General features: G+C 35.3%; 10 protein-coding genes, 3 long non-coding RNA genes and 1 pseudogene across 15 annotated transcripts in view; 6 read left to right on the top strand and 8 right to left on the bottom strand.

Annotated features, from left to right (window-relative positions):
* Positions 1-12,764: 12,764 nt before the first annotated feature.
* On the bottom strand, positions 12,765-14,901 carry LOC148772397 (uncharacterized). Its single transcript, XR_016029217.1, has 3 exons — positions 14,606-14,901; positions 14,445-14,484; positions 12,765-12,985 (listed from the first exon to the last, which is right to left on the bottom strand). It is a non-coding gene; the product is annotated as an uncharacterized LOC148772397 (long non-coding RNA).
* Positions 14,902-20,768: 5,867 nt separating this feature from the next.
* LOC148772398 (uncharacterized) lies at positions 20,769-23,194 on the bottom strand. Its single transcript, XR_016030096.1, has 3 exons — positions 22,711-23,194; positions 22,550-22,589; positions 20,769-21,092 (listed from the first exon to the last, which is right to left on the bottom strand). It is a non-coding gene; the product is annotated as an uncharacterized LOC148772398 (long non-coding RNA).
* A 3,925-nt stretch (positions 23,195-27,119) lies between these two features.
* Positions 27,120-28,348, bottom strand: LOC148772399 (protein ANTAGONIST OF LIKE HETEROCHROMATIN PROTEIN 1-like; annotated as a pseudogene).
* A 6,469-nt stretch (positions 28,349-34,817) lies between these two features.
* Positions 34,818-36,703, top strand: LOC105969555 (serine/threonine-protein kinase-like protein At3g51990). Its single transcript, XM_012994327.2, has one exon. The coding sequence runs from the start codon at positions 34,964-34,966 to the stop codon at positions 36,356-36,358; it is 1,395 nt and encodes a 464-aa protein (XP_012849781.2). The 5' UTR covers positions 34,818-34,963; the 3' UTR covers positions 36,359-36,703.
* Positions 36,704-45,227: 8,524 nt separating this feature from the next.
* On the top strand, positions 45,228-48,588 carry LOC105969379 (uncharacterized). Of its 2 annotated transcripts, none has more exons than XM_088811968.1 (5): positions 45,228-45,438; positions 47,125-47,719; positions 47,915-47,988; positions 48,102-48,191; positions 48,282-48,588. In XM_088811968.1, exons 1-5 carry the CDS (start codon positions 45,302-45,304, stop codon positions 48,346-48,348), a joined length of 963 nt encoding a protein of 320 aa, XP_088668094.1. In that variant the 5' UTR covers positions 45,228-45,301; the 3' UTR covers positions 48,349-48,588. The 2 variants fall into 2 exon arrangements, with proteins under 2 accessions (XP_088668094.1, XP_088668091.1); XM_088811965.1 differs by lacking the exon at positions 45,228-45,438 and adding an exon at positions 46,690-46,892.
* Positions 48,589-48,979: 391 nt separating this feature from the next.
* Positions 48,980-52,812, bottom strand: LOC105969563 (protein BPS1, chloroplastic). The gene is made up of 2 exons (XM_088811972.1): positions 52,273-52,812; positions 48,980-49,544 (listed from the first exon to the last, which is right to left on the bottom strand). The coding sequence occupies exons 1-2, from the start codon at positions 52,749-52,751 to the stop codon at positions 49,142-49,144; spliced, it is 882 nt and encodes a 293-aa protein (XP_088668098.1). The 5' UTR covers positions 52,752-52,812; the 3' UTR covers positions 48,980-49,141.
* Positions 52,813-66,445: 13,633 nt separating this feature from the next.
* On the top strand, positions 66,446-68,804 carry LOC148772400 (uncharacterized). Its single transcript, XM_088811976.1, has one exon. It carries the CDS (start codon positions 66,669-66,671, stop codon positions 68,556-68,558), a length of 1,890 nt encoding a protein of 629 aa, XP_088668102.1. The 5' UTR covers positions 66,446-66,668; the 3' UTR covers positions 68,559-68,804.
* A 3,174-nt stretch (positions 68,805-71,978) lies between these two features.
* On the top strand, positions 71,979-74,152 carry LOC105969544 (Acyl-CoA N-acyltransferases (NAT) superfamily protein). Its single transcript, XM_012994314.2, has 2 exons — positions 71,979-72,370; positions 73,606-74,152. Exons 1-2 carry the CDS (start codon positions 72,071-72,073, stop codon positions 73,876-73,878), a joined length of 573 nt encoding a protein of 190 aa, XP_012849768.1. The 5' UTR covers positions 71,979-72,070; the 3' UTR covers positions 73,879-74,152.
* A 335-nt stretch (positions 74,153-74,487) lies between these two features.
* On the bottom strand, positions 74,488-76,380 carry LOC105969543 (disease resistance RPP13-like protein 4). The gene has a single exon (XM_012994312.2). The coding sequence runs from the start codon at positions 76,378-76,380 to the stop codon at positions 74,635-74,637; it is 1,746 nt and encodes a 581-aa protein (XP_012849766.2). The 3' UTR covers positions 74,488-74,634.
* A 277-nt stretch (positions 76,381-76,657) lies between these two features.
* Positions 76,658-78,940, top strand: LOC105969578 (uncharacterized). Its single transcript, XM_012994352.2, has one exon. It carries the CDS (start codon positions 76,658-76,660, stop codon positions 78,746-78,748), a length of 2,091 nt encoding a protein of 696 aa, XP_012849806.2. The 3' UTR covers positions 78,749-78,940.
* A 4,479-nt stretch (positions 78,941-83,419) lies between these two features.
* On the bottom strand, positions 83,420-84,732 carry LOC148772401 (uncharacterized). The gene is made up of 2 exons (XR_016029247.1): positions 84,366-84,732; positions 83,420-83,880 (listed from the first exon to the last, which is right to left on the bottom strand). It is a non-coding gene; the product is annotated as an uncharacterized LOC148772401 (long non-coding RNA).
* An 11,375-nt stretch (positions 84,733-96,107) lies between these two features.
* LOC148772402 (disease resistance RPP13-like protein 4) lies at positions 96,108-98,474 on the bottom strand. The gene is made up of 2 exons (XM_088811988.1): positions 98,361-98,474; positions 96,108-98,128 (listed from the first exon to the last, which is right to left on the bottom strand). Exon 2 carries the CDS (start codon positions 97,607-97,609, stop codon positions 96,269-96,271), a length of 1,341 nt encoding a protein of 446 aa, XP_088668114.1. The 5' UTR covers positions 97,610-98,128; positions 98,361-98,474; the 3' UTR covers positions 96,108-96,268.
* Positions 98,475-109,001: 10,527 nt separating this feature from the next.
* LOC105969530 (Plasma-membrane choline transporter family protein) lies at positions 109,002-111,749 on the bottom strand. The gene is made up of 5 exons (XM_012994297.2): positions 111,381-111,749; positions 110,915-111,292; positions 109,851-110,759; positions 109,534-109,767; positions 109,002-109,288 (listed from the first exon to the last, which is right to left on the bottom strand). The coding sequence occupies exons 1-5, from the start codon at positions 111,396-111,398 to the stop codon at positions 109,112-109,114; spliced, it is 1,716 nt and encodes a 571-aa protein (XP_012849751.2). The 5' UTR covers positions 111,399-111,749; the 3' UTR covers positions 109,002-109,111.
* Positions 111,750-118,646: 6,897 nt separating this feature from the next.
* GFAT (putative glucosamine-fructose-6-phosphate aminotransferase) overlaps positions 118,647-124,851 on the top strand; it is an 11,540-nt gene continuing 5,335 nt past the window's right edge. The window contains exons 1-11 of one of the 2 annotated variants that reach the window (XM_012994294.2): positions 118,647-119,184; positions 119,906-120,078; positions 120,287-120,395; positions 120,639-120,784; positions 120,945-121,106; positions 121,672-122,032; positions 122,115-122,365; positions 123,101-123,215; positions 123,307-123,562; positions 123,648-123,816; positions 123,911-124,248. In XM_012994294.2, coding sequence (XP_012849748.2) covers positions 118,953-119,184; positions 119,906-120,078; positions 120,287-120,395; positions 120,639-120,784; positions 120,945-121,106; positions 121,672-122,032; positions 122,115-122,365; positions 123,101-123,215; positions 123,307-123,562; positions 123,648-123,816; positions 123,911-123,994 — 2,058 coding nt within the window. In that variant the 5' untranslated portion in view covers positions 118,647-118,952 and the 3' untranslated portion in view covers positions 123,995-124,248. Of the gene's footprint in view, positions 119,185-119,905; positions 120,079-120,286; positions 120,396-120,638; positions 120,785-120,944; positions 121,107-121,671; positions 122,033-122,114; positions 122,366-123,100; positions 123,216-123,306; positions 123,563-123,647; positions 123,817-123,910; positions 124,249-124,851 lie in introns of those variants that run through there. The other variant, XM_088812003.1, reaches the window with a different exon arrangement.

A 124,851-nucleotide genomic window follows, 5' to 3' on the forward strand; every position in this document is an offset into this window, starting at 1 on the left:
ATTCGTTACATCATCATGAGTTCTGGTAGTAGTAGCTCCCATCGGAGAACGGGCAGCAACAATTTCAGCGGAGTGAAGATAAATCGGGAAATGCCAAAATATTGCGATTGCGGGTACATGGTCGCCGTACAAACTTCATGAACGGCTACAAACCCAGGACGACGGTTCGTAGCTTGCCCTGAACGGGGGGTAAGTTGTTTCCCCAATCAAAATTTATGGATTTATTTTAAGTAATTAGGTTTATGTATTACTGAACCTTAATGACCGCGATTTTGATGTTGGGCAACTGTTGGGTTAGAAGTTAAAACCAGAGAACGGCTATTGCAATTGTTTGTTAGTGTTATTCAGTGGTTCTTCAATATTGGAACCCTTATTTTAAGATTTTGGTTTATGCAATGAATTATCTGGTGTCGTATTAAATGCCTTGTTCTTAATTATCACAACTGAAAATTTCAACGCTGCTAATCTGGTGTCGTAATGTAATGAATAATTTAAACATTAGTTCGTAATGTACTGACTTATTTTAATTTCTAGTTCATATTCATACAATATGTTTGATGCTACCGAATTGAACATACAATTTCAGGTTAGTGGTTGTCGTTTTTTCAATTGGTGCGATCCTGAAATGTGTGATAGATCGAAGCAAATTATACCAGGCTTGCTCAAGAGAATCAACTATTTGGAGGCGCAAGTTCCATTGGAAGTCTCGGCGTTGGTTAACAAAATATCGGATTTGGAATCCCAATTGCAGCAGCAGAGTGATGGGAATGGGGGGAAGCGGGTAACTATTATGTCGGCCCGTTTAGTTTTCTGGGCGGCTTCGGTATCAGTTGCTGCTTTACTCTTTTATTATGTGGTTGTGTTGTAATATGTTCTGCTGTACATATATGAAACGATATGTACTCTGCATAAAATTGAATAGAGTACTTTTTGTATTGACAAAACCAATGACAATAGCAACATTTGTATTGCGTACTATATATGATACTAATATTTCAGCTTTCAAATATTTGGACTACGTCGTAATATTTATTTCATTGTGTTTTAAATGACTTATGCAAAAGGGAGAATAATATGAAATAACAACCATATGGATAATAAATATAACCATCCGACTTAACATACGCAAAATAGTACTTCCAAGAAGGTGACGTACTACTCCAAAATTCGGAATCTTACTTCCGCGGTTTTAACACATACTTAAAACAATAAAATAAACAAACATACTTGGATCAGACTACCAGATAAAAAAAACAACAAAATAAAATAAGTGTTCTAAACAACGAAATAGAAATATCCAAATGCAGATTATACATAGCCTTAAATATAAAACGTTTTCGTTACGGGGAGCGAAATTCGGGTACTTCAAGCTGAGCCACGTCACCTGCGAATGAAATGAGTGCACGATTCTCCGGAGGAACCTGTTGAGGATCAACAATCTCGCCATCATCCCCTCCGTGAATGATGATTGGATTATCGCGATGGTATCCGGTGAAACCTCGAAAGTTGGCTACGGGAGCTTCTTTGTCTTCGAACACGTATTTGCATTGTTCGTAGAACTGAAATCCATTCACCCTAAACGCCCTCTCCTCTTCCGTCTCCTACAAATGGAATGCATCTTGTTTCGTTATTATATTGATTAACAATATATTAAATGAAGCACATAAAAAGAAAAAAAATCCAAATCTTACACGACGGTCCAAATGCCAAAAACTCCTATCCAATGTCACCTTCCTCTTCGAGCGGATGAACGTCACACCATCCTGCGCGATGTATCCCTTAAATGCTAAGAAACGTTTTCGAAACCATTCCAATCTCCATTTGATGTCAACCTCCGCAAAGTTTCTTGAGAAATGATAGTTCATTGTCAGGATAACTTCGTATAGGAGGTCTTCGTACGCCTCTTCGTTTTGCAACGTATCCACGGAGCGTGAAAATCTGGCAGCGGCATTCATTAGGCACTCATCGAACGCAACGGGCCACGATTCAGTGTTCATCCTTGCCAAGTGAACCTGATTGCGGGTTCTCGGTCTCGACATTACACCTAAACAATGGAACATGAATTAATTTGATGCAACATACTACACCGAAAGAAGATTAACAAATATATAATTTAACGGACGTCAAATTAAAAATGCCAAAATTATTCAAACCTTACAAAGTTGAGGAACACAACGAGTGCAATTTCTGATTTAGCAAATGTGTACGCAAACTCCACAAATTGTACCCAAAATAAATGGAGCCCTAAAGGAATTTAATGTAAAAAAGTAGAGGCATTGATTGGTTGAACCAATCGGTCATATTCGCCGGTTGATGTACACGTCAATACAATGTATTTGTATTGTGTGTTTAATGCATGATAATAAATTTAGGCTGCAAAGAAATGATCAATCACTGTTCACGAGAGCTCTTAATGCACACCTAACCATTGTCTATTCAAATTCTTCCCCACTTTCTTCAAGAAGATTTAAAGTTCCTCCGACTTGTCATCTGCAATAAGTAGTTGTAATCCTGCAAATTCCATTAAACCACCTCTTGTTTTCAATTAAAAACGTCAAAAAATGACAATTGAAAGACAATGATGGGATAGAATGACATGGTAAATAATACTAAATCTGCACTTCACCCCTAGAAAATTTTGTGTTAATACTTTAAATTCATATTACTGCTACCGAAAGAAATTGTATACATTAAGGTGCTTACCTAACTGCTTAATGACCTATTTGATTTACTTATATATGCGGAGTGTTTGTATAACAAGTTCAAACAAATGTAAGTGCTTAAGTTCAAATACATAGTTAGCATGTCCCCAAAAAAGAAACCGATTTGTAGGCAAGAAGATTTTCTATACGAGTTAGAGTGGACTGAAGCAATCGATGACTATTTTGTGGAGTTACTGAGGTGGGAATCTATAGTCTGCGCAATTTCGACCGTAATGGGGAAAATACTCTTGCCCTATTGAGTTGTCAAGAGTTGATTCAGCACAAATTCGACAAGTGGTTCTCATACAAGCATTTGAATAAGAAGATGATGTTATTAAAAAAGAGGTTTGTTACGTTTCATTGGATATTGTCACAAGAAGGGGTAGCATATAATGCAACCACTAACATCATCTCTGTATCGAAAGAAGTGTGGAAGCATATATTAAAGGTTTGTACGTAAGAAAATTTAGTTAGTATTATTTTCCTAACAAACATTAAGTACTTAAACGTAACTTAATTTTATTTTTCAGACAAGTCATTATGCCGGAGCTTACAACCCCGTTGGCGAAATACGGTATGACGACTTGAAGTGTATCTTTGGAAGTGACCCCGTGGATAACCCAAATGACGGTGAGGAGATTATCATTCTGTCTTCCGATGAGGATGAGCCAAAAAAGAATGACGAACTGAATATAGGTGGTGTAGCAAATGCAATTGGAGCGGACCGATTTGGAGTCAATGCTCATGCATTTGACCTAATGGCCCAACAAGAGTTTGCCAACGTTGTCCCTAATGATGCCAAGACGGTCATCAACATTTCTTCGGGTGTATGGGGCGATGGTGATTTAGATATGATGCCTCACCAAAACTACGTATCCGATTCCGAGGGTTCAAGGGACACCGAAGTAAGCACGGCCAACTCACGTTTTGTGGATGAACCTTACGCCAAGGGTAGTTCTATGTTGAGATCGAGGGCTGATTGTGCAAACAAATTCATGCCTTTCGGTACTCCAAAGAGCTCGACCGCTTCAAACAAGCCACCGTTGGGCGCATTGTTAGAGTAGGTGACCAACAAGCCAACATGTGGCTGTGGTCTTTCGTATTTATTATTGTAATAAACGAACCGTTATTCGTATTAATGATAAAACACATTGGCATTCTATATCTTTGTCCCTTTGTCACAAGCATAGATATAGTCCTTACAGTTATTACAAGTACTAGTAATTGATCGTTAGGATCGTGAGATATTTACTTAAGTATTATAACTGTTAAACGTGTTCCTAGTCGAAGGGTTACGCCACTAATGAGGATATCGGCCTTTCCCATTAAGACTAGCACTTAGTGTATGTGTACTGCATCTCATCAGTAAACGGTATTGTGATATCGGCATGCATAAGTGGGTGCTCGTAAGTTGACGAGTTCACTGAACTCCCTCACCCTAGAAATCTCTAAGTGGTTCCCAATAATCGAGTAGAGATATCTATGGTATAGTTGTACACCATTAGTCCTTATGACCTAGACATCACCGTGACTTCACTAGAGGACCAGCTGTATCGTGACCTGTCTCTGAGTTCCACCGAGGACCATCCCAAGGGCCAGTGTTCGTGCAGTCCGAAATCTAGTGGGAGGTCTGTGCATTGTAGTCGGGGATTCGATCGCTAGAATAGTCTTGGATGTCCTGTGTGTTCTGAAAGTTTGTAATCATTCTAAGTCTCTGGCCAGAGCTGACTAAGTGATGATTAGAGAATTCGATTCTCTAAGTCATGCACGTAAGGATTACAACACTTAGAACGATCGCACCGTCATCGAACATATAAAGAGGTCTCGATGAACCAATGCCTCTAGTTCGATCGGAACATATGAATCGAAGGGACCGTACTGTACGTTAACTATATCTGAAGGTTCTTGCAGGCACTTCATTTGTATCTAGGGAATCATGACGCGTAGTTGCTAGACGCCAATCTTGATTCGTTGGGTGATTAAGGTGAAACGAGCTTCATCTTAATCGTAACTCGAAGGGGACGAGTTTTGACCACAAAGGATTGTGGGCCCACGGCTAGCTTACACCTGAACCATCGAGGGTCACACTGCTCGTGCACATGAGATCTTTGAATAAACGGTCAGAGATAAAATAGTTTATCTTTGCATGATTGGAAGTCAATATGATTGAATCCAACATTCGTAATTTGGAATTACGAATGAGAATAAGAAAAGGAAAAGAATAGGCAAACATGTTAGTGAACTTTCTAAATCGAGAAGTTTCCAAATTTAGAAAGTCCACTGAACTAGGGTTTCCACTTTTGGAAAGTTGGAAAACAAGAGATGGCACTCGTAATGACGAGGAAATTATAATGATTCCGAAAATGTAATCGTTGCAATTTTTCGGTCATTGAATTGAGAGATACGAGCAAGTAAAGGAACTAACGAGCTTAAGCTGTTGGGCCCAGTCCAACTTAAGCCCGCTAGGGTTATATGCAAGGGACTATAAATACATGACTTATAGCCCTTACACAAAAAAAAATAAAACCCTAACCCTAAAGCGGCCGACCCTCTCTCTCTCGCCCTCTCTCCCGCGCGGCCACCACCGCACCTCCGTCGCCGCTCCGTCGCCGGAACCGGCCGTTCGTCGGTCGTTCCTTGTTCGGTATTCTTTCTCCTTTCTTTTTCTTCCGTTTTATTCTAACTACTTCGTGTCTAGTGCCACGATTTAGTAGATCGAAGTATACGAGGTGAAATCCGAGAGGAGGAAGACTGTAGATCGAAAAGTCGAGGAGCAACGCACGAGCCGAAGCCGCACGCTGCCCCACGCGCCGTCCCGAAGCCGCGCGTACACTACACGCGCCGCCGTGACCTCACGCGCCGCTGCTGCCGTTGCACCGCTGCTGCCCCGATTCTACGGATTGGTTTCCGTAGTAATCACGAAGTGCTAATCGCTCCTACCTCACGCGTCAAGAGGTAAATATACGAAACCCTAGTTTCGTTTAGGGTTTAGTTTAAACTATGATTTCATGCTTGTGTATGTATGATTTTATGTGATTATGTGTAATCGGTTTTAAATCATTGTAAGCATGTTATTTGGTTTAAATCGCGAGCATGTTAATTGATTTAAGTACGGTTAAGTTTATTAGCATGTACGTTGTTTTATTTTCGCTGGAAGCGCAAAGGTACGCAATTAATTGAATTTAATTTATCGGGCATGTTCTTATGTGTTTTAAAGTCGTTTAAATCGCATAAATTTTTGTTTTCCGCTGCGTATGCGTGCCCGAAACCCAACAGTGGTATCAGAGCTCGTTGCGCAATTAATTGCGTTCGTGTTTATATGCTATGATTTTATGCATGTTCGATTTATTAAAGTAGTGTTTGTCGTATTATGTAATTGGGAGTTTTCGTAAGTTTAAAATATTTTTGAAATATTGTTTAGAATTTTTCCAGCTTTAAAATTGTTTAAAATTGGAAAATCGGATCTGAAATTATTTTAAAATGTCGGTTTTTTAATTGTTCGGATCGAACCGGCCGAACCGGCCGGTTCGATGGTTGTGCACGATTTAGTTGACCGAATCCACGTGGATTCGGGTCGGTCAGACCGGTTCTCGGTCCGACTGACCCGGCCCACTGATTTGGGTCAGCTGGACCGGGCAGAACCGGACCGCTTCGGTCCGAACCGGTCAGACCGGTCGGACGAACCGGTTCACTGAAAATTAAAAAAAAAAAAAAAAAAAAAAAAAAAAAAATTCAGATTTCTAAAATTAAACTTAAAACAAATTGATTTTAATTTTTGGAAAATTATTTTCAATTAATCCCAATTAGATAATTGGATCGACAATCATCTATTTTAGTAAATAGGTGTTAGATTAATTAATTAATTTAAATTGTTAAATTGATTTCAATTAATAGAACACACGTATAATGTTGATTATACTTCAACTTAATTAGTAGTACCTCAATATTATTTGAATGATTTATGCTAGTTGAGGTTCTATAATTATTTTGGAAATCCGATAATTAATTAATGTAATTAATTATGTAGTTAGGTCGTATGTTCCTCTTAGGACAATATGCGCTTCCATATACCTTTAGAGAACATAGATGTAGGAATCACATAGACCAATCCAAAACCTTCTGATGAGATAAAACACTTTAATTAAAATCCCTCATTCTTTTAATTAAGAATCATTTCAAGCTATAAAGAAAAACCCAATCTGTTGAGTTATTTCTTTCCTTCTGCCAACGGTTGGATTATGTGTAGCCCTTTACTATAGTGCAGTAAGCCGTGTTAGCGGGGAGTGCTATGGTAGAGTAAGCTGTAATTCAATTGACATAGTGATGAAGGTAGCCATAGAAAAGGGTTATGTTGAATTAACGTGGTCGGCTAGATTAACTAGGGACTGCATTAGTTTGGCATAATCGAGTTCTATGAGCATCTTTGATTGGTAGGTTAGACTTGACACACGACGATTTTGATATTCGCGAGATTAACTTAGGTCATTATCAAGTGTGAGGAAAATTAATTTAGGGTCATATTGTGGATATGATTGATTGTGATCTACCTTTGGGCAAATATAATCGGGCTAGATTAACTACGGGTTATATTTGTCTATTGGACCTAAAGCCCATTAAGAAAAATCAGTTTTCTCGTTTGTCTACTAGAGGGAAGTGGAATTCGATAAAATTAGTGGGAGAACAATTAAATAACATAAGTCCAAACATTTAATTGTAACAATCATTTAACGCGAATCTCTAATAATCCTCTTCTCTATATGTCTCAGATAATCATGTCTAAGAATCCCATAATGTCAATCCTCGACAATAAACTCAATGGCCCTAATTACCTAGATTGGTTGCGTAGTCTTAAGCTTGTGCTAACTGTTGAGGGGCGTCTCTACGTTTTGAACGAGAGGCTTCCCGCCACTTTACCTGCCACAGCGAGTGATGCTGAAAAGGAAACTTATGAAGTTTGGAAGAAAGATGACACTCATGCTAGGTGCTATATGATAGCCGCCATGGAGCCCGCGCTTGCGAGGAAATATGAGTCTCACTTGCATGCTTTCGATATAAAAGCTCATCTCGATAGCATGTATAGTGAGAATATTAGGGCATCGAGGTACGCTGCTACAAAGGAGTTGATCACAGCGAGACTGCGCGAAGGGACTTCGGTCCACGAGCACTGTCTCAAAATGATCACTCTCCTTGAAAAGCTAGTGAATCTTGATGTCACCCTCCCGGCCGAGCTCTCGTTGGATTTGATCCTGTTGTCTCTTCCTAGTTCCTATGAATCGTTCATAGTGAACTTCAACATGAACAAACTAGATCCTCCCTTGGATGAGTTAATGAACATGTTGGTCAGCTTCGAGTCCACCATTAAGAAAGAGAAGTCTGTTCTCGTTGCTGCTACTTCTGGAAAGAAGAGTTCTTTCCAAAAGAAGAGAAAGGAAAGAGTTCTTTTCCCTAACAACAAGTTCGAAGTGGGTGAAGGTAGTGGGGGCCCCAAAGCAAAGGTTAGCAAACAAGTTGATGATGCTTGCCATCACTGTGGAAAGAAAGGACATTGGCGCCGCAACTGCAAAGCTTACCTGAAGCAGAAAGGTTCTGAAAAGGGTACGTATTTCATTGACGTAAATTTGTCTGTCAACTCTTCTTCTTGGGTATTGGATACGGGCTGTGGCTCACATTTGTGCAATGATTTGCAGCTAATGACAAGAAGTCGAAGACTTAGAGCGGGTGAGACCTACCTAAGGATGGGGAATGGAGCAAGAGTTGCTGCTGAAGCCATTGGCACAATTTACTTAAATGTTTTGGATTCTAGTTTTCCTATTGTTTTGAACGATTGTTTATTTGTTCCGTCGCTCATTAGAAACCTTATTTCTATTCCTGTATTAGATATTGAAGGTTTTACTTTTGTTTTTGGAAATTCGATTTGCATTATACAAAAGAATGAGAATTTAATTTGCAAAGGACGACTATTAAACAACTTGTATGAACTAAATCCAAATGAAATACCTATTAATGTTATATCAGCAAAACGTAAGGAGATAGATCAAAACCCCGCACAACTTTGGCACGCTAGATTAGGTCATGTCTCTTTAAGAAGGATGAACGATTTTGTTAGTGAAGGATTGTTCTCTTTGGAGGATGTGAAATCACTACAAACTTGTGAATCTTGCCTTAGAGGGAAAATGACCAAGTCACCCTACAAAGGGGTAATGGAACGAGCCGAGGGTCTTTTGGATTTAATCCATACAGACGTATGTGGTCCACTAAGTGTTAGTGCGAAGGGTGGATATAACTACTTCGCTACCTTTACCGATGATTATTCTAGGTATGGGTATGTGTACTTGATGAAGTACAAGTCTGAAACATTTGAAAGGTTCAAAGATTTTAGACACGAAGTGGAAAAGCAACTCGGACGAAGTATTAAGAAGCTGCGATCCGATCGTGGTGGAGAATACTTGAGCATCGAGTTCATTGACTATCTAAAAGAAAATGGGATACAGTCCCAATGGACTCCACCGGGAACTCCTCAACTTAATGGAGTATCCGAACGTCGGAATCGAACTTTATTAGATATGGTTCGATCAATGATGGGGTTCACAAACTTACCGGCATACTTATGGGGTCATGCACTTCGTACTGCCGCGTATTTGCTGAATAGAGTTAACACCAAAGCAGTTAAATCCACACCTTATGAACTTTGGCATTCCCGGAAACCCAATTACAAACATATTAGGATATGGGGTTGTCCCGCTTATGTGAAGCGGTTAGTGGGAGATAAGTTGGATAGTAAATCCGACTTGTGCTATTTTGTGGGGTATCCCGAAGACTCGATGGGATACGAGTTCTATTATGTCAAAGAAGCAAAGACGTTTGTTTCGAGAAATGCCACCTTTTTGGAAAGGGAGTTTCTATCCGATAGAAAGGGCAGCATGATAGAACTTGAAGTAGTTCAAGAACCACAAAGTGAAGTTCAAACACAAGAACAAGCAATCGAACCAATACAACAAACCACTAATATACCTCCTGAACCTACGGTACGTAGATCCGAAAGAGTTCGGAAAATGCCGGATAGGTTATTCCTCCTCGAAAATGATGAAGATCATGTTGATCTTGGACGAGATCCAAGAACATACAACGAGGCCGTATCGGATGCGGACATGGGACATTGGCTAACTGCCATGAAATCCGAAATGGACTCCATGTACTCCAACAAGGTGTGGACCTTGGTAGATCCACCTAAGGGAATTGTTCCTATAGGCTGCAAGTGGATCTATAAGAAGAAAATTGGAGTGGATGGAAAGGTGTCGACCTATAAAGCTAGATTGGTAGCAAAAGGATACACTCAAAGGCAAGGTGTTGACTATGAGGAAACCTTTTCGCCGGTCGCGATGCTGAAGTCCATTACGATTTTGCTGGCCATAGCTGCGTGGTACGACTACGAGATATGGCAAATGGATGTGAAGACCGCCTTCCTTAATGGAGACATTGAGGAAGAAATTTACATGGCGCAGCCGGAAGGCTTCATATCTTCTGGAAGTGAGCAAAAGGTTTGCAAGCTCCAGCGATCCGTTTATGGATTGAAACAAGCATCCCGTAGTTGGAACATTAGGTTCGACTCAACTATCAAAGAGTTTGATTTTGAGAAGAATCCGGAGGAACCTTGTGTATATAAGAAGGTTAGTGGGAGGGCAGTGATATTTTTAGTGCTTTACGTTGACGACATTCTACTCATTGGGAATGATGTAGGAATGTTGCAGCAAACGAAAGCATGGTTGTCCACACGTTTCTCAATGAAGGATTTGGGAGAAGCATCTTACGTATTAGGAATACCCATCTATAGAGATAGAGCAAAAAGGATGCTTGGCTTATCCCAAAGCCTGTACATAGACACCGTTATGAAACGGTTTAGCATGGAAGAATCCAAGAAGGGATTCTTGCCAATGTCCCATGGGGTTCGTCTCTCGAAATCTATGTGTCCCCAAACACCTAGTGAAATCGAGGAGATGAAAAGGACACCCTATGCTTCTGCCATAGGAAGCATAATGTATGGCATGCTATGTACGAGACCCGATATTGCGTATGCTGTGAGTGTCACAAGCAGATATCAGTCTAACCCCGGCCTGGCTCACTGGAAAGCCGTGAAAGATATCCTCAAGTACTTGCGAAGAACTAAGGATATATTTTTGGTCTATGGGGGTGCCGAGTTGAAATTAGAGGGTTTTACTGACTCTAGTTTTCAATCGGATGTGGACGACTCAAAGTCAAATTCTGGATTTATATTCACGCTTAATGGTGGTGCCGTGTGTTGGAAGAGTTCCAAGCAAAGCACGACGGCTGATTCCACTACCGAAGCGGAATACATTGCGGCATCCGAAGCTGCAAAAGAAGGGACTTGGATAAGGAAATTCATCCAAGAGTTGGGTGTCATTCCTGATGCTAGTGATCAAGTACCGTTGTACTGTGATAACACCGGAGCCGTGGCGCAAGCTAAGGAGCCGCGATCTCATCAGAAGTCGAAGCATATTCTGAGGAAGTATCATGTGATCCGAGAGATCATTGATAGAGGTGAAGTTAAGGTAGAACGAGTTACCTCGGAAGAGAACGTTGCAGACCCCTTCACGAAGCGTTTACCAAGATCGGTCCATGAGAAACATCGAGAGTCGATGGGATTGCGGTTTATGGGTAGTTGGCTTTAGGTCAAGTGGGAGATTGTTAGAGTAGGTGACCAACAAGCCAACATGTGGCTGTGGTCTTTCGTATTTATTATTGTAATAAACGAACCGTTATTCGTATTAATGATAAAACACATTGGCATTCTATATCTTTGTCCCTTTGTCACAAGCATAGATATAGTCCTTACAGTTATTACAAGTACTAGTAATTGATCGTTAGGATCGTGAGATATTTACTTAAGTATTATAACTGTTAAACGTGTTCCTAGTCGAAGGGTTACGCCACTAATGAGGATATCGGCCTTTCCCATTAAGACTAGCACTTAGTGTATGTGTACTGCATCTCATCAGTAAACGGTATTGTGATATCGGCATGCATAAGTGGGTGCTCGTAAGTTGACGAGTTCACTGAACTCCCTCACCCTAGAAATCTCTAAGTGGTTCCCAATAATCGAGTAGAGATATCTATGGTATAGTTGTACACCATTAGTCCTTATGACCTAGACATCACCGTGACTTCACTAGAGGACCAGCTGTATCGTGACCTGTGACACCCCTCTCTCGATTACCCTTATTATATGTAATCTCAGCGGAAGACTTTTGAAAACATGATTTTTGTGGATATAAAATTTACGTAAAAATTTTTCTTTTTAAATCAGAGGGAGAGAGGGCACACCTTGCTAAACCCTAATAAACTATATAACACAAAAGCATACTACATGCAAGACTAGAAACTAACTAGACATAATGAACTTAATGCAAATGCGGACAGATTCAATGCAGAAGCTTTAAAAATTAATTCCTCTTAAACTACTCATGCAAATAATCCCAAAATTTCACCATACCACCTAACACGGGTCTAGATCACTCAGTTAAAACAGTTTTGAAAGATGCATGGCCATTTGGGAGAAATAAATAAAATGGAACAGTCACTCAGTTTAAAAATCCAGAACAGGGGAGGGAGATTTGAAAATTCATAATAAATTCTTCACTGACCCAAAAACTACCAAATTTTACCCCAAGGCAGAAAGGTAAGTTTAAAACATTTTCCAATTGGAAACAAAGCATTTGAGTGAGTAAAACTCCAGTTATACCAGAAAACACCCGAATGACCCTGTTTCGATGCAGCAATGAGAAACAAATCATAACTAAATAAATACTTACCCAAAACATGCAAAAGACCTATCAATATGATGAGAACAGAGAGATGCAGAGACTCCTAAAATCTCATAATTTTCTAAGCAGAACACCTATATGAAAACGATTTTGGAACATGGAGGTAAAATACGAAGAAACTAATAGCCGAAAGCATGCATACATATAAATAGTGAAAATTTGCTTTCGCTTACAAAAGGCTACGGATTACCGATTAATTATCCAAAATAGGGTAACCCTAATTACAATTACACATATCGTCTTTTAATAATTTCCACCGATCGGAGGAAGCGATCGGTAGAAAATACCTAAAACCGTATCAAACGTTTTAACAAGCATATTATACAAATAGAACCACATAACCAAATTAAGAGCCAACACTATCCACAACCCCTCCATACGATCCCCTTCCGATTCTCGAGCTCGATTCCCAACTTCACTCCTCGGGCCCTAAATCGGGTATACCTACAAACATACAACACCTATATGAGTCTTTGAGGACTCAATGAGAATCTTGAAGTAATATCGAATACACATAGCACATAGAGCATACATATATCTATATATATATATATACATACATATATCTTATACATGAACATACAACATGAAGTAAAACAATCATATACTTCCCTTTTTCGTCGGCGATCTTCATTCACATAATTGTCACCACGCATAGAGTGAGATAATTCCCACCTTTATAACCCTATGATCCCAAGACCATAGAGTGAGAATATCCCACCTATATCAACAACACCGAAATGCACATGCATGACATGAAAAATTGTCGGGAATCCCTCGGAAGAGTCAATCTAAGTTACGGATAAATAACCCCATGTAATTCGAACCATGACTAACTACGTGGGATCAAACCACCCCTAGGCCCTACGGTACCAGGCTCGCCGTACCCGAGAAATTTACCGTAACCTCGAAAGACTTTCCAACATAGTTTTTATCTTTTAAAAATTCATGACACTAATGCACCCACCCATGCACCCTTTCTACTTACCCTTCTCTCATCCTTACACCCAATGATTCACATAAGCAAGCAAGAGCACATAGGAGCACATAGAAAATACACATAACGCTTCACAAAATCATTTAGCCATAAAAACATAGAAATAACCGAAACCTTAACATGCAAAAACAATCTAACAACCAAGTTCACTAGATCTAGTATTTTACAAGAATAAAATTCAAGACTTTCATCTTCACTTTTATTCAAGCAAATACACTAGATCTTCACATGCAAGAGTATTTTAAATCAAATTAGCACAACTCTTAGTTCTTAAACCATTTTTCATAGAAAACACTAGATCTTAACATGCAAGACTTTAGATCAACCATTAATCACTAGATCTTAACATGCAAGACCTTAGATCAACAATTAATCTCCAATCTTAACATGCAAGATCTTAAAACAACAATCAATCACAAGATCAACACATACAAAGTAGCAATCAAACCAAATAAACCATTCTAAGCATTTTACCTCAAAAATTCGAAAGTTCTTTAGTCAAGTCAAAAATTCATTTTCTTTTCAAAAATCAACAATCAAACACTAGATTAACACATGCAAGGCACTAATTAAACCAAATAAGCCTTTTAAAACATTTTTCCCCAAAAATCCGAAAGTTTCATGGCTAGGCCAAAAATTCATTTTCTTTTCAAAAATCAACAATCAAACACTAGATTAACACATGCAAGGCACTAATTAAGCAAAATAAGCCATTTAAAACATTTTCCCCAATTTTTCGAAAAATCATAAATTTTCAAGAATAAAGCTATCTTTTCAAAATACTAACATGCAATCATCATCTAAAACTCATAATCACATAATATGCAAGAATCAACAATAAAAACACATAAAAACCGAAAATACTAGTGGTGTTGTAGGTTTGAGCAAGAATTCAAGAATTCTCACCTATACTCTTTAGGGGAAGGGCTTGTTAGCTCTTTTCTCTCTAATACAAGAAGAGATTAAGAGTTAGATTAAGAAAATAAGAAGAAAACAAAAGAAAGAGGAGGATGAAGAGCTTTGCTCTTTCGGGAAAGAAGAAGAAGGAAGAGGGAGGAGAAGCTTACTCCTAAGCTTGGCCGAAAATTCTCCTCTTGTTGAAATAGAAGGAGACTTTGAACTTAAGTATTGTAAGAGTGGAGTTTGAGAGTGAGTTTTGATCTTGGGCATGAGTGGTATTTATAGAGTTTTTGGAGACTTCAAAGCCAATGGAGAAGAAAGGAAAATACATTTTTTGTAGGGGTGATTTTGCAAATTTTCGAAAGTTGAGATGGTGGTGGTTCTTGGGTGGTTCAAGCTTTGAGAAGGTGGTGGCTATGGTGGTGGTGGTGGCTGCCGAAATGAAGGGGAAGGAGAAGAAGAAAGAAAGACTTTTGGCCTTAAAGTGGTGTGTGGGAGTGGAAAAACAAGCCTAGACTAGAGGGTAGGGGGCTAGCTTTTGGGTATTTCTTTCTATGCTCAAGGTACAACCACACCAATGCATGTCTTATACTAATTAATATGAAATTTTAAAAATCATGTGTGTGTGTGTGAGTGATGTCCGAAAATTCAAGAAAAATGTGGGGAGCATTTTCTAATTTTCGACATTAATTTTAAAAATCCAAAAATGCATGGGGAAATTTATTTTCTAAAATTTTGTGTATGAAATGCTCATTTAAAAAAAATCACATGCAAGAATAAAATCTTAATTCATGAAAATAATTTATTTCGAAATAATATCTCGAAATATTTCCTAAGCACATAATTCACATAATTCACATAATCACATATTTCACCTAATCACATATTTCACATAATCACACAATGCACCCAATAATTTACGTAATCACATATTGCACACAATAATCCACATAATCACATAATTCACATAATTACCTAATTCACCTAAATACTAACCATGCAAGAATTATTATAAATTCTAATTTCGCAATTATTCACATAAAGGTGGTAAAATAACATAATATTATTTTACCGAAAATGCGGGGTGTTACAATCTTCCCCCCTTAAAAAAAAATTTTGTCCCCAAAATTTGTACCTTTTTCGATTAGTTCCGGATAACGACTCACAATCTCATCCTCAAGTTCCCACGTTGACTCATCCGGAGAATGGTTTTTCCAAAGGATTTTGGCTAGGCGAATTTCTTTGTTTCGGAGTTTCCTAACTTTTCGGTCTAATATTTGGGAGGGTTCTTCGGTAAAGGATAGGTTCGGGGATAAATCAAGGGGTTCGGTGTCAAGGATGTGGTTAGGGTTGGGAATATATTTTCGGAGCATGGAGACGTGAAAGACGTTGTGGATCTTGGATAGTTGAGGCGGTAGGGCTAGGCGATAGGCTTGGCCACCAATTCGGTCGAGTATTTCGAAGGGTCCAATGAATCGAGGGCTTAACTTTCCTCGTTTTCCGAATCGCATGATTCCTTTGAGTGGAGCGACTTTCAAGAATACGTGATCACCGGCTTGGAATTCCAAATCTCGCCTTCTTTTATTTGCGTACTTTTGTTGGCGATCTTGGGCGGTCCTCATTTTCTCTCGGATATTCTTGACTATGTCGACGGTGTGTTGGACTAGCTCGGGTCCTAATAAGCTTCGCTCTCCTACTTCGTCCCAATGGATTGGAGAACGGCATTTTCTTCCGTACAAGGCTTCGTAAGGTGCCATTCCGATCGAAGATTGGAAGCTATTGTTGTACGAGAATTCGATGAGAGGTAGACGGCTTTCCCAATTTCCACCAAAATCTAGTATACATGCCCGAAGCATGTCTTCAAGGGTCTTGATTGTTCTTTCCGATTGTCCGTCGGTTTGGGGATGGTATGCCGTGCTAAAGGCTAGACGGGTTCCCATCGTTTCTTGCAATCTTTTCCAAAATTTGGAAGTGAATCGGGGATCTCGGTCGGAGATGATTGATATCGGAACGCCATGGAGTCGGATGATTTCTCCGATATAGAGCTCGGCTAGCTTTTCGAGACTAAAAGTGGTCTTGACCGGTAAGAAATGTGCGGACTTAGTTAGGCGATCGACTATCACCCATATTGAATCGGATCCTTTAAGAGTCTTCGGGAAACCTTGAACAAAGTCCATCGTTACTCTTTCCCATTTCCATTCGGGAATAAGGTTGGATTGTAGAAGTCCACCGGGCCTTTGGTGTTCGGTTTTGATTTGTTGACAAATTAGGCATTCGGATACGTATTTGGCTATATCCTTCTTCATGCCTGGCCACCAGTACAACTTCTTCAAGTCTCTATACATTTTGGTTTCACCCGGATGGCAAGAGTAGGGCGTTTTGTGAGCTTCGTCGAGAATTAATCCCTTTATCTCTTTGTTCGCCGGAATGCAAATTCTCCCTTGAAATTTCAAGATGTTGCCGTCGGTCATTAAGAAATTTGGATTTTGACCGGTTGCTAAGCCTTCTCGGATTTTGACAAGTTGATCATCATGGTCTTGAGCGGACTTGATAGTTGATTCGAGCGGCGGTTTAATGATCAAGGCGGACATGGATTTTCGGCTAAGAGCGTCGGCGACAACGTTGGCTTTACCGGGATGGTAAAGGATTTCGCAATCATAGTCCTTGACTAATTCAAGCCATCTTCTTTGCCTCATATTGAGCTCTTTTTGAGTAAAGAAGTACTTGAGGCTTTTGTGGTCGGTGAAGATCGAACATTTTTCGCCGTAAAGGTAATGTCTCCAAATTTTGAGGGCGAACACGACTGCCGCGAGTTCTAAGTCGTGCGTCGGGTAATTCTTCTCGTAGTCCTTCAATTGTCTAGAGGCGTAGGCAATTACATTCCCGTTTTGCATTAGGACGGCTCCGAGCCCGTGCTTGGAGGCGTCACTATAGACCACATAATTTCCGGTTTTATCCGGTAGAGCGAGGATTGGTGCCGAGGTTAATCGCGTCTTGAGTTCTTGGAAACTAGACTCGCATTCGGGAGTCCATTGATACTTGACTTCTTTTCGGGTCAAACGAGAGAGTGGAGCGGCTATCTTTGAAAAGTTCGGAACGAACCGTCGGTAGTAGCCTGCGAGGCCGAGGAAACTTCGGATTTCTCCGACATTACGAGGAGTTGACCAATTACAAACGGCTTCAATTTTGCTTGGATCGACGGCTATGCCTTCCTTGGAAATTACGTGACCAAGAAAGTGGACTTGTCTTAACCAAAACTCACATTTGGAAAACTTCGCATAGAGTTGGTTCTCTCGGAGGGTTTGGAGCACCATTTCCAGATGATTTCGATGTTCTTCATCATTTCTTGAATACACCAAGATATCGTCGATGAATACGATCACAAATTGATCGAGATATTTGCGGAAGACTCGATTCATGAGATCCATGAAAGCGGCTGGGGCGTTGGTTAGACCAAACGACATCACTACAAATTCGTAATGGCCGTAGCGAGTCCGAAACGCGGTTTTCGGAATATCTTCCTTCTTGATCTTCAATTGATGATATCCGGAACGAAGGTCGATTTTGGAATAGACCGTGGAGCCTTGAAGTTGATCGAAAAGGTCGTCAATTCGTGGCAATGGATACTTGTTTTTGATGGTGACCTTGTTGAGTTCTCGGTAGTCGATACACATCCGGAGAGTTCCGTCTTTCTTTTTCACGAAGAGTACCGGAGCACCCCATGGGGAAAAACTAGGGCGGATGAACTTCTTGTCGATAAGATCTTGAATTTGGTCTTTGAGTTCCTTTAGCTCTAACGGCGCCATGCGATAAGGTGCCTTCGAGATAGGAGCGGAACTGGGAATCAAATTAATTTCGAATTCGATTTCACGATCGGGCGGAAGACCGGGGAGATCTTCGGGAAAGACATCGGGAAAATCGCAAACGGTTGGCACTTTGGAAATGTCGGCTTTATCTTCGTTGAGAGCTTCCACTATGTCGACCAAATGACATAGATGTCCTTTTTGAATAAGTTTGCTCGCTTTGATGGCGGAAATGATAGGAATCGACGGATTGTACGAGCTTCGGAATTCGAGAGAACTTCCATTCGGTAAGGAGAAACGAACGGTTTTGTGAGCGCAATTGATTTGGGCGTCGAATTTTGATAACCAATCCATTCCGAGGATTATTTCGAAATGTTTAATGGGTAGGATGATCAGATCGGAGGCTAGGGTTTGGCTATGAATCTGGATAGGGCAATCTTTGATGATGAAATTGGATTTAAGTTCATCACCGGAAGGAATAAGTATGCTAAACAAGGCATCGGCTTGACTACGGACTAGGCGGAGTTCGGCAACGAGGGTACTTGAGATGAATGAGTGAGTTGATCCGGAGTCGATGAGGGCATACACGGAATTATTATACACACTAACGGTACCTGCGATCATTGACGGGTCAGCTTCGGCTTGGTCTCTTGTCATGGCGAATACTCGTCCCGGCACTTGTCTCGGGGCGATAGGGCAGTCTCGGACCACGTGTCCGGGCTTCTTGCATCGAAAACAGTGGTCGGTTCCGGCAATACATTCGCCTGAGTGCGCTCGATTGCATTTGGGGCAAAAGGGTTTGTTGCTCGGGGTCACGGTTGCTCGGTTGATCGGTTGCTTTCCTTTGGCGTTGTTGAGGTTCGGCTTCTTCCATGGTCGAGAAGAGGCATCGTGAGGAGGTCTCCATTGTCGTATTTCCATTTCGTCTTGTTCGGCTTCCAAGGCTTTGTCCACTACTCCGCGGAAAGTAGAGGCAGAGGTTAGTCGAACGTCTCGCTTGATGATCGGGTTGAGGCCTCTTAGGTAGTGATTCATCTTTTCGGTGTCGTCCTTGGATATGAAAGGTGCGTAGAGGCTTCCTTGCTCGAAACGGCGTGTGAATTCGGCAACGGTTAGGTTTCCTTGTTTGAGTTCGAGAAACTCCTTAAGCTTTTGTGCTCGAACATTCTTGGAAAAGTACTTTTCGAAGAAAAGAACTTTGAAGGCTTCCCAAGTGGTATTTGCTAGATCGATTCCACTCTTTGCGCCTTCCCACCAATTTCGGGCTTCGTTTTTCAACAAGAATAGTGCACAATGGATTCGGTCGCCGTCGTTCATCACCATGTACTCGAAAATAACCTCGAGGGATTTGATCCATTCTTCGGCAACAGTTGGACTAGGGCCGCCGTGGAATTCGGTAGGATGCATTTTCAAGAATCGCTCGTAGGTGGCTTGTGGGGCTGTATTTCTAGGTTGGGGAGGAGGAGGAGGAGGATGAGGGTTTTGGTTTTGAAGGTTAACAAGGCGGTTGATTTGTTCATTTTGTTCTCGGACGAGGGCGGTGAGGTCTTGGATGGTACGAGATTGATTGTGAGGATCGTTAGCGGCATTTTGAGCTCGAGTTCTTGCTCCAGACATTTTAATACTTAAACATATACAAACAATTCACATTAGCCATAAAATTCACATAAAACATATACCTGCCCGAGTGTTCAGTTGGAGTCGTGCTTTGAGAATCGTGAAGATCTTTAGGTCGTATGGGGGGTTTCCGGGATCGTTGCTCTGATACCACGTCTGCTGTGACACCCCTCTCTCGATTACCCTTATTATATGTAATCTCAGCGGAAGACTTTTGAAAACATGATTTTTGTGGATATAAAATTTACGTAAAAATTTTTCTTTTTAAATCAGAGGGAGAGAGGGCACAGCTTGCTAAACCCTAATAAACTATATAACACAAAAGCATACTACATGCAAGACTAGAAACTAACTAGACATAATGAACTTAATGCAAATGCGGACAGATTCAATGCAGAAGCTTTAAAAATTAATTCCTCTTAAACTACTCATGCAAATAATCCCAAAATTTCACCATACCACCTAACACGGGTCTAGATCACTCAGTTAAAACAGTTTTGAAAGATGCATGGCCATTTGGGAGAAATAAATAAAATGGAACAGTCACTCAGTTTAAAAATCCAGAACAGGGGAGGGAGATTTGAAAATTCATAATAAATTCTTCACTGACCCAAAAACTACCAAATTTTACCCCAAGGCAGAAAGGTAAGTTTAAAACATTTTCCAATTGGAAACAAAGCATTTGAGTGAGTAAAACTCCAGTTATACCAGAAAACACTCGAATGACCCTGTTTCGATGCAGCAATGAGAAACAAATCATAACTAAATAAATACTTACCCAAAACATGCAAAAGACCTATCAATATGATGAGAACAGAGAGATGCAGAGACTCCTAAAATCTCATAATTTTCTAAGCAGAACACCTATATGAAAACGATTTTGGAACATGGAGGTAAAATACGAAGAAACTAATAGCCGAAAGCATGCATACATATAAATAGTGAAAATTTGCTTTCGCTTACAAAAGGCTACGGATTACCGATTAATTATCCAAAATAGGGTAACCCTAATTACTATTACACATATCGTCTTTTAATAATTTCCACCGATCGGAGGAAGCGATCGGTAGAAAATACCTAAAACCGTATCAAACGTTTTAACAAGCATATTATACAAATAGAACCACATAACCAAATTAAGAGCCAACACTATCCACAACCCCTCCATACGATCCCCTTCCGATTCTCGAGCTCGATTCCCAACTTCACTCCTCGGGCCCTAAATCGGGTATACCTACAAACATACAACACCTATATGAGTCTTTGAGGACTCAATGAGAATCTTGAAGTAATATCGAATACACATAGCACATAGAGCATACATATATCTATATATATATATACATACATATATCTTATACATGAACATACAACATGAAGTAAAACAATCATATACTTCCCTTTTTCGTCGGCGATCTTCATTCACATAATTGTCACCACGCATAGAGTGAGATAATTCCCACCTTTATAACCCTATGATCCCAAGACCATAGAGTGAGAATATCCCACCTATATCAACAACACCGAAATGCACATGCATGACATGAAAAATTGTCGGGAATCCCTCGGAAGAGTCAATCTAAGTTACGGATAAATAACCCCATGTAATTCGAACCATGACTAACTACGTGGGATCAAACCACCCCTAGGCCCTACGGTACCAGGCTCGCCGTACCCGAGAAATTTACCGTAACCTCGAAAGACTTTCCAACATAGTTTTTATCTTTTAAAAATTCATGACACTAATGCACCCACCCATGCACCCTTTCTACTTACCCTTCTCTCATCCTTACACCCAATGATTCACATAAGCAAGCAAGAGCACATAGGAGCACATAGAAAATACACATAACGCTTCACAAAATCATTTAGCCATAAAAACATAGAAATAACCGAAACCTTAACATGCAAAAACAATCTAACAACCAAGTTCACTAGATCTAGTATTTTACAAGAATAAAATTCAAGACTTTCATCTTCACTTTTATTCAAGCAAATACACTAGATCTTCACATGCAAGAGTATTTTAAATCAAATTAGCACAACTCTTAGTTCTTAAACCATTTTTCATAGAAAACACTAGATCTTAACATGCAAGACTTTAGATCAACCATTAATCACTAGATCTTAACATGCAAGACCTTAGATCAACAATTAATCTCCAATCTTAACATGCAAGATCTTAAAACAACAATCAATCACAAGATCAACACATACAAAGTAGCAATCAAACCAAATAAACCATTCTAAGCATTTTACCTCAAAAATTCGAAAGTTCTTTAGTCAAGTCAAAAATTCATTTTCTTTTCAAAAATCAACAATCAAACACTAGATTAACACATGCAAGGCACTAATTAAACCAAATAAGCCTTTTAAAACATTTTTCCCCAAAAATCCGAAAGTTTCATGGCTAGGCCAAAAATTCATTTTCTTTTCAAAAATCAACAATCAAACACTAGATTAACACATGCAAGGCACTAATTAAGCAAAATAAGCCATTTAAAACATTTTCCCCAATTTTTCGAAAAATCATAAATTTTCAAGAATAAAGCTATCTTTTCAAAATACTAACATGCAATCATCATCTAAAACTCATAATCACATAATATGCAAGAATCAACAATAAAAACACATAAAAACCGAAAATACTAGTGGTGTTGTAGGTTTGAGCAAGAATTCAAGAATTCTCACCTATACTCTTTAGGGGAAGGGCTTGTTAGCTCTTTTCTCTCTAATACAAGAAGAGATTAAGAGTTAGATTAAGAAAATAAGAAGAAAACAAAAGAAAGAGGAGGATGAAGAGCTTTGCTCTTTCGGGAAAGAAGAAGAAGGAAGAGGGAGGAGAAGCTTACTCCTAAGCTTGGCCGAAAATTCTCCTCTTGTTGAAATAGAAGGAGACTTTGAACTTAAGTATTGTAAGAGTGGAGTTTGAGAGTGAGTTTTGATCTTGGGCATGAGTGGTATTTATAGAGTTTTTGGAGACTTCAAAGCCAATGGAGAAGAAAGGAAAATACATTTTTTGTAGGGGTGATTTTGCAAATTTTCGAAAGTTGAGATGGTGGTGGTTCTTGGGTGGTTCAAGCTTTGAGAAGGTGGTGGCTATGGTGGTGGTGGTGGCTGCCGAAATGAAGGGGAAGGAGAAGAAGAAAGAAAGACTTTTGGCCTTAAAGTGGTGTGTGGGAGTGGAAAAGCAAGCCTAGACTAGAGGGTAGGGGGCTAGCTTTTGGGTATTTCTTTCTATGCTCAAGGTACAACCACACCAATGCATGTCTTATACTAATTAATATGAAATTTTAAAAATCATGTGTGTGTGTGTGAGTGATGTCCGAAAATTCAAGAAAAATGTGGGGAGCATTTTCTAATTTTCGACATTAATTTTAAAAATCCAAAAATGCATGGGGAAATTTATTTTCTAAAATTTTGTGTATGAAATGCTCATTTAAAAAAAATCACATGCAAGAATAAAATCTTAATTCATGAAAATAATTTATTTCGAAATAATATCTCGAAATATTTCCTAAGCACATAATTCACATAATTCACATAATCACATATTTCACCTAATCACATATTTCACATAATCACACAATGCACCCAATAATTTACGTAATCACATATTGCACACAATAATCCACATAATCACATAATTCACATAATTACCTAATTCACCTAAATACTAACCATGCAAGAATTATTATAAATTCTAATTTCGCAATTATTCACATAAAGGTGGTAAAATAACATAATATTATTTTACCGAAAATGCGGGGTGTTACATGACCTGTCTCTGAGTTCCACCGAGGACCATCCCAAGGGCCAGTGTTCGTGCAGTCCGAAATCTAGTGGGAGGTCTGTGCATTGTAGTCGGGGATTCGATCGCTAGAATAGTCTTGGATGTCCTGTGTGTTCTGAAAGTTTGTAATCATTCTAAGTCTCTGGCCAGAGCTGACTAAGTGATGATTAGAGAATTCGATTCTCTAAGTCATGCACGTAAGGATTACAACACTTAGAACGATCGCACCGTCATCGAACATATAAAGAGGTCTCGATGAACCAATGCCTCTAGTTCGATCGGAACATATGAATCGAAGGGACCGTACTGTACGTTAACTATATCTGAAGGTTCTTGCAGGCACTTCATTTGTATCTAGGGAATCATGACGCGTAGTTGCTAGACGCCAATCTTGATTCGTTGGGTGATTAAGGTGAAACGAGCTTCATCTTAATCGTAACTCGAAGGGGACGAGTTTTGACCACAAAGGATTGTGGGCCCACGGCTAGCTTACACCTGAACCATCGAGGGTCACACTGCTCGTGCACATGAGATCTTTGAATAAACGGTCAGAGATAAAATAGTTTATCTTTGCATGATTGGAAGTCAATATGATTGAATCCAACATTCGTAATTTGGAATTACGAATGAGAATAAGAAAAGGAAAAGAATAGGCAAACATGTTAGTGAACTTTCTAAATCGAGAAGTTTCCAAATTTAGAAAGTCCACTGAACTAGGGTTTCCACTTTTGGAAAGTTGGAAAACAAGAGATGGCACTCGTAATGACGAGGAAATTATAATGATTCCGAAAATGTAATCGTTGCAATTTTTCGGTCATTGAATTGAGAGATACGAGCAAGTAAAGGAACTAACGAGCTTAAGCTGTTGGGCCCAGTCCAACTTAAGCCCGCTAGGGTTATATGCAAGGGACTATAAATACATGACTTATAGCCCTTACACAAAAAAAATAAAACCCTAACCCTAAAGCGGCCGACCCTCTCTCTCTCGCCCTCTCTCCCGCGCGGCCACCACCGCACCTCCGTCGCCGCTCCGTCGCCGGAACCGGCCGTTCGTCGGTCGTTCCTTGTTCGGTATTCTTTCTCCTTTCTTTTTCTTCCGTTTTATTCTAACTACTTCGTGTCTAGTGCCACGATTTAGTAGATCGAAGTATACGAGGTGAAATCCGAGAGGAGGAAGACTGTAGATCGAAAAGTCGAGGAGCAACGCACGAGCCGAAGCCGCACGCTGCCCCACGCGCCGTCCCGAAGCCGCGCGTACACTACACGCGCCGCCGTGACCTCACGCGCCGCTGCTGCCGTTGCACCGCTGCTGCCCCGATTCTACGGATTGGTTTCCGTAGTAATCACGAAGTGCTAATCGCTCCTACCTCACGCGTCAAGAGGTAAATATACGAAACCCTAGTTTCGTTTAGGGTTTAGTTTAAACTATGATTTCATGCTTGTGTATGTATGATTTTATGTGATTATGTGTAATCGGTTTTAAATCATTGTAAGCATGTTATTTGGTTTAAATCGCGAGCATGTTAATTGATTTAAGTACGGTTAAGTTTATTAGCATGTACGTTGTTTTATTTTCGCTGGAAGCGCAAAGGTACGCAATTAATTGAATTTAATTTATCGGGCATGTTCTTATGTGTTTTAAAGTCGTTTAAATCGCATAAATTTTTGTTTTCCGCTGCGTATGCGTGCCCGAAACCCAACACGCATTTCATACCCCCGAAAACAATGGAATGTGAAGGTTTGCGTAATTGGGATTTTCTATATAAACAAGGACATGATTTTTAATTTTGAATTAAATGATATGTTTGTTTTGTGCATGTGCCATAGGTTACGTGCTTGTGTTGTAGAATAGTACGTAACATATTTGCATTAAGTATTTGTTTGCCTTTTTATAGTATGTAGGCAAACTGATATCCGTTTTGGTATTTGTTTACAATGTGTAATGCCTTCTTATAGTAGGTAGGCAAACTATTTTGTGTTCGTGAAATGTTTGGTATTGCCACTATTAGTGCTATGTTTTTTAATTCGATCTTTATAAGCTTTGTTTTCTCAATTAAAAACACATTACCATATACAATGATACAAAATATAGCAAGGTATTGGGGAAATTATAATACCATATAATCAAAAGTCGGGTCAAACATAAAGTCGTACATAAATAAAGTTCACCAGAAGCAGCAAAATGCAAATATATCATTACATTAATGTTCATATTAAAATCCAAATAACCATTTAATACCGCCCTTCTAAGATCAATTCCACCATATTTGCTTTGTGGTCCTCACTCAAACAGAAAAATATGTCTAGGTCTTTGCTATTGTCACAAATTCTGGAAGTGACTTTGAGCCTTTCCTCGAAAGTGAGATGTTGCAAGTTTTCGAGGGCATCAAACACTTGTTTCCGTGCAGTAGACACATCTTTCTCGAAGCCCATACGGCTTACAAGTTCGTTCATTTGGGACTCCATTTTCTCAAAAAACTTAGACGTCATCTCAATATACCCACTTTCAATCGGGTCAACGCGTGGCCGCTTCTTCGATTTGGATTTAGATTTTGCAGAAGTTGCTTCATCAGCTCGGCTGAATGTTTGGTATTGTGAGTAGTTATCGGATCGTGAAGGATCCACTTCTGGGACGTATTCGTCGTCGTTGGAACAAGGTTCTTTCCCTTTCGAGTTGGTGACCAAATCGTTGATGGCTTCGACAAACGTTTCAGCATGTTCACCTGTGGCACGGTCCTTTCCAAAGACCGTAGTCCAGTCTTTGTAAAATGGCCATGACTTGTACCTCATGGAACGGGCATTAGCATCCGTCTAAGTATACATGGCAAAAAAAATAATACCTAAAAATGCGTATTATAAAATCACTGCATTGAACCCCATGAATTATGAAAAAGGATTTAGTAGTTTGATCTACCTTTACGTACTCTTGCCAAACTTGTTCGTCAATGACTTCAATGGTATTGTTTGTTTCATTCCAGCCAAATCCCGACCTCGATAACATTGTGCTTAGCGATGCGTAATGTTTTTTCCACACGTGTATCTTAGAATGGATATGTGGGGTTGCTTTGAGGTCGGTACCGGGGAATTTTTGTACCATATATTGTTCAAGAGTTCCTAGAAACCCAGTTTTAAATCCATTTTCACATTTCCATCCCCTCGAGACAATATCTTTCAACCCTAATATTAAAGTCTGCTCTTCAACAACTGTCCAACTACGTCTGTTATTGATGACACCATTCTTATTGTTTGAACCTTTTTTCGAACCAGCATTAGATTCCATGTTTCCTGAATTTTTTGACGTCAATATGTTAACAAAAAGGAAGTCTTACAAACAAACATGCAATTAAACAATCTGACTTTCCAAATGTAACGACTCTTACAACACAAATACATTTTGTACTCAGTGAAATCAAATAAAGTAAAGTAAACAAGAAAACTAAGCAACAACCAACACATCCGAAATATTGTTTAACGCGAAGCAAGCCACTCATTGTACATGTTCGTTGCAATTGTATCCCGCCAATTGGTCCATTCTTCTGAAGTTTCAACCGTATTAATATAGTCTTCTCCACTAATTATTCCTGGATTTTTACGGAAAAAATCATCTAATGTTTCTTCTTCGTGGTCAAAGTCATTGGTTGTTCGTATGAAATTATGTAACAGGCAACAAGCCATTATGATCCTATTTTGAACTTTAATGGGATAATAAGAGGAACTTCGTAGAATGGCCCAACGTGACTTCAAAAGACCAAATGCCCTCTCGATGATGTTTCTTGCCTTTGCATGTTTCATGTTAAAAAATTCTCTAAAATTTCTCGGGGCATTTGGACCTTGGCCGTAAGCATCAAGATGGTACCTAGTACCTCTGTAAGGTGCTAAAAACCCTTCACCATTCGTGTAACCGTTATCAACCAAATAGTAATTACCTGTGGAATAGTGCACAAGTTTACTACAACTAAAAGTGGCTAATTGGGTGAAGAATGAAGCGAATTGTAATTAAATATTGTCGTTGATTACCCTATACATTGTCTCTAGTGACTGCATCCCGAAGAATTCTACTATCGGCTGCCGATCCTTCCCACCCGGTTAGTAAGTAAATAAAATTCATATTGTCATCGCAAACGGCTAACACATTAACAGACACATTGCCCTTGCGATTCCTATATCTTGGTTTATCAAGACAAGGTACACGACAATCTATATACGTTCCATCTAACGCACCAAGACAACCCTAATAGTTTATTCATGACGAGGATAGTGATTTAGAACAATTTTTACTGGTAGTTGTAATATGAAAGTAATTGCAGTCAATATACATTTAGTACCTTAAAGTATGAAAACCGCTCGTTTTCTGAATTTTCGCCAACCGGCTTAGGGGCTATTAAAAGCATTTCGTGTAACTTCAACAAGGCTACAAGTACCTGATTAAAATGCTTGCTAACAATGTACCCTGATCTATTGAAATGGCTTTTAACAACAACATTTTTGGTGTGATGAGCCAAAATTTGAAGAAACATTGCAACTTGCTCGGGTACGGTCACATTTCTATTCGGTCTAAGACCACCAACATTTTCTAAAACATAACATAAACGATAGAAGGTTTGTATATTCATTCTAAGATTATCACGACATGCAACATCGTTCAACCCAACTATAGAACGCAAATATTCGAGTTGTGAAGGTGTTCTTCCTATCATACTATAAGTTCGATTATAGCTATGCGTAAACCTCAAACAACGACGCTTAAATGTGGGAATAATATGCATCGACATTAAGAAGAAAATCCTCAGGTTAAAAATTAGTTGATGCAGGAAAACTATTATTTCTTCTTCTCGGTTTGACAAAGCCATCCTAAGCCAAGAAGTTCCTACAAAATATATTCACAAATTTGTCTAACCAAAAAAGCCCAATCGTGATTCCTGCAACACGTTTACAGAATTGGGACGTGCGCAGTACAAAGAACACCGAACTCTCAAATAGAATGTGAAAATAACAGATAAATGAACGCAAACAAATTGAAACAAATTTCGCAATCGTACGATACACATTAGTAAATGTAAATTAACACAGACTACTAGCAGATAATTAATATACGGATGGCCCAAATGATACATATAGCAGTCGGGTTAGTACTGTATCCTCCTCTCGAAATCCGTTTACGAGAATGGCGCGATGTACAATTACGCGAAACCTTGATGGACTCTCTTGAAGAACAAAACCCTAAATCTGTATGATGGCAACGGAAAATTACCTAAATGCAAACAATCTGCAATTTCATATATAGTGAATGATTTCAACGAAAATTTTAAAAAATGCAACGACCCTGCAATTTCATATAACCTTTCCGCAAATGTTGGGTGTGGCTGAACAGGAAGCTTCGATTGAGCGAGATATGATGAATTTCAGTCTGCTCTTCAGGTGGGGCTGGGTAAAATTAGGGCAGCAAAGTCACGGGGAATTTGACAAGAAAGTTCGTTTATATATGTAGTATATTTGTAATTTTTTCATTTCTTGAGGGCAACTTAGACATTATACACGCCACTCAGATGTATGGACTATCACGTGTTAATTAGTCAAGGCAAATTCGGCTTGACAAATAATAAATCATATGCGTGATAAATCAAGTGGGACCACATATCCCGAGACATTGTAACAGCCGAACCAAATACCGTATACGGAGGGACTTTTCGTCCCATCAAGCGTAATAACGCGTACCAAAGGAGCCCTTAGAGTTTCTAACTACCTTTCAGGGGTCAGTGTAATTATCAATACCACAGAGACCTTAAAGTTATTTAAACATACCTTAGGGCTGTTGGTGTAATTTACCCTTTTATGAAAAAAAGTTTTTGAAGAAAATAAAAAACAAAAAAAATTGATAATAATCTTTTTAAAGTAATTTTTTTATATAATTTTATTTTTGAAAATAACAAAAAGAATATTTTTTTAAAAATATAAATATTAAAAAGAAGAAGATAAAAGTTATGTACAATACAAACGGTGATTCGGTCATTTTGATTAATTGGGTTGATGTTAAGGAAATCGAACATCAAACACGATTCAATAATGATTAATGAGATAAAAAATTTGAAAATTTGATAACAAACAAAGCCTCCTCAATATGAGGGATCCCTAAAAAATAGGGTAAATAGCACTTAGCCCCCCTGTGGTTTTCACTTTGTGCACTTTACCCCCCTCTGATATCAATTTAGTCATTTTACCCCCTTGTGGTTGACAAGTTGTAGCGACCGTCTGATAAACCGTTAAAGTTAGCGGAAAGTGCACTTCACTCGCCCAAATTTGTAGTGGTTGAAGGTTTTCAAGTTAAAATATTATATTAATACCTATTTGACCCATTTTCCTATAATAAAAACTCATACACCCATCCTTACTTTTCTTTTAATTAGAAAACCATTACAGATTCGTCTTTAAATTGTATATTAATTAATTTTAAGATGTTATGTTAATTATTTTTAAGATACTCATCTAAATCTTTTTATAATTATTTTATATATTTCAATAAATCTTTGTTAAGTTAGTTGTACTTTTAGCCTGTACATTTAAACAAAAAATTTAAACGTGTATATATATATTATAATTTGCAACATTAGAAGGGAATATGAAATATTTTTGTTTATTCTGAAAATAATATACTACTACTGAAAAATAATTTGATTTCCTCATGTTTTTGCTTAAAAAAATAAATTTTATATTTTCATCCTAAAAAAGAAACAACTTTGATTTGCCCTAAAAATTTGCTTTTATTTTCTCATTTTGCTTACAAAAAGGGAAGATGAATGGGCACAAAACTCGACTGCAAAAGCAAATATTCAAGAAACAAAAAGTCTCCTGAATTCATTAATTTATAGATTATAAATGTATTATAGTAAGAATAATACTAATTTGAAGAAAACCAATAGAAATCAAGAAAAAATCTTAAATTTCTACAACAAATTGACTATTAAAAGGAACCAATACACATGGTGAAAAGAGATTTTTACAGAGCTAAGAGGATAAATACAAAGATATAAGGAAAAAAAAAAGCAAAATAAATCTAGTATGTACTAAACTTTAGCATATTCTATGCATTCCGTTTCCATACTCTTTGAGAAATCTCTAGGGAACCCTAGATTTGCCACAAGATTTAACAGATCCGCCCATGTCACTGTTCTTGTGGTCGAGTAGCTTAAATCAAGGTCGGCGGTGGAGATAGCAGGAGGGGGATGGGCGAAGAGACGACGGTAGAAGAGCCAGAACGGTGGGGAATGATAGCCACCATTGTTGTTGTTCTCCGAGGATGTCCATTCGTCTTCCTGTGTGTCTCAGACGGATATTTTGTTTTTTTTGGAAGGGTCTGGAACATTTTAGGAGGATTTGAAGGCGAGGAGAATTTGTTTTTTTTGGAAGGGTCTGGAACATTTCAGGAGGATTTGAAGGCGAGGAGAAGAAGTAATTCTGATAATTGTTATTTAGTCCTACGAATTGATGTTATTTCTAATTAAATCCGATTGAATTTACATTTATTTATTAAAAAAAAGTATAACCTGCAAATAGTAGAAAAATATGGGGTAGTCCAGACATTTAACCTTTTTCTGTTAACTTTAACGGTTTATTAGACGGTCGCTACAACTTGTCAACCACAGGGGGGTAAAATGACCAAATTGATATCAGAGGGGGGTAAAGTGCACAAAGTGAAAACCACAGGGGGGCTAAGTGCTATTTACCCAAAAAAATATATAAAATAATAAGCCTATTATTGTCTAAAGAATTTTTTTCTATCTAGGTTATTTTATCTTGACAATCGGGACTAAATTGATTACATAAAAAGACAAATCACATGTGATACTGAAATTTGACAAATTTAAATACAATATCAATCTAAAGAATCGAACATTTTACTAACTAAATCTGAAGGTGAGGACCGTGATATTTCTAGAGTCGAAGAACACAACCTGTCAATGCTGTGATTTTTAAATAAAATTGTAGATTGACCCCCTATTATTTAATATAACAAATTTACATTTTAATTTAATAAATGATTACTCGTTGAAGAAAAACTTATTATTTTTTTCTAATTCCAAGAACTACTAGAAATTGCACACCCTATAATATAGTCATACTATACACCACTACACTTTTATGATTAGAATACAAGTCGGGGCCATCTTAATTATCATATGGCCTAAAGGGGAAAATTACATTTTTCGTCCTCATACTTTACCCACTTTTTCAAAACTGTCCCTAAACATTTTGGAGTTACAATAGTAGTCCTTAATCATGCCATTTTTTGACAGAATTGGTCCGCCGTTAGTTTTTTCCGTTAAGTTGGATGGAAAATGGCATGTGCCTCTCACATGCCTTCAATTTACAACACTGCATGAAAATTGACTTTCAACAACACGCATTGCGTCTTGTTAAAACATATTTTTCATAATTAAAACTTGATTGAAATTCGAAATTATATAACATCCAAAAAAGCAAAGTCGATAATATTGTTTTAAAATATTTTGAGAAATAATATTTAAACAATTGAAACATTGTTTTAAAAAATGAAATATTGCTTTTAAAATCAAGATTTTCGGAATTCAAATGAAAACATTGTTTCAAAATAAAATAAAAATTCGATCCGAATAGGTGGGATAAGAAACCTCCATTTCAATCTTCACCCTAATTTAATAATGTAAAACTCGATATATTATTTCCAAATATTTTTAGAAGTATTGTATAAAATAATAATATAATGTTTTAAAACCGGAATTTCTTGAATCCAAATGAAAATTATTGTTTTAAATAAAATAAAAATCTGATCGTAATAGGCGGAGTAAGAAAACTCCATTCCAAATTTCACCCTTATGTAATAATCTAAAACTCGATACCTTTTTTCAAAATAAATTCAAAAATATTGTTTAAAAAATCATAATATTGTCTAAAGAAATAAGTTAAAATCGGAATTTTTGGAAATTGAATGAAAATATTAGTTTAAAATAAAATAAAAATTCGATCAAACTAGGCGGCATAAGAAAACTCATTTCCAATTTTCACTCATATTGAATGATTTAAAACTCGACATATTGTCTCACAATTGGGATTTTTGGAATTGACTGGAGGTGAAAATTGGAATGGAGATTTCTAATTCCCCAATTCCTATCGGGTTTTTTTTTTTTATTTTGGTTAGGAACGATATATTTTAATTGAATTCCCAAAATGCCAATTTTGGAATAATATTTTAAAATTTTAAACTATATTTTGAATTTTTAAACAGTATTTCCGGAATGAGTTGATTTTTTTGGAATTTACGTGATTTCATTTTTATATTAATTAATTAAAAATAATAATTAAAAAAAATATGTTTTAACAAGATGCAATGCGTGTTGTTGAAAGTCCATTTTCATGTAGTGTTGTAAATTGAAGGCATGTGAGAGGCACATGCCATTTTCCATCCAACTTAACGGCAAAAACTAACGGCGGACCAATTCTGTCAAAAAATGGCATGAATAAGGACTACTATTGTAACTCCAAAATGTTTAGGGACAGTTTTGGAAAAGTGAGTAAAGTATGAGGACGAAAAATGTAATTTTCCCGGCCTAAAGCAAGTAAAAAGTGATTATAAGTTAAATTATATTTATATAAAAATCTCGTTTTTAAATTTTTGCGTTCCATTTTATTTTAAAATATTACCCACCATGATATAATAAACTAATATAACTTTTTGTTACCTACATTTCACTTAGATTAAAATATCATAGCTATATTGTTAAAATACTAAAATATTGTTACAAAATTTTATGTAGTTATGAGGTCCATTAAATTTAGGGTCGGGTACTTGAAAAGTCGATTTTCATACACACATACAGACATTAACCAAAAAATAATAGAGTACCCGACCTGTTAATCGGTGCCCGAACAAATCGGACCGATGTTGTATTCGAGTGTAGCTGCGTTCCATAACATTTGTTACTTTTGAGAAAAAGAATATTGTTTGATATTATCATTTATTTAAAATTTCAATTACTGCATTAGATACTTAATTTGGATTTATACTTTCTAACTTTATTAACTTTTTTCAACACTCTGTTTTAACCTCATTTCTCTCTATTATTAATTAGAAGACAATGTCATTTTAGTCTAAAAACATATATTTTCCTAAAATCAAGACACGTCTGATGAAATTCTTAATCCTTGTGCAAAGCTAGAAAATATGACAGTTAAAACTAAGGGTGAAAATAGGACGGAATGGATCGGAAGTGACTTTTTCGGAAGTAAAAAACTGGGTTCCAATTTCTGTTCTAAAAAAACAGGAATGCTAAATTTTTTCCGATTTCGGAATGCCTTGAAATCGACGGAATTTCCAAAATTTTCAAAATAACATTAATTTATAATCTCTTTCCAAACTCGGATATAATGAAAATTTTCACAATATTTTTTCTATTTCGAAATTTTGCAGGAAAATCCAATAGAAAGTTCAACAAACACGATAAATAAAAACACATTTGAGAACAACAAATTAAAACGAAGTTTTATAAAGAAAAATGCAACATAAAGTTTCTGATTTATAAGGAGTTTTAATTTACCTAACCCTCCGTTATTTATATTTATCATATAAAATATAACATAGGTTATATTTTGGAATTATAAAACATATCATAGAATTATATTTATATTATATATATGTTGAAAAACCATAGAAATATTCAAAACTAAAATGGGATAGAAAATCGAAATTTCCGATAATTTTATAAACCATCCCGATTCCGTTCCAAATAAATTCAAAAATTTGAAACTTCGAAAATTGATTGTAAAATACGATTCCAAATTTGAATAATATCAGATCGAAATTGACATAAATCAAAAATTCTATTCAATTTTGATCCTAACTAAAACCGGATAGAAGTGCCAATTTGGATTTTCAACCCCAGTTAAAATGGAATGGAGGAAGTACGAGCAAAAAAGAAGATAAGAGAAATGACATAAAACAAACGAATTTTCCTTCCATCGTCGAAGACAAGTAGAGAGCATTTATTACAAATTATTAACAAACCACCAAATCTTGCAAACAATGGCGACCCTCTTTTAATTACTACACTACATACAAACCCTCGCTTCCTTCCATACAAAATCTTCGGATTCCATTTTCAGTATTGGTGGTTAGTCAACTCTCACATCTCCCCTTTCTCTCTCTTCTCTTTCTCTCTCCTCCCTCTCTCTCTCACACAGTCACACACACAACCACCAAGAAAACCAGCTTCTTCAATTTCAGATTCAATTCCCAAATCACACATCTCAAAAAAGAAAAAAAAAAAAAGGAAATCTTTTTGATGGGTTATCTCTCGTGTAATGCAGAATCATCGGTTTCAATTTCCGATTCCAACCACCCATCTTCCTCCTCAAAATCACCACCCCACCCCCACCACCGCCGCCGCCACCATAACTCCGACAAGGGGGAAGAGAAGAACCCAATTAAAATCAAGGAATTCAACTACAAAGATCTCGAATTAGCCACCAACAACTTCTCCGAAGCGAAGCTCCTCGGCCGCGGCAGCCACGGCCTCGTCTACAAAGGCGTCCTCCGCGGCGGCCGCCGCGTCGCCGTCAAGAAATCCTCCAGAGCCGCCCACAAAACCCCCATTTCCGACAACCCTAACGAGGTCGAGAACGAAATCGACATCCTGTCCAAACTCCACAGCCCCGGGTTGGTCAACCTCGTCGGCTTCACCAAAATCGGCTCCAAAGATCGGCTCTTGGTCGTCGAATTCATGAGCAACGGCACTCTCTACGATATTCTCCATTCCAATTCCAATTCCAATTCCAATTCGCGGCCATTGAATTGGGGGAGAAGGATTAAATTGGCTCTTCAAACCGCCAAAGCAGTCGACACCCTCCATTCTTTAACACCACCTGTAATCCACCGCGATATTAAATCCGCGAATATCTTGATCGATCGAAACTTCAATGCTCGATTGGGCGATTTCGGACTCGCATTGCGGTGCGTCGATGATTATAAGCTGAGATCGACTCCGCCCGCGGGTACAATGGGTTATCTAGATCCATGTTACGTCACCCCCGATAATCTGAGCACGAAAACCGACGTGTTCAGTTTCGGGATTTTGCTCTTGGAGATAATTAGCGGGAGGAAGGCAATCGACATGGGGAATTCGCCCCCTTCGATTGTGGATTGGGCTATCCCGTTGATAAGGAGAGGGAAATTGTTGTCTATCTTCGATCCTAGGGTTCCGCCACCTAAGGATGCTACGGTGAGGAAGATGCTGGCGGTGGTGGCGGCGAAGTGCGTGAGGTCTTGTAGAGAGAGGAGATTGTCGATGAAGGAGGTGGTCGAGTGTTTGACCGAGTTGAGTCGATTGGTTCCGTTGCATTCTTGGAACGGTTTGGCTAATCCTTGTATGATGGTGGAGAATGTGGGGCAACCCGTCGTTCAATCGAGAAGCGAATCGAAGAAGACGGGGAATCTTGACGAAGGAGATGCTAGAGTGACGAGGGCGTTGAGGAAAAACGGGAGGGTGTATTCGGATTTAGGGTTTCGGAGCAATCTGATGGAGTTGATGGCTAGCCCTGATTGCGAGTCTCGATTCGGTGGTGAGGGTGATGATGTGTTGGAAAATAAAGTTGAATCGGGGAAAAAGGGGTCGAGTTTGAGATTCGAGATCGGTAGGTTAGCCGAGAGGAATAGTGTTCGGTCAATGGTTCTTGATTGACGGTTCTTGAAATTTGAAATACACCATGGCTAGATAACTCGATGATCGGGTTGCATTACAACTACATAGAATGTGTAATTGCAATTTTTTTTTAAAGTATTTCTTGTTTATTTAAGACGAGCAGCAAAAAGATCGTAGACTGCGGGCGCTAATCGAGCATGTTGTTTTATTGTTTTCAAGCAAATGGTTGTATTTGCTTTTTCGTTGTAGATTGTAATGAAGCTTCTTCTTGTAATCAAATTTCCGGCGTTTGAGAGAGAAATTCGGTAGATGATTTGTACATGCATTCGATCTTTTGTCATGTCGTATGATAATGTTATCAATGAAATTGTTTTTAGTATTGTATCTCTGTTCCAACTGAGATTCCATTATTGATCTTACTTTGTTACTACTTCACTGTTTTTCTTGCCGGCATGGATCTTCGAGTTTGCAGGTTTTTTCGACAGCTCGTTAAGATTCCTTCCTCACTGTCATGCCTTTGTTTATTTTACGCTCCCTTTGGCATTACGTTAACTGCATTAGGTTAATCATTCAACGGGTCGGCTTCTACCCGAACCCTTAAACGGGTCGGGTCGGGTCGGGTCGGGTCGAATTGAAAACACACTACTTTTGGTTCTTGAATGTGTACAAGTTTTGGAATGTTATGCATTGGAATGAATCACTTTTAGGAGGTCAACTTCAATAATATATAGTCAACTCTACTTTCACAAGACTTGGGCAGCAATTTCCTGTCTTATTTGTCAACTCCTTGTTTAGTACACTACTTGAATTGGAATAATTTGGAGTTTGTTCCATTTTACTTGTTATTTATTAGATATGAAATAAGTTTTAAGTTCGATATTTTCCAAATATAATTTATTTAGAAAAAAATATTTTTTTCTAAAAAAAAAACTACATGTATACTATTGATATTATGTATTCTTATATCATTATGTATTTTATATTAGAAATTGCAGTATCGAAATGAAATTTTCGATAATTGATTATTTCGATTCGAATGTAGATGAAAATTCATTTATGGTCTTCGAGTCTTTGATTTCTCATTGAAATTGCTTCCAAACATATTTAATTTATATTAATTTCGATCCAATCTTTCTGATTTCTGTCCCCAACTTATTTTTTGAAAGAAAAATTCTATTATTAGGTGAAGTTCCCCAAATTCGTAGAGAGGATTAAACGTTTCTTTACAAGCATATAACCAATATATTTCAAAATCGCATGGGCAAGAGTATTACCTGATCTAAGTTGACCTTTTTACTTCAGTAAAATAATATATATCTCGTAAATTGCCTACGAAATTATGTTTTAAAGTTAGGGTGGGTACATTACATCCACCTCCTGAAGTAAGGTAAAATTACGAAAGATACTTTTCATATTTGGGTAATTACCATCATTCACTCAATTATGAATTTTTTTACATATATACTCTTATGGTGTTAAATTTAGTGGAATCTTTTAGATTAATTATGTGGAATATTCTCTACTTTGTACACATTTTATCCCATTCGAGCTCCACATTTTGTAAGAAGATGATCATAAGATATTAGGATGTGTAAATATCAGATTGTGGTGAATAAAAAACTGCATTTTTGTACAAGTACTAACTAGAGAACATTCCACGGAATCTAGAAGTTTCAGTTGAATTTGACACCATAAGGTTGGACGTGTAAAAAATTTCATAGTTGAAAAGTGGTTGTAATTATCCAAACACGAAGATTTTTTCGTAATTTAATCTCACCTCAGGGTTCGACCATAATTTACCTTTAAAGTTAAAAGAAAAACAATAAAAAGATTCTCATAATTTATTTGAAATGGGCAATGAAATTCATTTGCATACCAACCTCGGATGATATTACAATATCTTTCAGTGGGATTGACCATTTAATTTATTGGACTCTTTATATAAATATATAAATCAGCACAAAATATTACAATATCTCGAGTGGGATTGAGCATTTACTTAATTGGATTATTTAATTAAATATGATTATATATGCCTATGTATATATATATATCGTATCATAAGTTGAACAATATCACATTAATTTGTAATAAAACAGAAAGAAAAAAAATACTCAAGGTATGGAGAAGAAGATTTTATGTGGTGCTTTCCTTTGCATACTTTTATTCACCTTTGCTGTGAATCCTGCTTCAGCCACTCAAGGTACTTATTTATTTATTCACACTTTCATTTAATTTTTATTTTATTTTTTAGGGTAAATTACACCCACACCCCTGATGTATACTTAAATAACTGTAAGGTCCCTGTGGTATTACTAATTACACTCACTCCCCTGAAAGGTAGTTAAAAACTCTAACGGGATAATGCATTGGATACATTATTCCGATAGAGTTCTAATGGACTATTACTTTTAGCTTGTGATGAAGACAACAAAGAGTTATGGGTTACATTTTTATTCTCCAACTTCGCATTGTAACCCACAAAATAATATTTGCAATTGTTATTAACTTATTATTCAGCCAACGAGTGTCTTAAGCCACCACCTTCACTCTCTAACTAATTAATTAGTTAGGTCTTATTATTTTGTCAAATAAAATTTGTCTCAAATAATTATATAATAATATTGAGAATTATATTAATCCATCTTTAATTCGATTCTTTTGTTATATTTTGAAATATTCGAATTATTGCGCAGTGAACAATCCAATTTTGGGAATATTCAATTTCAATTTCATGATTTACACATCAATTTAGCCCAATTTCACCAATTAACCAATTTTGAACCGCCATCACCGGAGACCGGCGGTGACCGCCGGTCTCCGGCGTTGACTTTTTTTTTTTTTAATTTTTTTTTCTTAAAAAAATATTTTAATTAACATTACTGTCTTGGCTGCGAAATTACTGTCTCCAGCAGTTATTTAACCGTCGGAGACAATAATATTATGAATATTATTTTCCGAACAAGAATATTACCAATATTACTCTCCCAAACAATAATATTATTGCATGAGACAGTAATATTACAGTCGAACACAACAAATTTGCACGTTTTTTTTTCCGATGTGTGTTGGCAGAAGAGATAACGTTTACAATTCTAAATTAATTACCTAAATAAAAAGTGGGGATGAAATAAAGTAAAAAAAGAAAAAAAAAAAATCAAAAACTCGGTGACCTCATCGAACCGTGACTCAAATGATTGTCCGGATACATAGCATGTCCGATTCTAACAACATTGCTTCTTATGATCAACTACTCCTACTATACATCGATTAAATTAACATCATTATTTTATATATGCTAATTTTATTACACACAAAACAAACAACAAGATGCAATTTGTGATTTACTAGTTAGCAAAATTATATTGCAACTAGCATGTAGAGTGTGGAGTACTATAGAGTCAAATAATCATAAACTTTTTATTTCATTAGTACTTTCTTGATTACTAATTAATTTACATCTTCTTGATTTTCTCAGTTGTTGCATTTACAGGTATATATGTTACATTTATTAATACTAGTTATATGTACAAGTAATTAAACTACTAAAAATCAGAGCTAATTAGGAATTAATTATGTCATGTACTATGAATCTTTTTACACGTCCATTTTTTGGTGTCAAATTTAATGGAATATTCTAAATTATGTGGAATATTCTCCAGTTTTATACCTATTTTCTCTCATTCGTGTTCCACTTTTTGAGAGAAGATAATCATAAGATTTGTCCGTTGGCTTGTAAATATCAAATTGTGGTGCATAAAAAACCGCATTCTGCACAAGGCGAGTACAAACTAAAGAACATTCCACAAAATCTAGAAGATTCTACTGAATTTGACACCATAAGGTTGTACGTGTAAAAAGATTCATGGTTGAGAGGTGGTTGTAACTATCCCCTGAGATAAATGTTACGAAAAAACTTCCCATGTTTGGGTAATTACAATCATTCCTTTCAACTATGAATCTTCTTACATCTCAACTCTTGTTGTGTTAAATTTGGTGGAATCTTTTAGAATATGTGAAATATTCTTCAATTTGTACCCATTTTACCCCCATTTGTACTCCACATTTTGAAAGATTGTAAATATCAGATTGTGGATCATCGAAAACTACATTTTGTACAAAATGAGTACACCACTAGAGAACAGTCCACAAAATATAAAAGATTCTGTTGAATTAGTGGTGGACGTGTAAAAAAATTCATAGTTGAGAGGTGGTTATAATTATCCAAACATAATGGACTTTTTTGTCATTTAACCTTAACCCAGTGGATTGGCCGTAATTTACCCTTCAAGTTAAAAAAATAAAATAAAAAAATTCTCATAATTTATTTGAAAGGGGTCGTAAGAGATAGGTCACTGGTGACAAAACTAAATAGAACTAAATGACAACATCAACTAAACATTTGATTCACATCCTTTATTAAATTTATTCCAAAAATACCCTTTCACCTATCTTTATTTTTTTGTTATATTATTATTTTTTATATTATTATAAACAAAATTTTTTCGTTATTTTTGATTTGAAATTTACGAGAAAAAATATTTTTCATTTTTATTGAAAAATACAGCAGATTTCAAAAAATAATATGGTGTACTATAATATACTATGGTATACTGTGGTATTATAGATTAAACTATTATTTTAAAAAAAATCTTTATTTCTACATAATATTGAAAATTACAAAAACAACTCGTTCTTCGTTTTTTGTAATTCAACCTACAATTTTTTTATTTTTTTATTTAATTGATTTTTTTGTCAATACTGTAGTAGACTATGGTCTACTACATTGTAGTATGATATACTTGTTGGGTTTCGGGCACGTGTACGCAGCGGAAAACAAAAATTTTATGCGATTTAAACGACTTTAAAGCACATAAGCACATGCCCGACAAATTAAATCAATTAATTGCGTACCTTTGCGCTTCCAGCGAAATTAAAACAACAACATGCTTGATTACTTAATCGAAATTAATCGCGTTTAAATCAAATAATCATGCTCGCAATAATAAAACCAATTTCATGTAGACACATAAAGTCATACAAGTTTCTTATTAAAACGAACATGCATATATTAATTTAAACGTAACCGAATCGAATGACAATAGATTCGAAACATTACCTCTTGAAGCGTGAGGTAGGCGCACTTAGCAAGTCGAGATTGCTACGGAAACCAATCCGTACAATCGGGGCAGCAGCGGTGCAGCGGCAAGAGCGGCGAGACGGCCACGGCGGCGCGTGAATCTCACGCGCAGAGAAGATGGCTAGCTGCTCTTCCCACTCCTATTGATCCAATCTGTTTGCTGATCTGAAATTACAGCCTTGCTCCGACTTCCGTATCTCCATGCGTATTTACTGGATGAATAATTCCTTCTGGACGATGGTAGATTTATGAGTCGTGAAGCTGCTGTCAAAATTTCACGTCCATCCGATCACCGGTTGATTTATGGCGAATTTTCTCGCTGGACAGCGCAGAAAATCCGAGAGCAGTTTTTCAGAATTGCCTTCTCGCATCTTCGATTCTTCAATCTTCCTCCTCTTGGATTTCACCTCGTATACTTCGATCTACTAAACACGTGGCACTAGACACGTAATAGTCAGAATAACGGAAGAAAAGAAAGAAGGAAAGGAATACCGAAAGAGATCGGCCAACAGATGGCCGATTCCGGCGATTTTCCGGCGACGATGGCGCGGTGGCCGAGGGGAGATGGCCGAGCGTGAGAGAGGGAGCGGCTAGGGTTTTGGACGTGTTGTGTGTTTGTGCAAGACCTATAAATCATGTATTTATAGTCCCTTGCATAAAACCCTAACGGGCTTAAGTTGGACCGGGCCCAACAGCTTAAGCTCGTTAGTTCCTTCACTTGCTCGTCTCTCTCAATTCAATGATCGGAAAATCGTAACAATTACATATTCGGATTCATTATAATGTCCTCGTCATTACGAGTGCCATCTTTCATTTTCCAACTTTCCAAAAGTGGAAACCCTAGTTCAGTGCACTTTCTAAATTTGGAAACTTCCCGATTTAGAAAGTTCACTACAACTTTCGCCTATTCTTTTCCTTTTCTTATTCTCATTCATAATTCCAAATTACGAATGTTGGACCCAATCATATTGACTTCCAATCATGCAAAGATAAACCATTTTATCTCTGACCGTTTATTCAAAGATCTCATGTGCACGAGCAGTGTGACCCTCGATGGTTCAGGTGTAAGCTAGCCGTGGGCCCACAACCCTTTGTGGTCAAAACTCGTCCCCTTAGAGTTACGATTAAGATGAAACTCGTTTCACCTTAACCACCCAACGAATCAAGATTGGCGTCTAGCAACTACGCGTCATGATTCCCTAGATACAAATGAAGTGCCTGCAAGAACCTTCAGATATAGTTAACGTACAGTACGGTCCCTTCGATTCATATGTCCCGATCGAACTAGAGGCATTGGTTCATCGAGACCTCTTTATATGTTCGATGACGGTGCGATCGTTCTAAGTGCTGTAATCCTTACGTGCATGACTTAGAGAATCGAATTCTCTAATCATCACTTAGTCAGCTCTGGCCAGAGACTTAGAATGATTACAAACTTTCAGAACACACAGGACATCCAAGACTATTCTAGCGATCGAATCCCCGACTACAATGCACAGACCTCCCACTAGATTTCGGACTGCACGAACACTGGCCCTTGGGATGGTCCTCGGTGGAACTCAGGGACAGGTCACGATACAGCTGGTCCTCTAGTGAAGTCACGGTGATGTCTAGGTCATAAGGACTAATGGTGTACAACTATACCATAGATATCTTTACTCGATTATTGGGAACCACTTAGAGATTTCTAGGGTGAGGGAGTTCAGTGAACTCGTCAACTTACGAGCACCCACTTATGCATGCCGATATCACAATACCGTTTACTGATGAGATGCAGTACACATACACTAAGTGCTAGTCTTAATGGGAAAGGCCGATATCCTCATTAGTGGCGTAACCCTTCGACTAGGAACACGTTTAACAGTTATAATACTTAAGTAAATATCTCACGATCCTAACGATCAATTACTAGTACTTGTAATAACTGTAAGGACTATATCTATGCTTGTGACAAAGGGACAAAGATATAGAATGCCAATGTGTTTTATCATTAATACGAATAAAGGTTCGTTTATTACAATAATAAATACGAAAGACCACAGCCACAGGTTGGCTTGTTTGTCACCTACTCTAACAATACTACGGTGTACTACAAAACCCTAGCAACCTACAACACCAGTCTCGCCAACCCTAGCCGTCAACGCAGCAGCCGTCAAACCCTAGCCGCCTACATTCGCAGTCGTCGCAACCGTAGTCAATTACCAAGTTTGAGAAAACCTAGATTTACCATTTTAATCCAAATCAAACAAAATCTCTTGAAGATCAAGAAAATCAGATGCAATTAGTAAAAAATATACTTTCAATTAAATTTCCACCATAACCACATCACTCCCCGCTGACTCGACCTCCACAGCCACGGCCGCCGCCGCAGCCACCATAGCGGGACAGCCCCCCGGCTCAGATCTACCATCACAGCCCGGCCCCCTGCCTCACCTCCACCACCACAGCCCCTCGGCTTGCATCGACCATCACAGCCCCTCGGCTTGCGTCGACCATCACAGCGCGGCCCCCTGCCGCACCACCACCACCACAGTCATTTGCCTCTTGTTGAAGAAGAAAGCAAGAAAGATATCGAAAATTAGAAATGGAGAGGTGAGAGAAAAAAAAAAACGAGAGAAAAGAATATAAAAGAGGACGTGTGAGAGAGAGAGAACGTGAGAGAATAGCAAAAAATAAAATAAATCTGAATAGGAAAAACGTGAATATGTAGGTTGGAAAATTTAGGGTATAAGGGCAAAATTGGGATATAAAAAAAATTAGGGATGTGGCTCATATATTATTTCAAATTAAAAATTTAATTAAAAGAATGAATTTGGATTTGTCATTTAGTTCAAATTAGATTTCGTTTGAGGGACTTGTAGCATATTAACCCTATTTGAAATGGGCAAGGAAATTCATTTGCATACCAACCTGGATGATATGAGATTGACCATTTAATTTATTGGACAATAAGTGTAAATACGCATTTTCACGAAAATTTGCACCGAATCCCCTCAAATTATTTTATTGAGTAAACTTTACTTCTTTCTTCTTTTTTCTTTTTTTTTTCTTTTTTTTTTCCCTTCCTTTTTTGCATGAAATCAGTTTTTTCCTTGACAAATAACAACGCTAATTATAGGAAGTGTTTCGCTTAGTGCAGAAATAAAATAAAATTGGGACTTTATGCAAATTTTCTTATTAGGCGAAAAATCGGCGTTCACTTTTTTTCAGTGCAAGGTATTTGGTGCAAGACTTTATATTAAATTAAAACTCGAAGTTTATTCCAATCAATGTTCAGTCGCACGTTTAATTTGGTTGTGAAATACAAGCACATAACGGATTAGATGCCAACGAGTTTGCGTAAAGAAAAATAAACCGTCGTAATAATATTCGGTACATACCAATTTATAACTTAAAACAGCAAAATTTGTAATCATATTATTAAAATTAAATAGATGTGATGTTAATTAGATTTGAATTAATATTATAAAAAAATTGTCTAATCTAATATATTTATTTGTTAGATCAAACATACCCGATAGCCCCTTATTAATATAATTAATTATTAATGGGACACAATTCGTTATCTAGTACAATTCTTCTCAAGTGCAATATAGCTATATAAGTTTTTCAATATTCTATTAAAATTAAAAAAACATGCACCATTAAGGTAATAATATATATCCTAATTGGACTATTTCTCTTTATCGGATGTGTTGGAATATATATAGATTCCTTCAATATTTTGAATTTGTTTAGAGATATATAAATAGGAGTAGTCCATCAAAAAAAAAAAAAAATAGGAGGAGTAGAAGAACATCGTTCAATATAAAAAAAAGCTCGATAATCGGAGAGAAAAAAAAATGTCGCAAAAATCTTCGGAACTTCCACCTGCAGGATGGACGCAGCGTCGTTTGACGGATTCGGACGAGGATCGTGAACTGGCGTTTATCCTTAATGCCACGTATCAAGAGTTGTACGATTATTTTAGTACTAATCGGTAAAATATCTTCGGCTCTCCTTTCCTTTAATTTGCACCGTTTTACTTTTCGTTGGGTTTATTCGTGTTGGTTATTGGATATCTTAATTTCTTACTGGATTTTGTCGATTGAGTTTCGGTGTCTACTCCAATTTGGTATTTATTTGTTGCGAATTGAATTGGATGAATTTCTAGGGTTTTAGATCACGAATTCGGGTTGGTATTTGGTTGCTTTTAGGTTGAATTCGGGCGGGTTTGATTATTTTTGTTAAATTTAGAAATAATTCAGGTGGTTTGTATTTTTATTACTAGATCAGATGAGCCATGATTTTTTAAATTCCTGGTGACTGAATGCATTAAAAATAATAAAAGATTCAAATATTAATATATTGTGTATATTTACCAATCCTTGTTAGGAGAGTTACTACCTTTACTAATAGGGTAAAGGTCTAGGGTTCGAATCTCCCCTCCTCTACTTCCCTGCAATGGACTTGAATTTACTCAAAAAAATAAAAAAAAATATTGTGTATATTTTATATTAGTATTAAAAAAATATATATATAAAAGATTCTAATTTCTGATTAAAAAAAAAGGAATCTTTGAACTTCTGATGATTCAATAAAAAAAATCCAATTTTGTAACAAAAATTTTCATTCCAATTTTTAAAATTCCGTTTTTTTTTTTTCTTCTAATTAAAATTGTTTTGGAACAGAATAAGAATTGTTTTTCTCTTCTGAAAAAAATAATGATTTTTCCCCCTTAGATTAAACTGCTAATTTTAAATCGATTGGTTCGATTTCCACCTCTAGTTACGTAATACATACACTGATCACTCGATTATCACATACAAAGTTATGATAATTTTTTGTTTTTGTTTTAGATAAATCAATCCTTCAAGTCCGGATGTAGAAAAATAAACATTTATTTTCTTTTCCTTTTATTTATTTTCACCAGAAAGACATAAAAAATGTATAATTAAAAATATATATATATATATTGCTTGGTAGAAAATAAATTAAATAAAATTAGGGGGGAATTAGTAAATTAATTAGCATAACTGAATAAACTGACTAACATGCAGTTGTCTGTTGAGTGCATGTAGACGAACAGCTTTGCAATTTTCAGTTTCATTTTTTCAGTATAAAATCCTCCACACCGATTGGAAACCGTATATTTTTATTTTCACACTTTCCGTCAAATAAGAACACGCACAAAACACACAGTAGAGAGAGAGAGAGAGAGAGAGAGAGAGAGAGAGAGAGAGAGAGAGAGAGAGAGAGAGAGAGAGAGAGAGAGAGAGAGAGAGAGAGAGAGAGAGAGAGAGAGAGAAAGAAAATGGTGTGTAGGCGTAGGCGTAGGCGTAGACGTAGGCGTAGCTTGGAAGAAGTAATTAGAACATTAATCTTGAGAATTAGTAATGGGTTGTTCAACATGGCTCGTCAATTAGGGTTTACCATCTTCTCCACTGCTCGTCGGTAAAAATGAAATTCTGCTATTTAATTTAATTTAGTTTCCTAGCTTCTTTTTTTGTTTTTTTTAAATGTTTCTTGTGGATTATAATTCGTGTTGTTGTTGGGTATCTTTCTTGCTGCTGCTGGGGTTTTGTAGATAGATTGAGTTTCGATTTTTTACTCGTTTAATGGGTTTTCGTTTAATTTAATTTACTTTTTGGTTGGTGCATGGGATAAAAATATGTATATTGAACAGGACGAGGAATGCATTTACAAGAGTTGATAATTTCTTGGAGTACTTGAGAAGAAATAGCGCTGTCGTCCCTGCAGTTGAAGAAAACACGGTTCCTACAGTTGAAGTTGAGAACAATGTTCCTACAGTAGTTGAAGTTGAGAACAATGTTCCTGCAGTTGATGTTGAGAACAATGTTCCTACAGTGAAAGCTGGGAAGAAGAAGATTCCTCAAGTGAAAGGGAAGAAGAAGAATGTTCCTACAGTTGAAGTTGAGAAAAAGATTCCTACAGTTGAAGTTGAGAAGAAGATTCCTACAGTTGAAGATCAGAAGAAGATTCCTACAGTTGAAGTTGAGAAGAAGATTCCTACAGTTGATGCTGAGAAGAAAGTTCCTACAGTTGAAGTTAAGAAGAAGATTCCTACAGTTGATGTTCAGAAGAAGATTCCTACAGTTGATGTTGAGAAGAAGATTCCTACAGTTGAAGTTACAATTGAAGATCAGAAGATTGAAGAGAATAATATTCCTACAGTACAGCTGGAAGAGGAGAATAAGGAGGTTTCTGCAGCAGCGGAAGAAACGAAGAAGGGTCCTCCTGCATTATTGGAAGAGAAGAAGGTTCTCTCTCTCTCTCTCTCTCTCTCTCTCTCTCTCTCTCTCTCTCTCTCTCTCTCTCTCTCTCTCTCTCTCTCTCTCTCTCTCTCATAATCAACATAGAACTTGTATAAGGCCGGCCGGCCAATTTAATTCGATGTATTGGCAGAAGAGATATCGTTTACAACTCTAAATTAATTACCTTAATCGCGCATGCAGGAGGTCGTCAATCATCAGGAGGCGGCGGTGGATGCTCTCAAAAAGGAATTTAAAATGGTCTTTCTTAACCAGCTGTACGAACGATTCCCTTGTATATATATATATATAATATTTTTACGGCAAAAAATATTATATCGCTACTTACTTAATCCTCGTATACAACATTGGCTGTTATGTGTGATTGTAGGCAAATCGCAGGTTTAGACTTCAATAGCTTAGGTCTCGACATCGATGAATTGTTTGGGGTCGAATTGCAAACAATGGTTCTTCAGATAAGGCACGCACGCACGCACGCAATATATATAATTAATGTTTTCCTTCAACTTATAATTCGCAATTTTAATGTTTGCTATACGTATGTTTGTAGGCAAAACGGACGACGAACGGAATTCAATGATAAGCCGGAGGATCAAGATTCGGACGGCACGATATAAAATTTTCGGCCTTGAGGATAAAAAACAAAATCAAAATCAAATATTGCTCCAAGTTGCACATATGTTGTATTAGGAGGCAATAGATATACAATGAAGTTACTGAAGTGTATTGTTAGTTTGTTTACGCATATTCTTTTATTCAACTATTTTTTTTCCCTTTTATTTTTCTCTAGCTACACAGAAACATCTTTACTTCATAAAGCGTGTTTTGCTTTTCTTCATATAGCGTGCTTTGCTTTAGCATATATTGTATTTTCATTATCTCAATTTACTCTCATGTATGCATGCTTAAAAACGAATTAAAATTTGCTTAAATAATATTTTAACCAAATTAATTCAAAATATGAAATTGATGAATTAACAATCAATATTACCAATAAAAAATTATATATTATTTTGAATATTTATTTATTAGATCAAACATACCCCCTGTTGATTTAATTAGTTATTAATGGGACACATTTCTTTAACTAGTACAATTTAATTAGTTATAAATCTCATACTTAACAAAATTTTATAAGTGATACATACTCCCTCAGTTTTCTTTTGAAGTGCACTTTAGTAGCTACAGTATATACTTCGATAAATTAATAACCTAGTTTAAATAATATTTATTTCTTCCCAATCCCACTCAGCTAAAAATTATCTGGCTTCATTAATAGAATTTAACTGTAATTTAATAGCAATTTACACCCATGAAAGTTGATAAATCATTCACTATATTTACACAAGCATAATCTATTTACAAATATGTTACATTTTTATACTACTTATGTACAACAAAACTACTAAATCAGAACCTAAGGTTGTCTAGCAACTTATTCCTCGCACCTAAAATTTCCGAAAACAAACGATTCGCTTGCTTTTCGACGCTCTCGATTAAATTTTCCAGCTCGTTTAATCTAATCTTGAGTATCTCCACCGAAAATTCTTCGATTGCGTTGTTTATCTCTTTCACCTCTTCCATAACTATTAAATTTCCCTGGATTTCTTGGCAGAATTTCGAATCCAGGTCTTTTATCAGGGAATCATCAAATCCGCCGGCATTTTTCCTGATTTCCATGTACGTTTTCGCATCGCCGCAGAAACTCGATAAAATGAAACCGAGCGCCATAAGCACGATTTTCTTGCACAAAACCAGGGCCTGTAAAACAACACTTTCTTGATCATTCTCAAAACCAGGCCTTTCTTGAAACCTGATTGATGATGTTGATGATGATAACCCTTCAGATTTCAACTTCTTGCATGAGTAGGGATTTTCGCCGGCGATCTTCTTCAGGCGGCTAGCGGCGGCGGAGGAAGGCGGTGATGAGTTCTGGATCAGGCTGACGGCGTGGGAAATGGAAATCTTGGCCTGGTTGAGATGAGAAACGGAGGAGCTGACGGCGTTTAGAATGTCCAGGGAGATTAACGTGTGGCTGAGATAACTCTCCGTTAGTTTGCCGCTCCACCGGCTCATGGGGTGGTCGATTTCCACCACCAGCTTCGCGAAAGCCCTGTTGGTGATCTGAATCAGCTCGAAACATTTGTCGAACCCGGTTCGGGAGAGAAAGTACTTCTCGGGTCCTGGCCCGGGTTTTGACCATGTTTGGTTGATGAAATCGGAGATTTTCGACCGGAAATTGCGCAGAGAAGCTGACGGGTCGCCGGAGCTCCGGTGGTTGGAGGGGAATTTGAGGGGAAGGGCTAGTTTGTGTAGTAAGAGTACCATGGGTTTAGAAAAGTACAACAGAAGTTTTTGGGTCCAAAGTTATGTTTATCTAATTTGGTGTGTGTGTGTTTTGGTGTGTTGTTTGTGTATATATATATATATATATATATATATATATATATAGGTAAGGAGTTGATGGTTTTTTGTCTGAAAACAAGTGGTGGTGGTGGTGGTTACTAAGTTTGTTGTACTGGTTTATTGACGTGTTGTTTTGTTTAATGTGGTTTGGTGGTCTGGTCAAAGTCAAACAGTCTTATCCAGTTCACACGCGCTAGGCCGCGATTGGGTCCATTTGGTGCTTCTTCTCCACGCTAATCACGAGCACCCGATAATTATGATTTATTATTCTCTCTTTCTCGAAGATTTAAAATAAAAAATGAAAAACAAATCAAGAATCCGATTGAACACCCAATTGAATCGTGACTCAAATGATTGTCTGGTTCCATAGCAGATCCCATTCTGACAATATTGCTTCTTATATCAACTACTCCTACTAATTAAATTTGTTGAGGTTGTGGCCCAACGTGGTTTCGGCCTGTAGCTCAAAGACTCCTTATATTATCTACACACCGCCATTAGAAAGGTCCACTAGTTGAGAGCCCATTTGTTAGAATGTGCTGAAAGACTTAATCCTAGCCTTAGGACTAAATTTTGTAATCCTGGTCATTGATCTTGTCTCTCTAATCGGACTCCCTCTTTCTCCCTTGTACTCTCTTGCCCGTTTTGTGCCTATACAGTTTTTGTTCTCCCTCTTTGTCCCCTTCTGCTCTTTAATCCTTTTGCTTCAGTAGCCATGGGTCAAACGCCGTCGTCCTTGGTCGTGCTTGCTCAGGTGGTGGTCTCTTCAACGATTACTTTTGACTGGAGCTCCTATTTAATGCGAGGAGTGGAGTAACAGAAGGTAAGACCCAGAGAAAACCCTAAATCTTCAAGCCTTTTTCCCCTCTTTTGTGAGTTGGATCTGTGGTGAGTGGATGAGTGCCTCGTTTCCTTGATCTGACCTCTGATCTGAGTTCTGAGTGGGTTAGAGTGAGAGATATGTTCTCTTTTGGTGCAATCTTGGTGATGTATAATGGTTGAGACCTTAGTGGATCTCTGGTGTGAATGAGAAGACGGAGTTGTTATTTGTTCACTCTCATCTTTAATCTTTTATTTTCTACTTACTTTTGTTTATTTCTAATTATATTATGTATTAACACCCTGTGTTCGTTTCTGAGATTATCCATTTATGTAAGATTCTTCGAGTGGAAACGCAACAAAATTAACATTATTATTCTATATATACTAATTTTATTACACACAAAACAAACAAACAAGATGCAATTTGTGATTTTACTAGCATGCAGAGTGATGAGTACTATAGAATTAAGTAAATCATAAATATTTTATTTCATTAGTACTTTCTTGATTACTAATTGATTTACATCTTGATTTTCTCAGTTGTTGCATTTATAGATATGTTACATTTATTAATAGTAGTTAAATGTACAAGTAACTAATTAAACCACTGAAAATCAGAGGTATTAGGAATTAATTACTTCTTCCATGCCAAAATATATGTGGCTGAGTTATTTTGCACTTATTAAGAAAACTAATAAATGTGCGTCGATTTTAGAGAAAAATATATAGAATGATTAAAATATCCATGTTATTAATGATGTTTCCATTAATTCTCAGTCAATTAATGAATAGTAATAAGGGTAAAATTGAGAAAATAGTAATTAATGCATCAAATTCTAAAGGGACAGATAATTTGAAAAAAAAAAAATCCCCAAAACGACAGTTAATTTGAAACGGAGGGAGTATGTCCTGTACTTAGCCTAAGATTGTCTAGCAACTTATTCCTCGCAGCTAAAATTTCCGAAAAGAGATGATTCGCTTGCTTCTCGACGCTCTCGATTAAATTTTCCAGCTCGTTTAATCGAATCTTGAGTTCTTCCACCGAAAATTCTTCGATTGCCCTGTTTACTTCTCTCACCTCTTCCATAACTATTATATTTCCCTGGATTTCTTGGCAGAATCTCAAATCCAGGTCTTTTATCAGGGAATCATCAAATCCTCCGGCGAGTTTCCTGATTTCCACGTACGCTTTCCCATCGCCGCAAAAACCCGATAACACGAAACCGAGCGCCATAAACCCGATTTTCGCGGACAAAACCAGGGCCTGAAAAACGGCACTTTCTTCCTTGTCGGAACCAGGCCTTTCTTGAAACCTGATTGATGATGATGATGATGGCGATTCAGGTTTGAAGTTCTTGCATCGGTTTTCTCCGGCGATCTTCTTCAGGTGGTTAGCGGAGGAACTCACGGCGTGGGAAACGGAAATCTTGGCCTGGTTGAGATGTGAAACGGAGGAGCTGACGGCGTTTAGAATATCCAGGGAAATTAACGTGTGGCTGAGGTAACGCTCCGTGAGCTTGCCGCTCCACCGGCTCATGGGGTGGTCGATTTCCACCACCAGCTTCGCGAAAGCCCTGTTGGTGATCTGAACCAGCTCGAAACATTTATCGAACCCGGTCCGGGATAGAAACTTCTCCGGTCGTCCTGACTCGGGTTTCAACCATGTTTGGGTGATGAAACCCGAGATTTTCGACCGGAAATCGCGTAACGGGTCGCCGGAGCTCCGGTGGCGATTCTCCAGCCTGGAAGGGAATTTGAAGGGACGAGCTAGTTTTTGTACTAAGAGTACCATAGGTTTTAAAAAACAACACAATTTTTTAGTATAAGATGTTTTTTTTGGTGTGTATTTTGGTGTGTGTTGTTTATATATATATATATATGTTAGAGTATATTAAAATATTAGATATTATAGGATATTATGATTCGGTTACCTAGATTAGTTAGAATTTAGTTACCTAGTGAAACTTACCTCTTATTATTTTTCTATATATATTTCATGTAAATCAACCCATAATACAATTGGGGTTTTCTATTATATTAGGTATTATTATTTATTTTTTTTTCCTATTATATTCTTCCTATAATATATATATATATATATATATATATATATATATATATATATATATATATATATATGGAATAAATAACAAGTGGTGTTATTATATAATATATATGTTTATTTAATATAAAATGGGGGCAGAAAGAAAAGCAGGGAATAAATAGAAAAGGTGGATTGAGTGGTCAAATTGTAGTGTTTATCAATTTGCACACGGATTCGGCCACAAGTGGGTCCACTTGTTGGTGGTGTCTGCTTCTTCTGCACGCTAAATTGTATCATCGTTCAAACAAATCCCACTTCTAATCATATAATACACGTCAACTTTTTTTTTTTTTTTCAATTTTATTCTTCAATTTAATTCTCATGACCTCAGTCGCAAGTAATTAAACGTGGTTTTGAAAATTGAATTCTATTTTTTTTTATTTTTTAATCGAATCGTTTCAATTTTACTAATTCTATGTTCACTTCCAACCTAATTTTAACCATTTTCTAATTTAATTTTGTCAGAATTCAAACATTGGAATGTGGAACTGTAACATTTTAAATTTTAGATAACTTTTCTTTTTCTTTTTATCAAAAAAACTTTGTATTATTTGACGATATCTGCTAAAGCAGGTGGGAGATTAATTCTTTATAATGTCGTTACAATGAATTTTAGCAAGATTATGAGCTAAACAATTACCCAAACGTTTGATAAATTGAAAAGAGTAAAAAAACACCCAGTGTTGTCCCGAGCAATAACTGAATGCCGTTAAAAAAAAAAATTCGTCCATTGGAATACCTGCGTCGAAGTTGAGTTTCACCGCACCAGTTGGAGGTGGCTTCCACACACTCGGGTGGTCGTCTTGCAGTCCGACTCTGGGGCATTATTGAAAATACCAATGTAGTTCTGACACCAACTTAGTATCTCGGATGGTCAAAGTGCATGCTCGCCCTTGACATTCTTGTTTCGGTTTTCCGCAATCGTTCCAGAGTACGCTGTTCCACCGACAATAACTGCTTCAGGGCTTCGAACCAATCCTGCATAGATATATATTCTTGGTCAAAGTTGCGGGCAGTGTTCATTGATTCATGTACATCATTCTCACCTGACTTCCAATCTTCGTGATTCAAGTTGAATTACGAAACTAACTACAAATTCCATACTTTAAGTTTTGCCAAATTCGCCCTCTTAAATGGTCAAAACCACGTTTGAAATCGAAACAGTATTATTATAAAACTACAACGACATTTACCAAATCCCTTTGAGGATGAGTTGCTCATCAAATAAAGGTGAATTATCTCATCATTCCCAAATTATTACCAGAAGGGATCACCCTTTTCTCAGGATTGCGAATAACCAGACAACTATGATGCCGATGCACGTTAGATTCTGGCAATTCGATGTTATTTAGGATTTGAGAAACATATTTTTCTTGTTTATTGTAATTTTTGAAGTCATAATAACTTTCTGCACTTTAATCCCGTAATTAAATTGCTCTTTGAATTTCAAATTCTATTAGGCTTTAAGTTTTTTGTGTTCCTTAACTTTCACCAAACAATATGACATTGAGCTCATGAAAATTGATTACTTTAACGAAATATGATATATAGTAAGTTTATGATAACAGTAAATTTTTTAAAATTGGTAACGAATCTCTGAAAATTATGTAATTTATAAATAGGATAGTGAACTTTCAAAAAAATGGCTTAAGAATTTATGAAATTTGGGTGAACATTGATAGTAAACTTCTTAAATTTGAATAGTTTAACAAAATATAGCAGTGAACTTTTAAAAATTCCAACGGGTTTCTGATATGATCTATAAAAGTGTAAATATTAGAAAGGATTTTTCTATTTTTTGCAGGTACTAAAGTGCCCCTACGAATAGATTTTTAATAGGTAAGATCATTTGTAGGGTAACTAAGTAATATTAATTTATAAATAATAGTTTTTTTATTGTATAGTTTATTTAAGTAGAATAATTAATTTTTTTTGAGTCATTGAATACTGATGGACAAGAGTAATATATAATTGTTGCTGCTTTTGGATATACACAGAGACTGAGTGATGATAAGAAGGTAACTACTAAAGCTAATAATTTTCAAGAAAATGTTGCATTCGATCGGAAGGATCGAGTAATGAACTATATAGCACAAAAATTTCAACTTTTTAACGTTTTTGCGTGTCAAAAACTCAAGACACCTGCCGAACATCTTATGAGCCGTTTTGCAATTTGTAAACAGTTAGAAACATGTTTGAATAGCAAAATTTTAATACGTTTTTATTGTTTCCCTATTTAGTAAGTGATTTAATAATCAACAACAAATGTATAGTTGATACTAAAATTTAGAGTGAATTGCATTTACTATATACTCTTGTGTAAATCGTATCTGTGCGATTTCCCTTGTTATAAAAAAGTTAGCAAAAACCCCCTATACTAATTAGTCAAAGGCGAAAAACCCCCATTCGGAGCATATCGTGTGTCGCACTCGCGGATTGTTTGATTTTTTTCTTCATTTTTGCATGGAAGTGACACAATTACCCCCAAAAGCATACACTATCTCTCCCCTCTCCTCTCTTCTACGTCTTCTTCGACTTCTTGTCCTTTTTTCTTTGGAATAAATCTTCTAACCATGTTCATTAATGGAAGATTTCCAAACATAAATGGGCAAAGCTTCGCATCAGCAAAAGAATCATTGGTTTCAATTTTCTCCACCAAAAAGAAATTAGTGTTTATGCAGTTTTATAGCAATGGCGGTGAATATGCTTCCTGTTGAGAAAGAATGGCGACATACATAGATGGGGTATGCTGTTGGTGGTGGGCTGTTGAGAAAGAATGGCGGCGGAGATGGTGGGTGGTGGGCTGCTGAGAAAAGATGGCGGCATAGATGGTTGGGCGGTGGGTGGTGGGTTGCTGAGCAAATATGGCGGCGGAGATGAGTTGCGTGGTGGTGGTGGAGGCTGGTCTTGTGAAGACGATGGTTTTTTTTTCTTTAATTAAGTTTTAAAAATTACAATTTAACCTCTTTAAGTTTTCATAAATTCAATTTGGTCCACTACTTTAAAAAAATAATCATTGAAGGACTGAGTCTTTTGTTTTTGCAAAACCCTCTTTTCACAGCTAGTCAATGAGCAAAAGATAAATGGGTCAAGTATGCAACCTAAAAATTAACATGGAGTTTTGCTAATTTTATTATGATAGGGGGAATCACGCCTAAGCGATTTAAACAGGGGTAGCAAACGCAATTCACTCCGAAAATTTATTTTGAATATGTTTGTATAAAAATATATAAAAATAATTTATATATAAATAAAAACTGATATATGTTCATACTTTTAATATTTACATGTCTCCCCTAAGTTCTCGTATACTCATTTTCGGAACATGTCGTTTCCCCGTATTCAGTTTTTCCGTTTCCTTGTATCACCGTATCCACGTCCGTCCTACATAGGTAATGAACAATGAAGGGATATAATTTGTTGCGTGCATCTGGTCTGTAATTAGAATGTACGGTAAATTACAAAAATGCCGACTCCTTCACAATGTGATTTTTCATGATTTTTTTTTATTTCAGGAAACATTTCACAAAAAAATGCCGATTCTATCCAGCAGACGTGGAACACATTGAAGGTAGCCATGCACAGATGCTTAAAAAATTGCATATGTATGCTATGATGGTTCGTATTAGCAATCCCGAAAAGTGTAATAACATTGCAATGTGATGTTGAATAAAATGAGGTTACTGTAGAAGGTACTCCAAACCCCCCCCCCCCCCCCCCCCCCCCCATTTAAGAGACTGTTCTTAGATGTAAAATCGGCACGTTTTGGGGCATATTCCCTATAATCAAAAAAATTTTGTGAAAAATCACATTTTAAGGGGTCAGTGTAGACATATACAAACTTCGAGTGAATTTTAGTAATTACTAATAAATCGGGGTATTTTTCATAATTGAGCCTAAGTTCAGGATTTCTTAATTTGCCCTAGAATGTATGTACACTGCACTTTTGAGATTGCAAAAGGAAATAAATGTACCTGAGTTTATCAAGGCATTTTCATTGGAGGGATTGGATTTTCTGTAGATATAATACTAGTATTTCACCCGTGCGTTTCACGGAGGTCAGTTTCAAAATGAGAAAAATAAACTTATGTAAACGACTATCTCATTATAACAATACCAATTCAAGTAAAACAAAATGGAAGAAAATAAAAAACATAAACTTTATCTCTTAATTTAGAGTTGTAACATATGAAATTAAGTTAAATATTACAAATAAAAAAACATGAAGCACGCAAAACACGATATCAAGATTAAGTGAAATCATTTAAAACATATGTTATAACACTATTTCTTGGATTGCAATCTACTGCACCATGTGAATCTTCTGCAAAATAATTAAGGTAACAACAAACACGGTAGCAGAGAAGTAACACAATAGATATTCAAATAACCTGCAAGTTTATCACTAATGGCATTCAATTAGTGATGCACATTATTCAAACAACAATAAAACTTATAAATATTGCAAAAAAGATATGTTGTATACGCCACTACGAGTACTGAAACCAATGTTGATACCAATATCAATGCGAATACTGTTACCAATAGTGATACTAATTCGATTAGTACTACTACTAATACTAATACTAATACTAATAATAATAATAATAATAATAATAATAATAATAATAATAATAATAATAATAATAATAATAATAATAATAATAATAATAATAATAATAATAATAATAATGATAATAATAATAATGATAATAATAATAATAATAATGATAATAATAATAATAATAATAATAATAATAATAATAATAATAATAATAATAATAATAGTAATAGTAATAGTAATAGTAATAGTAATAGTAATAGTAATAGTAATAGTAATAGTAATAATAATAGTGATAATAATAGTAATAATAATAGTAATAATAGTAATAGTAATAATAGTAATAGTAATAGTAGTAGTAGTAGTAGTAGTAGTAGTAGCAGTAGTAGTAGGAGTAGTAGTAGTAGTAGTAGTAGTAGTAGTAATAATAATACTAATAATAATACTAATAATAATAATACTAATAATAATACTAATAATAATACTAATAATAATACTACTAATAATAATAATAATAATAATAATAATAATAATAATAATAATAATAATAATAATAATAATAATAATAATAATAATAATGATAATAATAATAATGATAATAATAATAATAATAATAATAATGATAATAATAATAATAATGATAATAATGATAATAATAATAATAATAATAATAATAATAATAATAATAATAATAATAATAATAATAATAATAATAATAATAATAATAATAATAATAATAATAATAATAATAATAACAATAATAACAATAATAATAATAATAATAATAATAACAATAATAATAATAATAATAATAATAATAATAATAATAATAATAATAATAATAATAATAATAATAATAATAATAATAATAATAATAATAATAATAATAATAATAATAATAATAATAATAATAATAATAATAATAATAATAATAATAATAATAATAATAATAATAATAATAATAATAATAATAATAATAATAATAATAATAATAATAATAATAATAATAATAATAATAATAATAATAATAATAATAATAATAATAATAATAATAATAATAATAATAATAATAATAATAATAATAATAATAATAATAATAATAATAATAATAATAATAATAATAATAATAATAATAATAATAATAATAATAATAATAATAATAATAATAATAATAATAATAATAATAATAATAATAATAATAATAATAATAATAATAATAATAATAATAATAATAATAATAATAATAATAATAATAATAATAATAATAATAATAATAATAATAATAATAATAATAATAATAATAATAATAATAATAATAATAATAATAATAATAATAATAATAATAATAATAATAATAATAATAATAATAATAATAATAATAATAATAATAATAATAATAATAATAATAATAATAATAATAATAATAATAATAATAATAATAATAATAATAATAATAATAATAATAATAATAATAATAATAATAATAATAATAATAATAATAATAATAATAATAATAATAATAATAATAATAATAATAATAATAATAATAATAATAATAATAATAATAATAATAATAATAATAATAATAATAATAATAATAATAATAATAATAATAATAATAATAATAATAATAATAATAATAATAATAATAATAATAATAATAATAATAATAATAATAATAATAATAATAATAATAATAATAATAATAATAATAATAATAATAATAATAATAGTAACAATAATAGTAATAGTAATAGTAATAGTAATAGTAATAGTAATACTAATATTAATACTAAGACTAATATTGATACTAATAACTATAATAATCCTGATACTGATATTAATAGTTATAACAATAATACTAATACTCATAACAATATTAATATTAATACTAATACTAATACTAATACTAATACTAATACTGATATTGATATTAATACTAATACCGATACTCATACTGATACTCATAGTAATACTAAAACTAATATTGATACTGATACTAATACTGATACTCAAACTAATATTGATACTCATACTCATACTGATATTCACAATCATACTGATACTCATACTAATACTGATACTAATATTGATATTGATACTAATACTAATATTGATACTGATAGTGATACTACTATCGATATTGTTACTGATACTGATATTGATACTGATACTGATACTCATATTGATACTGATATTGATACAAATGTTGATACTGATACATATAATAATATTGATACTGATACGGATACGAATACTGAAACTGAAACTGGTACTGATACTGATACTGATACTGATACTGATACTGATACTGATAATGATACTGATAGTGATACTGATAATGATACTGATATTGATACTGATATTGATACTGATACTGATACTGATACCGATACCGATACCGATACCGATACCGATACCGATACCAATACCGATGCCGATGCCGATACCGACACTGATGCTGATACTAATGTCGATACCGATACTGATATTGATACTGATATGTAGACTAATATTAATATTAATATTAATACTAATATTAATACTAATACTAAAACTAATATTAATACTAATATTAATACTAATACCATTACTAATACTAATACTAATACTAATACTAATACTAATACTAATACTAATACTAATACTAATACTAATATTAATACTATTTCTAATACTAATATGTTAATATTGTTAATGTTAATGCTAATGTACATATTCTAATGCTAATACTAATTTTAATGTTAATGCTAATCTGGGTATGTTTATGCTGATTATAATTATAATAATAATATTATCCAAATCCTTATCGTATTCATAACACTAATCATAATTCTAATCCTAAACCTATTTCTAACATTAATTATAATCCTAATAATTTTGCTACTAAATAATAGTAATGCTAATGCTAATGTTAACTCTAATTATAATTATAATTTTAATTCTAACCATAATCCTAATCAAGATGCTAATCATAACCATAATACTAATAATACATGTCATTAATTATAGTACTAATCAATAATCATAATCTTAATTATAATTCAAATATTAATATTAATTAATTATAATCATAATCCTAATCTTAATATTAATTATAATACTATTTTAATCCGAATCCTAATTCTAGTATTAGTACTAAGACTAATTCCAAGAATATTAATTATAATCCTAATTCTAGTGCTAATATTAATCACAATCCTAATTCTGATTTTGCATCAATGTTTTTGCAATTATCTAATATTTTGTATCAAAAATAATTCTATTCAATCTCGCAACTTTTATATCAAATTCCTTATGTGTGGTACCTGAAACATCAAGAAACACATATTAAATATATTAGACATTAATATTTAATTATATTATCAAACTGACATTAAAATTATTAAAAATAATATAAGGGTATAAGCAAACGTTAAGACGTGAAAAGAACGATAATCGTTGTTAATAGGATAAATTACGAAAATTCTCATGAAATTAGGCTAAATTACGGAAAGCACCCCAACTTATCGGTAATTACCAAAATCCCCAAGATGTTTGTTTATGTCTTACACGGCCCATTTATGGTGTGATTTTTTATGGAATCTTTCATATTCAATGTAATATCCCAAAAATTGTGGATTCTACCCTTGCAGACGTAACATTTCTTTTATCTTACTTTTTAAATACAAAAATTACCCTTAGGGGAGGTAATAATAATACTAAAAAGTTGTGAAGATGTTATTTAAGAAGAATAAATATTTCATGTAAAGCGCCCCTCAGGGTAAATTTTTGCCTTTAAAAAGTACCATAAACAAATGTCTTGTGCAGGGTAGAATCTGCATTTTTCGGGGAATATTCCACGGAATAAAAAAAATTCCGTGAAAAATCATTACGTAAGGGGGTCGATGTAAGATGGAAACAAACATTAGGAAAATTTTGGTAATTACGAATATGATATTAAATTAGTAAAAAAGAGAAACATATTCTCTGGTCATGTTCACGTAAAATGTATAATATCAAATGATTTATTTTGCAATATTTTTTTTATATAAATCCACGTTTATGAATTAAAATACAATTTTTTTGTAACACCATCAATCATACAATTATAATAAGTGAAGATTTTAAATTGAATTTAGATAAATTTAAATTAAATTAATTAGTATTAAAATTAAATTAAAAAAATAAAACTATTTAGAGTTTCCAATAAAGTTGATATATTTAGAGCATTTTATAAATGGTATGATATAAATATATAATAAAATAATTTAATATTTTTTTTAATTTTGGAAAATGGTGACATGTGTTTTGATGATTTATTTTCACCAATCAATTTGTCACATGGGATGAAATTGAATACATGTCACCAATTGAAATTGACAAATGTCAATCAATTAGGTGTGGAATTCAACTTTTATATATTATAGATTGTAGATTTTGCAAAAATATAAATGAGATAGAAAATCTTTTGATGTGATTATATTTCTTTAAAAACACCCATCATTCAAGATCAAATGAGAAAAAAGAATAATTCAGTCATGAATTATTTAGTATTTCAATATCAAACAAAAATAAGATTATATCTTATTGTATCAAACAAATTATTAGTGAAATTATTTAAAAAGCTTAACATTATTTTTGTTGAGAATATATATTAAGCCCAATGCAAACATAAAAATAAAGAGACAATTTATTATGAGACGTGCAATGTACGGGCACCTTTCTAGTCTATTTCAGAAAGTAGAGATAGAAAATGTCTTCAATATAAGAAAATTGTAGAAAACGACTTTCTTCTTTAATTTGAATTAAGATAGTTTTCTGCAAGTACAAGTTGCTTCATGCTTGATACATTGATTACTGTTAATTATTAGGTAGTGGATGAAATGTCAAGGGAATACCGTAAACAAGGATTACTTCTTATATTAAATAAATTATATTCATAATCTACTATTATTTGTCCTAATTAGGGAATAAGTACGGCCATAGTTTAATCAAGTGAAAACATTAAATAAAAGTGGTGAATGTCAACTATATGAATAATTTGATATGACTTTACCTTAACACGTAATTAATCATTTCCTAGTTGATCTTAGATAAAGATTATCATAACTTATACTCCACAATGAATTAGTCTCATTGACCTGGAGGTTGACTTTGCAACTTTGTATTTGGCTATAAAAAGGAGTAAGAAAGGGTAATATGGGAATATATCGTGGAGCAAAATAAACAGGTGCTATTAGAAATCTAATTGAGGGGTTTAATTGAGTTGATCCTAATCGAAGCCTGATTGGTCGGCTCGATTATATTTGAGTTGAGCCTATATTTTAGTGGGGCAAATGGCAAAAAGGCCCATCACATGGGACTTAAATGCATTTTAGTCCACAAAAAAAACAGTCTCTCAATTAAGCCCATCCCCATGTCTTTAGTCTAAAATACCCTCAATAATATAATTCTTAACAATTCCACCCATTATGCTCTAACTTCCTTAATATTACACATTGACCCCGGATTTAAACAAATATATCACATTTACCCCCAAAACTTTTTTTTTTTCAGAAAATAATTTTTTTTCTGAAATGTGTTTTTCCGGCCAGATTCCGGCGTTGACCGCCGGAGACCGCCGGTCTCCGGCGTTGACTTTTTTTTTTTTTTTTTTTTTGAAATTTTTTTTTTCCTGAATTTTTTTTCCGGCCAGATTCCGGCGTTGACCGCCGGGCTCCGGCGTTGACTTTTTTTTTTTTTTTTTTTTTTTGAATTGTTTTTTCTTAGAAAAAAAATATTTTAATTAATATTACTGTCTTGACTACTAAATTACTGTCTCAGACAGTAATATTACTGTTTGGGACAGTAATATTATGAATATTATTTTTCCGAATAGTAATATTATTAATATTATTGTCTAAGACAGTTAAATTACTGTTGGAGACAGTAATTTAACATCCAAGACAGTAATATTAATTCAAACAAATTTATTTGTAAGGAAAAAAATTAAAAAAAAAAAAAAAAAAGTCAATTAACAGTTAAATTACTGTCTCCGACAGTTAAATAACTGCTGGAGACAGTAATTTAGCAACGAATACAGTAATATTAATTAAAAATATTTTTTTTAAGAATAAAAAAGTCAATTAACAGTTAAATTACTGTCTCCGACAGTTAAATAACTGCTGGAGACAGTAATTTAGCAACGAATACAGTAATATTAATTAAAAATATTTTTTTTAAGAATAAAAAAGTCAATTAACAGTTAAATTACTGTCTCCGACAGTTAAATAACTGCTGGAGACAGTAATTTAGCAACGAATACAGTAATATTAATTAAAAATATTTTTTTTAAGAATAAAAAAGTCAATTATTAGTTAAATTACTGTCTTCGACAGTTAAATAGCTGCCGGAGACAGTAATTTAGCAGCCAAGACAGTAAAATTAATTAAAATATTTTTTTTAAGAAAAAACAAAATTATTAAAAAAAAAAAAAAAAAAAAAGTCAACTCCGGAGACCCGGCGGTCAACGGCCGTTGACCGGCCGGAAAAAAATTTCAGGAAAACGAAAATTCAAAAAAAAAAAAAAAAAAAAAAAAAAAAAACAAAAGTCAACGCCGGAATCTGGCCGGAAAAAAAATATTTCAGAAAAAAAATTTATTTTCTGAAAAAAAAAAAGTTTTGGGGTTAATGTGATATATTTGTTTAAATCCGAGGTCAATGTGTAATATTTAAGAAGTTAGAGCATAATGGGTGGAATTGATAAGAATTAGGGTTAAAATTGGGGTCAAAATTGAAATTAGGTTTAAAATTGGTTAATTGATGAAATTTGGCTAAATTGGGGTGTAAATCATGAAATTGGAGTTGAATTGGGTTTCAATGAATTGGGGGTAATTTTGGTATATATAAAGGGATTTTCCTTATTTGCAAATAAGTTTGAATGGGGTGGGTTTAATTGAAAAACAAAAAAGTTGGATGTCCCTTTTTTAATTAAGTGCCCTTGTCATGGGCCTATTTGCCATTACCCCATTTTAGTGAGGCAGATCGAGTTTGAGTCATTTTATTAAATCTGATTTATTTATGAGCCGAGTTTGAGCCTATCATGGCTCAATCTGAAAAAAATCTGACCGAATAAGTTAATTATAAAATATATTATATATTTATTATTTTAATGATATGGTTCGATATACAAGTTACAACCGTATTAGATTATTTTATTTTGCAATAAAAAATATCAAAAATAAAAAGAATTAAGTGGTGACGGTTGCAATATGTAAAATAGGAATCAAATGCCACATACTCATCCAAACTCAATTGCTGAAATTTATCACCGAGATTTGAGAATATAAGATGTTCCAATAATAGATATAATCTTTTTTTTTTATTGCTTTAATTCAATCTTGTTTCTAAGTTTTTTCGATAACTTGCAAATATCATTTAGGGTTTCTTTGGAATGGCTTTAATGAAGGTAAATGTTGTTTATCGCTTGTTTTTTACTCATTACAGTTCCATAGTAATGAGGTCCGATATAAATTCGAAACTCGAAAAAAATATATAAACCGAACATGAGCCTATATTAACGAGGTCTGATGGTATGTGAGCTTGAGCAAATCCAAATTTGACTCACATGACCGAATTGTCAGCCATAATTTAATCAAAGAAGAAAAAAAAGTTGTCACTTTCGCTAACAATTTTTTTTACAAGGGTTCATCTAATTGCCTAACAATTATGTGTTATTAGACATAATGTCCTCACTAACTTACATAAATTTAATTAGTCCAAATATTCTTTTATTGGTTGTTGAGTAACCTTCATTAATTAGTTCAAACTTTCATTTGAAATAACCAAAATAATTAGCTTATACATTTTTTACTCCTTTCAAACTTATTTTAGCCTTTTCTTTTATTTTTTTTTAATTTCAAACCCCCGATAATTATTCCCATTGGTAAGATTTGAACAGTCTATCTATTATTAAATATTTGCAATTTGTAACTTAAAATTTGAAAACTGATGATAACCACCTCTCTCTCTCTCTCTCTCTCTCTCTCTCTCTCTCTCTCTCTCTCTCTCTCTCTCTCTTATATATATATATATATATATATATATATATATATATATATATATATATATATATATATATATATATATATATATATATATATATATATATATATATATGTACATGCATATCAACATTGAATATCAGCAACTTATAACAATTCTTGCAGGCCTTAGAAAAAAAGTCTAAAAATATTTTTGTATATTGTTGTCTTAATTTAGCTACCTTCGTTAGTTACAGTATTAATTATTACAGACCTTCTTCATACGGCTGCAGCAGTGATCAAAGGCGGTTATTATCTTTCATGGGAGTTCGGTTTAAACCCTAACTCCATCAACCCAAACCTCTTCACACACATCTACTACGCATTCCTCAATCCAAACAAATCCACCTTCAACTTCGAAATATACGCTCCTGACCAATCCCGAAAACTCCGGAGTTTCACGTCAACTCTCCACAGAAAGAACCCGCCCGTAAAGACACTCTTCTCCGTCGGCGGCGGCTACGACGACCTATGTTACATAGACACGGGTACGGGGATACGGCGATACGCGGATACGGACACGGGGAAACATTTTATCAAAAAAAGCAGGACACGGGAACGTGGGGGATACGTGTAAATATTAAAAAATATAGGGGTACATTTTATAATTTTTTAAAATATATTTTTATTATTAATATTACGGTTTACTTATAATTTTTATTAAGTTATTCAAATAAATACAACTTGTGAACTTCTGGCTTTAGAATTATACGATGTGAGAAAAACGAATAAAAGAGGGGTATTTTTAGTTGGGTTTAGGCTTTTGTTGGTAAAAAAGAAAAGGTTTTTTTTTAAAGATACGTGTGTCCAATTCAGATTCGCGTGTCCAGCTTTTGGGAAATTACAGACACGGCCCAGTGAAGTATCTGAAGGGTGTCCGCGTGTTTCGTGTCCAAAACGTTTCCGACACGCGGATACTCCATCAAATTGCCGTGTCTATGTAACAGAGACGACGACGAGTTCTCGTCCGGCTTCACCCGCATGGCTTCCGATCCAAACAACCGCTTCTCTTTCGTCCGTTCGTGCATAATAGTTGCCAGGGATTACGGGTTTGATGGGATCGATATCGACTGGGAGTTTCCGGCCAACCGCGTTCAGATGAGCGATTTCGGGGCGTTGCTTTACGTGTTCCGGGCGGAGATCAAAAGTGAAGCAATGGGCACAAACCGGCAACCGCTCCTCCTCACCGCCGTGGTGTACTACTCCGCGGAAATTGCTTTCATGGGCAGTATTGTTGCTTATCCAGTAGCTTCGATGAGCAAGAATTTGGACTGGGTTAATATCATGGCCTATGAGTACTATCATGGATCGCCGGATAGTTCTCGCACGGAATACGGTATCGGATCTTGGATTCAGTCTGGGTTAGCGGAGAGTAAGTTGGTTACGGGGTTACCGGTGTTTGGGAAGACGTGGGAATCCACAGGAGGTAGAGTACATGGGATTGGTGAACCTGCAGTCGGTGAGGATGGAGTACTTGATTATGGTGAGGTGGTGAGGCTCAATAGGAATAGGGATACCCACGTGGTGCATGAAGAGACGAAGGTTTCGGATAATTCAAATTCGAGCAGGGATTGGGTCAAATACGATGATAGGGATATAGTGGAAAAAAAAGAAGAGGATGAAGAAGAAGAAGTAGTCAAAGAAGATGATGATGATGATGAAGAACTAGTCGACGAAGAAGGAGAAGAGGAAGAAGTAGTCAAAAAAAAAGAGGAAAAGGAAGAGGAAGAAGAAGAAGAGGAAGAAGTAGTCGAAAAAGAACAAGAAGATGAAGAGCTGGAAGAGGAAGAGTCGGAGGAAGAAGATGAAGATAAAGAGGAAGAAGAAGAGCCGGAGGAAGATGAAGTATTAGAAGAGGAAGATGAAAAATATGAAAACGAAGACGAAGAAGATGAAGAGGAAGAGTCAGATTCAGAGTCAGAGTCGGATTCAGAGTCAGAGTCAAAGTCAGAGTCAGAGTCAGAGGAAGAAGAAGTAGAAAAGGGAGAGGAAGAGTCAGAGAAAGAGGAAGAAGAAAAAGTAGAAGAGAGAGAAGAAGAGTCAGAGACAGAGGAAGAAGAAGAAGTAGAAGAGGGAGAGTCAAAGTCAGAGTCAGAGGAAGAAGAAGTAGAAAAGGGAGAGGAAAAGTCAGATGAAGAAGAAGTAGAAGAGGAAGAGGAAGAGGAAGAGTCGGAGGAAGAAGAAGTAGAAAAGGGAGCGGAAGAGTCAGAGGAAGAAGAAGTAGAAAAGGAAGAGGAAAAGTCGGAGTCTGAGGAAGAAGAAGTAGAAAAGGGAGCGGAAGAGTCAAAGGAAGAAGAAGTAGAAGAGAAAGAGGAAAAGTCAGAGTCAGAGGAAGAAGAAGTAGAAAATGGAGAGGAAGAAGTAGTAGAAGAAGAGGAAGAAGAAGAAAATGAGCCAGAAGAAGAAAAGAAAGATAAAGAAGAAGAAGAAGAAGACGAGCCAGAGGAAAAGGAAGAAGAAGAAGAAGAAGAAGAAGAAGAGGAAGAGCCAGAGGAAGAGGAAGAAGAAGTAGAAGAGGAAGAGGAAGAGGAAGTAGCAGAGGAAGTAGAAGAGAAAGGGGAAGAAGAAGTAGAAGAGGAAGAGGAGGTAGAAGAGGAAGTAGAAGAGGAAGAGGAAGAGCCAGAGGAAAAAGAAGAAGAAGAGGAAGAGAAAGAGCCAGAGGAAGTAGATCAAGAGGAAGAGCCAGAGAAAGAAGAAGAGGCTGAAGAAGAAGAAATAGAAGAGGAAGAGGAGGAATATGAAAAAGAAGAAGAATATGCAGAGAATATAGAAGAAGAAAATGAAGAAGAAGAGGAGTATGGAGGTGAACAAGATATTGAAGAAGAAGAGGAATATGGAGATGAACAACAAGTGGAAGAGGAAGAAGAATAAAAAGAAAAATAAGAAGGGAAGAAGAATAAAGCTCAATGATCAAATATGTTTTACACTTAACATCTTTGGTTAGGGGCAAGATTTGTTTGCAATATCACGAGTAATATATATTAACATGCATGTAAAAAGCTTTTTATGAGTGTGAATTGAAGTACAAGTGAAGAGGGACACAAGTAGATCAATATTGTGTAAATCACTACCACTGATGTTTGTGTAGTCAATATCGCGGTACAACCGATTTTTATTTTGGGGGTGACTTGTGTTGTTAGCACATTTTTCGGTGATTTGATTTTCAGCATATTTGGGGTGATTTGTATGATTTTCAATATATTTGTAGTGATTTATGCTATTTGCAGTATATTTGGGGTGATTTGTAAGATATTCTGTATATTTGTAGTGATTTATGCTATTTTTAGCATATTCGTATTGTTTAAAACAATTTTTTTTATAATGAAAACAAAGTCAAAATAAATTGCTTTAGATAAATTATATTGTTGTTCCAGTCAAAATCAACAAAATTTGTTCAACGTTACATAAATCAAAAGCAATTTGTATCAGTAAATGTAATAAAGTTAAGGGTTAAATACAGTTTACACCCCTAAAGTATACTTTCTGTAACACTTACCCTTAAATTATTATTTGTGATACTTACCTCCTCAAGCACAAGTTAATTTGTATTTTCAATTCTAATACCTTAAAATTTTCTTATTTATTGAAAGAAATAACTAAAAGAACAATTAAATGATATAATTAATGCATATGTTTAAAAACGCAATTTTGTAAAATTTAAAAATATTATCTTGGGTTCGGTACATATTTAATACATAACATCTAATTGTTGTTGGACCAATTATTTGAATATATTCATATCGATAAATTTTAAGAAATCAATACATAACTAATAATAATCTCAAGTATTTAAATTTTTTTAGTTCATTAATTTCTTAAAATATATTTTCATTCATAATTTATACAATATATATATATATATATATATATATATATATATATATATATATATATATATATATATATATATATATATATATATATATATATATATATATATATATATAATTTTTTTTACAATTTAATTTTAGTTACTTTTCATTTATATGATCTAATAATCATTAGATTTTTATGTTTATTATATTTTAAATTTTAAAGTATAAAATAATTGATGTTGAAGGGATAAATGTTACAAATGATCTTTGAGGGGTAAGTGTTATATATGCTATACTTCACGAGCAAAGTGTACTTAACTCTAAAATTAACACAAGCATTTCTAAGATTTATGATTTTTGTCCTATCTAATATGACCTTAAAACTTGAATTCAATTCCTTTTTTTTTTTTTTTTTCGTGTGGTTTGAATTTAAAATATTATATTTTACATGTTTATTGTACATTATTATATAGATATATATTTTATACTATTTCTAGTTAAATATTTTATGATACGATATTGGAGAACAATACTATATTGTATACTATTGTTTTTTTTTTTTTTTCTCTTTTCTCGTTAATATTATTGTGCTGACGCCCTATTTTACTGTTGATCAGAGTCTTACAGTGCTATTCTACTGTTGGTCATAACATAATAGTGCTATTTTACTATTGACCACAATATAATAGCAAAATTAAATTATTGTGAAAATAAATAAATAAATTTAGTTGTGTTGACAGATTAACATAATATTGCCAGTTAAAACAACAATATTAAAGAAAACATAAAAAATAAACATGTAAAAAAAATGTTAATGTGTTCAAAATGTTTAAGGTCAATTTTGGTATATACTATATATATAGTAGAATTCTTTTTGAAGAAATGAATTTATTTACAAATAAAAAAAATCGGGTCATTTTTAATGAAGTGGCTTATTTGCAGTGTTTTGAAACCTAGACCGATCGGTCAGTTGAACTGATTAAACCGCGAACCATTGCTTGTTCGGTTCAGTTTAATCGGTTGAACAGTAATATCAGAATCCAAGTGAAAATCGGATTTTTTTGCACAAAAGTTTGCATTTTTTTTAGATAAACAAATAAAACGGGTAAAATGACGTCTTTTTACCGCCCAATTAAAAAAATCTAAATAATTTTTAAAATTGGAAGACGTATTATTGTAGATTATAATTTCTATAATCTTTTAAATGATTGGATATGATATGTGTACGTTGATATGTTGTGTAAAAGAAAAGTAGGTTTAATTTACATTTCGTTTAGAAATGAGCAATGAGTTAATGTATGTAAAATAAAATGTGTATAATTATTTACTATAAAAACTATGTATACATAATTATAAAATAAAAATGAAAAAAATGGTTGGACCCCGATTGAACTTATCCAACCATGACCCAATATCTTATTCAGGTAACTGTTTGTTCCGGTTTTCAAAACATTGCTTATTTGCTATTTGCCCCATCGACCTTTTGAACCGTCATCTCTCCGCACCATTTCCCCCCAATATCTAAGGGTAATTGGCACTTTGCACCCTTCTAACATATCCATTTGGCACATAGGCACTCCTAAATTATAAAATGACATTTTGCACCCTCAAATTACCACTAGCTTGGCAAACTGCACCGTACGACAATTTCCCATTGAAAATATGAAAATTACATCGGATACTATTTGGCCTAACCTAAAGGCGAAGAACGTAGATATATTCCTCCATTTTCAAGTAATAGGAAGATTGCCCTCGTTTGTCTATTCTTTTACTACTCATCACAAAATAATCAATTCTTTTACCAACTAAGCATGATTTCCTTTTAGATCTTTTCCGCAAGCATCAATTCTCAATTAGTTGCTTTAAAGAGCAAAATCCGTAGTGATCTTGAGTGGGATAAGTTCAACAAAACCAAGAAAAACATAATCTTGGTGAGTCGGACAGTTTTAAGACTCTGTCATCTTTGGGTTTTGTTGGATAATCGGATTGCATTCCGAAAACAAAAGTTTGAGATAACTCGTATAACAGTCGAAATTGATGCTAACTTGTGGGCGGAGATTGTGTTGGTACAAATTTTAGACTAAAACTCTAATTTTACAATAAATTCAAGAACACTTAATAAATTAGTGAGTAAAACCCAAACGAATATACATTGTTCACTATAAGAAAACATGGCTTCACCGACATAATTTTCCGTCGGTGATCAAAAGAATTCAGTCGCTAAATGGAATCACTGTCAGATTCACCGACATAAAAAATAGGTCACTATAAACCCCGCCACTAATTTCAGGTGAAATCCGTGCCGGAAAGATATTAAGGGTGCACTCTGCCAAGCGTGTAGTCTTCACCGGATGTAGCATAGAAATAACCAAGTTACTGGTAATTAGAGGATGCAAAGTGCCATATTTATAATGTAAGGGGTGCAATGTGCGAAGTATGTATATTTAAAGGGTGCAAAGTGCCAATAACGCAATTCTTAACCCCATTTCCAAATCCTTAAATTAGAAATCGAAGAACCCTAACCCGTTAATCCTCTGCCCCAATCTAGAAACCCCCAATTGACTGACAATGGTGTGCATCAGAAAAGCAACGGTGGATGATTTGCTGGCGATGCAGGAGTGCAATTTGTTCTGCCTGCCGGAGAACTACCAGATGAAGTACTACATATACCACATCCTCTCATGGCCGCAGCTCCTCTACGTTGCCGAGGATTACAACGGCAAAATCGTCGGCTACGTTTTGGCCAAGATGGAGGAGGAATCGACCGAGTGCCACGGCCACATCACCTCCCTCGCCGTGCTCAGGACTCACCGGAAACTCGGCATCGCCACTAAGCTTATGACCGCCGCCCAAAACGCCATGGAGCAGGTTAATTTTGAAGTTATCGTAAACCTATTTAATCAGCTCTTTGATTTCTGGTTTTTTTTTTTTTTTTGCTTGTTGCGTTTGTGTTCAAATTGATCATTTCTTCTTCTTTTGTTCTAATTGTTTGGTTTTTGTGGTTATATCTATCTATATTAGGAAATTTACGCACATAAATGACCACTTCGCTGCCTCGACAAGCCGTGATTTTGCGGCTTTTATGTTGCGTCATTTTGATAATCCTATTATGTTGATTTTATTTACTAATTTGGAAATGCCTTTTATATCGGACTACTTTCTCGATATATAATCGAATCTTTTGAAAACGAGAGTAATCGATGTAATCTTAAAATCGGCTATTGATTTGTTGCAATTATTCAGGCTATAATTGCAGGAACACATTGTAGTTATAGCTCTCGTTTGCAGTGACGAAGCTGTGGTGGGGGGGGGGTGCGAATATGGATTAAAAATAACGTAAGAAAATTAATGAAAACAATTATTCCAAGATTGGTGAATCTAAGATGTTGCTATATGGTGGACTTAAGTTTTTGGGGGTTCGGGGGCAGCGCCCCCGAAAAAAATAATCGTTTTTTTTTACAAAACCAGAAGATAGGAAAAGAAAAAAAGTAGTACTTTTTTTTGCATTTATTTGGACTTTAGATGTACTAAATAATACAAATTTGGTAGACTTAATAATATAAAGGCATAATACAATGGAGACTTTTACAATTGAGGATGGCTCGAGTCCATCACTTCCCAAGGGTCGATTCACCCCCGGTTCCAAGTCACAACGCGTAACTTCTTTATCCTACTTGTTAGATCCATTTACTATAAGAGGACAATGCAAAGGCAAAAAAACTATACATACATATTAGTAGTAAAAAAAAATTAAAATTTGAGGGGGGGCCATGGCCCCCCTGGCCCTACTCTGGCTTTCCCACTGCTCGTTTGCATAATTTAATTTGTATCACTGTTCATGATTAACTATCTCTACAGTAAATGTTTTATTTTGCTACTATTTGCTTAATGTGCCATGTTTTGGACATATATTCTGATTTGGATATTTTTCTTCGATACGTCATTTTGCTTTTCATTTTTGGTTTAATGCACAATGTTTTTCGATATGTATGTTATTAATGTTTTGGATATACTTTTTTGATTAATGCACAATGTTTTGGATTTATATCTTGTCCTCTATGTATAGATAGCGAACTTATATTGGGTTCTTGATTGATAAACAGGTATATGGTTCCGAGTATGTGTCTCTGCATGTGAGGAAAAGCAATAAGGCTGCATTTAATTTATACACTGGGACATTAGGGTACCAAATTAACGATATGGAGGCAAAATATTACGCCGATGGAGAGGATGCTTATGATATGAGGAAGCAATTGAAGGGTAAGAAGCAGCACCACCACCATGGCCACCACCACCACCACCATGGTGGTGGTTGTTGTTCTGCAGACGTGAAATCAGATGAAAAGCATGGATCAGCAGAGGCGAAAACAGAGTGATAAACAACGGGTCAGAGTTTATCTTATATTATTAAATTTGCTTTGTTAGAGTGGAATCTTCAAGTACACCTAACAAACACACATGTTCAATGTATTTGCTTATAATAAGCCCTTATGGCGCTTATAAATTCAGGTTGAGGTTATGCAATTTGTTTTTTTTTGGAAATTTATTTGTTAAGTAATGACAATTTTTTTTTGTTTTTGTTTTCAGTGTTTTGAATTATTCTGTACTAGCTTTGAATTCAGACAATTTCCATATCGTTTTCGAGTTTTATTGGATACTATATTTTTTTTCTGGGAACAGTAGTTGATGTGTGATCTGTGAATGTTGTTGCTGTTCATAGTCACTAATGCCAATAGAGGATTAAGAGATCTAATTTTGATCTAGTTTTTCCGATTTTTGAAAATTGGAACAATTATTCTGTTTAGACTTTAGACTGTGAGGCAGGATGGTGCTGTTTATATGGTGTTTGTGTAAGTATATGAGCTTGGTGTTATTTTAGAAGAATAACACCTTCCTCCAAACATCTTTAAACATGATCTGATCTTACAAGTTACAATGTAAATTGCGTATTTTTATTTTTTTTAATCAAAACAAAAACAAATATATTTTCTTATCAAATTGTTCTCTCAAAATAACTTCTTCAAAATAAAATGAAAACATAGAGGCGACGCAACTTTATGTTACACCGTTGAATGGACATGAGCAGCATTCTTGTAGCCGAATTATTTGAAATGATATTTATCCACCTCTGTTCAAGACTGTAGTGGTACGGGGATGAGATTAATCTTGAAATCCACAAGTTGTGGGAACAATGAACATTGGTCAATCTCAAATTCCGTGAGATACTCCAATCGTAAATATTTGACGGCCTTCCATTCCCTGTCAGTATCCGTGTGGTCCAAGCTGCTGAGTTTTCCTCCTCTGATATACAACTTCTCCAAATCCGGCAACCTGCTCGGCCACAACCACTCCGGAACCGCCTCGAACGGCACGCACCGGAGGTCTAGTTTCCTCAGACTCTGCGGAAGCGCCGCCAATGACGATGTCGACGACGACTCTCCAGTCCACGATATTGTCAGGATCCTGAGATCAGACAAACCGACGAGGGTCATTAGCTGACCAGTGTCTCCCTGATTGCTGACCCGTATGCTCAATTTCCTCAAGTTTTTAATTCTTGCTAGATCCCCGATGGTGCAAGAAATGTCCCCTAGCACGAATCCCTTTAAAACTTGTAGATCAAGGAGGTGTTGTAGTCCCTTGGGCATGCTCTCCAGCAGGTAACACTCGGATATGTCCAAATGCGTGAGGTTCTTCATTGCTGACATGTCTTTAGGCAGTTTCTCGAGGTTGTGGCACGCCCTCAGATCGAGAATCTGGAGGCTGACGAGCTTCACGATTGATGGGGGGAGAGCTTCGATCCTTGAAATTCCTCTGAGGCTGAGGTATTTCAGCTTCTTCTGCGACCCCAAATCGTTGAGTAACAGTGCCTGATCTTCGACTTCTATGTGATGGGAGGAGGAGTTTTGCCAACGCCCCATCTGCAGGACCTCCGCCTTCTTCAGCTTTGCAAGCCAGTCGATTCTCGTCCCCAGGTATTGAACCTTCACGTTGAACACGGTCAGCAGATCCTGCTCTCTCTCCCCATCACTCACGATGCTGTTGTACGTGTCGTTTTCTTGCCACAGGAATGCTCTGCGTTTGCAGTTGAGAGGCCTTCGCGGTGGAGTAGTAAATTGCAGGAACCCGTTTTCCTTCGCCACGATGATCAGCATGCGACGAACCCAAGGATACACGACGAAGCTGTTTACGCTCCACTTTGCTCGGGGGTCTATGTTGGGTTTGATGAAGCCTTGGTAGATCAGTTGTTGAAAGACTTGTTCTCCGACCTCCTCGGCAGTTTGATTGTTGTTTTTGGCGACAAGTCCCTCCCCCATCCACCAATAAATGATGGGTTTTTTCTTTATCACACTTTTTTCTGGAAAAATCGAGAGGCACAACAAACACATTTTCACTTGGGGGCTCTCCACGCAGTGGAAACTCGCTAAGAGCCTGGACATGCCCTTGCTCTCAAATATTTTATCCTCTATCCCGAGATTCACCCACTCCTCGGAGACTGTCTGATCATGGTCATAACCCCTGGTGGCAGGCTCGTAGTTGGGCTGAAATGAAATGTCAACCGTTGAAATCAAACTCTTCAGTTCCTCAATATCAGTTTTTATGAGATCCAGCTTTCGGGAGATCTCAGTTTCCATCTCAGGATCCTTAAAGATGTCGTCGTCTAGGCCTTGTTCCAAGGCACAGAACTGATCCGTGACTCCCTTCTCCCAGCTTTTTATCTTTGGATAGAATTCTTTAATGCCGTTTAGCTCTTTCTCGATTTCGTTGAACTTGAAAACCAAACAAGAATCGACAGCGTTTTCTGTTGCTGCTTCCTTTGCCTTTTTGAGCCGGCCCAGAAGCACCGACACTGCTTCCTCGGGTTTCTTCCTGATCGACATTAGAATCTGCTGTGAAGAAAAAAAATGAAATCTGTACGAAAGAACAAGTGTGGTTGTTCAGAATCCCTCTCTCTCAAACACATCAATTTTTACTTTTATTCCTTGTTAAACTATTAACCAATTATTTTTCTTTCAAATAGGGAAATAAAGAAATACAAATACAGCAGTAGTAACAAGCTGTCAAGAATCGTGTTGATATAAGAAGACCTTGTCCTTCCATTTACAGCTGACAGGCGAATAGTCTTGGTCTTTAACTTTTCTTTGTTAAAGATAGAGAATGTCAGACCATGTGCCAACAAGGGCCAAGAAACTGTGGGACGAGTGGAATCTCCGTTGTGTTGTCCTAATTAGTCTCTTGTTTCAAGTGGTTCTAATATTTTTAGCAGGTTCAAGAAAACGAAGGGCGAGCCTCTGGTTAACATGGTTCATATGGATCTGTTATCTCCTCGCCGATTGGATGGCCGCTTTCGCTGTGGGGCTGATCTCCCACGGCCAATCCAACGCCGTCAGCAAGGAACTTGCATCTTTTTGGGCGCCATTTCTACTGCTCCACCTAGGCGGCCCCGACGCCATCACCGCCTTCTCTCTTGAAGACAACGAACTGTGGATCAGGCATCTGCTTGGCTTTATCATCCAGCTTATTGCTGTTGTCTACGTTTTCTTTCAGTCCCTCCCCAACTCTCAGTTCTGGCTGCTGACAGTCCTCATGCTGCTCGCCGGAGCATATAAGTACACCGAGCGCACACGCGCTCTGTACGGAGCATGTCTGAGTAATTTCAAAGCTGCCCTTCTTCCAAATCCCGACGCGGGACCCAACTACGCTCGGCTTATGGAGGAATACTCCGCAATGGTGGCCGCTCGTGTCCCTGTTACGATTGCGAAGGAACCCGAGAGGGGCTCTTCTTCATTGTCGACAAACAACAATGACAATAATAATATTTTCGAAACGGAAATATTGAGCCCCATGGAAATCGTGCTGAACGGGTACAAGTTCTTCAACATCTTTAAGGGACTCATTGTTGACCACATGTTCAGCTTCCACGAGCGGAACGAAAGCCGCGACTTCTTCTTCCGGCGCCAGGCGGCTGACGCGTTTTCGGTATTGGAGGTGGAGCTGAATTTCATGTACGATGCACTCTACACCAAGATGGTGATGGTCAATTCCATTTTTGTGTATCTGCTACGTGGTGCATGTTCTGTCCTCATAGGTGTGTGTTTGCAGCAATTCATATGCCTTCCTAAACACAACATCACCCTGTCTGATAAAATCGTCACATATGTTTTGCTTGGCGGTGCTGTTTGTTTGGATTTGGTTGCTTATTTCAACCTCCTTTTCTCCGACTGGACTATTGTCTCGGTCAAACAGGCCATGTCGAGGTTCCTTATCAGATCACCGTTCGGCAAAAGAAACCACCGATGGTCCAATGCCATGTCTCAACACAGCTTCATTAGTTTCTGTCTGAAACCACGGTTCAGATGGGTGAACACCGTAGCTGATTTTCTCGGAATTAAGGATATCCTTGATGAGTGCAAGTACAAGAAAAGCATCGTCTGCAAGCAGAACCTAAAGGAGTTCATTTTCAACGAGCTTCGAACTAAGGCTCAGAAAGCACAAACCAACAAAATGGCCAAGGAGATATATTCAGCAAGGGGCGAATGTGTTCTCTTGGACTACCCACGTCACTACTCCTATCCTTTGATCTCGTCCAGTGTGAGCGATCTCGAGTCGGAGTACGACGAGAGCCTGCTGATGTGGCACATCGCCACCGAACTTTGCTATTTCACGAGCACCGACCAATCGAACAACAATCCGAATCGCGAAATATGCAAAGTCCTCTCGGACTACATGTTGTACCTCTTGGTCATGAGGCCGAAATTGATGTCCGCGGTCGCAGGTATAGGGCAGATACGCTTCACCGACACCTGTGAGGAAGCTAAATTTTTTTTCCAGAGGTGGCGGCACGAATTAATATCAACATGGTCAACGCCCACCAATATTGGCGATCGTAAAGTTTCGGCATGCGAAAAGCTTATGAGTGTGAAGACAGTCGTGAAGCCTAGAGAAGTGAAGGGTGATAGAAGTAAATCGCTGCTGTTCGATGCGTGTATGCTTGCGCATGAGCTGGAGAAATTTGGGGAGGTTAGGAAATGGGAGATGATGAGCAAAGTGTGGGTGGAACTGTTGGCCTATGCCGCCAGTCACTGCCGCGCTAACGAGCACGCTAGGCAACTCAGTGAAGGCGGGGAACTGATCGTGTTCGTGTGGCTGCAAATGGCACATTTTGGGTTGGGAGAGCAGTTCAGGATAGAGGCTGGACATGCTAGAGCTAAATTACTAGCTAAGGAAGTGAATACTGAATACCCATGAATGAATGAATGTATATATTCCGACGCCACACCCGAGAAAATAAGCGTGTTCGTTCATCTTTAGATTCGTTATCTGCAGAGTTGTTTGTAATCTCCATTAAATCTCAGCTTTCAAATTTATTTTGACACATTGTGTATTTTTATCCATTTCTATATAAAAAAAAATTATATTAAATGATAGATTTCATTAAAAGCTTAAGGTTTTTTTTGTCATTCAATACGGTAAGACCAAGGAGCGGGCGTGTTTGAGTTAGCCATTCAACATTTTTTATACCCTTTTATATATTAGTAATAGTATTAAAAGGTTTTAAAATATAGGTCCCTCGTGACAAAACTTATTATAATTAAATGACGATTCCAACTAAACATTTGCTTCACATCCTTTGATAAATTCAGTCCAAAAATACCCTCCACACACAAACAATAAAATATGCACCAAGTAATATTCAAACTGCAATTTTTTATTTTATTTTTTGCAGTTAATATCTTCAAATTTGCATCTAATTATTTTTTGTTAATTCTTTTTCACGTTTCTATTTTTTTTTTCATTGTAGTCTTTTTTTCTCACTATTATAACTAAATATTTCTACATAATATTGAAAACTATGAAAGTAAGATATTCTTTTTTTTTTAGTTTTCTTCGACCGTAGTCATCTATAGACATTATTTGTAGCAAACCGTAGTAATTTGTAGTCACCTATAGTCATTTATAGTCACACCATCTGAAAATTCCAGCTCTCATTTGAACTCTAGCCGCCACCCATTCACAAACACTCACGAACAATTGCAGGCGGTAGATCTGCTATAAATTTGGACCACACACAAACACACTCTCGAACATCGTCACATTAGACTCATCTGACGGCGAAGTGGGTCTTCTCTTCTCCACGCGCCGCGTCATACTCCTCCCGTTGCCCGTCATTGTTGCCCGTAAAACACGCCGCTGCCGTCGTCAATCCCAGATCCAATCCGGTACTCGTCTGGGTATGAAACTTTTCCTCTTCAACCCCCATTCCGAACAAGTCAACACTACCGAGAGAGAGAGAGAGAGAGAGAGAGAGAGAGAGAGAGAGAGAGAGAGAGAGGGGTGGGGGGTTGAAAAAAAGAGAGAGTCGTGGTGAGGCTAGACATGACCAATGGTTCGATTAGAACCGAAACCGAACCGGGGTCAATGGTTTTTTAGCCGAACCAGAACGGGAACTGAAAAATCAGTTCGGTTCCGGTTCCCCATTTTTGTAACCACTAACCGTCGCTTAGACCGCGGTTAGAATCAGTGTAACCCGACTTTTTTTAAATAGTTGAGAAGCTCTTATGGCTGATAAGATATTTTAAGAGCCGATAAGTTGTTACATCTTAGTTTTCAGAAATTAATTTTTAAAGTGTTTGGATAATGAGTTTATTTGCTATTTTTACTCATTATAAGATTTTAAATAAAAAGATGGGTGGAGGTGTTATTTACAAAATATCTTACTTGCTCTCCAACAACTTATATTAAAAGAAAAAGTTTTTTTTTTTAAATTATCAAAGACTTTTGAAGAAGTTATAAGCTGTTAAACATCTTATAAGTTCGTTTTAACATCTTATAAATTTAGCCCAAGACCGTCTAAATTGTGATAATCTATTTTCTTAGTATAGTTTACCTAGTCTTTTTCTTTTTCTTGAAAATATAAAAATCATTAATATAGTTTAGGCTAAATTGCAACCACCCCTGATGTATGGTCAAATTACGAAAACTCCCCTCTTGTTTGGGTAATTACAACCACCCCCTCAACTATAAATCTTCTTACACGTCCACCCTTGCGGTTTCAAATTTAGAGGATTTTTTTAGATTATATAGAATATTATCACTTTTGTGCCTACTTTATCACATTCAAATGTCGTATTTTGAAGCAAAATGATCATAATACGTGTTTTTTGGCTTGTTTATATCATATTGTGGTGCATCGGAAACTGTATTCTTACACAAAACAAGTACAAACTAGAGCACATTCCACGAAATCTAGATGCTTACGTTGAATTTGATACAATAAGGGTCGAGGTATAAGAAAAAGTCATAGTTGAGGGGTAGATGTAATTATCCAAACAATAGGGACTTTTTCGTAAATTGACCATACGTTAGGAGTGGTTTTAATTTACCCTGTAGTTTAAGGTGGTGTTTGCAAATGATTATTTAAAAGCAGAAGTTAGTAATTGTGATTAAAGTTAGTTTTAAGTGCTTATTTCTAAAAGTTGAGGGTGTATGCAAATATTTCAGAAAATGAACTAAAATTGAAAAAACAGGGTTATGGGTGCTTTTAAAAAAATAGTTTAAAGCAGATTATTTTAAGAGAAGCAAAAGCAAAAGTTGATTTTGCAAACATATAAAAACAGATTATGAGCAAAAAAAACCGCATAATCACTTTTAAAAAACATTTGCAAACACCACCTAAGTAGTCAAGTAGTCGTGATGATTGTTTGTTGAGAGATTATTGGAGGTTAAAAATATTATAAAGTCAACTTCCGCACAAGATTCTTAAATTACCAATTACAACTTGCAAACAAAGTAACTTATACAGAAAATTCTTAAATTATCAATTACAACTTACAAATAAAATAAACTACCAATGAGCTTCTTAAATGGATAAATTATACCTACACCCCTCAAGTATGTTAAAATAATATGTGATGTTAGTAATTACAGTTACATCCCTTAAACAATCACTAGAACCAGGATTTCATGTCTTGGAGACCAATATGCACTTTATTTGTTTTCCGCGTGGCCGTTCACGCTACCATAGATGAAAATTTATAAATTTTAAATAAAATAATAAGGATTTAAGAAATGTTGGGGCAGCCTTGTCACCCCCTAATTTTATGTTGTCTACACCACTTTCTGAAACTAATAATTTGTTTGAACCCTAACGGGATAACTTATCCAATGAATTATTCCATTATAATTTCTAATAATGTTTCATGGTAATCATTGTAATTACCGATTCTATAGAGACAATAAAGTTATTTTAGCCTACTGCAGGGGTATATGTGTAATTTACCTTTCTTAAATTATCAATTACAACTTCAAAAGGCAACCTCCGGGCATCAACCAATAAGAGATCATTCATATGACTAAATCTTAAAAAAGGACTATTCAAAAGTTACAAGTCAAATTCTACAAAAGATTTTTAAATTGCCCTTCATCATTGCCCATTTTGTTTGACCAAATACAACTTGCAAAGTCAAAGCTCCAACACAAGCAATAATGAATACGCTGAACACATGATCTAGATAATTATTTGAACTGAAATACATAAAAAAAAGGGTCTATTAGATATAACCCCCTTAGACATTCAAATAATAGGGGTAGACCCAAATTTAAATTTGTCATTTTGATAAAAACCCAAACTTTTCTAAATTACATAAGTACCCTCAATCAAATCCCACAAATCACGTTATTTTACCTTTTGAAATAATATCAAATCCCACCATATTTTCCCGTTAAAACACTATCCCCACAAACCCACTACCAAAAAATCTGCAAACCTCTCAAAACCAGAAATTTATACGGATCTCGCGGACGGTGCCGGATAAATTAGATGAGGAAAGTACTTGCTCCTCGCCGGAGTCCGACGGAGACACCGTCCGCTGTGGTGCAGCGTCGTAGCAATTTTCCGGCGCTGGATTTCGCACAACGGCCTTTTCTCGTCTTTTCGAAAGCATTCATTGGAGAACTCCCACCGATCAGGCATAACCCTCCCAAATCCCTAAAAAATCATCAGATAAGCAACTCAATCAATAACCGAAACAAAAAAAAAACCAAAATTCCTCGTTACAGATCGAAGGATTCGATTAGCAAAAGCTCACGTAAGTATTCAGTTGCCGAACGAAACTGGAGAAATTATTGTGCTTGAAATACTTGGGCAGCAAATCTCTGGCAAACTCACGTAATTTGGCCCAACGAAACCGACAATATACTAATAAACTATCCCACTGATATAATTTGACTATGGATCTCGTTAATCGATTATGGGCCGCCGTCACTGCTCCAATCTAGGGTTACTCAAATCTAGGATTACTCAAATCTAGGGTTTTGATATTTCTTCGGCCCATAGTTGATTAACGAGATGCATAGTCGAATTACATCTGTGTTAATATACTATCCCATATCATTTAATAGACTATCCCACTGGTATAATTTTACTATGGATCTCGTTAATCGACTATGGGCCGAAAAATCATCAAACCCCTAGAATAATAATAATAATAATATATATGGAAACTGAATAATATGTTTGTTTGAAATACTAATCAATTAGGGTAATTTTCCTTATTATATGAAAACGATTAGGGTAAATAATAATATATATGAAAAAATAATAATATAAATGGAAACTGAATAATATGTTTGTTTGAAATACTAATCAATTAGGGTAATTTTCCTTATATCATGTAATAGACTATCTCATTGATCTAATTCGACTATGGATCTCGTTAATCGACTATGGATCCCGTATTATTCAACCACATAGTATATTAATAATTTCAATATAGTACATTAATCTGCTATGATAGTATATTACGGTTATAGTAGTGATATGAAATTGTGTTACAAACAATACACCACTGAAATGACAAGAACATTGAGAACAAAACCAACGTAAAGTATTCCAACATAACCAATAAAATAGTACATTAATAATCTCATAATTTCAATCTAGGGTTTTGATAAAATACTTAAAACACATCATAACACAATCAAACCAATATGTCGAGTTAAAAAACTCTAGTACATTAATAATCTCATAATAGTATAATAAAATGATAATGGTAGTATCATATGGTATTCATAATAGTATACTACTGTATTACAACGGTTTAGCACTTAACCAACGTTACCGAGCCATTACATCGTAAACACCTCTTTATAGCAACCAACCCACCAAACCTCGAAATCATGTCCTCATCGTCAGCGAAGATACATTCACCAACGCCTTCCAGCCTATATGTCATGCTTATATCCCACCCATCGAGTTGTGGCCACTTTGAAATAACAAATGCAACCAATGAACCGCGAGTAAACCCGTTCGAACACCTCTTTATAGCAACCAACCCACCAAATCTCAACAAAATCCGTACAAAATTCGCCATCGATAAAACCTTGAATCATAATACGACATTAAAAATACAAAATACTAAAAAATATATTAATATGATCAAAAATAAACTTAAAAATGCAAAATTCATACGATAACTTAAAAAAGACTACAAAGTATATTTTAATGTACTACCCAGAGTCCAAAAATCCGCTGTTATAAACAAATAAATCAACTATCGACCGGGATCAGACACATGAACTCCACGACCGCGGACAGTTATTTCAATTACTACGTAAACCAACTACGACGTTCATATAAAATAACTCTGGTCCAATATGCGTGAACAATCTTTATCTAACTCTGTCAATCCTCTTACGAACAAACATCATCCGTCAAAATTAACGATGCATATATGACGGAATAATTTTGTTAAAAAACGTTCTACATAATATAATCAAGTATCAACACACCTCTTAAAATTTCTAACCACCATACACGACGATCCTAGCCATTGAACGAAAAATAAATCGAAAAACGCATTCATACCCGGTTAACAACGTCCAACAGGTGAGCGCTCAATTCGATCCTATTTCCACGACGGTGCAAAAATCTTCAAAGATAAAAATCCCCTGGAACGGTGAAAGAGAACCTCCGAAAATATTATACACGATTTGGTATAACGGCCAATGATCTCACGTAATATTATTCCGTGATTTTAGGCAACATATCAGCAAATCTCAAATCACGTATTAAAGGAATTAAATGCCGTTTAAAAATAAACAAGGGTATTAAAGGGAAATTATATAATATATTTTGCCAAGTTGGCAAAATTGGGTCTATCTCAAAAAGTGGAAAAAAAATTGGATCTACCTCATTAGAAAATATGAACAAGGGGGTTATCCCTAATAAACCCTAAAAAAAATGTCATTTTCAGATTTTCTATTATTAATTACCCCCACTTATTGCCCATTATGTGTTTTATTCATCAATAAACTTTGAAAAGTCAACTTCCATAGAAGATTCCTCACATGATCCATTATTGGCTGCTTTTTTTTTTTTTTTTTTTTTTTTTAACGAATATAATTTGCAAAGGCAACTTCCACATTGTACCCTTTTGCTTTGCTTGATGATATGATTTGTTAAGTCAAATTCAAAAGAAAAAAAAAAAAAAAAAAGAAAGAGCGGTGCTATTTTCACCTCCAAAATATCTCAATTCACAACCAAATATATATATATATATATATATATATATATATATATATATATATATATATATATATATATATATATATATATATATATAATGTCATAAATACCCTTAAATTTATAATCCACCATCCTTATATTCGCTTAATTCTCATGTGTTCTAAGTTATTTTTTAATTTTTTAGTTTTTTTTTAAAGAAATTTTGCAATGAAATATTTAATACAAGATATTTAAACTTCCATATCAGATGAATGTAATTTTTTTAGGAAACAAAATTATATTAAGCCAAACTGGCCGATTTCGAAGGAAGTTCAAGACCTTTCATACAAGCACTCTTAATTTAGGGCAAATGGCGAAGAGGGACCTGACAAGAGACTTAAATGCATATTGGTCCACACAAAAAAAAAAAAACAGTCTTTCAAATAAACTCATCCCCATGTTTTTAGTCTAAAATACCGTCCATGATATAATTTTTATCAATTCCATCAATTATACTATAATTCCTCAATATTACACATTGACCTCGAATTTAAACAAATATATCACATTAAACCCCATTTTAATAATTTTTTGAAAAAATAATTTTTTTTTTCTGAATTTATTTTCTCCAGACGGTCTCCGACGTTGACTTTTTTTTTTGAATTTTTTTTTCTTACAACAAATTATTTTAATTAATATTACTGTCCTGACTGCTAAACTACTGTCTCAGACAGTAATATTACTGTTTGAGACAGTAATATTATGAATATTACTTTCCCAGACAATGATATTACGGTCGAAGACAGCAAAATTGCAGGTCAAGATGACAAATTGATTAATACTGTAAAATTACTGTCTCAAACACTAATATTACTGTCTCAAACAGTTAAATTACTTTTTAGACAGTTAAATTAATGTTGGAGACAGTAATTTAGCAGTCAATACAGTAATATTAATTAAAATAATTTTTTAAAGAAAAAAACATAATAATAAATAATAAAAAAATCAACGCCGGAGACCCGGCCGGCGGTCAACGGCGGTGACCTACCGGGAAAGAAAAAAAAAAAAAAGTCAACGCCGGAGACCGGCTGTCACCGGTGATGGCGGGTCAAAATTGGAATTATGGTCAAAATTGGTTAATTGGTGAAATTGAGCTAAATTGGGGTGTAAATCATGAAATTGGAGTTTGAATTGAGTTTCAAGGAATTGTGGGTACTTTTTGTATATATAACATTGTTTTCCTTATTTGCAAATAAGTTTGAATGAAGTGAAAATATTTGAAAGACAAAAAAGTTGAATGTGTTAGAGTAGGTGACCAACAAGCCAACTTGTGGTTGTGGTCTTTCCATTTATTCTTGAATAAATAATCATTTTTCGTATTAATAAAAACACCTTGGCATTCTATATCTTTGTCCCTTTTGTCTCAAACATAGATATAGTCCTTACAGTTATTACAAGTAATAGTAATTGATCGTTAGGATCGTGAGATATTTACTTTAGTATTATAACTGTTAAACGTGTTCTTAGTCGAAGGGTTACGCCATCAATGGGGATATCGGCCTTTCCCATTAAGAGATTAGCACTTAGTGTATGTGTACAGCATCTCATCAGTAAACGATATTGTGATATCGGCATGCATAAGTGGGTGCTCGTAAGTTGACGAGTTCACAAAACTCCCTCACCCTAGAAATCTCTAAGTGGTTCTCATTAATCGAGTAGATATATCCATGGTATAGTTGTACACCATTAGTCTTTATGACCTAGACATCACCGTGCCTTCACTAGAGGACCAGCTGTATCGTGACCTGTCCCTGAGTTCCACCGAGGACCGCCCCAAGGGCCAGTGTTCGTGCAGTCCGAAATCTAGTGGGAGGTATGTGCATTGTAGTCGGGGATTCGATCGCTAGAATAGTCTTGGATGTCATGTGTGTTCTCATAGTTTGTAATCTCTAAGTCTCTAGCCAGAGCTGATTAAGTGATGATTAGAGAATTTGATTCTCTAAGTCATGCACGTACCGATTACAACACTTAGAACGATCGCACAACTATTGAACTACTAAGGAGGTTTCGATGAACCAATGCCTCTAGTTCAATCGGGACATATGAATCGAAGGGATCGTACTGTTCGTTAACTATATCAAATGATTCTTGCAGGCACTTCATTTGTATCTAGGGAATCATGGCGCGTAGTTGATAGACGCCAATCTTGATTCGTTGGGTGATTAAGGTGAAACGAGCTTCATCTTAATCGTAACTCTAAGGGAGGAGTTTAGACCACAAAGGGTTGTGGACCCACGGCTAGCTAGCTTACACCTGAACCAACGAGGGTCACACTGCTCGTGCACTCGAGATCTTTGAATAAACGGTCAGAGATAAAAATGTTTTATCTTTGCATGATTGGAAGTAAAATATGATTGAGTCCAACATTCGTAATTTGGAATTATGAATGAGAATAAGAAAAGGAAAAGAATAGGCGAACATCTTAGTGAACTTTCTAAATCGAGAAGTTTCCAAATTTAGAAAGTGCACTGAATTAGGGTTTCCACTTTTAGGAATTGGAAATCGAGAATTGCACTCGTATTGACGAGGACATTACAATGAATCTAAAAATGTAATCGTTACAATTTTCAGATCATTGAGTTGTGAGAGACGAACGAGTAAAGAACTAACGAACCTAAGTTGTTGGGCCCGATCCAACTTAAGCCCGTTAGGGATTTTATACAAGACGCTATAAATACATGATTTACAGGTTTTGCAAAAAAAAAAACATAACACATCTTAAAACCCTAGCCGCTCGAACTCTCTCTCTCGGCCGACCGCTCTCCCACAGCCGCCGTCGCCGTTTCGTCGCCGGAATCGGCCACTTGCGCCGATTTGATCTTGGTAGTTCTTTTCTCTTTTCTTTTCTTCCGTCTATTCTAACTTTTGCGTGTCTAGTGCCACGTATTTAGTAGATCGAAGTATACGAGGTGAAATCCGAGAGGAGAAAAATCGAAGAATCGAAGAACCGAGGAGCAACCCCCGAGCCGACAACGCACGCGCTCCCACGCGCCGCCCGAAGACAGTGCGTGATCGACACGCACCGCCGTCTCTTGCACCGCTGCCGCCGTAGCTTCGCCGTCGCCGCTCCCCGACTGCACGGATTAGTTTTCGTGGCAGTCTTGCTTCTATTCGTGCGCCAACCTCACTCCAAGAGGTAAATTCTCGAATCCGGTATTCGATTAGTTTTCGATTTGATTAGATTAAATTATCCATGTTCGTTTTCGTAGTATGCTTAGTGAATTTATATGTATTTTATGTTTATATGAAATTCATGATTTACTGCGGGCATGTTAATTGATTTATGTCGACTAAATTAATTCGCATGATTGTCATTTTTAAATTTTCGCTGGAAGCGCAAAGGTACGCAATTAATTGCTTAATAAATATCGGGCATGTGATTATGTGATTTAAATTCTGTTTAATTCGCATAAAAAAATTTGTTTTTCGCTGCGCAACAAAATGTCCCTTTTTTAATAAGTGTCCTTGTCATGGGCCTCTTTGACATTAGCCCCTTAATTTATTTCTCCAATAACGTGAGTTCCTCCTCTTTTTAATCCTCGAAAATATTTTTCTCTGACGAAGGTATTCTTCACTTAAAGTTGAGAGGGTGAGATTTTGCGGTAATGATTCCAGTGAAAATGGTAGGGGTTTTTTATAAATATTTTAATTTATTTAGTGATAGGCGATATATAAATTTGAAAAAAAAAATATAGATGAATGAAGAAAAAAGAGGTTTAATGAGGAAATATTTAATTTAATAGTAAAATATGATATTTTGAGGATGAAAATAACAGTTTCTAAAAGAAAAAATTAAAAATAAAGACACCAAACATTTGAAGCAAGTGTAGAGTATCATTCCTCCTAATACCATAACCAAGAGAGCATATACGAGCATCTCCAACCATCCATGTTTTGGGATGGTATCACCTAAAAATCCATCCATATAGCATTTTTATTGCTTGACACGTAAAATCAATCCTCCACCGGCTAAATATACCATCTACTGAAAATAATATTAAATAATACATAAAAAGTACTATCCTAACCAAAGCCCACATCTGACATTTTGTGTAGTTGATTTTTTTATTCTTTTGATTCTAAAAATTGTGTTCCACTTATTAGGTTTTATTTGTTTATTTAGGTAATTATATTCAATTCTTTATTTATAAAAGACGTGCCGTAAATCCAATTTTTGCATACAAGGTTTAATTATTTTTTATAAATTATCAATGATTGAATTTTGATTCATTATTAAATTTATAAAAGCTATTTTTATTAATAAATTAATAACTATTTATTTTTAAATAATAATAATAATAATAATAATAATAATAATAATAATAATAATAATAATAATAATAATAATAATAATAATAATAATAATAATAATAATAATTATTATTATTATTATTATTATTATTATTATTATTATTATTATTATTATTATTATTATTATTATTATTATTATTATTATTATTATTATTATTATTATTATTATTATTATTATTATTATTATTATTATTATTATTAGGGTAAATTACACCCACCCCCTGAGGTATCATCAAATAACTCACACATCCCTGTCGTTTTAGGAATTACAATAACCCCCCTGAAACTGACCGACCGTCAATTATGCTAACAGAATGAAGGAATTGACCGAATTACCCTCTAAATAATAATGTCTGAAAAAAAAAATGTAGAGAATGGAAAAGTCCACTTTACCCTCTAAATAATAATGTCTGAAAAAAAACGAAAAATGTAGAGAATGAAAACGTTTCACTGCAATTTTTAGGGTTTTTATTTTTCTTGAATCTCTCTCTCACTTTCCTTCGCCTCTCACTGCGATTTGAGAGGCTTCCTGCTTGAAGAAGGCTGGGTTTTTATTTTCACACTTCAGTTGACTGCGTTGAGGGTTGAGCGCTGGAAATTCGTGGGGTGCACGAAGAAGGCTTCCTGCTTGTTCATACCCAAATAGAACGGTGAGTTTTTACCCATTTTTTCTGAGATTTGGTTTGTTATGACGTGGTTAATTGATTAGGTTTCTCGTCTCATGTTGTTAAATGGGTTAATTTAGGGTTTTTTTCAATTTAGAGTTTTTTCAATTTAGGGTTTTTTCTAGATTTCAGGTTTTGTAAATCACTTCTGATTTTTCCATGTTTTTCTTTCCAAAATTTACCCTGACTTATTGATTTAGGTGTTTTTAATTGTTCTTTCATTTTATCAATTTTAGGCATTTTACCCAGGTTTTATTTTTTTCAATTTTTCTCCTTATATTCCCCAATTTGCTTATGTCTGAAACATTTTATTTATTTTTAATTGCAGGCATGGAAGATAAGTTGTATTGCATTGTTCTGAATTATTTGGGCTCCAGAGTGAAGCTTAGTGGTGTTGATCCAGATGTGTATAGCTATATTGATTTGGGTTTAGATGTTGTAGAGTCATTCCCTAGTATTGAAGTATCAGGGTTAAGATATTCATGTACTATTGATGGTGGTGAGGTGATGGAGATTAAAAATGATAATGATGTGATGGACATGTTTAAAAGAAATACAAAGAATGACTGGTTTGACTTATTTGTGGACAATGGTGTTAGTATCGCTGCTGAGGTGAGTATTGAAGAAAATGAGGAGGCTGCAAATGTGGATGAGGGTGATCTTTCTGCATGCATTGAAGAAATTGTTCAGTTCATAGAGACTGAGATTGCTGATGAAGCTCAACAAGATGAGCCAAATGTGGATGTGCCAGTAGAAGAGAATGATGGTAGGGATGATGCCATTGATGATTCAGATGATGATTTTATAGCACACATTGATGAGGATGATAACAGAAGTGAGCTTGAGTTGAGTGATGCAGAAGAATATGAAGATGATTTTTTGAGTGATTATGAGTCAGATGACCACTGTGAAGCTGCAAACAACTCAGATGAAGAGTTTGACAATGATCCTTTGAATGGATGCATGGAGTTTGGAGATCATGTGTATACTCACAGAGAGGGAGATCAAATAGTGCTAAAGAAGGGTCAAGTGTTTGACAATGTAGATGCTTTTAGGCTGGTGTTGAAGGACTTTGTTATTCAAGAAGGATTTGAGTGTGTAAGGAAGAAAAATGAGAGAAAAAGGGTGACTGCTTATTGTTCAGTTAAAAAATGTAGCTGGAGAATCCATGCTTCTGTGTTACCAGACAATGTAACATTCCAAATCAAGACTTACACAGACACTCACAACTGTGTAAGGACTTCAGCTGACAAAGAGGTTACTGCCAAGTGGATGGCCTCAAAACTAATTGATGTACTAAGAAGCAATCCAGTCTTGAATTTGAAGGGTATAGAGGATGAGATAAAAAAATATGGGGTGTCTACCTATTATATGCAAATGTACAGAGCAAGGATGTTAGCAATGGAGGAGATTCAAGGTAACCATGCTGAGCTGTTTCAGAAATTGCCCACATATGCTCATATGGTACAACAAAGCAATCCTGGAAGTGTTGTCACACTACAGTGTGATATTGCAAATGATGAAAATGCCTCCATCCCTAGGGGTCCAACATTCAAGAGATTCTTTCTAGGATTGGCTGCTGTGAGAGATAGATTTATGGCTGGATGTTCTCCCTTTTTGGGATTTGATGGATGCCATTTGAAAGGTCCATATGGTGGTGTGCTACTGTCTGCAATAGGGTTGGATGCAAATAATGGCCTCTACCCAATAGCATTTGCTATTGTGGAAACTGAGTCCAAGGAGAGTTGGGGATTCTTCTTTCACAATCTGTGTATCATGTTTGATGGATTTTCTGATGGAAGACCATGGACTTTCATGACAGTGAGACAAAAGGTCAGTTTTATTTCCTATTATTTTTCTTGTGATATTATTTTTCATGAGGTATTTTTTATGTCTAATGAATTCATTGGTTTATTGTAAGGACTGGTGGAAGCAATAACAGAGAGAGTCCATCATGCCATTAACAGAAAATGTGCTAGGCACATTTGTGCAAATTTTAGAAGTTCATTTGCTGGGGTTCCCCTAAAAAAGTGGTTTTGGAAAGCTGCTAGGTCATATACTGCTTCAGGTTTTAACTTGCCATGTACAAAATTAAAGAACATAACATTAGGGCTTATAACTGGCTTTTAAAGATTCCATCTGAGTTATGGTGTAGATATGCATATGATAGGAGATTGAAGAATGATCATGTCACTAATAATATTTTTGAGTCTTTTAATAATTGGATAGCTGAACTTAGGCCTAAGCCTTTCTTTCATTTGTTAGATGGACTTAGAGCAAAGTTGATGAATAGGCTGATAATTAGGAGGGAAAAAGGAATTAGGTGGAAAACTGATCTTCCTAAAAATGTAGTGATAAGGTTGAACAATGAGAGATTAGAGGCTAGGAAATGTCGTTTCTTTGTTGCTGGTGACAATGAATTCCAAGTTCAGGAAGATAACCAACTTTTCATTGTTAAGTTATCTAGCAGAACTTGTGAGTGTCAGGTTTGGGATCTGAGTGGAATCCCTTGCAAGCATGCAATTTTGGGGATTCTGTACAGAAGGGAAAACATAGAGGATTATGTTCACAACAGTTTATCCAAACAGCAGTACCTCACCACTTGCAGTCACCACATTCATGCCATTACAAGTTCTGAATTGTGGCCAGAAGACACCACTGTTACTCCACAAAATTTGCTTCCTCCAACTTATAGAAGGCCACCTGGCAGGCCGAAGAAAAACAGAAGAAGAGCACCAAATGAGGGGGAATCTACAAAGAGGTCTTTTTTTGTTAGATGCAAAAGGTGTAATGGCTTGGGGCACAATATCAGAACTTGCAAAGGAGCTCCAAGGTCTTCTGGTGTTGAGGTAAATGTGTAATTAAACTTTTTTTTTTTTTTGGTTTTATGTTACTGCTTAGTTGATTTGCATTTGATGATGTTGTTGCTTAGTTGATTTGCATTTGATTATGTTGTTGTTTGTAGGCAAATGTTGAAGGTGACAGCCAATTCCAAGCATCCAACAATCCTGAAGCTGAAATTCCATTGTCACAAGCTGCTGAGTCAAGTAGAGTTGGCAAGAGAAAAACATCAAATACTGCCATCAACCACAAAAGAAAGAAAATATACAAGGTATATTTACAAGTTCAGAGTTATTTTTTGACTATGATGTATATATTTTGAACAGTAGTTTCTCATTATTATCTTTTAAATATTCAGGGTGATCTACAAGCTGAAGGCCCATCCATCCAAGTTCAAGAAAGCTCATATGTCCAAGTTGATGGCCCCACTGTTCAATGTGATGGCCCCACTGATCAATGTGATTGATCAATGTGATGGCCCAACTCAAGTTCAAGCTCCTTCTAAGGCAACTTCAAAAGCATCTTCAAAGGCAACAACTTCCAAGCCACATTCCAAGGCAACAGCTGTAAGGCCACCTTCCAAGGCAACAGCTTCCAAGGCAACAGCTTCCAAGGCAACAGCTTTCAAGCCACCACCTTCATCTGGAATTGCTTCCAAGCCACCACCTTCCAAAGCAACAGCTTCCAAGCCACCACCTTCAAAGGCTACAGCTACCAAGCCACCACCTTCAAAGGAAACAGCTTCCAAGCCACCAGCTTCCAAGGCAACAGCTTCCAAGGGAACATCTTCCAAGCCACCACCTTCCAAGGCAGCTAAAACAGCTTCTAAGGCATCTTCATAGCCAGTTTGGAAGCCAACTTCCAAGGCAACAACATCAACTTCCAGGGCAACATCTAAACTTGATGATGAATTTGAAGAGAGAATGAGGCTGAGTAGGATTGCTATTGGCAACCCCATGACCACTAAATATGATCATCTTCTTCCCAAGATGAGTGCAGATAAATTCCTTTCTTTGATGAGGTTTTAATGTTGATTATGCATGTTTGAATGATTAAGTATATAATGAGGCCTGTTTTGTTAAGTACTTGATTAGGCATATTTTTTAAAGCCAAAGAGGCCTGTTTTATTATTATTTTGGAAGCTTGTAGTTATTTTGTAGGCCAACTGATGTTATTCTGTTTGTGAACAAGTTTGGATTAGAATATTGTGGTCTTTTTTTGTGTAGTTGGGAATTTGTGTTATATTCTGTTTATGAACCAGTTTGTAAGTCAGTTTGCATTTGAATATTGTGGGTATTTTGTGTACTCGGGAATCTGTGTTTATATTCTGTTAGTGAACAAGTTTGTAAGTCAACTGAATTAGAATATTGTGGTTTTTTTGTGTAGTTGGGAATCTGCATTTATTGAAAATACAAGTTTTTTTGATTGTTACACTAGTGAAATATAAGCACAAATGTTTGGCATAACATATAAAATGCAAATATTGCTAGGTTTAAAACAATTAGGCTATGAATTACTCCATTTGCAGGTTCTTCAATTTTCACTGCAGATTCGTTTTTTGCACTAGTTGCTTCACTTTCATCATGAAAGTCCTTCGAAATGTTGTGTGAGCAGTTTTGCTGACCGTCAAACGGGTCACACCAGTGAGAGAAACCGTGCTCGGAACAACAATAAAACAACCTCCCCGGATTTAAACTTGTTTCCGAGATCATGATAGTAGTCTTTTTTCCACAATTCGACCGCTTGCATTTCTGCTTCTTGTAACGAAGTCCACTGATTTGAGAACTATTACTTGAGGATGCCATATAATTACAAAAACGAATGACTTTGATATTGAGTGAACAAAAAAATTGAACATATGGTGACACTTATATAAGGGGTGGGGGGAAACAGCTATTTTTTTATTTTTGTTCAGACATTACAATTACCCCCCTCTGGAATGTTTTCGATTTCAATTAACCCCTCATGGTACAACGGCTATAAAAAATGGTCAGAATTTTTATTTTATTTTTATATTAAAATTTGAATTTTTTTTTATAATTATAAAATTAAACATATTACAATTAGCCCCCTCTGGGGTATATTAGTCTTACAAACATAACTGCCTACTGGGACACGTGTACAGGGGCATATTTGGAATTTGAAAACGAATATTCCATGGAATCTTGTAGATTCCGTTAGTAAGGGGGTCGTAAGGGGGTAACTGTTAGACGGAGCAATACCTCAGGGGGGTTATTGTAATTCCTAAAACGACAGGGGTTTGTGAGTTATTTGATGATACCTAGGGGGTTCCCTGTAATTTACCCTTATTATTATTATTATTAACATAATTGGGCCAACCCAATGGGCCTACAAATCACTTACCTACTGGGCCACGAGCCCAATATCGAAGACCACTATCACCGAGGCCCAATCACCTTCAAGTAAGGTTTGGGCCCGACAATCTCAACTAAACTATAAATAAAGGTTTGAATTCATTCCTTAAGGTACGTCCTATTAACTGAGCAATACTATAATATGTATTCTCTGGACTATTTCTATGAACAGCACGTCTGACTTGAGCGTCGGAGGGGTTTCCGCCGGATCAACCCCCGGCTTAGTTCATGTGTGCTCATTTTGCAGGGACCTCAGGATCATCAAGTTGTCAAGCTACTGATCTGCTTTGCTCTCCCAGCTCATTTTCTACACCACCCTAGATGAGCTACATTTTAGCATCATCATCATCATATATATATATATATATATATAACATAACATAACAAATATAATTTACAGATATCCAATCATAAAATAATTGAAAATATAATAAAAATGCTAAATTTTAAATGACATGATTGGAGTAGGATAGTAAAAATTGAGATGGTATAACACTGATGATTAAGGGACTTGCTATTTACGGTTTGAAAATTGCTATTTGCGCTTTATAACAAAAGACACTTTATCTCTCTAGAACTCCAAAACTTCCCAAAAAATCCAAAACCCCCCAAAATGCGTAAAAGCCCAACTTGGGCGCCCATTCATGCAGTGCACGCCCAAGTTGGGCGTGCAAGCTGCATTTGGGCGCCCGAGTTGGGCGTCCAGTGCAAAAAAAAATTAATTTTTTTTTTTTAATTGAACGCCCAAGATGGGGGCCCATAGCGTGTACAAATCATGGGTTTTTTTTTGGTTAATTAGAGATTAATAGCTCTTTCCTAAGTTACCAAATCGAGGATTCTCAATTTTCCACTAATTACAATTAATCCCCTCTTTATTCCAAAATCACCCAACGAAATAACTAGACATTTATAATTTTTTGCTACATCCTAGGAGTATCATCGGATCATTATATGAATATAAAATTTCCCAAACTACTCGTTTCGATTGTCTTTAATCCTATAAGTATGATATTTAATTATGATATTTAATGAAAAACGAAGACAAATCACCCTCTTGATAGTGTGGTTCTTCTTCCGAAATAGTTGGTAGTATCCCTATATTTTGATCAAGTAATTCTGAAATTATTTCCGCCAAACTGGTAACAGCTAGTGGGAGACCATCATAGTTTCTGAGTAAATCGTCTTTAATTTTCTCTAGTGTGGGATGATCTACATCGATTATCCCCTTCTCCCGAACGACATTGTCGAAAATTTCCTGGCAGATTTCGTGGCTCAAGTGGGGTTCCATGCGGATCATATTCACCTGGTTATTATTATTATTATCCCCCACCGCCCGTCTGATAACATTCTCCGACCTGCTCGTCACGATCAATGTCCCGCCGGTGTACATCAGATCTGCGTAAAACTCATCAAATCTCCAGGCATCGTCGAGCACAATCAAGTATCGCTTTCCCATCAACTCTTGTCGAAGCTTCTCCTGGAGTTCAATGGCGTCGCAATCAGGGTCATACGAGATGTCGTAGCCCATTTCCTTGAGGATGTAACTGAGAACCCTGACTCTCGTGTGATCTATGATGTCGTCCAAGAACATCATTACGGACAAGCATACCCAGATTCTTGGGAAGAATGCGCCTTGTATTACGGGACTGGCGAACACCTTCTGTGCTAGTGCGGTTTTTCCGGAGCCACACCTTCCCACTATTCCGATCGCTGTTGTAATTATCCCCGAGTTTGATGATATGTTCTCCTCCAAGAGCATCAAGCCCTCAATTTTATCGGCATACGAGTCGAACCCGATGATTCGAGATGAGTCGAGGAGTGGATAAGTCTGTTGAGTCACTAGCAATCTCGCCTGGTCTCTAGGGGGGGGCAGGGGCGGAATATTAAGTAGTTTTGTGTCGATAGCGTCCAGTTGTTTCCCTATCTTTTCAATCTTTTTCTTGGAGAAAAACTCGGAGATGACCCGACGGAAGAAGACCTTGTTGGAAGGCGAGGGTTTAGGGTGGTGCTGGTGGGCGAAGACGCGGCAATCGGAGAGGGCATCGATGATGTCGTAGAGTAGGTCCACCGGAATAGTTGTTGGTGACATGGAATTGATGTACATTTCAATTGATCGGAAGCGCGAAACGATGTGAGGCGGGCTGTTGGGATCGGCAATGGCTTCCTGCAGGATTGAAGACAACTTGCTACAGAGGTATGGAGAGACCACCGCCGTATCCCCAAATTTGGGAAGAAACTCGATGCCCTTGACAAGGAGGCCCGATTTCCAATGAAGTCTTTCAACCTCAAACAACGAAGCCTCGACGACACCGCGGCCGTCATCGTTGAAGAACTCCCCAAGCATAATATCCATCCATCCATTCTGTCTGGCCTGCGGAAAACGTACCCCTACTCCGGGCCTTTTTTTCTCACTAATAGAAACAGTGGTATTGCATACCTCCTCGCCGCCGTCCAGGCTTCTCGCTCCTCCGGCTAATTTGACTCGTGTTGTTGCCCTCTTCAACCCGTATGAAGACTCCTTGAGCTTGCATACAAGATTTGCACAATAACTCGTCTTTGCTAACAACTTCAACTCCACTTTTCCCACTATGTTTAGCCAACACACTTGCAACAGCTCTGCCACCTCCTCCTTTCTGCAAATTATTCATTCACTTCCTGAGTTATTAACAAACTATTCTATTCTACCACATATGTATACATATACATATTGCGTAAAGACTACAGAGATCTAGAGAGAGAGAGAGAGAGAGAGAGAGAGAGAGAGAGAGAGAGAGAGAGAGAGCTCATTAGGATGAGGAAGAGGAGTCCATTTCCAGTATCTGCTATCATTTATCCAGGTAATGTCTAGCTCTCGTGCTGGAATCCACAAGCTCTACAACATAACAGTAACCAAAACATATATATATATATATATATATATATATATATATATATATATATATATATATATATATATATATGTATGTTTGAGTATATACCATAAAAGTAACACAAAAAAAAAGATTAATACAGGACCAGGAAAAGAATTGAGTCATCTTATACTATTATCTAAGAAATCTGAATACTACAGAAGAATATTTTTTTGATTATGGTTTTGGCCATACCATTGCGCAATTGTTGGTTGTAATTGCAAGTCTTCTGCTCTCTTCCTTAACCAAATTTTGATTTTTTTCCTTTAATCCTTGTACAGTTCATTTTAGTATTTAACACGAAAAACGAGAGACCGAGTCCAAATATATATATATATATATATAGGTCAAGTAAAACATCACTATCCGAATGCATATTAATTAATTGGGTGTGCTTGGAGAAATTTCTAGCCAACGCCTCGTTAAATTATTACTACAAATAATGTCAACAACCCAAAAAAAAATTAAAAAAAATAGGGCATTTAATCTAATTATTAAGAAAACTTATATGCTATTGATATTAGTAATATTCTAATGTTTCCCATGTTTCTTTTCCATCACCAGTATATTGAGCTGCTGCGCGTTCGGCATCGTCATCCAATAGTAGACATGACACTGAATTTTTTTTTTAGGTAAAATAATACTCCCAATTGCACTATTTATATAACCCCACTCCAAATTTCAACTACACATTTTTTCATTTATGTCTCTCCAATTAAAATTTTTCTTTTCGTTGTTTAACTTTTTTTCTCTCGGGTATGTTAATCCACTATGAAGCATATTAAATTGACTATGATGAACTATAGTCGATTAAGAAATCGACTACTAAAAATAACAAATCACAACTACAAAAATGCAAACTCAACTATATTTTACAAAAACAAACAATATACAAACATTATAATTGATTTATACAATTTGAATCAATATACAAAAAATCCAAAATAAAAATAAAAATTGAAGTCAATGAAGCATATTAATCGACTATGATGCGAAGCATAGTAGATTAAGAATCTGGTACTAAAAATAACAAATCACAACTGCGAAAAAAATACAAAATCAACTATATATTACAAACACAAAAAAATATACAAATATTATAAATGATTTCTACAATTGGAATCAATATACAAAAAATTCAAAAAAAAAAAAAAAAAAAAAAAAATTGGAGTCGATCAACCTTAATCGACTGCCAGAGCATAGTCGATTAGCTTAATTGACTATGAACATGTACATAGTCGATTAAGGTTTCAGCCTGCGAGAATTCTCTACAGGCGCCGTCATCCGCCCGATCCACCAAAAAACCCTAAATCTGCCTCCCCATCATGTACATAGTCGATTAAGATTTCAGCCTGCGAGAATTCTCTACAGGCGCCGTCATCCGCCCGATCCACCAAAAAACCCTAAATCTGCCTCCCCATCGTCACCACACCGCCGCCACAACACACCATTGATACGATCTCTTGAGTATCATACGATTTCTTTACTAAACGTAAGAAAACTCTTCTTTATTATTTCTCTGCATATCAAATAACGTAGGGTTTGAGCCCTTAAATAACCAAAAGACCTAATTACCTAATATGACTCTAGCCCTCCTAACCTAATCCAAACTAAGTTTACGGCTGCACAAATGACTTGTTACTCAATTAAATATAAGGGGTAATTTTTTATAAACCCTCCACTCTAAGATTGTATAGGTCCTAGTCCAAGTCATAAGTCCTATTTTTCTAAACCCCCCTATTAATTTTGTTGGCTGATTTGCCCTTTGCAATAAAATAGGAAAATTTCTTTTAAAAATAATTATTCACCAAATCATATTTTTTAGCTAAAAATGAGGCAAAGAAATCTCGTGAGATTGAAACTGCAAAATCTTACCTCTCATTTCTTTTAATTTATCCAATAGCCCTTATTCTCAAATCGACAAAAAATGTTGTATATCTTCATACCGCCATCGAAGGGAGAAATTGCCTCGTTCTCTTTCAATTTACTCACTTCTCGTTCTCTTTCAATTTACCCAATAGGCCTACTTCACAGATCGACGGAGAACTGTAATTCTGCAAACTGCCACGGAAGAGAAAGATCTGCAAATCTGGTCAAATTAAAACATGCAAAAACTCTCCTCCATTTCGTTCAACCAAAACTCTGTAATCATAGTACCTTATTGCTGAGATTGATGTAGGTTTTGAATCCGAGAAGATGGCGCAAAATCGAAAACGTACAGGTAATTTGCTATATATTTCATTTTTTTTGTATTTTTTTTTTAAATCGCGATTCATTGACGAAATACAATGGGTGTTTTTATGAATGAAGTCAAAGACAGAGATTTGGAGCCTACAACCTCAGGTAATAACTTTTTTGTCTGCAAATAATATTTTTTTGTTTGTTTTTTATTTTGCTGTTTTTATGTCTATTTTGCACTTTGATGTTTATTATGTGTTTTGCACTTGCTGTCGTATTGTATATTGTATTTTGTATATTTCATTAACTTTTGGTGCCATGTCAATTTTTGCAAACCTATTGTATTGTTGGTAGTTCTGTTGCAATTTTGAATCTGTGTATTGCTATTTGAAATTACAATTGGCACTTTGGCACTTTGCTGTTTATTTTGGGTATTGCCCTTGATTTTACTGTTTTTTGTATATTTTGCACTTTGCTGTTTATTTTGGGTTTTGCTTATATGATGCGTATTTTGCTCTTATATTATATTTCAATTCAATTTTGTTGTTATCATAGTATAAGTTGCATTTTACTGTAATATTTGCAGTTTGGTGTCTTAACAAATGGTTTCATCTATCATAACAAAATACTTGTTGAAAATAACTTATTATCATTGATCGTTTGCATTTTGCAGTTTGTTGTTGACAATTGCATTTGGATATAGTTATTTGCATACTATTATTTGGTTGTTGTTGCCACTATTTTGTTGATGTTGTTGAAGTTTATATTTTTTATGTTGTTGTGTGCAACTTGAAGTTTGTTGATGTTGTCCCTTTAGACGGTTTTCATTTTCACTTTTGCAGTTCTGCATATTTTAATTTGCAGCTCGTTATTGCAAATTAATATTAGTTTTTTTTTCTTCTTTGGGAATAACTATGAAAGGTTTCACATATTTTTTGGTTATCTTCCTAAACTCATATTAAAGTTAATGCGTGTGTGGCTTTTTTTTTCTTTTGTATTTTCCCGTTTCATAATGTATTGCATATTGCGAGTAATTGTATTTTTTTGCATCTCGTTGTTGCAACTTCGAACATTGTATTTCTCTATCGGGATTCTATGATGCTTTTTGATATTGTAATATGCATTGATGCAAATTTGTGCATATTTTAATTGGAAGTTTTTTTGGTTGAACTCGTATTTTACCGTCGCTGCAACTATAGGCCAGAAGAAAACAAACAAGAGATTCATTAGAGGTTGATGCTACTGACACGATCATGTTTCTAGGAGATCCCCGATTACGTTTGGAAGTTGTGATCTCAGTCGGACGTCGAGACTATGTCCGTTATGACATCAACCCAGCCATAATCAGTTATGATAGATTGTAGTTTGTTTATAGACTATATTTCAACACTGCTTGTATCTATTGATTTGTATCTTACAAGATTTTGTATTTAATGTACTGCTTTATTCCTAAATAAAAATGGTTTGTTGGTTTGTTATATCATCTTTTATTTCATATTTTATATTTTAAAAATATCTTATATTGTTCGAGGAAGAATAAACTTGAACCTCTGATGTTTGAGTAAATTATCATTAGTTCCATATTATGTTGTTGTGAAAATACATTTGTAAACAAATATTTTTGACATATGGTAGGTGATTCCGTATTATATTTATTTTGCTATTTATTTTTGTTGTTATAAATTGTAGTTTGTAAGTTGCTAATTGTATTTTGCAATTTGTTGTTGTAACTTGACACAAGTATTTTTCAATTTTGCTATTTATTTTTGTTGTTATAAAATAGAAAATAAAAAAATAAAAAAATAAAAAAAAAAGGAGAGAGATAGACGTGATTGAGAGGAGAGAGAGGAGTTAGAGAAGAGAAAAGAAAGGGAGGGGGAGACGTGAGGGAGAGGAGAGAGAGAGGGGAGTTAAATGAGAGAGTGAAATGTGGGATTTTATTCATATATTCAATAACTAACTAAATTAATATAAATAATAATTAAGGGTATTAATGTCAATAGAGAAATAATTTAATTTAATTTATATTAAATTTATTGGTCAAGGGACCTATACCTATAATCAACTAACAAAATGGATCCCCAGCCATATAAGTTTCAAATAAGGGGGTTCCAGCTAATTATCCCTAAATATAAAAACTAGGACTCTTTAACTTATAAAGCAAACCTAAACACGCCTATAATAACCTAACTATAATACTATATTTAATTAATAAGTAAATATCAACTAAACTAATAATTAAATAATATATCGTAACAATAATTGATACGAAAGAAAATATAATATACTAACATAGTAAAATTTAATAATGTAGTATTATTCATATTTTATATAACATTAGTTTTTTTTTAATCTTAGATTAGTAGATTAGTAATTGTTGAAAATTATAGTTATAAAATTAGTAGAGAAAATATTAAAAATAAATAATTACACAAGTGCCAATAGGCAATAGGGTAGGATTCGCTGTAATATAGTTAGAAAATGAGTAAAAAAAATATTAAAATAAATAATTACAAAAATACCATTAGGGTTTGTTAGGAATACCCTGAGTTTCTTTCTTTTATATATAAGATTATGGCAATGAAACTTTAATTCAAGCGTAGAATAGTCACAATATCAAATAAAAAAATTTCACAAATAAAAATTAGGGCAATGGAACTGTAACTCAAACTTTAAATTAAATAAATGTGTCTTTATTACTTATATATACATACTTAGCTACTCTTTTTTTTTTCTTGTTTTAATTTTCAATTTATTTTTTAATAAAGCTTTAAATATATAAAATAATTACAATTTGCAAAAAAGTTGAACCCCAACAGTAGCAATTAAGCAGTTAACAACAAGCCATCATCACACCTAATCCCAGCCGTCCAAAAGCGCGGGAAAACTACTAATCAGTTGAAGAAAAAAAACCTCTTTATTTATTTATTTAATTATTTAATTAATTAATCAGTTGAAAAAACTGAACCGCTCCTCCTCAAAACTGAACCTGTAACAAGAAAATGGCAAACAGAATAGTATCATAAGATTTCTATACGAAAACGTAAGAAATCTTATGATACTAAAGAGATTGTATCAATTAGTATCAGAGCGAAGTTGCGATTAACACCAACGCTTCGTTAGCAAGGCAGAGATTACATCAAAGCTACGCTGGAGCAAAGTTGAGATTACATCAATACTTTGCGAAATTATGTCGTCCGAGAGAAAACGTTTAGAGCGATTGGAAAAATCCGTTGAGAAGATACGGATTGGTGTCCAAAAATTGCTCGAACAAAGTCAAGGACGACGCCAATATAAGAGCCGAAGCGACCGCCACCGCCGGCCAACACCGCCACCGCCACCGATGCCGAGCCTATCGCCGGAGGGAGAGGAAGAGGACGACGATGACTTTTTCGAAGATCCACCGCTGCCGCCAATGCCAAGCCTATCGCAAGAGGCAGAGAAAGATGACGACGATTATTTTTTCGAAGAGTCCCAATTTGTTGTGAGTTCGCCGAAAGAAGAGTTATCGGATTCAGTTGCTGTAATTTGGGATGAATGAAGAGAAATAATAAAGAAGATTTTTCTTATATTTAGTAAAGAAATCTTATGATACTCAAGAGATCGTATCAATTGGAATCAGAGCGAAGTTGCGATAACACCAACGCTTCGTTAGCAAGGCAGCGATTAACATCAACATCATCAAAGCCGAAGGAACTGCCGCCCATCATCGCCAGTGCCGCCGCCGCCACCACCGCCGCTGCCGAGCCTATCGCCGGAGGGAGAGGAAGTGGACGACGATGACTTTTTCGAAGAACCTCAATTTCTTGTGAGTTCGCCGAAAGATGAATTATCGGATTCACTTGAGATAATTTGGGACGAAGGTGAGGAATTAACTAAGGAAGAGAACGAAGAACTACAGTGGATATTACAAGAGTCACACGATATTCAAAAGAAAGGAGACGAACAAGATTTGGTGACGTGAATGAGCCCGGATCTGTAAAGACGACCGCGAAAAATAAAAGCATGATATTGATTGTGAAGGAGATGAAATTTGAAAAGGCAATTGAAAAGGTTGATTTGTGGGGAAAAAGATTGAATATTTTCGCTAAAGTAGCATTTGTTATTTCATTGGATCAACATGAACAATGTGGTAAAAAGTTTGGTCGTTCATCGTGTTTTTCGGAGTCAATCAGGAAGCAAGTCGATGAAGTCAAACATAGATGGAAACGCAAAGAAGAGGGACCAAATTGACTCGAACCTTGAGGACAAGGTTCATTTCAAGAGGGGTGGTTTGATACGATATATTATTTAATATATCGTTTAATTATTAGTTAGTATTTTATTATTAATTAATTAGATTAGTATATTTATGATATATATATGGCCGTGAGTTTAGTATTTAGGATATATATTAAGTATTTTATTAGTATAGATAATTATCTTTTCTAGTTAGATTAGGATTCTAGGGTTTTATTATCTTTAAATAGTCGTTTTGTTCTAGGGTTTTATAATAAAGAGAAATAATAAACAAGAGTTTTCTTACGTTTCGTAAAGAAATCTTATGATACACAAGAGATCGTATCAATTGGTATCAGAGCGAAGTTGCGATTAACACCAACGCAGCGATTACATCAAAGCTACGCTGGAGCAAAGTTGAGATCACATCAAAACTTTGTGAAAATCATGATGTCAGAAACAAGACGGTTGGAGCGATTGGAAAAATCCGTAGAAAAATTACGGATTAATTTTCAGAATTTGCTCGAACAAAGTCAAGGACGACGTCAACGCCATCACAAAAGTCGAAGGGACCACTGCCCGTCACCGCCACGGCCATCACCACCACCGCCGCTGCCGAGCCTATCGTCGGAGGGAGAGGAAGAGGACAACGATGATTTTTTCGAAGAGCCCCAATTTTTTGTGAGTTCGCCGAAAGAAGAATTATCGGATTCAGTTGAAGTAATTTGGGATGAAGACGAGAAATTAACCAATGAGGACATTGAAGAATCACTCATCTTAAGTGAGATAATTTGGAACGAACACGAGAAGTTAAGTAGCGAGGAGGACAAAGAATTAAAAATTATAGTGGAAGGATGTCACGACTTCCAGGAGAAAGGAAACGAAGAAGTGCTTGTGATTGTGAGTGAGCCAGATTCTATAAAGACGGTCGAAGAAAAAGTTACGGTGAATGTAAGGAAGACGAAACTTGAAAAGACAATTGAGGAGGTTGATTTATCGGGTAAGAGATTGAGAAATTTTGTTCGGGCAGATGGACTCATATTTGGAAAAGAGCTCGATTTTTTATAATGTTTTTCGGATTCAATCGGAAAGCAATTTGATGGCGTCAAGCATTGATGGAAACACAGAAAAGAGAGACGATTATTGGGCAGAACCTTGAGGACAAGGTTCATTTCAAGAGGGGTGGTTTGATACGCCACCACCTCACTTTGACATTATGACGGTTTTTTATTACAAATAAATAAATAAAATCGCAACTCGCACCACCAACCAAAGTAGAACCACCACCCATCAAAATCCGATTTCGGTGACAAATCGACAATCTTATATCTATTCGCCTCCGATGTAGCGATCCTGGCATTCGAATTCATAATCGCAATCAAAATCATTTATAATGTTTGATGGGTGCTTCCTCTTCTTTCTTTCTCCATCTCCCGGCGGTGGCGGCGGCAGTGGCGGAGAAGATTGCCGGAGAAAACAGAGGAAAAAAAAAACAAAGAAGAAGAGAAAACAAAGAAGAAGAGAAAAGAGAGAAGAAGAGAAACGTTGGAGAGTGAAAACGGCGGATGAAAAAATAAAAATAAGATTAGGATTTTGAAAGAGTATAATAGACAATTAAGGGTAGTTTTGGAATTATGAAAATATCACATGGGTGGAATATTAGCGGGGTTTTCTCTAATTATTTTTTGATGGGGGTGTTTCCTTAACTCATTTTCCTAGATTAGAGGGTTTTTGCTAATTATCCCCAATTGCAATTACAAAATTTCCAACATTCAAAATTTTGTTCTAATTCCAAAAATTTTGGAATTTCAGAAAATAAAAAATTTTGGAAATTCCAAAAAAAATCTCAACTGAATCGATTTTTCAAAAAATTAGTTGGAAGTAGTAATAATTATTCAAAATTTAATTGGAAGTTTCAGAAGTTTTAAAAAACATAACACTTTGAATTGTCTTCCTTTATTGGGGTAAATAAAAACTATTTTTCAGTCACACTTATACAATATGTAATATATTTATATGAATATTATTAATATCTATTTCATTAAAAAAAAAAAAAAATAAATAAATAAATAAATAAAAAACTGGAAGTTAAAATCGGATCGAAAACCGGAAGTTCTAGAACGTTCTCATTCTAATTTGCACATCTAGTTGGAATTGTTGCAGTGTGCAGAGATTATATTCCTGTGAGAATTTTTACTTCTCCAGCAAAAAAATATGGATACTAAGTGTAAAAAATTACAATCAGAAGTTCAGTTTATTCTTCAAATTAAATATAATTAGTTAAATATGTGTTGACCAAACTGAGATAATGACCACCAAAATAAATTAAGGGGTCATTACAAATAAGCCTATCAATGGGTACTTATTTATAAAGAGGAATAGATAAAAAAAAATTTTACCAATAAGTCCACACATGCTCCTGATTTTTGTAAAAGACTAAAATAGTCCCTCATACTTTAATATGTTTCAATTTTATCATTAACTTAATGTGACCCCAAATTTTACAAATTATTCAATTATGACCCAAAAAACAAAATTCAAAAAAAAAAATTGCCGCCGATCTCCGGCATTAACTTTTCAAAAAACTTTTTTTTTCTTCCGGATTTTTCCACCGATTTCCGGCGTTGATTTTTTCAATTTTTTTTTTTCTGTAACATTTTTTTTCGTTTAAACAACAATGTTGCTGTGATTGACAATAATATTAACTATATTACTGTTAAATACAGTAAAATTAACTAAACTACAATTTAACACAATAATATTGTTATATTAATCTTTAGCACAGTAATATTAACACAACAAAATTCATTATTATTGTGTAATAGAGTAATATTACTATGTTGACCGTTCAACAAATGCAAACATAATAAAAAAGTCAAAAGAATTAATATTACTGTGACAACAGTAATATTACCGTCAACCACAGTAATATTACAATAATAGACAGTAATATTATTACGTTACTCCGTGAATAACTCAAACAAACAAAAAAATCCAAACAAAATAATAATATTGATGTGGTTGACAGCAATATTACTAGAACAACAGTAATATTACCGCCAACCACAGTAATATTATTGTGTTTACAGTAATATTACAATAATAGACAGTAATATTATTACGTTAATCCGCGAATAACTCAAACAAAACAAACAACCCAAAAAAATAAATATTATTGATGTTGTTGACAGTAATATCATTGGCTATGTTTGGTAAGCTTTTGGGCTTACATTTCCATTTTATTCTGGAGAAAGATGTTTTGGGAGAAGAATTTGGAAATAAAATAAAGTTTGTTTGTGTTTTGAGAGGAGACAATTTGTACAGTAGCAAGTCAAATCATGTCTGAAATGTGTTGGGAAAAGGTATTTTGGAAGAAAAATTTGAAAAGTAAAGTGATTTTAGTTTGTATTTTAGTGAAGACAATTTTCACTGTAGCGGTCAAATCATGTTTGTTAGAGAGAGAAATATTTGAATTGTTTTTGGGAAAAGTTTTTGAAAATATTGTAGAAAGATAATTTTCATTTTGGGAAAGTGTGAAAAGAATTCGAAAAGTTTACCAAACATAGTCATTGTGTTTACAGTTATTTTACTGTCAACGACAATAATGTAATTACGTTAACTTGTCAACAAATCAAACAAAAAAAAACAAAAAAAAAATAACAATATTACGTTAATTTACTGTCAACGGCAGAACAATTACATAAATGTATTGTCAACGGCAGTACAGTTACGTTAATTAACTGTCATTGACAGTATAATTACGTTAATTTACTGTCAGTGACAACACAATTACGGTCAACGTTTAGCGGCGGACGTAAAAAAAAAAAAAAAAAAAAAAACTTTAAAAAAACACTAAAAAAAATCAACGCCGGAAACCGGAGAAAAAATCCGGAAGAAAAGAAAAAAAAAAAGTGAACGCCGGAAACCGGGGAAAAAATTCGGAAGAAAAAAAAAATTGAAAAGTGAACGCCAGAATCCGGCGGCAAAAATTCTTTTTTGAAAATAAAAGTCAAAATTGGATTTTTGTGGTCAAAATTGGATTTTTGTGGACAAAATTGATTAAATTGGGGTTATAATTAAGAATTGGGTATAAAGGGTTGGGGGTAATATTGGCATATACATGAATGTTTCATTTATTTATGATAAATATTGAAGGGATGGGCTTATTGACGGCAGAAATATAGCCCCTAAACCTATAATAATAAAGATGCTTGGTTGGGGACTTATACACAAAAACCGCATAAATTAATAATTGTGGGACAACCTAGAATATTCGCATATTATCCCAAAAAGTATATCCAACAAAGATTTTAATCCCACAAAAATACATCTAGAAAGTTCACCTTTCTCCTTGTAGCCTTGTTAATTAGAATCTTCAATGTGCCCACCAATCTCAAAAAGCAACTTCCACAACAATCTCAATCGGTTAGACAATCTAAGTAGGCTAAAAACCCCTTATTCATGTGACAAAATGTATCTCAAAAATCAATGTAACAATAATTTAGATATGTACATCAATTAAATTAAATCGAATAATTAATTAACTAATGCTATCTTTGAAACCGGCGAGGAACCCTCGGAGTCGGCACGGCCACATCCCGACCCGATCTTATCAGATCGAGTCGGTCGGGTATCGTCCTGTCGAATAGCCTGTTTTCGGGATTCTCGGCATAGCAAACGTAGTAACAGCTCACACAGGCATGGGGCAATGCCATTGCAATTCTAGTCTGTCAAAAATACAATTAAAAAACACATTATAATGTTAATTGTGCACACAATAAATAAACATATAATCAACTTGTTCACATGGCCAATATACATTATTGAATTGAATATATTTAATTCATAAGATTATTAATCTTATCTTGGCTAATTTTATCTCGAAAACAAACGAGGCCTAAGAATTATTTAATTAATTATGACTTATTTGTTCAATCGAAGCCAGATATAAGTAAAGTGATGCACCACGTACCATTAGGTAACCGATGAAGGCGGCTAAAACCGAGAGTGTAGCAATGTAGCCACGGTGGACTGTGGCCGTCCAAGCGGCCACCACAATAGTACAAATCGAGCCGCTGCAAATTCCGGTGAGGAAGCAAATAGCACTCGTAATATCCGAATCAACAACCTCGACCATTTCTCTCTTCGAAAACAACTCCCACGTATCTTGCGAAGCCTTCACAAAACCCTTTCCATACGCCGCAATCTAAAAAAAAATTACCGATTTATTACCCCAATCGAGTAATGTTTATAATTATTATTACTACAAGAACTAAGATTACTTATTACCTGAACATAAGCCCAACCATTGCCTCGTGTGAAGATCGAATCCATCACTTTAAGACAACAATGCGCGCAAGAAAACATGAACTCGTCTTCACCCTCGATCAAATTCAAACCGCGGGCAACGATTCTCAAAGCTTCGATCGCGGGCACGAATAAAGATCCGAGGCAAGCGCTTCCAAGATTGTTGGACATGGCCCGTTGGAAGCAAAACTGAGTACTCGACTGCATTCCTCGTAGGTAATAAAGAGCAATCACTCGACTAACGGTCAGATTAGCCACATTCCTCATCACTTCGGTTATCCAAGCTAGGCTCAAAACCAACGCCATTATAACCAGAGGCGGCACGTAGAAATTCAACGCGCCAATCACAGCGATTATCCAAAACGACATCCACAAGAAACCCGCACCGAGCATCCAATAAGTGGGCTGGTTTATATCGGGGAACTTCGAGACAGGCTCGAGAGATTTGATGAAGATCTTGGAGCAAAAACTCGTTCTTTGAGTCACCCAACACGCGTACAATCCGTTCCCGACTGAAAATGCGATGAACACGACCCCGATGCCATCTGTCGCGGGGATTTGAAAGCAGATTAGCAGAATCCCGGCGGCTAATGTGAATGTGAAGGAGCCCCAAATGATGACATGGACCATGAATTTGGGCCACACTCGGACCGCCTTTTGCCACATGAATGCGAGCGTTATGCTGAGAAACGAGGCGGCTTCGACTTGGGGGAGGAAGTACTTCAAGATTCTCTTTTCTCTTCTTTGGGAACTGCCTTCTTGTAATAGGCCTTGCACCCCTTTGAAAATCAAGAATCCGACAAGCCCAACGGCACCGACCATGTGCAGGATGAACACGAATAGAGAGATTTTGTTCGTGTAGGATCTTGAATTCAGTGTGACAATTGATATCTGGTATATATATTACATATTACAGACAAAACCCACAAAATATATTCAATTAAAATTCAAGAAAATTTGAGTGAAGCGTCTAATAGAAGCATGTGTGTGTGTGTATATATAAAAAAGATCGAATTTTTATATTTGGGGGGTTTGGATTATTTTACTTGTGGGGTGGGTGTGGTGGAGCGAGGCTGCTGCTGCGGCTGCTGCTGCTGCTGCTGCGGCGGCGGTTGTTGTTGGTGAGGCTGCTGCAGCGGCGACGGTGTGGGGCGGCGAGGAGGAGGAGGGTGGTGGGCGGGAGAAGGAGAGGCGACTCTTGTGGCATTATTCATAACGAGTCTCAACGGATTCGTGTTGCTCAATCGCTGCATTCTGGACATGTGGAATCCAGTTGGGGGATGTGTTTGAACTGATTCTTTGCCGTTGATGTTTCTCTCTCCTCTCTCTAAATCCGGTAACTCTTCTTCTTCTTTCTTCCTCCCATTTTCTCTCTCCTCCTGTTTATCTTCTTCTTCGTCTTCGTTTTCTCTGCGCAGAGCTTCCTACAGTAAACATCACAAACAAGTATTAGCAAAAAAAAACAGAAGGGAGTTTCAAGAAACAAGATGACAGCAGGTGGGTACGACTCACGGGCTCGGCGGCACCCATCGGCGGCGCGTGGGGGATGGAGAGTGGTCGATGGGGGTGGGGGGCGTTAGATTTTGCTGTTATGCGTTGGCTGATGCAATGCAATTGACTCCTTTCCTTCCATTGATTATACCACTTACTTTTTTCAGTTTTTTTCACCCCACAGAAACAGATACACAGTCATTATTTTTTGGCATTTTACCTAAGAGATATGTATGCTTGCTCCACCACGCGCGGGTGCAATGGTCGTGGTTCTCACGCGCCAATGGCGCCTGGGATTTAGCATAAATGGTGTCGGATTTGTTGACGAATTTGGTCAGAAGGAACAGTTTACGGGATGATGGGGGTGCGATCCTGTGCGTGGAGGCCCACGGCGGCTGCTCTTTGTGTGCACGACTTTTTAATCACACGTGGGATATTCGGATCAAAGTTCGAGACCACGCATTTAATTTTTTCTAGATAAAAAAGCCATACTTTTGAATTACTTTCTAAATCCTCCTTTTTTTTGGCAAATTACGATCAATGCCCCTGAGGTTAGATGAAATTACGAAAAAAACCATCATTATTAACATATTCGGTAATTATATTTTCTTTTATAATTTAGTAAAGTCATGTAAAAATTAGGGTAAATCCATTTTCCTCCATTGCAATTTGGCTCTATGTAATTTTACCCTCTTCTACTTTTGCTCACTGCACTTGCATAATTGTCTCAATATGGCTATCGGTGTTAGTTGTCAGACATTTGACTTTATCACCGTTTGATCTAAAGTTCTGAAATTACAAAAACGCCACATCTCCCAGTTTAAATAATTATTAAAAAAACAAACAAAAAAAAATTCAAAAAAAATTCAAGACAACGAGAAAACATAGTACACAACGCCAGCCATAAATTTTTTTTTAATAATTATTTAAATTGTGAGCGGTGATTTTTTTGTAATTTTCAAACTTAGATCAAACGGTGTTAATGTCAAAGGTCTGAAAACTAACCACGAGAGCCACATTGAGACAATTTTTCAAGTACATGGGGCAAATCGATAGAATCGAAAGTATAAGGGGTAAAGTGATATCGAGCCAAAGTACAAGGGGGGATGGAATTTACCATAAAAATTAGGTTAAATTCATTTTGCACCCATGTACTATGTAAAAGGTATCATTTACCCCCTGGTGTATAGAGAACAACAAACACCCCTATTTTTAACGGTCAATGGTCAAACTTTTAACGGTGTCAAATTTGAGTGTGCAATGACTATTTTGCCCTGTTTTATGTTTGATATAATCCCTAATTTTTGTAGGCATATTTTTTGTGGATTGTTGATGATTTTTAGCGTTCGTTCAAATTATGACTTTTTGTCGATTTTAAGGATTTTCAGTTTTCTTTTTCAGGGGATTTTCCCATTATAATACGAAAAGCTTTGTTTTTATTTTCAATTATTTCATATGGGTTTATATCAATTTTAGTTTTTTTTTTTTAGATTTAGGTTTTACATTAATAATCTGCAAAGCTTCATTCTTATTTATTCAACTTTTCAGTTTTTTTTTTCTTTTGGAAAATGACTAAAAATAGTATAAATAGAAAAGAAAATAACTGAATTAAGTTAAAAAAAAAAAGGCCGGAAAAAGTGAAAAATTTGGTGAGCATTTATCAAAATTAAGCAACCTATTATATATAGAAATTTTTTTGGGTATTTTTGTAAAAAAGAAAACCAACATTTCTTCGCAATAGTTGGTCAAATGGTTTGACTAACGAAAATTAGGAAAAAGGCTAGCGGCAGGGGGTGTTTGATGTTTTCTATACTTTGGGAGGTAAAGTATATATTTTGCATAGTACAGGGTTGCAAAATGAATTTTACCCTGAAAATTAATGCATAAATAATTTTATTTTAAAATTGTAATAAAGAAACATCAGGCAACTATATGTGACAAGCTTAACGTAACGACCATTGGTAAGGAGATTCGAATTTGATCAATTTACACAAATTCACTTACTTCAATTACTAAATAAGTACTGACAAACGGTAAAATTACCATGTTTTACTCGTTATGGTTCAAGAAAGTGTTGAAAATATGAGCATGTTAATTATTGCTACGTTTACTTTTCATTCACTTGATTTGGAAAAAAAATTACTTATCTTTAATGTTGTAAATTATTAATCTGCAGATTCATAGGCATAAATAGATTATTAAACATCTCAATTAACATTTAAACACTAATTAGGGTCATATTTGAAGATTCCACAAGCTTAAAAAGGTTAGGTGGAGAGGGGTAATGAGGTAATTTCAAGGAATCTACTCGAATCAGATGGGAAAAATAAACAATCAATTTTATGGCTGTTGGGTCTAATGTTTAACGGTCGAGTTGTCGGTCAACTTGCAGTTTGGAATTGTAAACAAGACCATATTTCCCAGTCAAAAAACTTTAATAATATACTGTAATTAATTTATAGCAATCAACATTGACTAGTAACAAATACAATTAAATTTGAAAATGCTACTAATGAAAGAAAAATGTTTCTTCATCGCATTCATTGATTAATTAATTCATTCACAACAAAATCTCACTTTCTAAAGTCTCATTTGGAGAACTTAATTTATACTCCCTTCGTTTCTAAATATTCATCGTTTTTCACCTTTTAACAAATTTTAAAAAATTCAGTAAATATGTCTTGATTTTAGAAAAATAAATATTGATAGACTAAAATACCATTATTTATTAATTAATATATATAAAGTGTTGAAGAGTTAATAAGGATATATTTGAAAATTATATAATTAATATAGGGTTGGAATTCTAAAATGACAGATATTATGAAACAAAAAAATTCTCAAATTGACAGATATTGGAAAGAAGGAAGTAACTTGCATAAAAAGAAATCGTAATTTACTCAAAAATATTTTAATAATGAAGGATTTTTTAACAAAATTATTAAATTATCCTCAACAATTATTAGTTCTCTCTCTTTTCTTCCTTAGTAAAGTTTTTTATTAAGAATAGTATTTCTTCTACTCCTCTTGTATTATATGTTGTCTTTTGTGGTTGCACAGCTAATATATTAAGAACTCAATAAATATGCATAGATAATAACAAAATAATATATAGTAAATATTAAAATACTGTTGTCACTAATTGTTTTTGAATTACTTAAGAGTGATAGTAGGTAAAATTAAAAAAAATGCAATTAATATTTTTCTACGTATCACGGAAATTTCAAATTCTTAATATTTCCGCGTTTCGGACACGTTTCGTGTCGGGGCAATTTGCAATTTCTAAAAAGTAAAAAACATGCCTGAATGACAAATTTTCAAATATATATGTTGCTTCTCTAATTATTTATACGATTTAATGACCAATTGCAAATTTATAGTTGATAGTAAAAAAATATTGTCAATATATTTGTATGAAAATGTATATAAATAATTTATATATAATAAAAACTTATATAGCATATTTATAAATATACCCTTACAATTTTAATATATAAACGTTTTCCCCAAACTTATATATATCCTACCTCCACGTCAGCAATAACTGTGGTTGGAGAGTAGTGCATCAGTACATACAGAAAGGCCCAACTGACTGAATAATGAATATAAACAAAGACGCGCAGAGACAAACTGATAAAGTTGTCTGGGCTGGATTCCACCTCATCTCTCTTGTCAAGTCTTTGTCATAACACACCAAATTAAATTCACCTTACCCTCTATTTTTTAAAAATATATTCCCTTTAAAAAATAATTAAATAAAAATAATAAATGAGAATTGAGCAAAATGAATCTTCAATTTAAAAGGAATAAAGTAATATATACTCTCTATTTTATAATAACTGTCATTTTTATTTTTTTAAAAAAATTGTTTCATATTATCTATCATTTTAGATTTTCAATACTGCATTAAATGTATTTTTTTTATATTTTAATATGATTAATCAACTCTAAGTATTAATCACTCTCTTATCAAATCATTAAATGATCAATGTTATTTTAGTCTTTCTAATGTGTTTTTTCGCTAAAATTAAGACACATTCATTGACATTTTTAATATTTGTGCAAAACTGAAAAATGACAATTAATTAGGAGTATAAACCAGGCGAAAACTAGAAATAGCTAGACATCTAACATTTGCAACTAAGATGATGCAAATTTAGTTGCAACTTGAAAATTTGAAATGACAAAAATAAAGTTGGGATTCATTTTCATTTATTACTATAAGTTAATTAAGATCGATAAGAAATGCTTAAGGCGATTCTGTTTATGCGCTTCCTAAATCAAGAATGCCGTAGTAAATTAAAAGCATTATTCAGTTCGAAAATCAGAACAAGTTTTAATTTGATTTCATTTTACAAAATCTACCAAAGAAATGGAATATATACACTGGATTTGAATCACTACTTAATAAAGACATAGGAAAAACATTTAGTATTACGTACTAAGAGCAACTCGAATGGAGGAACTAAATAAAGTATCAAACCAAAAAACTAACATTTTGATACTCCAAAATTAAAAAAATCCTCCTCCAATGGAGACATTAAAGTGAGAATTATTTTGATACTCAACTACCCCAGAGGTGCAAAAATACTCCCTGAAAAATAAGGTATAAAAAATATAACCACCTTAGAGCAACTCCAATGGGAGAACTAAATGGGGTATCAAACTAAAAAACTACCACTTTGATGCTCCAAAATTAGAAAATCCTCCTCCAATGGAGGCATTAAAGCGAGAACTATTTTGGTATTCAACCACCCTGAGGTGCAAAAATACTCCCTGGAAAAAGAGGTATAAAAAATGTAACCACTCCATTGACCTATCACTATTTGACACGTGGCATTTAATAATATAAGAGCAACTCCAATGGAGGCACTAAATGAGGTATCAAACTAAAAAAACTACCAATTTGATGCTCTAAAATTAAAAAATCCTTCTCCAATGGAGGCATTAAATGGAGAATTATTTTGATACTCAACTACCCCGAGGTGCAAAAATACTCCCTGGAAAATGAGGTATCAAAAATATAACCACTCCATCAACCTATCACAATTTGACACGTGGCATTTAAAAAAATAATTATTCATATATTTAAAATTTGATAATCTATTTGATACTCGTGGTTGGAGTGGATTTTTTTTCAAGAAGTATCAAAGTATTATATCAAGTATCAAATGAATATTTAATGCTCCATTTTGATATCTCCCATTGGAGTTGCTCTAATTATTCATATATTTAAAATTTGATAATCTATTTGATATTTGTGGTAGGAGTGAATTTTTTTTCTAGAAGTATCAAAGTATTATATCAAGTATCAAATCAATGTTTAATGCTCCATTTTGATGTCTCTCTATTGGAGTTGCTCGTATTAACCTATCACTATTTGATATGAGGAATTTAAAAATATAATTATTCATATATTTAAAATTTGATAATCTATTTGATATTTATGGTTGGAGTGAATTTTTTTTCTAGAAGTATCAAAGTATTATATCAAGTATCAAATCAATGTTTAATGCTCCATTTCGATATCTCTCCATTGGAGTTGCTCCTACTTACTAAAGATAAATTAACCACCAAGAACTTAGGATATACTAAACTTGTAATTTATGTTCATCACGAAGGTAATTAAGATGTAATCCACCGCCCGCATGGGTGTAGCTCAACTGGTTCCGGAGGTGGTAAGTTGTTGCAAGATGTAATCCACCGATTAATAAAGCGTTAAAAATAACAATTTGAAACGGAAATAGCTATCAAGAAAAAGGAAAAGAACACAATTCATCTATGTTGTGGTTTTGGCCCAAAGAAATGATGGGCCAGAAAGCCCAATTCTTTTGAGGTTTGCCCACCACCATGAGAAGCCCATTCAACATTTAAGAGAGCTCAAGTCCGATTACTATATAATAGTGATCCGGACCAAAATCGGACCAAGAGGCCCAAAACGGAAGGCCCATTAACAAGGGCCCAAGTATGGTATAGACAGCCTGATTAGGGGAGGGCGGCCCGAAAAAAAAAGGCTCAACTCTTGAACCCGCACCCACCTTGAGTAAACGACAAAAGAGGAGAATGAAGTCCCGCAGGCGCTAGCGTCGCTAGGGAAATCCGCCGAACACAAAGGGACAAAGCAAGTACGGGAAGAAGGATATAGATGCACTGACAGCGCCCCAACGGCACATTAAATACCCTGACAAGTGGCATTTAATGCCCAAATGACAAGGTGCGGCCGAAAAATCGGGAAAAGCCAGAGAGAGGCTGATTAGCACATTTAGGCATGGTCATGAGAGAGGCCATCATGATCCAGGCCGCCCGCTCTAAAATAAGAGGAGGGCACCGCAGGGCGCAGGGCTGCTCGTCCGGAATTTGAGGCCCTGGGGAAGTGGACCAAGTGAACACTATAAATGGAGGCGTATGTCCATCCAAAAGGCCAGGTTTTTTAAATATTTTTCCAAATATATACCACGATGAGAACATTTGAAACTTCATGTAATCCATTACTGACTTAACCGTCGGAGTGCTAATTCTGGCTCCTTTTTTTACAGATCATACTTACTTTTGCAAAGGAGACCATTGGATCGTGTTTCTTTCGAACGGATCAAATAGTTATATTTATATTAAAAATAAAAAAATCATAAATATAGAAAAACACTCATGTTTCGGCTCATGAGCTGATGAACAACTAAGGATAGGCTCGAGTTCAAGCTCGTGACCTCGAGCTCGAGCTCGAACTTGAAAACTTCGAGTTTAATCTCATTTACGTCCCGTGTTATGGATGCAAATTTGTGCCATAAATTAAATTTTCATAAAGTAGTTTTGAAATTCAAATTCAAAGTTGATAGGGCAAATTACACTCACCACTGAGATAATGTATAATTACGAAAAAAATCTCTCTTGTTTGTATAATTACAAATACCTCTCAACTATGTATTATCTTACACGTTCACTTTTACGATGTAAGGGGTGTTCATCTGGTTGGTAAATCGGTCGAATCAAACCGAACGAAAATTCGTACATGCCAATTACCGAACCATAAACAGTATGAAAGTTTTGGCATGCCGCAATTTGTGTATAATTTTACTGCACTAACGCCCCTAAATTTACCAACTGGAGGATTTTTTTCGTAAAATAATACATAATTAATGGGGTGCTTGAGTTTTTGCAATTTGATCTACCTCAACATTGATTGTAATTTGCTCATGTTGATACAATATTATTAAAAGAAAAATAAAGATTTTTTTTTTTTTTTTTTTTTTCTTTTGACTGCATTTTGTCACTCTGTGGGGAAAGAAACTTCCAAATAAATAGAGTTGACAATTCCAAAGCCAACCAACACTTGCAAGTTTCCAAGTCACAGGGGCGTATAGTGACACGTGTACACAAACAGAAGCTCCCATTGGTCGGAACACACCACCTTTAAATGACCTGTTTTAAAAAATAAATCAAAAATCGAGAATGATAACGACAGAGTTGAATTCCAATTCCAATTCCAATTTCAATTTCCTCCCCTTTCTTCTCCCTCCATAATTCTTCATACTTCTTCGCTGATCTCCGACTATCACACCAGAAATTAAATCAAATAAAAAATTGAAAAAAAAAATCATGTGTGGGATTTTCGCGTATTTGAATTTCAGCGTAACCAGAGAGAGGCGCTATATTCTGGAAGTTTTGTTCAACGGCCTCCGCCGTTTGGAGTACAGGGGCTACGATTCCGCCGGAATATCCATCGATTCCTCTTTCGATTCCTCGAATGCCGATGCCGTCGTCGTCCCTCCGCCTCTCGTCTTCCGCCAGGAAGGCAACATCGAGTCCCTCGTCAAATCCGTCTACCAAGGTAATAAAATTCCCCCCAATTTCCGACATATGCAATCACTTCTCCGACATGTTCATCTCTGGTTTTATAACAACGTTAGGGCGTTGACTTTTCTTTGGTCCAATTTGGAAGAAGAAGCAGAACAAACAATGTGGGGTTTCATTTTTTTTTTCCTTATATATATTTGTTTTGACAAAGGTTGTCTCTAATGTACTTAGAATTTTGATTTTGACGAGGATCACAGCAGTTTCATGTTTGCCTTTGATGGCTTTCATTTAGTACTGAGTGATACGATAAAGTTATTACTGAGATGTGATTTCAAGATCAATATAAAAAATTATACTGCGTAATCGTTTCGAAAATCGTGAGATTATATAAGGGAGTTAATTCAATATCGAGGGCTTGGAGATTCTTTAGCTTTATCGTGTTATGTTTCCTTGTTGAGTAGAAGTTGCGTACGTCCTCCTGGTATTGATTTGGTTTTCTTGGAAATCGAGCTAATCTTTGCCACGAATCTGATTAAGTCAACCTCTTCAATCATTTCACGATATTTTTGCTTGGTTAATAATCGAGCATTGAAACTGCCAGGTGTCTGTTGAAGTTTCCTTCTAGCTTGGTCGTTAAAATCTTGTAGATTTTTGAAGTATCTTGTTTACAGTATTAGTCCATATCGATTATTACTTTTTAACTTCTATGAAAGTAATTAAATCTTAGTTTATATATATATATTTTCTTCTTTCAGAGGTTGCTGCTACGGATTTAAATTTGGAAGAATCATTCTCGATCCACGCTGGCATAGCGCACACTCGGTGGGCGACACACGGAGAACCATCTCCCAGGAACAGTCATCCTCAAACATCTGATGCAAGCAACGAGTTCTTGGTTGTTCATAACGGAGTTATCACCAATTACGAGGTTCATTTGCCCTTTCTTTTTTATTAATGCATGATCCGATAATGCCGTTTATTTATTTATTTTTTATTCATCACTACGACTTCTCATAGTTTTCAGTGCTTTGGCCATAGTTCCCTTGGCACTTGTGATTTTTCGTTTCTTACACTCACTAAATTGTTTCTTTTTCTTTTCTCGTCGATTCTCTAAATGCACTATGTTATGAATTCAGGTATTGAAACAGACACTAATTCGACATGGTTTTACCTTTCAATCCGAAACCGATACGGAAGTCATTCCAAAGCTTGCAAAGTTCGTCTTTGATAACGCAAACGAAGAAGGTATCTTTCTCTCTCTCGACTCTTAAACGGCTAGTTATTTCTTTAACTCGATTGTCTTCTATTCGTCCATATTTTATTCGCATTGGTTTTCTGAATTCACAGTTCTTTTTGTAATAATTTAACAGCGCGCACCGGTTCTTTTCTCTATATTTTCTTTTACTTTATCGTTTTATACGGGAAAAAAAAGAAAATCTTTTGTTATTGATTCGTGGATTGATAATCGTTCGATTAAATTGGGTGTAGGTGATAAGAGTGTGACATTTAGTCAAGTAGTGCTCGAAGTAATGAGGCATCTGGAAGGAGCATATGCTCTCATTTTCAAGAGCAGACATTATCCCAATGAATTAATTGCTTGCAAACGCGGTAGTCCTTTGGTACTTGGCGTAAAGGTATGTTCTTGTCTGAGAATTTATCAATCACCTTATTAAAACTTTTCTCTTACAGTCTCCTTGTTATGGTTTTTTTTTTTTTTTTTTTTTTTTTTTTTTTTTTTTTTTTTCTGGGATTATTACATTCGTTTAGGAATTGATGATGTTTCTGTTATTGCAGGAGCTAACAGAAGAATCCAGCAGAGCATCTTTTAACGACCCGAAATTTCTCTTAAGCAACGGACAACCGAAGGAGCTCTTTTTGTCGAGTGATCCCAGTGCTCTGGTCGAGCACACGAAACGGGTTTTGGTTATTGAGGATGGTGAAGTTGTTCATCTCAAGGTTTGGTTTTTTTTTTTTTTTTTTTTTTTTTTTTTAACATTTTTATGATATTGAACTGCGTTGTTCGTTTGAGTGTTGTCTGAACATCGTTGATCTTGCTTTATCTTCGTCGATCTTATTCGTTATGCATTATCTTCAAGTGTTGAAAGTTCTGACATTTTTCTGAGATTCTCCATGCAAGTTCCAACCTTGGATTATATCTCGCCCTTTTTCTTGTCTGCACGTTGCAAAATAAATTCTTACACAGAAGTTGCGTAGATCCCTCAAGAAACATAAACTTGCTCTTACCAATTTTCTTGAAATTTCGTTTATTGTGTATGATCTGCTAAAAGAGGGGATCGTTCTCCAAGTGTTCGTGGTAAAACTTAACAAGTTTCTTAGAAAGATATTTGAATATATTAGTGCTTTCTTACTTTTTTTTTCGGATTTTTTATTTTTATTTTTTTTACATGCATGCTATTTTGATGGAACAAATACCGTTCTTCCGAACCATTTAAATTTTCAAGAATCAAATTAATGTTTCCGCCACTCGAGCTTCATTTTAATCGGTTTTTGACAATTCCAGGATGGAGGAGCATCGATTTTCAAGTTTGACAACGCAAAAGGCAAACCAAACGGAGCTCTAACAAGACCGGCCTCCGTTCAACGAGCACTATCAGTTCTAGAAATGGAAGTCGAGCAAATAAACAAAGGCAAATACGAACACTACATGCAGAAAGAAATCCACGAGCAACCACAATCCCTCACCACTACAATGCGAGGGCGCCTCATACGCGGAGGCTCATGCAAAGCCAAAAGCGTCCTTTTAGGAGGATTAAAAGATCACTTAAAAACCATCAGAAGAAGCCGAAGAATAGTTTTCATCGGCTGCGGCACAAGTTACAACGCAGCTTTAGCTGCAAGACCCATTCTAGAAGAACTTTCCGGTTAGTGGAAAAAAGTCGAAAATATTTTAATTTCTTTTTTTTTTTTTTTTTATCGATAAATTTAAGTGGTTGCGGTTTTTAGGTATTCCTGTGACAATGGAGATCGCTAGTGATTTGCTCGACAGGCAGGGGCCCATATACAGGGAGGACACAACGGTTTTTGTTAGTCAATCGGGAGAAACGGCAGATACTTTGCTTGCGTTGGAATATGCGTTGGAAAACGGGGCGCTGTGTGTTGGGATTACTAATACAGTTGGCAGTGCAATTGCTAGGAATACTCATTGTGGTGTTCACATTAATGCTGGATGCGAAATAGGTGTAGCTAGTACTAAGGTAAAAAACACATTATCGTATTTTACTTTTTTCTCGTTTCTTGTTGATCTTCCAAAAATTCGAGTTATTTTAGCTTATTATCTTTGCAAGAATTGTTTCCTTGTTATGATTTTTTTCGGGTTTATTGCATTTAGTACCCCTGTGTTCACTTTAATTGTTAAAAAAACCCCTCGTGTTATAATTATTAGCCAACACACCCCCTACAATTCAATTTTGTTAGCAAACCACCCTCACATTTAGGGGGTTGTGTGCTAAAAAATGTGCATCGTATGGGGTGTTTGCTAATATTTATAACATAAGGATTTTTTAGCAATTTGATATAACTGGGTATTGAAGGCAATAAACTCTTTTTTTTTTTTTTTTTTTCTTTCTCCCATCTCTATATAATAGAGTGAGCTCTTTCAATAATATTAGGCCTCGTTTGGTTGGGAAGATCAGCAGTGATTGATTAAATAATTGGACTTGTTTGATGTTCCGTAAACCCAATAATTTTCCGGGTCAACCCGGAAATACTATTTTATCATGGCCAATAAATAATCTCCTTATAGGGAGGGAGATTTATTATTGGACCTCCCATGGTCTAATAATATAATTGGATTTTCATTAGATTATTTAATCTTATCTTGCGTAATCTTACTTCCCCAACCAAACGAGGCCTTAATCTATGTGTCTTTTCTACATTATTACATTCTAGTTATTCCTACTTCTCTATTCTAACATGATATCAATGAACAGGCATACACTAGCCAAATTGTGGTCATGGCTATGTTGGCACTTGCAATTGGAGACGACACAATTTCTAGTCAAACGAGACGAGAAGCGATAATAGATGGATTATTTGACTTGCCAGGTACGTCTAATGTTACGTAAATAAATTCATTATTAATAACCATGGCCCCCTTTTTTTATATAATGATAATGAATAAATTGATTAATTGTAGGTAAAGTGAAAGAAGTACTCAAGCTAGACGAGGAAATGAAAGATCTCGCCAAATTACTGATTGCCGAACAATCGCTTCTCGTTTTTGGAAGAGGGTATAATTACGCAACAGCTTTGGAAGGCGCGTTGAAGGTGAAGGAAGTTTCGCTTATGCACAGTGAAGGAATACTTGCCGGTGAAATGAAACACGGTCCTTTGGCTTTGGTCGACGAAACTCTCCCCATTGTTGTTATTGCTACTCGCGATGCTTGTTTCAGGTTTAATACTTCTCCTATTAATTAAATATTTTTCGTTTAAAATAATTAATTTTTTTAAATGCTTAGATTTTTTTTTTGTGAACAGCAAGCAACAATCGGTGATTCAGCAGCTTCACGCTCGAAAAGGTCGACTAATAGTGATGTGTACTAAAGGCGACGCTGAATCTGTTTGTGTCGGCGGATCGTGCCGTGTAATTGAAGTTCCGCAAGTTGAGGATTGCCTACAGCCCGTTATTAACATAGTTCCTTTGCAGGTAAAACTGGTTATTATCGCTTCGTTGGCCGAAGGTAATTTGGTAATTTTACTTCGTAGTGTATAATTGGTTAATTGTTCTCTTTTGAGTGCAGCTTTTGGCGTACCATCTTACAGTTCTACGAGGATACAACGTTGACCAGCCTCGAAATCTTGCAAAAAGTGTGACAACTCAATGAGGAACGAAAGAAAGATGTGCGCATGTAATCTTTTTTGGATGTTCAATATGTCGGAATTTTTTATTCTAATTTTTTTCCTTCTTTTTTCGAGGGAAGTGAGTTTTTAGGGGTGTGACAAATGGCTGTCTTTCTACTGAACTTTGGTTGAACAAATAGATACACTAATCTTTTTAGACATATGAGATTACTAACTGCTGTGAATTAACATTGTCTGAAAACTATAATTGGTTATATGTGTGTTTTGTCTTGTCTTCTATCCTCTCTTTTTTATGTCCAAAAAATCTCAGTTGTTAGGATATTTACCATTTTACTTAATAGATGAAATATAATATCCGACCAGTTAAACATTTTGGGATATTTCATACAAGAATGAGTACTTAATAATAAATAAATAAAAACATGCACTAATAATTATTAATCAACATGTATTAATAACCAAATCAAATTATTTTATAGGATAAATTTTCGACATAATTAGTTTTGCAGATAATGGTTCATTTGTTAGCTTTGGGTAATTCTAATTAATGCTATATGTACATACATAAAGTGTAACATCCGTGGCACATACATTTGTCCATATACATGTATTAATTCATTAAATACTAATAATAAATTACTTTAAATTATTATTCCTCAATTACCCTTTGGAATTTGATCTCTTCAAGGATATTTTTGTCTCTATAAAAAATGAAAGAAACTATATATATATATATATATATATATATATATATATATATATATATATATATATATATATATACTAGAAATGTTGCACCGCGCAATGCGCGGCGTTGCGTGCCCAGTTTCAAAGTTGCATTATGGATACTTTCTCGATTTTATGCTTAGGAAGTATTAAA

This window comes from Erythranthe guttata, chromosome 2 (assembly GCF_056151865.1).
Source record: "Erythranthe guttata isolate IM_541 chromosome 2, IM_541, whole genome shotgun sequence".
In the NCBI taxonomy this organism is placed as follows: Eukaryota; Viridiplantae; Streptophyta; class Magnoliopsida; order Lamiales; family Phrymaceae; genus Erythranthe; species Erythranthe guttata.

Excerpts from the sequence above, each read along its gene's own strand:
- LOC148772400 (XM_088811976.1), top strand. The coding sequence starts at position 66,669 with ATGGCTTCCGATCCAAACAACCGCTTCTCTTTCGTCCGTTCGTGCATA.
- LOC105969563 (XM_088811972.1), bottom strand. The coding sequence starts at position 52,751 with ATGGTACTCTTAGTACAAAAACTAGCTCGTCCCTTCAAATTCCCTTCC. Across the intron at positions 49,545-52,272 it reads TCATCATCATCATCAATCAG|GTTTCAAGAAAGGCCTGGTT; the intron begins GTTTCAAGAAAG and ends ATCATCAATCAG.
- LOC105969544 (XM_012994314.2), top strand. The coding sequence starts at position 72,071 with ATGGTGTGCATCAGAAAAGCAACGGTGGATGATTTGCTGGCGATGCAG. Across the intron at positions 72,371-73,605 it reads CCCAAAACGCCATGGAGCAG|GTATATGGTTCCGAGTATGT; the intron begins GTTAATTTTGAA and ends ATTGATAAACAG.
- LOC148772402 (XM_088811988.1), bottom strand. The coding sequence starts at position 97,609 with ATGGATATTATGCTTGGGGAGTTCTTCAACGATGACGGCCGCGGTGTC.
- LOC105969379 (XM_088811965.1), top strand. The coding sequence starts at position 46,753 with ATGGTGTGTAGGCGTAGGCGTAGGCGTAGACGTAGGCGTAGCTTGGAA. Across the intron at positions 46,893-47,124 it reads ATCTTCTCCACTGCTCGTCG|GACGAGGAATGCATTTACAA; the intron begins GTAAAAATGAAA and ends TATATTGAACAG. Across the intron at positions 48,192-48,281 it reads ACAATGGTTCTTCAGATAAG|GCAAAACGGACGACGAACGG; the intron begins GCACGCACGCAC and ends GTATGTTTGTAG.
- LOC105969555 (XM_012994327.2), top strand. The coding sequence starts at position 34,964 with ATGGGTTATCTCTCGTGTAATGCAGAATCATCGGTTTCAATTTCCGAT.
- LOC105969530 (XM_012994297.2), bottom strand. Across the intron at positions 110,760-110,914 it reads CCACCACACCCACCCCACAA|ATATCAATTGTCACACTGAA; the intron begins GTAAAATAATCC and ends TATATATACCAG. Across the intron at positions 109,289-109,533 it reads CCTTCATCGGTTACCTAATG|ACTAGAATTGCAATGGCATT; the intron begins GTACGTGGTGCA and ends TATTTTTGACAG.
- LOC105969578 (XM_012994352.2), top strand. The coding sequence starts at position 76,658 with ATGTCAGACCATGTGCCAACAAGGGCCAAGAAACTGTGGGACGAGTGG.
- LOC105969543 (XM_012994312.2), bottom strand. The coding sequence starts at position 76,380 with ATGTCGATCAGGAAGAAACCCGAGGAAGCAGTGTCGGTGCTTCTGGGC.